Consider the following 119,449-nt stretch of genomic DNA (forward strand, 5'->3'; position numbering starts at 1 on the left):
CATGTAAGGTGCCACAAAGAGAAGTTATCAAGGGGCAGGGCAGAGAGGTACCTGGCTCTCAGATCCATCCTCTGCTCTGAACAGGAGGAGGAATCATGGAGAACATGCTGGGTACAGAGGGCATTTGGAGGTGCTCTCTGACATGGCAAGATGAAGCACTGCTGCCCAGCCCTGGGAGTGTCAGTAGTGCCCCAGAAGAGGTGCAGGATTGAACTCAGCTGCTCCTGTCCCTGGTTTTTGTTCAGTTTCCTGTGTGCTGGCTGTGAGCTGCCCATTATTAGCTGACTGCTCCAAGGCTTCCTGCTGTGCATGTGGGCTCAGAGCAAAACTGGCTTTTCCAGAGTAATGGCTTTCTTGAAGGAAAAGGCACTTGTAAAAAGTAGGGTATTACTCTGTATTTGATAATAAGTACTCGAGAACTGTGATCTTGTCTCCATTCCTATACTTGCAGAATGAAGATTCATTGAAGAGCCCATGCCAGGAGATGTCTCAGAATGAAGCAAGCAAAGGGAAAGGATGTTTGCCCAGCTGTGCCCCTCCAGCAGTGCTCTTGCCTCTTCAGCAAAGCTGTACTGCCAGCCTGGCCATTTCCAGGGGAGCTGGTTGTAAGGGTCTGGAGCTGGTCACCCTTAGTAAAGACCTTCCCAGGCCCTGTTACAGCAATGATTTACAGAACCTGCTGAATTCCCTTGTGTTTGAATGCCCTTGTCACTGGATCCCCTTCAGTGCAGGCACTGAGTGCTGTAAGCAGAGATCCCCACACAGCAGCATGGAGCTGCTGCAAAAAACCACTAAAAACCCTTTCCACAGCTTCAAGCACGTTGGGGCAACACTCAGCCCAGAGAAAGAGAAGTTTTTACCATTTTAAGCCTAGACTGTTGTTGATAAAATCAGATTTTTTTTCCCAGAGAGCTGGTATATGGTATTTTAAATAAGATAATCAGGCAGGTCAATTCTTATGATAGTTGAGTTTTTAAAAATTCTTAGGAGTTTAGTTCAACATTTCAATACAACATTATTCATTCTTCTGCTGCTGTTGTCTCCTAGAACACTGCAATAGCAAAGGTAGCCTACAAATAACCAGAAATATTGTGAACAGCTCTAGGAATTTCACAGTAGACATACGTGCAATTGAAGTGTCCAAGTGATATGGTGCAGAATAATTATTTAAATAACATGCTAATCTTCACTGGAAATTAGCAATACCATTTCAAGCAATGCAAATCATAAGCAATTACATGGAATTATCTGGTTACTTACACTGCAAACAGAAAAGTTAATTATTTCTACCCAAGACAGCAGCCACAGCTTTAGCACATTCCCTTTCTTGCAGTTTTTGGAGCTGCTTTCATCTTCCCAAGTTCTAAACTTTGCTTTGCTTTTGTACTTACATTCTCTAAAACTGAAAATACAATCACATACATATATATATAAAATAAGGATATTTTTAAAAAATTATGTGAGAATTATTAACAAATGGGTCTACAGTTCCATTTCTCTCCATGTCTAAGTTGCAGGACTTGGTGAGCAGTTTGGAGCCCAAAGGACTGATGAATTAACACACAGTGTGCTGCAGTTTTACATTTTCTGACCATCTGTGACAATTGCTGTGTGTTCAGTGCATTGAAGGCTGCAGAAGGATCACAGGTTCCAATCTTTCTCTATCACTCAGCTAAACTAATGAAGATATTGGCATAGAAAACATTTTCTCCTAGTCAGAAAAGACCTACAAAATGTGCAGGCTTGAGACCCAGTACAGCTGTGCAGACTCCTGTTGAGCTTCTTTCTTTATTGACCTTTCCTGCATTTTTTTCTGTAAAAACATTCCTTAAAACAGGATTTTATTTGACCTTTGTTAGGTATTGAATAAAAAGCAAAAACTCAAGTGCTGTGGAAACCACAGTCTCTCATGTGTTGGTTTCCAAGGGCACTTTCTACAGATTTTTTTCATCTCTTCACCATATTTTAAAATCTTCAGTTCTTCCAGCTAATCTGAGAAAGCTCCATTTTCTTGCCTGCAAGGTTAGTGGGTGGTTGGGTCTGACATTCAGTACTGAAAGTCTCAGATCCAAAATAATGTGTTCAGTAGCTTGTCAACTAAATATAATGAAAAAGCAAAAGTCTTATAAAAAGAGTACTTGTAACTTGTAGTATTAAAGCATACACATTTTAATGGTTTCTTTCTCAGTAGAAAGAGTAAAAAATGCAAATTGCCAGAAAATGGTGAAGGAAGATGAAATTAAGAGTTGGGCTCTGAGTATGTTGAGAAAATGACTGAGGAAATGAAAACACGTGGGATGAAGCTGAGGAGAAAATTTGTTTAAACCTGTTGAAATACAATGCTGTGGTACTTGATGAGTTGGTGGGGCTCTGTCTTGACCTATGGCCAAAGGATGTCTGTGTGTAGGATTCCTGAGTGCCACCCCTCCCTCTGGCACAGCCCACATCTCACTGCCAAGGTCACTGGTCCCAGGCCACCGTGTGCTGGTGTTTGCAGCTCTGCCACATCCTCAGCATCCCTCCAGGCACCAGAGACACTGCCAAGGCCTCTCCCTGGAACCAGACACGTCCCACCAGGCAGGGGCTTCAATTTGTTCATGCTCCTGTCAATTCAGTGGTTTTTTGTTTGGAAAACCACAGTTCTGACAGTTGTGTTTGTAAATCATAAGCCACGGCCTCCTCAGAGGGATCTCAACAGAAATAACTGAGTGTGAGCTTCCACAGTGAAATGTGGCTGCTGTCTGTAGAGTGACAGTAAAACCTGTGCTCGTATTTTGCTCCTCCAGACCCATTCTCTCAGCCTAAGGGAAAACAAGGCTTGTGTGGCTGTCAGGATTGCAAACTCAGGCTGACATCTGAAAACTGAGCTGTGCTCTCCTACCACCATCATCCAGCCCTGGAATTTGTACTTCACTCTTAACTTTGTTGATGCTGAAGGCAAAATTATCCACCATCATGACAATGACACCCGTTGTTGTTAAGGAAATGCCTTCAGCACAAGGCACTATTCTCAGCTTTCTCAAAAGTTATCTTTTGTATTCTCATCTTTCATGCTTTTCCTCAGCCCAGGGGTGATTTTCTTCCCTTGTGAAAATGTAGCTAAATACTAACCAGCTATTAAGCTATTAGTGAGATATTTTGGCTTTGGATGAGGCAGTTTCTCTAGATAAAGCTCTAAAAGCTTTTTTTTTGCTACTAGACAGTTTATAAATGACTTCTTTTAAACACTCTGAGAATCCACACATCTAGTCTTTTGCTGTGCCATTGATTCAACTGGCATATTAAAATTAACAATAAGTAGAAATTGTTCCCTTATTTTTTCTCTCTATTAAGTTTAGAGTGGGTTTGATTAATAAAACCTGAATTCTCATCAGCTGCATGCTGACCTCCTCACTGAGACACATTCCCACTAACCTATGTGTGCACCTGCAGAGGAATTAGGGAGAAGCTGGCTGTGAATGCTGAGTTCTATTTTAATACCTGGGAAGTATTATAATGACATAACTATGTAGGCAGATCAGATAAATATTGACTTGTGGTTGACAAAGAGATGTTTTAAAATACCCACCAAGTGCTGGTTCCAGCCATGCACTTTCATTCCTGCTTTCCTGCTTTCCACTGTGTCCCTGGATGAGATCCTATCCCACTGGCATCAGTGGCAAGGCTCCCAGCTGCAATTTTACTGTAATACAGCCCTGTAAAGGGCTGTATTTTTACTCTTCAAATTAACATGTTACAAATTTTTGTGCGTTTTTCACATATCCAAGGAAAAGGAAAAAGAAGACAAATATTCCCCAGGTACTCATGAGTGCATCTAGTAAATTTTACACTATTAAAAAACAAACCCAGAAGCAAACAATAAATAATTCCCCCAAGTAGGAGTACAAACACAGCACAGGCTGCCTCCCTCCTCAGTCCCTGTGAGCTGGTTCTAACAGGGGAGCCCGGTCATCATGGCCAGGGCTGAGTGTGTGCACACACCAGCAGGGAGGAGAGCACCCAACACATGATGTGGGCAAACCTCTGCTGACAGAAGATTGTGTTTGGAGAAGATAAAAGAAAAATAATCACACAAACAATTAACTGAGATCCATGGAGTCTGCCCTGGACTGTGGATGGGATGATGAAGAGCTGTCCCTGGGATTCCTCACAGAGACCATGTGGCCCCAGCCCAGGCTGGGTGATGAGATGGCTCTGCCATCTCGAGAGCAGTGGTACTCATGGGGCCTTGGTGAGCATCTCCTGCAGACAGCCCAAACTGTGGCACAGGGACACACTGGCTTGCTAAAAAAGCAAAGGAACATGGCTTTGGTTTCCAAGTGCTCTGGAAAAAAATGCCTAGATGCAATCTTGCATAATTTGGGGTATTTGAGAATGAAAAAAAAGCAACAAACTTTAAATGAGTGTATGTTGAGCAAATAATGATTGTGCAATCCTTGTACAAAATATGTTTCTGGGAATAAAAATGGGGCTGTTCTAAAAAGAAAAAAAAAATGCATTGATGGAACTAAGGTGCTAAATGTTTCAAACATAGGAATCAGCAGGGATCACCTGTGGCAAGGTTTGCAGCCCTAGAACTTCAGGGGCATCTTCCAAGGGATAACTCCTCTTTTTCTGTAGGAAACTCCACAGCTGTATTTAAGGGATAAAATATTTAGAGATGTATCCTTAGAGGTGTATGTGTACATGTGATGTATACAACGTTGGTGTGCAAATATTTGGGAAAAGAAATAAAAGCTGGTTCCAAAACCGAACAAAATGAAACTGGGGACAGCTCAGGGTGCATTTTACACCATGAGATGAATTGACAGAATATGAGCCCATGTAGCATGGCATCCACACCTAACTGTTTTTCCCAAAGATCTTGGTGCGATTTAGAGCATTCTATCTTCAGGGAGACATCATGGCAGGAAAAACACCAAAGAAAAGGAACATGCTGAATGTCCTGTCCTTGCCGGGGGGTGACCGCTGGGTTGGGAGCCGGGGCGGGGAAGCGCAGGGCCGGCAAGGGGCGCTCCCGGGCGGGGCATCGCACCTGTGCGGGAGGGGCGGGGCGGGATAGGGCACCTGTGCGGGAGGGACAGGACATGGCACCTGTGCGGGAGGGACAGGACAGGGCACCTGTGCGGGAGGGACAGGACATGGCACCTGTGCGGGAGGGACAGGACAGGGCACCTGTGCGGGAGGGGCGGGACATGGCACCTGTGCGGGAGGGGCGGGGCGGGACATGGCACCTGTGCGGGAGGGGCGGGACATGGCACCTGTGCGGGAGGGACAGGACATGGCACCTGTGCGGGAGGGGCGGGACATGGCACCTGTGCGGGAGGGGCGGGACGGGGCGGGGCGGGCGCACCTGCCCGCGGCCCCGCGGCCGGCGGGGCGCGCTGGGGCCGCGCAGCGCGGAGCTGGCGGCAGCATGGCCCGCCTGCTGGGCACCCTGCGCAGCTCCCAGCCCGTGGCGCGCTTCCAGCGCTCCTGCGGGCTCTTCCCCGCCGGCGAGGAGGGCGGCGGCAGCGGCGAGCCCGCGGAGGGGCCCCGGGACGGCGGCGCCTGCAATGGAGCGGGCGCGCTGCGCCGCCCGGCCGGCGCTGCCCCCGGCGGGGTGCGGAGCGGCCGCGGCCCGCAGGTGAGTGCGGGGGGGAGGCCCGGCCGTGACTCAGCAGAGCCGCCCCCGGCACCGAGCGCGCAGGGATGCCCCGGGAGGGTCCCCCCGCATCCCGCCGCCCGCGGGATGGGAGGAGGGAAAAAGGGTTGGGGCTGCGAGCGGGGAGCGCTGTGCGCTGCCGCAGCCCGGCTGCATCCCGGCCCCGCCGGGGAGGCGTCCGTGGGCTCTCGGCTCTCCCCCATCGCTGAGTCCCCGGGATGGGGCACTCGGTGCGAGCGGAAGTTGCCTGCGGAAGGACCTGGGAGGCACCGCGGTGTCGCCCCGGGATGCGGCAGGGAAGGAGCAGCTCTGTTCTGTCTCCGAGCGGGGCGCACCTGCCGTGGTGCTGCGCTCTGCCCGGCCCCTGCCCGCTGCCCACGGTGTGCGGCTGTGCCGGGTCCCTGCCCCTGCCCGCTCCGAGCGGCTGTGCCGGGTCCCTGCCCACGGTGTGTGGCTGTGCCGGGTCCCTGCCCGCTGCCCGCTCCGAGCGGCTGTGCCCGGTCCCTGCCGCTGCCCACGGTGTGCGGCTGTGCCCGGTCCCTGCCGCTGCCCACGGTGTGCGGCTGTGCCCCCAGCCGGGCCCGGCCCCTGCCCCTGCCCGCTCCGAGCGGCTCAGCCCTGCTGGCGCAGCCGAGCTGCCCATGGAGACGCGCAGCGCTTCCCGCTGGCCAGGCAGGTCGCGGCGTTTGCCGGCACAGTCAGTAATTCCCCCGTGTATCAGAAGGAACAGGGAAAGGTATGATGCAAGCCGTGTGTACAGGTCGGACGACCTGCTTTTTGTCTTACTGTAATGACTCGAATTCATTAGCAGATCCTTTTGTGGTGCCTTTTGGAAAGCAGGCGTGATAATGGGCTTTCAAATGCTACCTGCAACATAAACATGGACCAGCCATGAATGTCGTAACTCTACCACTCCTTCCCTTCCATGCTATTTTACTCTTCCCTGTTCCTCATCCAGTGATCAGATTCCCATTTCAAGCATCTAAAATTCTTCCTTAGCTGCTGCTTGACACTTTCTCAATTAGATGTAGTTCAGTGTGTTCACTTCTGAACTACAGTAAGCTCTATTTTGGGTAAACTATGCAGGTAATTCACTAAAAGATTTACTGTCACTGCTTTCTTTTGAACAGTGACATAGTTCATGTAGCAGTGTTGATACTAAATCCTGTCCAAGTTAATGCTCCATGAATGCAGCTGTTCACCTTAAGCAATTGTTTTGGGTTTCATGAAGCAAGGCACAATTACCTTTATGTGAAGGGTGAATGTGTTCTGCTTGAGACTCCATGAAACTTGGAGATAGAAGCAGAAGGATTTGATTCCACATAATTATGACACTCTGAAACATGAAAGTTGCGTTCAAACACCCCCAAAATGGAGATAGGAGTAATAGATTGAACAGTGTTTCAGTGAAGTGCTAGAATTATAAAGACATGCTCTCTCTGTTCCTTTTTATCTTAACTGGAAATGGAAAGTCCATTTTTACAAGGAGCATCTTTTGCAACTTGATAAGAAATGTGAAAAGTGAATTTGGGTCTCCCTTAGGCTAAGGCTCAGACCCCCTGCTTTGTTGCTAAATGACCTGAGGTTACCCTGACGTATCTGCAAGTAAACAGGTTTAGGAATCTCATTTAAATAGCAAATTCCTTGGCCATGAATTCTCTATGGATAGTGTCATTTTCTTGCTACTAGCTGCAGGTGTTTGCAGAAAGGTGCTGAAGTGCTGCTCCTGCATCTCCCTCCTGGAGCCTTGTGTGGCTCTGTGCTCATCCATGTCTTCCCGAAACTTGGGAGTTTCAAAGTCCTTGTCATCAGGACAGTTGATTTCTATAGGGTTGTAACTTTCACACTGCTTTGTCTTTACTGTCACAACTGTCTTACACAGGAGAACCTGAGAATCTTTAAGTTCTTGGACAACCACTAGGTTATACCTGTAAAACCAGAGCATTTTGCATGCAGTGAAGAAGGTGTGAATGGCTTACTGGATGATGGGACTGCCACAGCTCTAAGTCTCCAGGACATCCCCCTGTTCTTCAGTGCCAGCTCTCAGGTCCCTGCATCTGACCTGGGCTAGATGTGTGCCAGGGTGGCCCAGCTGGAGATACTGGGGAGAGGCAGCTGAGGGCTGGTGGCACTTTGGGAGGGGATGGGCACACCTGGTAGGGAAGATGCCATACTGTAATGAGAGGAGAGAGGATGTCTCAAAGAGGTAAAAGGACAGAGCAGCTCTTCCTTTGGAAGGAGGAGGATTTAATTATTGCAAACATTTGTGCCAGGAGCGTTGCTTGCAATTCATGACCGTCTTTGTTTATGTTTATGTATAACCTGGGCATGAAGTGTGTGTTAAAAAAAAAAGAAGCCACAATGCCTGATTACAATGGCCAGCAGCAGCATGAGTGGCTGTGTTTCTGAATCTTTGTAAATCAGTCCTGCCTGCCTCACAGGAGTTGCCATGAGATTAGACAGGGAATGAAGTGCTTAGATGTGACAGCTGTGGCTGCATGCAGTTCTTAAATATTGAATCAGTCACCTAGCCTGCTTGCTTGATGTTCCTTGGTTACCAGATGACTTAGAATCACTTTTGAATACCTCAAATGCCAGCTCTGGTGTCTGGGTGATACAGAATGGTGCTAGTCCAACACACTAACTGGGTTTATGTCTTGGCTTGGACTAGATATTGAATCTATGGGCTTTTAGTGGAGAACCTGTCTGGGTTTATTACTACAGAAGACAAGAGAGCAATTCCTTGTAATTATCCTGTCTATGGTTAATACTAGTTTCTTTTTTGTACTGCTTTCTATTATTAGTTTTTCACCAGAAATGTAGTTCTGGAACAGCTGAAAGGTATCTTTTCCTGACACTTTGTAGGAAATCCTCAAGCTGTGCTCTTAAAAACACAAATATACTACCTGAAGCTGGTGTTCTGTGAGTGGTCAAATAAAGGCCATGTATATTTTTAAAGTGGAGCTTTGCTTATCTCTAATCTCCTGGTGGACTTTTGCTCCTGGAACTGATAGCCTTAATGAAAGGGTACGAAAGAAAACAACAGCCTTCTATTCGAAGTTCTTTGTAGAGATTTGTTTGTCTTTCTCCACTCTTCCTCTCCCAGATGCTTTATCATCTCAAGATCTGTCTTCCTGCCTTGGAGAGAGTACAGTTCATGTTTACACTGTAGTTATTCCTTAACTGTCAGAACTGCTCTGAGCTGGCACCATGCTTACAAACTGCCTGATGCTGATTAGTGATTGTATGGTTCCTGCTCATGCTGTAGGTGAGGAGGATAATAACCAGGATAACAGCCAGGTGGTGGTAACAGAAACAGAGAAGGTGGGTACAAACTGCACCTCCATGTCAGATGTATTACAGTCCCCAAAAATGTGGTAAATTACTTGCAAGATATAGATGAAAACACTGTTTTTGCTGTGATGGGATGGTTGGTAATTTGAAGCATGTTTGCTCTAGAGCCTGAGTCAAGGTCTCTCTTCTGTGGTGGTCCCTTGCAATAGATTTTTGTAGCAGCCTCAGAGTATTGCTTTTTCTTTTTAAATGGTTTTGCAGGCTTACTTTGTTTCATGTTGTTTCCCCTTCCATGAAGCAGTAAGTTGGTGGTAGCTGAGGCAGGTTCAGCAGGAGAGGCAAACCCTTGTGAAAAAAGCCCACGAGCACTGCTAGGAGAACAGGCTCTAGTGCTAACACTTTGTCCCCCTAGAGAATACAGCTGAACTTTTGGAAGCTCCTCAGTTTGGAGCTGCAGCTGGGGAAACATGAGCTGCAGTTTCTGGTTTCAATGGGCTGAGCACAAGGCTCACACTCCCCAGCATCGCTCTGGCACTCTGTGGTCAGATCTCCCCTTCCTGGAGAAGGTGGGAGCTCGACCATCCTGCAGGTGTCCAGGTCTTGGTTTGAGGCTCTAGCAGCCAGTGAGGGATGGTGTTCATTCATCATGAATGAGATGGCTTCATGGAGGGTTTTGGCCAGCCCTGAGTGAGGGTCCTTTGGAAGATGACAGCAGAATCACATCCAAGATTCAGGTAGTGTGGGCAGCCCTGGGAGAATCTGTTAGCACTGGGTTTGCCTCTCCTCAGGGAGCAGCCTTGCATCCCCTCTGCAGAATAGGCTGCAAAGACAGCTCTGTGCTGTTTGTTACCATCTCAGCTTCAGGATCCTGCTGCAGAGTCCCCTGGAGCTCACAGGAGTTTGTGAAGCTTTGCTGATTGCAGTGGATATCCTGTGTGGTGCTGAGAGAGTGGGTGCTGGCGCAGGGGCTGTGCTGGCAGCCCAGCTCCTTACACTGATGATGATGATGTGCTTCATGGCTCACAGCCTGAGTCATCTTTTTGGAGGCCACTGGACCTCATAATGAGGAGCTGTCAGGATCCCAGGATTAATTCCAGTGCTTGGAGGTGAGCCACTCACTGCTTTATAATTCTGCTGATTGTCTTGGGCCATTACTTCAGATATCAACCAGAATAATAAAAGTTAATCTGCTGTTGTTTTTCTCGTTTGGGTCTCTGGAGAACAGGAGTGCATTTAACAAACAAGAAGCCAGAAAAAATGTGTTCTGGAAAATCCCTTTGGACAGCCAGTTCTTGCAATTTATCTCATTGTTATGCTCTGCAGAGAATGTGTATAGGTCATCTGGGCAGTGGAAGATGACTAATGACTGCTATAGCAAGTAAATCTGTGGTCTAGAGGGTACAGGTAGTGTTGTCTAAACTATGATTTTTTTATTTAAAATGTCTCTTCACTTTCCTGCTTTAAAGGCTTTCATATCAGTCTGGTTTGGTGAGCACCTGTAACTTACTTTCCCAAGGTAAACTGCTATTGGTCTAGATGTAGAGGAGTGTGAATGCTTTAATATGGACCTAAATTGCTGATTTATTTATTTTATTACTAAATTTTGGAATATTTATTACTAGATATAAAAATAAAAAACATGTTTAATCCTTCCTTTTGAAGACAGCTGGCAGTTGCAAACCACTGTTAATAAGGTTCTCTGCGCCTGTGGGTTCTGGCACACAGGAAATGGTCACTATCAGCCCTGGTCAGGTCATTTTTATCCCCTTTGCAGCTTGCTCCACTGCATGGAATTGTGGCTGCTTACTTAAGTCAACCACTTTATGAGGTGTAGTGCCTTTAGTGTTCCCCATTATCATTTTCTTTGCCAAGTGAGACTGTTGGGGTGCTTTATTTTACAGGAGGAGTCAGTGTCAGACACCTCAGTTATGCCACAGGAGCAAAGCCTGGCTGTTTGCAGTGGAAAGGGCCCAGAGGCATTAGCAGTGAGGAACCTGTTCCCTGACAAATGTACAGCCCACCCACCAGGGTCTGTGCCAGGAAGCAAAGGGCAGAGCAAGCAAAAGACTGAAAGAAAGGTCTAGGGAGGAGAAGGGAGTCCCTATGGAAGGGCAATGACACACATGCCACCTGCAGGTGTGAGGTGCCAGGGTGAGTTTTGAACTGGGACTGACTGAAGTGTTAAAGCTTGCAAGCACCTGCCCAAAAGTGCCACCAGCTGGTGCCAAGCTGTGCTGGCTGGGGGAGTGCCAGGGGGCTGCCCTCCTTCACTGGGGTAGGAGATCCAGGCCCTGAAGCAGCACTTGGCAACATCAGCTTGGTCTCCTTGTGTGTTGCTCCATGAGAAAGAGAGCTGACATCAGCATGGCCTGCACTAAGTGCAGCTAACAGTGAGGCAGCAGTGAATGAAGAACACCTGGTCTGCAGCTCTCCTCCCAGGGGCAGGCTGGCTGCTGAGCTCTCCTCCCATGTGCCTCTCCACAGCTGCAATTGAACACATCCCTTCCTCCTTACAGGGCTCTGTGCCTTTTGGGAGCTCAGGGACAAGGTACCTGCATACATGGCATGGCATTTAACCCAAATACTCAGCACTACCTTAGGAAACTGCTCTTTGACTCCAATCTTGGAACCATCTGCTGGCAAAAATGTCACTTCACCCTGCGCTGGTGCCTGATTGTAAGAGATTGAAACAAATAGTTTAGCTGGCTGAAAATGGTATGGTGTTACTCTGTTTATGTTCCAGAAGCCTTGCTGCTCTGTGCCTCTCAGAGCAGACCTCTGCCATGGAACTAATCTTTGAGCAAAATTAGCTGACTGGAATCATGATGCTGCTGTGTAGAAAAAAGTGATTAATCTAAGGTGTCTTTTCCAGGCTGAAGTTAATTTCTAAAAAAATCTGAATGTGAGAACAGGCTTTTTGCTCTGCAAAGAAATCTAACAGTGAAGTCCTGGTTCTCCATGGTCATTGGCCACTCCTGCAAGTTCTCTTGGGTTGGATTAGGTTAGGTTAAGTGAAGCTTCTCTTGAGGATCTTCACACATGGTGTGCTGGGGCAAAAGTGAGTGACAGGCTTCCCATTCCTCCTCCTCCTCCTCAGTCTCTCTGCAGAGCACCTTGGGTATCCAGCAGCCATGCAGGCCCTGGTAACACTCTGACTCATTTGGTTTTGGCAGAAAGTCAAAACTAAGAGGTGGTGCTTGAGGGAGATGGGTGGGTGTGTGGGCAGGGTGACCTCTAAAGCTGTGCTGCTGGAAAACTGCTGTGTTGTGGCACATCCTTCTACCCAAAACCAGTTTTAGTAACACTGTACCTTTGGAAATATGAAGTACAGTAAGTTTCAGAGGAATCTGATATCTGTTTTGAAGCTGGAATCTCTACCTTTCTGAACTGCCTAAAATTTGCTTCCTCTGTTTCTTAACTTGCCTTTTCCTCCCTCTGTCCACAGACACTGATGCTACCTAATCCTTAAAACACCTTCCTCAGACATTTCCAGGTGTAAGCTCTGTGTTGCACCCCATAAAATTGCAGTCTAATTCTCATAAATTAAAATGCAATTAAATAAACCTGTTCTTCCACTGTAAAACAGGGAAGAAGGAAACCTTTTCCTTCTGTCCTTCCCCTGCCTGCCTCAGTTGCCCTGTTATTTCCACCTTGCACAAATTGGCCAGTTGGAATGTGGGAGGATGCTGAAGTGCACCTACCACATCTGTCAGGGCAGCTGAAAGAGCCCAGCCTCTGCCTGGCAAAACAGAGCTCAGGGGATGAAGGAGGTGAGCTGATCCAGGAGAAGTGCAGCCCTATTTGTGCTGCTGTTGTGCAGCTTTCTTGGCAGAAAAGTGCTGCAGACACACATCAGTGATTTGTAACAAAAGTGTCAGAGCTGGGCTCCTGGGAAGTTACTCCAGCAACTGGAATGACCACGAGAGGAACAGCTTTCCATAAAGAGTGGGCAAGGAAATAAATGCAGAGCTGTTACCCTCCATGCTGGAAAGGTGCCTTCAGGTGTGTGCTCAAAAGTCTGAAGATTATGGTGGAAGGCAGACCTATTGGAATTCCTCAAAATTATACTGCAAGAAAAGGGGTGAAACATAATTCTGATGCCAGGACACCACTGTGTGGAGGGAGGTCAGACAGCCTTGCTTTTTCAATAGCAACAAGCAAAAACTCCCAAGTATATGAGCTGCTAGGTTTGAGGTTTGGCTAGATGATCTTTAAAGGTCCCCTTCCAACCCAAACTATGATTCTCTGATTCATGGATGTCAACTCTCCAGGCCTCTGCTAAGAAAGGACATAAGAAGTTAAATGGCCTGTGAGTTGGAATGTCACAATGGACACCTTTTGGTGGAAAGTGATGAGAGTCTCTTCAGAACAGGTTTCAGAGCCATGTGGAAACCACCAGACGGAAATGTGGCTGTGAGAGGCATGATGCCTGTGAGGTGAACTTAGAAGAAGGTGCAGATAGGCTGGAGGGATGAGAACAGAAGTCAAATAGTCTTGTCAAGCTGAAGGTATGGTTGAAAATTGACTTCTATTCAACAGGTGCAGATACTTATTGAAGAAGCAGATGTAGACTCAGCTGTAGAATAGAACAATAGATGTGGTAGACATTTCATGGAGGAAAAAAAGTTGTTTGAAATCACAGGTTTGACATGGTTCAATGGTGATAAACCTCTGAAAATGGTGACTGCCTGCAAAATGAATGACGTTGTGCAGGACTGTTCCTTCAGCATTGCTGAAGTGTCACATCTGATCTTTGGGCTCTGTAATTCAAGACAGGCATGGTAGGTGCTGTGTCTGCAAAATGCTCAGTACCCCCTGTAAGAATTGCCAGGTGTTTAGGGAGTGAAGGAATTATGTCATTTTTGAATGCTTGTAACAATCTTCTCCTGTGCCAGCCTTCACAGGAAGGAAGCAATTTGTTCCTTGTCTTCAGTAGATAAGAAAATAGCCATAGGTTTCAATTTCAGCAAGAGTTTCAGGCTAGATGGCAGGAGAGCAAAGCTCTTGGACATGGCCTGGAGCAAGCAGTGGAGTTTCCAGCTCTGGTTCAGTAAGGACAGGTTAGACAAACTTCCACCAGAGTGGTGGGAGTGTAAGCCATCCATCCTTGGTGGACAAGCTGGACCAGCCTTGGTTTAGGCTGTCTGTCAGGAAATGTGAGGCTGTCCTTCCCAGTGACTGCAGGTATGGTCCTCCACAGGCAATCTCAGCCTCCTGAGCAGCTACTCCCCTTTCTATCTGAAAGAGACTTTGGTTTCTTTAGGACAGCTTTCTTTAAGGAAGACAACATAATCAATTTCTCTTCTTTGATCCTTCCTATTAATTGCCTGAACAAATGCTCTGTCAACACTAGTCTTATGTTATTCTACTTTATATTTAAATGACTTGGCAGGTTCTGTTACTTCTACATGTGTTCCCAAGGAAGGAGGCTAATCATGTTACTTCTAGAGCAAGATACAAAAATAAAACCTGTAATTCACTCATCTCCCAACTACTAATCAGAGTGGAAGGAAAACAATATGAAGATTAAAAAATTAAATCTTCACACATAAACTGAAGTGTTTTAACTGTGTTCTGGACCCATTCCAGCTTCAGTGTGCTGCTTGATGTGCAGATGTGTGCATCTGTCTCAGCTGGCCATCCTTTACAGGCTGAAGGAAGATTTTGGATGAACACACTGATGTGTGGTGATGGGATGGGCATTGTGCCCAGGGGGGCAGTGTTGGTGAGAGACTTTCATGTACCTTTCCCAGTGACTGTTTGGGTGGTCCCAGCCTTTGGTCTGGCAAACCACAGCCCCTTTCAGCCTGACTGCTTCCAGCCCTCCCTGGTGCTGCTGGCTGTGCAGCACTGCTCTGCTATTGTACCTTGCTGAGGATTTTATCTAATGCCTTTTGGAATGAGTTAAGAAATTGCTGAAATGCTCCCAGCATTCTGCCTGATTTTTAGGCTGCCCACTGGTTCTTTACCTGAGACCACTGAAAGTGCTGTGACTCTCTGGCTTGAAGGTTGAGCATTATGTCTCATGCAATGGTTGTCTTGCTTCTGCATCAGCTGATGGTTGCAGGCCACATCCCTGCTCATTAGGCCAGGAGTGCCTGCTGCTGCCTTTGCTTGCACAACAGCTGGGAGCTGGATGTGTCCTCTGTGTGCTGCTCAACAAGGACCTGCTGCAACAGCAGAGCTGGACAAGATTTTATGACATTTAAGGAGGATTTTCTTGTGATTTCTGTTTGTCTTCATCCCCACATTTCTGAGGTTTTGGTTGGCTCTAGGTGTCCCTCCAACAACAACACCCTGTAAACCTGGACAGCTCTTGAAAACTGGCTGCTTCATGACTAAAAAATTAATTCCTTGTTTTAAAGCATTTAAACAGAGTGGGAAGCTGCACATATGTATGAGTTTGGTTAGGTGTATTTTTGATGCCTTGGGGCTCCTTGTGTGTCCTTTGTGGGCTCTGTGTGCTGTTGTCCTGCCCCTGGTGTCTCCTGACATCCCTGCAGTTCCTCCCATGACTCTGCTGCTCCTTTGCTGGCTCCCTCACCCTACCAGGGGTGCTGTGCACCCAGCCAGGGGCTCGTGGTCACACCAGGATCTCCACTGGGGCACAGCCCCTGTCCCTGGCCACCCCTTCCTTCCTCCTGGAGCAATGGGTTGCAGGGTTGGTGCTGCCTCTGGCTGCTTGTTGGATCTTCAGAAAACTCAATGTGTTTGACTGCAGCTGTGCTGTTGGATGGAAGAGCTGAAGCTTTTGATAATCATGGGGTTTGCTTTTTCTTATTTTCCAAAATCTAATTGCCACTATCTAATTTTTTTTTGTTGTTGTGACTTGATAGGTTACTTTTTTAACTTGCACAGTTAATAAACATAAAGTGATGTAAAACTGTCTGCTTATGCAGAATATTCCAGTACAGAAGGCTTTTCCCACTGGTTTTACTCTAAACAGTACAGCCCTGTGGAGCTGATTTGTCTGATTTACATTGTCTTTGTGTACAGCAGCATCTAGACTGGAATTTTTGGGGTTTTTTTTCTTTTGTGCTTGAATTTTGGTGGCTTCTCTAAATTTAGAACCCTTTTTCTTAGTGCATTAAAAAACCTTAAAGTGAAAAGTATGTAATGTGTTAATTAGGGACTTTGGGAGGGAAACTCCTAATCTTTTGCAAGGCAATTCTTGGAAGGGGAGTAAGGGACTTCAAGAACTTCAATTAAACATGTACATCTTCCGAAAGATCCACAGTAATTGAGAGCTGAGAACAGAGTGTTGGTTAATGGGATCTCTGGGTCACACTCTGAGCCTTAGAAGTCTGATACTGCACAGCTTGTCTCTAGAGACAGGGCAGGAAAAGCTGGGGCCTGTTTTGCTCTCTGACAAGAAATCTCCCAGAGGAATTGCAAGGAATACTATCTTTGCACAGTTACTTTTTTTTTCCCAAAAAATACATTTTTGGGAATGTACAAAAATACATTTTTACATTTATTATGTTAGTGGCTCAGCTGCTGTTCCTTTGCTTCAGCTTTGAAGGCTAAACACTACATCTATACATGATTTCTAAAAGGATGGATTCCTCCTATGCTGTGTCATTGTGTGCTACTGTATCCTCAGAGCCACCAGGGTGTTGGTTTGCCCTGCTCTGCTGGCCCTGGGGGAATGTTTGGGGATGCTCCCCTGCTCCAGGGTGCTGTGGCAGCTCCTGCTGTGGGTGACCCACCCCTGTGCTGAGACTGCAAGTGTGGGATGACCTGCAAGAGCCATTTCTGTGCCAATAGCTGGGTAGTTTATTTATGAGACTCATACATCCATGAGAGTTTCTTGTAGCCTGAGCACTTGAGGTTTTCCAAAACAGACATTCTACAGTTGGTGAGAAGGGTCATTTTTGTGAAATTACCTGTTTCTGTGGCTGTGAATGTTGAGGCTTATTACATCTTGCTTTAGAAATGCTCTAAAAATTCTGATTTTATCTACAGATTTAATTGCTGCCCATTAAGACCTCTCTGATCCAGACTGAGTAGCAATGGAGATGGATGGAAGAATGATATGCTGAAAGGGCTTCAGGCACTGTGGAAGGCATCAGGTCACTGCAGTACATTACGAAAAACCAAGTCTAAAGATAGGAGTTACTTAAAATTAGAGATTGAATGAATTTCTGGGAATGTTAGGAGATGTTAACACAAATAATGGATTTTTCTGCACTGGGAAGGCGCTCCACAAAGCACTGCACTCTGCTTTCTGCAGAAACAGTGTGTGTAGATGGTAAATGTGAGCTAACTGCAGTCTGAAGGTGCATGGAGGAGGCTCGCTGTACCTACAGTGCTTTGGGATCACAACAAATGCAAGCATCACTTTATTACTATGCACTGCCAAGCACCACGTGGAGCAATTCTGTGGCACTCTGAGTGCCTGACATGTGGCTGTGGCAGGCTCTGTTTGTCCCCTGCCACACATTGGCTGTCACAAGCGCTGGTGTGGAGTTAAAAAAAAAAAGGTGCTAAAAATCCAACCAAATGTGTGTGTGATTTCTAATAGAAAAGGAATGGAAGGAAAAGAAAAGAAAGGTTTTAAGAATTGGAATGGAATCATGTGGAATGACTTGGACCTGGAAATATTTTTTTAGCTCCACATTTCTTTTAGAACCTGATAAATATACTTTCCCCCACAAAACAATTACTGGAATTAGAAGGCTTTATCCTTCATCCCATGAGGCTGCAAGTATAAAAGCATTACCTTAGGGATGTGTCTGATCCTCTCTGAGCTAAAGCACACATAATTCCCAATACCTTGGAGATTAATGCTTAAGTGAGGAGTTAGTGGTGCCAGCAGAGGGCTTTCTGTGGGGCCAGGTTAAGTGTCACCAAATTCAGTTCCAGGATCTCAGACAGAAGCATTAGAGCTGCTGATTGCACTGGGGGTGTTTTCTAAGTGGCAGATGAGACTTGAGACACTTAGACTGATTGCTCTGTCACACAGCCAGACACAGCATAGGGCTGTTACCCTGAAGTGATGCCAGTAACTCATCTGTGGCCTCTGTGACTGAGAGATGGGGGAACACTCCTCTGATCCTGGCACTTCCAAAAATGTTGAGTCATCTTTTCTGTTCATTGGTGCAAAAATCAATTTAAGTTGTGAGGTTTTTATGGTACTTGAATGGATGCAAGTTCTTTCCATCTTGCTTTTGTCATCTCCGTGCAGTTTGCCTCATCTCTGCATTAAAAGCAGATGAAGAGACTGGAGCTTCTAATGGCTTTTGCAGTGAGTCACAAGTGCATGTCCAGACTCCTTAGACAATTTTTATGTTTTCTCACTTGCATATAGGGTGAGAGTTTCTCTTTAGTAAACTAGTTACACAGCCAGCTCCAAGCATAAGTTTTCCTATTTGGTGAGTCAAAGCTCTCTTAACTTAGTGTGTCTGTGCTGAGACCCTCATGGTGCCTTCTCAGTTCCCATCTTTAGGAAGTTCTTTTGTCTTGTATTTACACAGCCAACGTGCATATTTTTAATTTTTTGGGGAGGATGGAGTGAGACTAGATTGGCTCCTTAGCTCCTCTCCTGAATCAAAAACTCCTATTTGTCTATCTATCTGTCTATCTCCTTATTTCCTGAAGTGACAGGTGTACCTACAAAATGTGATTCACTTGCCTGTTGCTCCTGCTAAGAGTGTGAGGCTTCTTTGTGGTGTCCTAGTCCCAAATGGCAGCAGCAGCAAACCTTTTCTAGACACATTCAACGAGTGGCCAAAGTCATGGCCTAAGCAATGTATGCTGTTGTGTGGCTTCCCAGCTCTGGAGGGCTGGGTGTCACCTTTTGGAAGAGAGAAACATGTTAGGTGGGGTACATCTAATGAAATAATCTAGCTACCAAATCCAGACACCAAATGAAATTTCATGCAGAGTAAAGTGAATAAATGAAGCACTAAAGTGTTGCTGTTTGCAATGTATCTACGGGTAATGCTGAAAAAGACAATCTTGTGGTTGTTACTTAAAATGTTGGAGTGAAAATCTGCTGGTGACAGGTGCAGCTCTTCTCTCTGCCCACTCAGAGCTGTTTGTTGCCCTGGCCCTGCTCTGCAGCTGTGCTTGCTGAGCCCAGTCCCAGGCAGGAGCTGAATCTTCCAGCTGTGGCACCTCAGTGTGGGGTGATCCTGTGAGATCCTGCACAGGGCTGGAGGCACCTGGGAAAAATCAGTGTTGAGGGCTGTTGTCAGCAGCACCTGGCAGCAAATTTCAGGGACTATAATGAGGCAATTTTTAAATGAAGTAGTTCGGTAATTGCATTTTAAGTTTTTCACCTCAAAATGCATTTCCAGTGAAAGCAGCGGTGACTTTGTCTACTGATGTAGAAATTTCAAACTTACATGTCAGTACCTTTTATGAAACACACCTGATTACCCTGGAGGAAAGGCTGATCCCTTCTCTTGAAAGTCTTTGTCCACGTGACTGCTGCCTTAGTCTGAATGGATTTCTGCTCTGCAGGAAATGTAGCTGTGCTATCTCTACAGTCTTCATTCTAGTACAAAAGCTGAACTTCATTTCTTGACACTTCTTATAACAAACTGTTTGGTTTAAGGACTGGAAACTGTAGCAGTTATAATATTTCAAATGTTTGTTATATTTTTCTACTTCACTAAAACAATAACATTCTCTCATTTCCAGGGTTGCACACAGAAGTATATTGTGAAGAACTACTTCTACTACTACTTGTTCAAGTTTTCAGCTGCTTTGGGTGAAGAGATTTTTTATATCACTTTCCTTCCATTTACCTACTGGAATATAGATCACTCTGTGTCTAGAAGAATGATAATTGTTTGGTCTGTAAGTATTTCTATGATTAATTTCAACTTTAATTCTGTATCCATAGCAATGTAATATTTAAGAACAAGAACAACCCTTCAAATGAACAAAATCCCTTCAAACCAAAGAAGCACCAACACTATTCATGTGCAGCTCATGTTTAGGAGGAAAAACCATTGCAATACTGACAGAGGAGGCGAGAGGCATCATCTGACTCAGGGTTTCTTCATCTCTGCCACATCTTGGGCTGACTTTTTTTTCAGCACAATCACTGACTGAGCTGCTTTTGATATAGATTGCACAGAATAGTTGGGAAAACACTTCCCAGTGCATCATAGTATTTCAAGGATTGCTTTTCATCACTTTAGGAAATCTTTCTCTTATTCTCATTTTTTCTGTGTAATTTCATATATTTCTGGCTTGGTTGAAGTTACTATAAACCTGATAGTAAAGAGATGTGCAGGCTGCAGTGGAATAAGCAGGGTGTTTCTGCAGTCACTTGAGGGGGGAAAGATCAGATGGTCTGTTGAAGGCTAAGACTTGAAAGCATTGATTTTTATTAATAGAGAGCATTCACAATTTAACTGACTTCAGCATTGCTTCAGCATGGGTTTGGGGTATCGAGAATAATGCATTTCCATTGTAGCACTGAAAAAACAGGAGATAACCAGGCACTTCAGGCCAGGACTAGCTGTTTTTTCACTGCCATTGCTCATCTAGGTATTGATCAGACATTGCTGCCCAAATAAAACCATTTTAGAACAGAGAAAGGAGGTAGGGAGCACCTCTGCTAGGTGCCAGAGCCTGGAGGTTTTACTATCAATCTACACTGATTTAAGAAACTGAATCTTGGTAAAAACTTAAATATGATATCCAAGTTTATCTATTTACAGTAAAGCTTCTCCGTGATCCAGTCAATTCTGGTTAATAATATTTTGTCTTTTGACCAAATAATATGATAAGAAATAATAAAAAGAACTTGAATTGAGTCATACACTTCAAATACACCTGGTCTTGGACAGAATACATCAGTTGCTTTGTGCCAATAACTTTAGTCAGTACATTTTATAAAGAGAACATGAAAAATATCTTGCAGATGAAATTTAGAAGTAGGTGGACACAGTATAACTAGAGCTGGGTTTTAGCCAGGAGTACACCTACAGCTTCTGGAAACGTGCCACAGAAGATGAAAATTGGTATTCACTGCCTTCTGGATTTGCATATTGCTCAAAAAAATGAGCCTTTGGAGCTCTTTACATGCATTTCTGTAGATTTGCTTTGTCTTTTCCTTGCAAGGAGTTCATCTGAGTATTAGCCAGACCTAGTCTGACTTAATTAGAATATTCAAGCATCTGATATTATGATAATTATTATTATTTTTCACTTACTGAGTTGTGGAGCTGAACTTTATACTGAAAAGGGGAAACTGTTTTAAATGCATGGGCTTGCAACAATCTGTATTTTTAAAACATGAATTGTATGTAACTGTGAAATGGCTAAAAATGTCCTTGCAGGCCATGTGTTAATGCTGTGGCATGTTCAGCTGGGAGGGTCTCTGCAGGTTGAGCAGGGAGTGGCACTCACAGTGCTGCTGCTGCTGCTGGTCTAACAGTCATAAAATCATACAATGGCTTGGCTTGGAAGGCACCTTAAAAATCACCTGTTTCCATCCCTCCTGCTGTGGGCAGGGACACCTTCACCAGACCAGGCTGCTCCAAGCCCTGTCCAGCCTGGCCTCAGATGCCTTGATCATGGATGTGACGTTTGTCTCAGCTGCAAGGGAAACACCAAGGTGTCAGTGGCACAGAGCTGTGCTTTTAACTGAATTGGAGGTTTTTGGTGATGGACTTTTGAAGAAATGCTTCTGAATGCATGATGATGATGTGTGGCTAAGAACTGTGTTAGATGACAGTAAAAATCCAGGCAGCCTGATAGTGTCAGACAACAGCTGTGAGTGGAGGGCTGGGAGGAGCATGAAGGGATAATTGCAGGACCCAGGCATGTCCTGCAGAAGGCTCTTGTCCATCTGGGGAAAGGGGCTGGTATCAAAGGAGAGCCCCAAGGGAAAGGCAGGAGTAGTTCCCCTTTAAAGGGGTGCTCAGGATGAGGAGAGGTTGTTAGCGAAGCTCTCAGGGAGAGAGAGTGGACCAGCAATGACTTTTTCAAGAACCTGGGACAAAGCACATGGATATGCTGGGAACATGCTTGGCAGGGATGATGGTGACATGGAGGGTGACACCACTGGCCAGGAGAAGTGGCTCTGGAGAATGAGGGTGCTGAGGGTGGTACTTCTTGTGCTGTTTCCCACTTAAACCTGTTAAGTTTCTGCTGCAAGTGGGAAATGACAATGTTGGTCAGGATGAATCATGGGAGTTTCTTCCCTTAAAAATTAAAGCAGCATTAATGGTGTTTACAAAGAGTTCCTGCCATCTTATCTGTAATAGTTTATGCAGAGCCAGTCACCCCCTTTTGAGAAAGATAATTTCAAATTGGAGCAGGGCCAGGGATGATTAAAGAACACACTATTTTCTGAGCAGAGACTGAAAGCTTAGATAAATCCCTAGCAAAATGAAGTTGGAGAGAGAATGGGGCTGGCTGCAAAAACCATGGGAAGGAAGGAGCTTCTTAAAATAAAACTACAGTCACAAGAAGAAACATGCATAAGGCAGTCATGAATAATTTCAGTTGAAGCCAAAGGTTGTGAAATAGCTCTAGAAGGGTGAAGGGCAGAAAGAAAAATTATAAAGTTTATTTCAGCAGCAGCAGAGGAGTGGACTTGGAACCCTGGAATGTCTTCTCCAGCCCTGGGTCCCCAGAGCCAGCTGCTTGTGCTTTCCTGTTCAGGTGGATGGCTGTGGGAAATGCTGACTGGTTTTGCATCCAGATGCTTTGGCAGCCTAAAGCAGCATGTTGTGCTTCCATGGGGCCTTGCCTCTGAGGATTCAGGGTATATATGCAGGCTTCAGCTTTACCTTTGTGAACAGATGGAGGAAATAACTGCATGAAACCTCTGAGAAAGGTGCTGAGTCAGTAATGAAGGTCCCCTGGTGTCTTCGCTTCTCTTCTCCAGCAATTTGAAGTAAACACTCTTGAAACTGCACAGGCAAGGCTTTCATGCCTGTGACTCTTGCAATTTCAGCCAGGAAGTGCAGAGATGAGAAACAGCTTCACACAGTCCCCAAATGTACTTTAAATTTACTGCACATCTCAGCTCAAGAGGTGAAAGCTCACTTTATTTCTGTTTGTTTGTTTTTTACTTTTTGTACTGCTTCAAGTTTGAAATCTTTATTTTGGTGTGGAATTTCAAGGGCAGAGACCTGGAAAAAATACTTACTGTTTCAGTTTGCTATTCAGCATGCCTGGAAATCTCCTTTTCTGTGTTTTTTCCTCAGGCCACACCTCTTCATAGCCTATAAAACTTTAATTTATGCAATGTAAATATGAGTTGGCCAGCAAGGACTTTGTTGGGGCAGGTGTGGGAGCCTTTGGCATGTGACAGTGATAAGTGCTGACTCAGGGGTAGGTGGCACCTCTGAAGGGAGGCAGAGTTTGGGTGTCTGGTGATGCCAAGCTGTGTGTGCCCCTTGGGGCTCCCTGAGCAGCACTGGGTGGGGACATCTGCAGCAATCTGAGAAGGCCCTGGACCTGAGTCCATAGGAGTTTAGCTTTCCATCTTGCTTTTCAGAGGAACAGTTTTCTAAAGCTGAAAGTGTCAGCATTTAGTTACTCAGCAATGATCAGCCCCGAACTCCCTCTCAGGGTAAGCAGGAGTTTCCTAACCAGCAGGAGCTCACCTGCAATTGTGATGCCACTGATATTGCTGTGCAGTGATTGAAAACACCCTTGGAAGCAAACTTTGGGTTTAACAATTCTTATGTTTGTTAGTTTTAGTGCCTTTGCAACACTTGACTGAAACAAGCCTGGAGCTGCTGACAAACACAGTCACTTGAAAGCCAAGCTCCAAATATTGCACTGCACAAGAACATGTAAAATTGTATTCAGGCACATGAGTAACTACATGTCAGCATACAAAAATAAATGGTGTGTGCAAGTTGATAAAGTGTTGATTGAAAGGGAATTTTGCAAGAGCTGGCAGCTGTACTCCACCCTTGAAGAAAAAGTGCCAATAAGGCTTTCATAACTGAGACAAGCTCTGAATCATTTAAGGTGAAGTTTCAACTGGAAACCTTTTGTATTTCAATAGAACTTCTAGGTGTAACAATTTACAGTTTTAGATGTTAGATGACAAACCAGATCAATGTGACAGTACTTTTCCCTGCTGCCAGCCTTCTCTAAGCCCATTATGAGATAGTCAACTACCTTATAGATTTTGTCTAAAGGTTTCTTTTAAAGACAGAGTGAATATGTTAAGTGTTGGCTGGTTGTGCTTCTGGAGGCTTGAGGTTCTACTGATCTGGTTCTGGTTTTGTGTTTCTGAAGCCTGAATTGAGACAAAGTCCTCTTTCCTTTTATATATATAGATATATACAACTTTTTTGGAAGCTGCCCATGCTGTGTCTTCCCTGTCCCCCTGCCTCCTGCTGCCCTGTGCTGTGAATGCTGTGCTCCTTGGGGGGCTGGAGACCTGCCTGTTGGATTTGCTATTCCCATGGTGGCTGGGACAGCCCAAGGGTTTGAGCATCCCACCAGCTGAATATGACCTTGAGTGTCCCATGGACCCTGGCCAAACCCTTGGAAACGTGCAAAGCTCCTGTGCAGCCAGCGCAAGGTTGATGTATTTTCTGGGAAGCAATACCCACACTGGAAATGGCAGGTGCTGGAGCTCTAGGAGAGCCAGCTGCCCTCTCCCAAGGTGTGTGGGGCTCTAGGAGAGCCAGCTGCCCTCTCCCAAGGTGTGTGGGGCTCTAGGAGAGCCAGCTGCCCTCTCTCAAGGTGTGTGGGGCTCTAGGAGAGCCAGCTGCCCTCTCCCAAGGTGTGTGGGGCTCTAGAACAGCCAGCTGCCCTCTTCCAAGGTGTGTGGAGCTCTAGGAGAGGCAGCTGCCCTCTCCCAAGGTGTGTGGAGCTCTAGGAGAGCCAGCTGCCCTCTCCCAAGGTGTGTGGGGCTCTAGGAGAGCCAGCTGCCCTCTCCCAAGGTGTGTGGGGCTCTAGGAGAGCCAGCTGCCCTCTCCCAAGGTGTGTGGGGCTCTAGGAGAGCCAGCTGCCCTCTCCCAAGGTGTGTGGGGCTCTAGGAGGGTCCCAGCCCTGCTGCTGGGGTTGGCCCATGGGGAGCAGCCAAGGAGGGGCTGGGGAGCAGGACACAATCTGAGGGGGGGCTTAGGGCCCCAGGCTGGTGCTGTCTGGGGCTCCTCTGCCCTGCAGGGCTTCTTGCACCTGGGCTGCTGCCAAGGCAAGGGGCCAGCAGTGCTGCTCAGTGACTTCCATGGTGTGCTTTCCTGGGGCCAAGCCTTAGCTCTTGGCATTGACTGGGGTAGGAGGAGTACCTCCACAAGGACAAGCTTTTCCTTGCCCTGCTCCTCTTCCTCTCTGAACCAAGTGATGCTTGAGGGACACAGTCACAGCTAGAATCTGCTACAGTGTTTATCTGGTCATGGGACAGTGCAGGCTGGGTGCTTGGCTTAATTTCTGTATGAGAAATCAAAGTCACGCCTGCCTCAGCAACCACATACAGTCTTTACTGCTGCTTGACTAATCTGCAAATGTTTATTAATAGTGCATCCTTCTTTTCTTTCTTCAATATGCTTGGTCACTCCTATCAGTGCACAGTGCTTGTGAAAGAACCCCTAAGTAACATCATTTTCAAGCTGTAAATTTCCTTTCTGGGAAGATGACATATACCACTGCAGATCAGGGTTTCTAGAGCCAGGTTATAGAGTTTCTATTTTGGAGCTAAACCAGCAGATTCAAAGTCAGGCTGCCATACTGTGAGTCTCAGAAACTGCCAATGCTATTTGACCATGTGTCTTCTCTAGAATTTTGTCTTGTCCTTTTAACAGATCAATAATGAAGATAAGGACAGCTGCAAAATCAGAAGCTGAAAACAAATATTATCTGCTTCCCTTCTGTTTAGCTTAAATATTACAGAATTTAAAAAAGAATTGCTCCTCCTGACCTTCATATGCCAGTGGGAGGCTCAGGTGTGTCCATCCTGTGCAGGGGTTGTAGCAGGGCAGGGATGAAGGAGGATGTCACACACAGCCCACCTGCAGCACTGAGCATGTTTCCTCAATCCTGCCAGGCTCAGGGTCTGGGCAGCTGCCATAGGAACTTTCCAGAGGGGAAATTGCACTCTGTGGCACTGCTGCCACACCTCTGCACAGGGCTTAGTTGTGTCTGTCTGCACTGTGGTGTAAATCTGCTTCCAGAGCTCTTGCTTCCTGTCATGGGAGTGATGCATGTGAGGAGTGAGGGGAAACCATTGCAAATGCCAGACAACACCTGCAGGTGAGAAAAAACCTCCTCTTAGATGGTTGACTTACACACCAGAGGCATGGGAATGTCAGGGAAACAGGTCATTTGATGGCACTCAGATGCTCAGAAGGAGGGGAGCAGCCCCTCACCCCAGAGGGATCTCCTGCAGATGTTGGAACAAATGAATACCTGTTCACACCTGTGTGGATGCTAATGCCTCGAATTTGGTTTTGTAGCCGTTCACTAAAGCAAAATCTGTTAAAATACAAAGAGAGGTTTGTCTTGTTTATCCTGATGCAAAGGCTCAGGTGAAGAAGTATTTTTGGAGATAGACCATATATATGACTCAGAGCAAATTAAGAGGAAGCTCTCAGAAAAAACTACAGAGGCTGTCTTGCTGCTATAGCAACTGCCAATTGCCTTTGTGTAGTAAAATGTAATGCTGTTCACCCAAAGTGGCAATAAAGCCTTGCCTTTCCTTCACCTGGCTTACTGTAAAGGACTGCTATTGCCCTTAGCACAGGCCAGCCCATCTGTAGTGGTAGGCAGCAGAGTTTGAGCAAGGTCTTGGGTTTAAGTTGCTTACAGTTTTGGGATTTTTTTTTTTTTTGGTTGTTTGCTTGTTTTTATTGCTGCTTAAATTTGTTGATTTGTTGCAAGGATTTAACCCGGTAGAGTTCAGAGTCATTTTCACTGCATTTGGAAAACATGGATGTGCATGAGAGAAGGGTGCCACTCCTGCATGGGGCTGTCCCCAGGGAGGGCACCCACTGCTCGGGGCAGGCAGCTCTGCCAGGAGCTCTGTTTGCTTTGCTGTGCTGTGAGCAAAGAGCCTGGGCAGAGCTGTGCTCCCCCAGCCCCTGCAGCCTGGGCAGTGCTGTGCTCCCCCAGCCCCTGCAGCCTGGGCAGAGCCTGGGCAGTGCTGTGCTCCCCCAGCCCCTGCAGCCTGGGCAGTGCTGTGCTCCCCCAGCCCCTGCAGCCATGGGGTGCAGGTGACACAGCCCCACCTGTGCAGGGTGGCCTTAAGCAATGTGCACCTGTTGTTCACTCTCTTGGGCAGCCTGCCAGTTCAGCTGCTGGGGGGTGTTTTATCCCACCTACAAGTGCCATAATTCACATTAATGTGTGTAAAGTCACGTGCACAGTACCCGAATAAGCTAAAGGCAAAGGTCTGGTGCTTCAGAGATCAGTGCTTAGTCTGGGCATATTCTGGAGTCCCCTGCATGTTTTATGAAAGTTGTCTCACCTCTCCTTACCGCCTGTACAATTTGTTTCTAAAAAGTAGAAGGGTCAGAATTTAATCTGGGATGCCAGGAAGGGGAGGGTGTTGTGAGGATGCCTGGTATTTTCACTTACCCATCCCACCTCCAGCATTCAGTCTGTTTTTCACCATCACAGGAGTCCTAGCATAGCCTTCATTTTTGAGATGACTCATTTCCTTTTCTGCAATGCTCTTATGTTCTAGTGCTAATAATACTTCCACAAGTGGAAGTCATTATTATAGAGGACTGCTGATAAACTGGCTCATCCTACCTTGCCTCTCAGATGGTATCACAAATGGCAGCCTCAATGTTTTATGTTCTGCCCGAGAGAGCAATTTTTCTTTCAACCTTGGAATTTAATTAACTTCCAAACATGTGCCTGCATCCATTTGGAAACTGAAGGCATTAACTAAATAAACCCACACAGAAGGTTTTTAAAAGATGTTTGTTCCTTGAGTCTTTGTTTACTGTGGACAGTGTGGGGCAGGGTATTCACTGCCTTCCCTGAGCTGTGTGTGCCCATAGGAGCAGCCAGGTGTGTCCACCTGCTGCTGATAATGAGGCAGTAATGTGATTCACACGATGAGGGATAAAGGATGCAAAGGCACCAGCAGTCACTTTTCCAGGCCCTGGTGCTGGCTCTAAGTCTAGCACTCTCTGGCATGTGCTGTGCTGTAGAGAGAAGGATGAAGGCATGACTGGCTTTTTCCTGGTTCTGACTTGTGAATCCCGAATCCTGCCATCTTTCTTTTCATGTGAAACCATTTTTTAAATGGCTGATTGGGAGAGAGAGGGATGGAGTGTGCCTGGTGACAAATGTGGCAGTGGGTGATTGTGTTGCTGTTCCAGCATATGGCCAACACCAGTAGCAAGGGAAGGATGTTATTTTAAGCCCCCTCCTTTGCTGGTGGAAGCATGAGAAGCAGAAGAGTGAGCTGTCTCACACAGCAACTGAGCTTTCATGGCAGACATCAGTTAGCCTGATTTTTGTACTAAGAAAAAAAAAAAAGAAAAAAGGTTTGCTTGGCTTTGTTTTAAAAAGCCTCCTCTGCCTATGTGTGGCTACATTTTGTAAAGGGAGGAGGGCTACAACAGAAAGCAAATACATCCTACAGGGACAGCCTGGTTAACTTTTCTCAGATGTCCTCACTGTGGATGCTGAGAGCCTACTGCCTTTGGGAAGAGGGTGCTAAGGAGCCAGGATGCCCATGGCTGGATGGGCAGCAGCTCTCAGGGATACTGGACAGCACTGCCCCTTACCTCTGCTTTCCTTGTTGATGTGAGAATGTGACATTTCCTCTAAAAGTACTGTGTTGCTGTGCTCCAGAGTGAATTAATGCAGCCCTTGCTTAAACCTCTGGTGTCCCAAGCAGGGAATAGAAGCCTTTTACTGGGGAGATAGGCAGGAGAACTGGTAGCTCATGTTGCCTGTCCAGTTTTCCCTCTGCTGCCTCTGCGAGGATGCTGAGGCTGTCATTTAATAACCACAGGGGTGCTGTGCAGAGCTCCTGCAGCTCTGGGTGAGTGGGAGCTGCAGGGAATGGGGGAGCTGCTGCTGGACACAGCTGTGATTTGAAGATGAGGTGGAAAAATTTCTCTTGTGGCTGCTTTCTTTGCAGGAGAGGGGTTGTAAGGGATAGGGAGGAAACATAAACTTCTCTGGCATGGGGTGGGAGCCAGCTGTCTGTCTCACACTGTCCTGTACTGCTGAATCTCATCAGCCAACCCTCCTTCTGGTCCCACTTCTGCTCAGGTTACCACAGAGTGCAGCAAAACCACCACTTCCTTCGCTGGCTGAGCTAATGGAAACCCCTTTAATAATTCAGGGGATAAATTCTCCGCTTGGAGGGCTGGATTCTGCAGGAAAAAGCGCAGAAATACAGGTGGTTCTTGGGTGGGCTGCATGGGGATTGCCTGTGCTGACTGACAGCCTGTGGCCTTTCCTGTCCCCAGATAGTGATGTACATAGGCCAGGTCTCCAAGGACATCCTGAAGTGGCCTCGGCCCCTGTCACCACCTGTTGTGAAGCTGGAGATGAGGACGAATGCAGAGTATGGGATGCCATCCACCCACGCCATGGCAGCTACAGCCATCTCCTTCTCCTTTTTCATTGCAACCATGAACCAGTACAAGGTAGGGGTACAAAAAGAAAACAGAAGGAGAAAAAGAAAATATATTAAAACAAGAAAAGCCTGTGTCTTCTTCCAGCAAGCCATATAAAGCCTGCAAATCCAAAGATGTTGCTACTTCCAGAGGAGTTCTTTATTTATTTTTACACGTGTGTATTCTTCCCTGTGCTTACCTGTAGCTGGTTAATAATAGACACAAAAAGAAATTTAGTGGAAATGTCCTTTTTTATGCATGGATTCCTCTCAGAGCTGCTGGCAGGCTGCACTGCCCTGCTGTAGTTTGTTGGGGTCACTGTGTTTTTGCATGTGGGGTGACCATGCAGGGAAGGTGCTGGGAGCCAGCACTTTGTGCTCACCCCATGCCCACCAAGTCAGTGCTGCACACTGGGACATGCTGGCTCCCAGGGAAACCAAAGGAGCTCTGTGTCACATGGTTTCTGTATGAAAGGAAAAGCATTCCTGGAAATCCCCTGGCTCCAGCCTGTGTTAGACTAACAGCGCACAACATGATTGGGAAGCCTGCTTGTCAGAGGAGTAACAGCAACTTCACTGCACTGTAGGAGCTGCAGACTGCTTCGGGAAGTCTCATCATTTTTCCTCATCATCTTCCTAAAATGTTTATTTCCTGGAAACTCATTTCTCCATGCTAATTATTTTCATTCCATTTAATGAATCCAAGCCTGTGTTTCCTGTACTATAGCAATAATAACTTCCTGGCTGCATTGTATTTAAGAATGTTTCTCAGCCTTCTCAAGGGATAAACCCATGTGTGGTAACTGGTCAGGGCAGCTTGACAGTGACATGGGGACAAGGAGCCATAAGAGGGAATATTTGTCATATAATAATACTGTCATATATTTGGAAGCCAGCTCCATCCCAAGTGTCAGGGCTGCCAAGATGACCTGGTCAGCATCACCTTCTCCTCAATCCACAAGTGACCAGAGGGACATGCAGCTCTTCACAGGCTGTCTTGTGCTTCTTGGAAACTGCCATAAAACTATAAAGCTGCTGTCAAATAATTAAATGGTTTAATTGCCTCTATTAAGATGGAAAAATCTCCCAGTACATTATGCTGCTATCTTCTCAAGATGCCCTAATCATCAATTACTGATCTGGACTAGCTCGAAGGCTGCCTGCTGAGGGAGGAGTCAAGTGGGTGCAAATGTTCCAAAGGCTTAGAGAAATGAGGAAAGTTTGTGTTTTATGAACTGGGAGTGACATCTTCAGCTGGGTCTGAGCTCTTCATTCAGCAGGCTGGAATATGCCAGGGGAAAGGGTCAGAAGAGAGCTGTTATGCTTAGAATTTCCACAGAGGCATTTTTGTGCTGACCTGTGGCCACCCTGGTCAGTCATGAGCCTCAGGCAGAAGATAGAGACCTTGTGTCAAATTCGATGAATTAATTGCCTTAATTTATATTTTGAGTTGATTTACTCTTTACAGAAAAATCTCCCTTATGGACTGAAAGGAGCCAGCAGCCCACTCAGTTTCATGGTTTGAATGATTGGATTAAGGGCTAATATGTTAAGCTTATTCTTTACCAAATGTGACTTTTAAAAATTTTTAATGTTGATTTATTTAAATGGTTCTTTCTATGTTTTTAGACTACTCAGAGAGGGTATTAGGCAAAACCAGCTTCATAAGAAGATGATTAAACCTTTAAGTGTCACGGGGAAGAGTGGTCCTGACTGCTTTAATAGCTGGATTGTGGTTTCAGCCCAGACATTGATTCTCCCCACTCAGCCCACTGCTCGAGGACTATTGATCACACTTCTGGTCACACTCTGCAGCTGTCACAGTCCCCTTGGCTGGGCTCAGACTGCAGTGCTACCTCAGCCATGCCTTGTACAACATGCCTTTTTCCTTAAGCTCTTTAACACTAACATGGGTTTTGCAGATAGATATTGTAGAGAACAATTCTGCAAATACCATTTATTACCCAGATGTCTCCACAGAGAGAGACCAGACCTTGCAGAGGATGAAATGACCTTCCAGCAGGGTTGAGTGTTGGTTGAGGGGACCTTGTCTCAGGTCACATTCATCTCCTGGGGAAAGCACAGCTCAGGAGCCCCTTCCCAGCACAAGATGCTTGTGTCAGCCCAGCTGCTTGGTTTAATGATGTATTTAATTATTTTTGTCCCCTTTTCACAGTATCCATTCGAGCTCGGCCTCGCAGCAGCGTTCATGTTCTCGACGTTGGTGTGTCTGAGCAGGCTCTACACAGGGATGCACACAGTCCTGGTAAGGATGTGCCTCCAGCTCTGCTCCCCTGCAGCTCCCCAGGCTGGTGGCCATGCCAGCACAGGGACAGACGAGTTGTGCCGCTGGGTTTGGGGCTGTGCACTGAGGGGAGCTGCGGGGAATCCCTCGGGCTATCGCAATTGGAGTCCTCACGAGCTGATTACAGCGCGCGGAGGCCGCAGCGCCCGGGCCTGGGCCGAGCCGGGTGAGCCCAGCCCGGCACCTCAATGGAGCTCTCCATTTCTAAAGTTTAATTGCGAGGAATGCGCTTGGGCAACCGAGCTGCTCCTTAGCAAAGGCCTTTGTGCAATAGTATCGCTGTTTTCAGCCAGCAGTGGCCGGGGCTGGCTCAGCCTGGGAGTGCCGCAGGGATTGCAGCCCGGTGAGTCACGGGCTCAAGCGTGGCCAGCGACCTGCCCTGAGGGCCGGCCCGCAGCAGGGCTCCTCCTCAAAAATGACAGGTTTCTTCTTTTCAGCTGGAAGGAAATGCTTCCCAAGGGATTGAGATGCACAAATAGTTTGGCTGAAAATAATTATAAAATAGCTGTGATTTTATATGACAGACTTGCTGGGCATAGTTGCTTAGAGACATCAGTGCTGCTTTAGGAGGAGCTGATTTCAGTGTGCCTGTGATAGCTGGTTCATTCCTGACAAGATGAAACTTTATTGATCTGTTCTATACAGTGGACAGAGGGGCAGTCCAGCTTCCCAAATATGGATAAAAACTTCGGACTATTTCCTCACAGGAGTTTGATATGTTGTGGGTTGCATATGCATAAATAATTGAATCTTTTTTACTAAGTAATAATTATGTGTTTGTAATGCGACTCGATGGCTGTAAGAAAGGGAGCCCTCATGAGATTAAGGTTAGCTATAAAATATAGCTTGACCTTCCCTTTCAGGCTCAGTGGATCAAAACAATATCTTACATGGAGGCTGCAGACACCCTTTCTGGGCTACTGACCTTAAGTCAATCAGTAAAAATTCTTTGCATACTTCTCTTGCTGGCCCATCATAATGAAAGACCCCTCTAAATTTAGATGGATTTTAGGGAAAAGAAGAAAAAGTCCTTTGTGTTTTTGACATGATGGAAAAGGGCTGTAAAATAAAATTTAAAAAAAAGCTTCTTAGCTGAAGTATGAGCAATGCTGCCTTCCAAAAGGGCAAATGTCCTTGGCTGGGGTCTTCATCCTGTGTGTGCCATGGTGGGGATGGAGGTGGGAAAGGCCCAGTGATCACATACAGCCCCTCTCTGCAGCAACTTGTCACCACAGGGACTGGCTCTGCTGTGCCACCTGCAGTGATGGCTCTTTGGGGAAAAAGCGTAGTTCAGAGCTGTTTGTGTCCCTTGGTGGGACAGCTCCTGCCCACCAGGAGGCTGAGGCACAGCAGTGCCAAGACATCAGCTGAAAGAGCCTCTGGGTTTTTAACTGAGGCCTTAACAGAAAGGATGGAATAATGTATTAAGTGGCCATAGCATTTTAGTAAAGCAAATATCCATGGACTTGGTGTAACTGAATTTTTCTTGTTGGAGGAACCAGAGGAGGAGTGACAAGGGCAGTTGCATTGTTTTTCTCCAGTGCATAATCTCATCTTCTGTAGTCTCAGCTCAACAAATCTGTTTGTATTCTAGCACTGCTGGCCTTACTTTTGAATGAGGAGTGTATCAGAAAGCACAGTGATGTCATTAGAAGAGACATTACCATTAAAGACCTCCTGTAGAGGCAGTCAGCTGGTATGGGAGCTATCTGCATCCTTCCAGCTGTGCCAGAATGAATACTATGCCCAGGGAAAAGGGAACAAACACCATGGCCTGGGCTGTTACCAGGACAGCATCACCCAGCCAGAGAATGGGGTGGCAGCAATACACTCATACTGCTGACAAGCAATTTAGTTACAACCATCCATCTCCACCACCTCAACATCAGAGTGTCCATGTGTGTGAAAAGCAGGGGAAATGCAGGGTTCTTTTTTTGTAGGTTTCAAATGATGGAGACTGAGGACCTGCTAAAGAGGGGATCTGGAGCTATCTGGAAAAGGCAAAGTTAAAAAAAATGTAAAAATTTGGACACACTTTGAAATAGTGAATCTGTAAAGTTTTAGAGGTTATTTTTGACAAACAAGAAGCAATTGGAGATGATATGAGCCATTCCCTCCAGAGCCGCAGCTGATGGGAGAACCTCGCTGGCACTGCAACTGCCCTGAGCTACAAGCAACAATGTCCTGTGCAAGGTCACTTTTTATGGTCACAAGGGGGTGGGGGTGTGTGTTCTGAAGCTCCCCCCTTGCCCCTTTGCTGGCCTGTATTTCAGGTTTTTTCATACTACCATTAATCCTGAATTTATCTTAAATATTTTAGAGCTGATAAACACCCAGCATAGTCCCAGTACTTCACCCACTGTGTAGCACAGTCCTTAGGAGTGGAGTTCAGGAGTGTGAGTGGTGTCTCACAGTAAATGAATGTAAGGGGATGCAGGCAGGCAGTGACTGTGCACCAGACAGAACGGGAAAATTGTTCTTTCTGCTCGGATTGGCAATACCAGGGAAGCAGGGCAGATGTTTGGTGCTGTGTGGGAGCAGGGCTGAGCTGCATGCCAGTGGAGGGGCTTCAGGGGAGGCAAATGGAGCCTGGGGATGACTCGTCTGTGCCGAGGCAGCTGGAGCATCCCAGCAGGATGGATGAACCTCCCAGCAACCGGAGGTTTTAAATTCTGCAGGTAGTTCTGCACCTTGAGCAAAATCCGTGCCTGCCCTTATTTAAAAATTCCTTTATAATTGCGGGCTTGGCGAGAGGCTAATCTGTTTACACAGGCAGACGGGCAGGAATGTGCTTCCTGGGCGTGCTAACAGCAGCTCCACCCCCGGGAAAAACTCAGCTCCTGCTCCGGGGGGCACAGCAGGGAGGGTCTGCCAAGTTCTCGCAGAAATCGGAGCCTTCCTTGTCCTTAATTGAACAGGCAAGGGGAGACATCATTAATTCGGCATTGCTAAATGTAGCTGTTGGTCTGGATCTTGCCCACCTCCTCTGGGTGTTCAAAAAATCAAATTTGCCCATGCACACCGGGACTGAAGGGACCACCACAGCTAGCCAGGCGTGTCCTGAGCTCTCCAGCAGCTTCTGGAGAGGAGTTTCCAAAATGAGAAGCTCAGATATTGGTGGATGGGGGGAAAACAGAATAAACCACTGGCCTCCTATATATATATATATGTATACATGTACTACCGTACTGATACATATATATATGTTTATATATATGTATCCATTTACTTACAAATTGTATACATGTACTACTGTACTGATACATATATATATGTTTATATAGATGTATCTATTTACTTACAAATTGTATACATGTACTACTGTACTGATATGTGCATTATAAAACACACAAAATTAACAAATATAATGATGAAATAAGCATTACTTCTTAAAAATGCATGTTTTATTTTACTTATGAGCAGTGCAAAAAGTATGTTCTCCCCCCAGCCCGTGGGTTGCTTTATGCACCCAGTTTGGAGACCATGGGTACAATGCCACTGGTCAGAGCTGATTGTCTGGGTCCTGCTTGAAACTTCCAAGAGCCATGTTACTGTACTGGGGCTGAATGGGAGGATAACAAAATTCACAAAACTTTAATCAGGTTTCTACATAGGGACTGTTTGCAACTGGGTTGGGAACTGCTGGAGCCAGCTGGGTAAATCTGAGCAAAGCTCTTGTGAGGAAATGTTAATGTTTGGTTACACTTCTTTAATTGGAACAGAAAAGCATGTGAACAGCTTTTGAATTTTGCTCCTTGATCACCCATAGAGTGGTAGTGAGGACTTTTTCTTTTAACATGAGCTGGACAAACATCTGTGTGGGAAATTGATGTACAGAGTGGGTGTGGGATTTCTGAACATCAGTGCTGGGACCAGCCCCCAGCTCTTTTGTATTGAGGCAGTTACTTAATGTTGGGCCAAAATAAGCTTTGTATGTAAAAGTATCATCTAAGAATTTACATCAAAACATGAATTACTGTGAAGTAAAGGTATATAATATAATGGTATTTTACATACTAGATATCTGCGATCAAGTTTGTGTATTTCCATGGCTAGCCTCATGTTTTGGATGAGGGAATAAATGGAAATTTGTATTAGGGATATGCAAAATGGCTGTAGGAATTGTTTAAAACCAAATGTGCTGTGAATCTAATGGAAGTTGTAAACAGTTGAAGTTCAGCCCTACAGGAGTAATGCACTTACCAGAATGTCATTAAATATTTCTGTTGTGAAGAAGTTCCCTCATTCCTGCCTAACTCGAAGCGAAGCTCCCATAAATAATTTTTAGACTGTGACCAAGCATGGTAGTAGTCAGCTGTCATGACTCATGAGGAAGATACAATCTTAGAAGAGGACATTTCTGTCTGTGGCTAACTTCAGCTTTTGCACAGCTTTTTGTGGCTGTACTAACACTGCTGCCTGGAAGGGTGGCACAGGGAAACTTGTTTTATTGCTTTTTACCTGGCTGCTCCCATACAGAGAGCTTTTGTTAGGGGCTACCTCCTGTCTCAGCTTTGTGGCTGACAACAGTCAAGTTCTCAAAACACCTTATTTGCCTCTGTTAATAAATTAGGGTTTAATTATATGCTTGCTTCAGGCAGTGTACTGAAAGCCAGATTTCAGAGACTTGGGCAACAAATTTCTCCTTGCTGTATCCCTGCCTGGAGGTGCCTCCCTCCCACTGCTGGCAGAAACCATGGCACACGCACCACGTCCCACAGCTCTGCACTTTCCATCCCTGGAGCTTGTGTTTCTGGGATGGGAGCCTGCCTCTGACAAAGGACAGCATCTCCCCCTTCATGCAAAGCAAGCAAGGGATAATCACACTGATGTGATGAAACGGATTGCAGGGTTACAGGAGGGAGAGGGTTTCTGTGAAGGCAGCTCTCTGCAATGTTGTCCCCGAGACAGAGCTGTGCACGTGCCTTTTCCCAGGTCGTAGGTGGAGAATGCCCTCAAAACATGGGAGCAGGTGAGGAGGAGGATGTGTGTCCACAGACACATGCATATGCATAAGCTGAGGTTGGGTTTGTGGATTGTCATGTTTTGTTTAGCCTGTGCTTCAGGTTTTCCCTGCACGTGGATAATGCCATCGCTGGATTCTGGGTGTTCCTCCACTGCTGGGCCCCACCAATGCAGATACTGGTCTTTTATCATCACCCAAACACCTGGTTTGCCTTCCAGGTCTCACAAAGCCTTTTAAATGTGTTTTCTTTACAGGATGTGATTGGAGGAGCACTGATTTCAGCCATGCTGCTTGTGCTCTTGTATCCTGCGTGGGACACAATAGATCACTTGCTGTTGACCAGCCCCTTCTGCCCATTGTTCTCCATAGTTGTGCCTCTTGTCTTATGTTACAACTACCCCAAATTAGACTATTACAGCCCTACCAGGGGAGACACCACTACGATCTTAGGAGCAGCAGCTGGAGCAACTGTGGGATTTTGGTTAAACAACCAGTACTCTGCTTCAGCCCACACTGGCACAAGTGCTCAGCCTGGGCTTCCTCTGACCAGCAGTACAATGGTGTTTGTGCTGGCCAGGTTCTTCACAGGGATCTTGGTTGTGCTGCTGACCCGCTGGCTCACGAAGAGCGTGGTCCTTGGCGTGCTGGGCTATCGCTACCAGTTCCCCATGGGTGACCTGCAAGCCCGGAGACGCCTGGAGGTTGAGGTGCCCTACAAGTTTGTGACGTACTCCTGCGTTGGCCTCACAGCCACCGTGCTCGTGCCGTTGCTGCACCAGCTGCTGGGGCTGATGTGAGCTCAGCTGCTCCTCACAGAGCTGCCTGCAGCACCCCCGCTGTGGGGACAGGACACTCCAGGCTGCTGACTCGACCAAAAAGTGTTTTTGTGCCTTTCTGCACTGGTGTGGTGGGCTTGGCTCTGGCTGTGTGCCAGGGGCTCACCAAAGCTGCTCTGTCACTCGTCTCTCTCCAGGGAGAGAAAATATAATGAGAGGATCATGGCTCAAGACAAGGGCAGGGAGAGATCACTCAGCAGTTTTACTGTCACAGGCAAAACAGACTCGACTTGGAGAAGTAAGTTTAATTTATTACCAAACTAATCAGAGTAGGATAATAAGAAATAAAACCAAACATTTGCAACCACCTTTCACCTACCCCTCCCTTCTTCCTAGGCTCAGTTTCCTTTCTGTAGTCTCTAGCTCCTCCTACCCACCATCACAGGGGGATGGGAATGGAGGTTACAGTGAGTTCATCACGTGTTGCTGCTGCTGCTCCTTCCTCCTCAGGGGTAGAACCCCTCACACTCCTCCCCTGCTCCAGCATGGGCACCTTCCCACAGAATCCAGCTCTCCAAAAACGTCTCCAATGTGAATTTTTCCATGGGCTGCACTTCATCCAGCATGGGTCCCCTGAGGGATCACAAGTCCTGCCAGGAGCCTGTTTCGCTGGTGGTCTTTAAACCTGTCTTAGGGCATCACCCTGCTTCAGTGTGGGGTCCTCCACTGATTGCAGGTGGATCTCTGCTCCCCATGGACCTCCACGGGCTGCAGTGGCACAGCTGCACCATCATGGGCTTCACCACAGGCTGCAGGGGAGTCTCTGCTCTGGCACCCAGAGCACCTCTTCCTCTTCCTTCTATGATCTTGGTGTCTGCAGAGTTGTTTCTCTCCCATATCTTCACTCCTCTGTCTGCCTGCACTTGTGCAGGTTTTTCCTCCCTTCTTAACTCTGTCGTCCCAGAGGTGCTGCTACTGTTCCTGATGGGCTCAGCCTTGGCCAGCAGTGGATCTGTCTGGAAGCCAGCTGGCATTGGTTCTGCTGGACACAGGGGAAGCTTCTGGCACCTTCTGAGAGAAGTCACCCTTATAGCCACCTCCCCACCACGACCATGCCCTTGCCACACAAACACAAAGCAACTGGCCTAAAAAATCTGACTTATGGGAATTGCTGTGCACAGACAACTTTGGGTTAGAAATCACTGACCCCACTGTGTCCCATAATTAGACACCCTTTGCACAGGCAACTAAATGTGATAAGCACACAGCCAAAATCCCTGCCAGAGCAGTAGCAAAGGCTGTTTTGCTGTGGGGTTGGGGTTGCTGGAGAGCAGGGCTGTGCCTCTGCCTGCCTGGCTGTGGGGCTGCTCCTGAAGCAGTAGAGCAAGCCAAGGCAGGGCTCAGGTTTGGGGCATCAGAGAAAAAGTGGCTGGTGGGATGGGGAGAGATGTGACCAGCAAAATCAAAATGCCATCATTAGGCACAGCTCATAATGTCCTCTGATGGCACTGCCAGACCAGGCTAGTTTTGTGTGGATGGTTTTGCTCATTATTACAATCTAAAATAAAAGAAACCAAACCCAAAACATAAAAGAGAAGGAAAAGCTAGCACAAAATGTTTAATGTGATTTGCAACATATTTCCTTGGATATTAATAAGAAAGCCTCCACTAAAAGATCCTTTGCCTGCAAACAACTGAGCAGAGTTATTAGCACAGCACTGAGGCTTGAGTTCAAACTGTTTAACTCCAATTTAGTTCCCCTGGCTAGGGAAAAGGAAAAAGTCCTTCCTGTCATGCAGGGGTGACAAGTAGAGTCCATAAACTGCGTTGTGGAAGGAGCTGAGCAGTGACTCTGGTGACTACAGCGTGTGACAATTACAAGATGCCATCATTTTCTGCTGCTGCACAGCATCACAGTTGGTCTTCCATGCATCCTGCAACACTTTGTGTGCACTTGTAGAATAGCAGGGAGGTGTGTCCATAGGAAGGGCATCCCTAGAACTCAGGCTGCTTATTTAAAACAATATATTTCAGCTGTTGGACCAATGAGCTGTTGAGAAATACAGCAGTGAACATGGTCTGCTTGGCTAGGGAAATGTACAGTGCTATTGCTGCAGAGCTTCAAGCATGGCCCCTGTGCCTTGCCTGGCAGAATGTACAGTGAGAGCCAGCTTTCTAACCATGCCCACTTGTCTTCCTGGCTGCAAGAAAAATGAACCTGAAGAATGTAAAGGGGGTGCTTTGCCATCCACTGACTGCCTGGATAAACATAATCAATTCCAAAACTGGAATAGCTGGGAGTTGTCTGAGGAGTGTGAGGTGAAAGAGCTGCACCACTCTAAACCCAGGTTGCCATTCTCCAGAAGAAATGCAGGCAGAAATTGTAACCATTTTTAGATTTTCTCAGGTTGTGTGGACTTTACACATTGTGCATGCAATGTGGTTGTGTGCATGCAAACAGCTCCAGTGAGCCTTTCAGCAGGGCACATGGCCACTCACACCTTCCCCTGAGTGAGTGCTGGACATGGGCCACCACAGCCATGGGGTTCCATCCTCAGCCTCTCTCCCTCCCATACACCACAGAAATTCTGCCATAAGGTTTAAAATACCTTTAAGCACCTTGTGTTAAGACAGCTGCATGACACACAGGTGCAGTGCACAACTGGAGCCCTGCAGAGGAGCCACATCACAAAACTGGGAAGAAACTTGGCAGCAAGATGAGCATTTAAGCTGGGGATTGGAATTACTCTCAAGAAAGGCACAGTTTGACAGGGACATTCATGCAGCTTTATGTGTAAAATTTCTGTTCTGATTCACAGCTATTTTATGCTATGAAGATTTTATAAATTATATATAAATGCTGCACAGGTATTTTTATAGTATTCACCTGCATGTGATTAATGCAATAAATGCAAACTCTATTTGGTTCAAATTTTAAAATAAACCTATTTTGCAGAGTTTGTTGTCTGTTTGTTTTACACCCTCTATTGATACTTGTAAATGACTGATGTAAAGGCAATGAGTCCCAGCTAAAAGAGCTTCCCAAGTGCAAGCACCCACTTCTCTTCCCAAGCTGTCCTGCTTCTCTCCTGCTCAGTCTAGCTCCATGCTTTGGCAGCTCCAGAAGGATCCTGCTTTTTAAAAAGCATTTTAAAAAGAGATTACTGCTCTACCAATTACTGGTCTATTTGTTACAACATTTACAGATGTAAATGAGCGAGTTGCATGTAATTAGTGCTGGGGGACTTTTGGGCACTGGAATCTCCTTCACCTTCAATATCTGCTTCTAATAGACTGAACAGTTAACTGGAAGGCAATTTAATCTGTGCAATGACAGCATGACAGCCCATGAACTGCAGAATATTTTGCATTAGTTGAGGAGCCTAACAAGGTTTTGTGGTCAAAAAGTGTTTTTGAAACCAGATAGTGCCTCATCCTCCTCTCAGCATCACATCCTGCCTGGAAGTGGTGTCACTGCAAGTGCCCACAGCTGATCAGGATAAGCCCAGTTGCTGCAGCATGCCTGGGCCAGCTGGGGTAGGCAGGGCTTTCAGCTGGGCTCTGTGCTGGGGCTGTGCTCCTGGGATGCTCCTGGGATCATAGCCACTCCTGCAGGGCCAGGCTAGGAGAGGCAGGGTGAGACACATCACCCTTTCTGTATTTCATTAACCTGAAGCACCAGCTCCTCACTGCAAATTTGTGTCTTTGCTGTCTTTGGAAATGTTTTTCATCCCTGCAGTGCAGATGCCTCTGTGTTTCCAGGGTGGTGGGAGAGAATGAGGTTTTGTGGTGGGTTTGCTGGCCATGTTCTTTACTTTGTAAGACAAAGGCACCAGCTGAATCCTCTCCAGTAAAACACAAGTGTGCTTTGGAGTAAAACACTGCTTTTGATGTGAATGGAGTGGGAGGTGACTTCCAGAGTATCAGCCTGGGCTGCTGTATTCTCACTACTGTCTGTGCTGTCTGCTCTGCTCCAGTGCTGCAGCTCTCCCTCCTGTGCCTGCCTACAGCTGGAGAGGTGATGCAAGGCAATCTCATCTGCCTTTGTTATGTCTCAAGAGGGATGTAGCAGGCACCTCACCCATAGCTTAGCCCTCTCTGTCCTGCCTGGAGGCTGCCTTCTCCTCTTACTTACCAGCTTACTTTGCAAATGGCTTTCTGGGCATGTGGTGCTGACCCAGGCTTCCCCCTCTCTGGGGCATCTCTGTGTGCTGGTGCCCCAGTGCAGAACCAGCTACTCTGTCAGAAGTCTAATGGATATTGCACCTTTTGGCAGGGATTAAGAGCCAAAGCAGCAAGCACTGAGTTTCCCTGCTTTAATTTTCCAGCAGTAACTTTGTCATGACCCCAGTCTACTAATCCATCCAAGTTCCTATGAAAAATCACAAGCAAGCTCATGACTTGCCTTTCTGGATGTAGTTGATGTAATTCAGGGAACAGAAGAAAACAGTCTCAGTTTCACTTTTGACCCTTTTCAACTGTGCTACAAGGAGAAGTTAGAAAACACAGGTACCTCTCTGAACAGGGTGGAAGTGTGGCTGGGATCTTGCACATTTGCTGAGCCATGAGTAAAGCAAGGTCCTCACTTGCCTCCTGCTCCTGTCAGAGCTTCCCTGCTGTCTCACTGACTTCCCACCTGCCCAATGTTCCATGGCCGCCCCCCTGTCACCCCGCTGCCACCCCGCCCTGGCAGCAGCTCGGTTTCAAGGTCACCGGACGGTCAGAGGTGTCGCCTGTGCCAGGCCATGATCCCCTGGCAGCCTCCTGGCAGCACTTTTGCCCAGCCTATTTCATTCTCACCTGCCAAACCAAGGCTGATTTAAATTTCAAGTGAGCACAGTGCCAGCCTGGAGATGGAAACAGTCCCAGGCATCACCTTTACATAAACACCCTTGTGCAATAGCAAGGGTAACCTGCAGGCAGCAGGGCCTGGGAGCTCTGATCTCTCTGTCACCAGCTCCCCAGCCTTTTCTGCTTGTGTTCAGATCCCCAGCAATGACCCAGTACCCTCAGGGAGCAGGAGCAGGCCAAAAGTAATCCATTATTGAGGAGCAGTAGTTAAAAATCCCACTTCCAACTCTTGTTTAAAAAGAAAACCCAAGTTCAAAAGATGTTTAAGAACTGCTCAGAAGTCCCCATCAGCAGCAAATGTTTCCTTTGCTAGAGCCCATGGCTCCAGCAAAGGGCAAAAGCAAATTTCAGTGCTTAGTGGCTGGCTCCAGCACGAAGCTGTGTAATAACTACTCAAGTACTGCACCCAGCTATGAGCAGGCTGTAAATACCAGATAATTGCTTTGCAGCTATGAAAGACAAAGCCTTGCAATAAATACACCAGACTTATATGAAGTGTCCCACTCATCAGGAATCACAGTTAATCCTGAGCTCAGCACTACAGCAGAGCTTGAATTTCATTGCAAGGCTGCTGGCACCATAGTTAACTGGAGGGGTCAGGGACTCTGAAGAGGCTTTTTAGCCTTTCTCTCGATTCCCATCCTCTACTTTTAGCAAGTAATGGTGCTTACCTGGGACAAAGCTCGTGGTTTTGGAGCATTTAGCTGCCAATGCACGAGCAAATGGTATGAAAAAGAAGCGATCCCTGAAAGCCTCACAACACATGCCACTGCAGCTCAAGCCCTTAGTCCCAGCTTAATCTAGTCTTTATACTCAAAGGACAGCTAAATTCACAGGAGAATTGGGACACCCAAAGAGTCAGAAAATCTTGTGTAGAGAAATATATTTAGTGCACGCAAATATGCCTGTGCTCTGCTGCAATGCAAATCTGCCTCATTGTCGTCCTAATCCCCGTGCATGACACACCAATAAACAAGGGGGGGTTAATGCTTTCCATCTGCCTTACACATTGCTTCCCACACTGCGAGCCTGCCTGCTTACAGTTGTGTAGGCATCATGGAGAGAGACATCCTGCAAATGCCAAGCTGCCTGATCCCCTGGGAGGTTTAAAATGTGAGCTGCAGTTTTCTCACTCTCCGTGGGCACTGGAGTCAGTGGTGCAACGTATGGCAAGAGCTGTGTTCTCATTTCACGTCTGTCATGCAGAGATAATTAAAATCTACACTTCCATCTGAGGGGAACCGTAGGGTTTCCAGATGGGTCACTGTAGTGCATATTTCATACTGGATTATCACTTGCACCAAAAAGCCTTGCCTGTTGCCTTCCCACCTGTTGAGATTATTGATGGCGCTGCCGTTGAAAAGCCCTCGTGGGCCCAGTGATAGGGGTCTGTGCAGCTCATACAGGCTTACCTCACACTGCACATCCCTGCTCAGGGGGGCAGTCATTGTGACACCCTTCCCAGATGGCCACTCTTGGACAGCCCCTCCTGGCTCTCACAGCAGAAAGGAGCCACAGTGCATCGGCCTAACACAAAATCCTGGCTGTTGTTGGCCTGCAGCATTAGCAATGGTTATAGTATAGCAAAGGAGGGACAGCCAGCTCCACAAGGCTGCCAGTCAAGAGCTGCTTCAGTGTACTGAGCTGGCCACCCACTTGGTGACATTCCTGCAGAAAGGAAGGATTGGCCATCACTATGCTGGATAGAGCTTCTCAGTTTCAGAGAGCAGAGGCACAATGCATGAAGCTGTGACACAACTGCTGCCAGAAAGCCACCTAGAAGGAAAAGCCTGGCCCATGAGAGGTTCTCATGTACTGGCAGGGGTAGAACTGCCAGAAAAGTAACCCTGCCCAAAAGCTGCACGGTCCTGCTGCACAGCTGGGGTCCAGAAAGCCCTGGTGGGGCTGGGAGTGCAGCGGGCCCACGCTCACTTGTGCAGACAAACATGCCAGCCTCAGGCACACAAAGGCTTTGATAGTTTTCTGCTACTCATGCAAAACACCACTGGCATATGCTCTTAAATGCACTTCCCCATTTGGTTTGGAGCTTCAAAAACCGCTAGGCTGACATCAACAGTGAAAAAAATTTAATTCCACCCCCTCCCCTTGCTGAATTTAGAATGATAAAGGACCAGCAGTTATGTCTGGAGCAGGGAAGCAGATATTACACACATTTTGCTTACAAAATAGCTCTGGTTTTCATGAAACAAGTTTATTTTCCTCCCTCAGCCATTGATGAGCACATGACAACCGTATAGAATAAAAGCTCAACTCCTTAGTTCTGCTCACATTCACTCAACATTTGCTCTAATCAATTATCTTATTTCATGCACTAAGAAAAGAATGAGATTCCTGTTATGCAGCCATAATCAGTTACAGTATGAAGCTGTGTCTGTGGAACATTTCTGATTTTGAAAACTAATCATGTGCTCTGCCATTACATTTCTCTTGTAAAACCCTGGGCTTTGACCCAACTTGTTTCTTCCCCCCTGCCCTTTGAAAACATTGAGGGCACAGCCTAGTCTGAGATCCCACATTCCTTCCCTGCAGAAGCCAGCCAGATTGCACTGCACACAACACATTTACTCAGGGAGACAGGGTCTGTTTTTCTGGTTTATTGGAACATAAAAGCATAAGAGGATGTCCCCTGGGAGCAGACAGGAGAGGGTGCTGCACGTGACAGTGGGAGGCGGTCACAGATAAAAGTCACGTCTTCACACAAAGGGCTCAATATTGATCTCCAGGACAGAGCAAGGCATGGTGAGCTCAAACTTGGTGATAACATCAGGGTGTACCACTCCAAGTTTCCCAATGCTTTGACCTTTGGCAAAGACCTCAGCACAGCGACCAGGAAAGAAAGCAGTGCCTGGAAAGAAAGTGAGAGAAAAATCAATATTTCTTTGGGCTGGAGGAGTCAATAGGCATTTAACGTGCAGAACAAAGCTCTCAGTATTAAATGGTTCTCTGTGCTGAGATGCTCAGAAGGGGCTCTCACATTCTTGCATTAAGAGTTGTCATGATTGATAGAGAATGAGAAAACACTGAGTTAAAAATAAAATGTAAAGCCCAAAGCGTGGACATTTTTCACACTCAATTGTTTTGACTAAGTTCCTCTTGCAATAGAAATTAGCACAGTTGAGTCAGAGGGCTACTGAAATGAAGAACTTTTGCAGCCTTCAGGCTATTTAACATTTGAATGTCTCCCACCTTAGTCTGTTTAAAGAAATAAAGCTTGCTGTCATCTAAAGAGTAAGTAGGCATGTCACCCTTGTTTGCCTATTACATAATTAAAAACAACCTGAATTCCTCAGCTGGGGAAGAGCTTTTTAATCAGTCTCCTATACACCATAAAACTGTGAAACAATGAACATTCAAAGAAAGCCAAAGATCATCTTCCTCTTACCTCCAACCCAGATCCCAATTTTTAAATGTTACATGGAAGCTTTTTCCTAAAAAAGTAGTTAGATTTGCCATGAAGAACTTTGAAGCAGCTGTGCAGATCTTTTCATGGAAACACTTTCCTACCTGGGAACTTCCCTGTGTGTGGTGGCTCTACCAGCACTTTCTTCAAGCTTGTCTATTGCAACTGAACTTGCATTTTTTGGCCTCTGTCTTGAGGTGAGAGGCATTTTTATCTGATAGCCCTTCTAAAGACAAACCCAAGCCAGACCAGCCAGTTGCTGCTTCTGAAAGCACCTCTTTCCAAACCAGCGTGTGGAAGCAAGGCACAGTGTGTGGGACATCCTGTGAGCTGTGCAGCAGGCAATGCTGGGACATCAAAGGGGAGGGGAGAGGATGAAACAAGGCCACTGAATTCTACAGATTTTGAATCCTCAGAAAGCTCCTCCACCCTGCTTTTAATGCTGCTGCCTTCAGTGTCCTCTGCAAAAGGATCACAAGAATTTCCTGACAGCAAGTTACTCACTGGTTGCCCCAAATGCTGCTTAAGCATCAGGATCAGCCCATAACTTTTACTGTGTGTACAAGGAGCTACTTAAAAAGGCAATAATGTCCAAATGAACCTCAAATCTCAGGAACATTTTCATGATCCTCTGATCACTAGTGGTCAAGCCCAGAGATATTCTCTGTTAGCTCCCCAGTGGAAATAATTCATTTAAGAAGTGTCTCCTATGAGGTTTGTAGTTGTAACTTGCAGCTACAAGAACAGCAATTAGGTCTTTTTCTTGCCTGAGTTGCTGCAGGTGCAAATTAACTTCAATGTCCACTTCAATTTTGGCCACCTTGAGAAATCTGACCACAGTAGTAAGTGAACACAGTAACATTGCTTAAAGGCTGTTTTAAAAATATCTGGAAGTAGAATCTTTTAAATGATCCAGTTCCAGTCTTAGCTACAAGCACAAACCAGCTACTTACACTGGATGTACAACAGTGAAATTACCTCACCCTGGATGCTACTGGCACATGACTCCAGCCAAAGAGACACTTGCCACTGCCAGGCTGCACTATTCAAAACAAGATGAAACAAATTTAGAAAAGAGTCAAATGTCACACATACAGATCACTCTGCAGACTGTGGGTGAAAACATAACCTAAAAATAAAGTTGCCTTTTCCTTAGTGGTAAAGGCTTTCCTATTTGTAAATAAAGATGGTATTGTACCAAAGATGTGAGCAGCACACAGAGACTTTCTTTTAGACACTTGACTGTAAGCTTGAACTGGCACAAGAGCCAAGCAGAAGTTCATAATGTTGGTATGGTACCCCTCTATAAATCTATAGGGAAAAAAGAGCTTTGACAGTAGGGTCAGATAAAAAGCTGTGAGTCTGACTTGTCTGTTCTGAGTTTCCTTCTGTGTAGTCTTGGGAAAGTTGTTTTATCTTCTTGCACATCTAGAGCCAGCTATGTCATGAGACTTAAATTGTTTTTAAACTTCTTGTAGATATCTGATGGGGTCTAAAATAATACTGTACTCAATCAATCTAACAAGGGCAGTTTCCCAGATCTGTGCCACTTCCCATTGTGTGAAACAATGCTGTTTTCATACACAACAAATGCTCTGCTATCCATCACCAGTTGTTGGTCTCCTAGTCCCAGTGAGTTCCAAATATGCTGCTCCAGGCTATGGGTTACACACTGAGCAGAATTTTCCATCCCATGCAGCAACTGATGCTGGCCCATGATATTCCTTTTCTTTGCACTTCCTTGCAGCTAAGAGGGAAATATATAATACCAAGGGGGAACATTTAGGTCCCCAAAGTGCAGGAAATGGGACCTTCAAACAACGTCTCAATTTCTAGTTAAGCTGACCCTGAAATGTTGGGCAGTCACCAGTGTGCCCCATGCTCTGCAGACATGGCAACTGCAGGGCACAATTCTGGGGCTGGAAAAGATCAGACAATAAGCAAATAAAAATGAAAGAACCTGTTAAAAACTTTAGAGCCCCCATCTGTCCAGCCAACACATGGCTCTTGCACCAAAGAAACATGAGCTGAGAAACAGGTTTACAGAGAGTTTATGAACTCTGGCTCATAATGGAACCATTATTATGGTAATTGGCTGCACTACAGAATGCTTCAAAGTATATTCCTGCCTGCCAAAAGGGCCTCCAGACTGCATCCCTCAGGGGGATCTAAAGCCTTCCCCATCTTAGTGACTCTTCCTTTGACCACACAGGTGGTGAGGGAAGGAGCTTGGCTCATGCATTGGACTGGGTGCTGTTGCTCCATGTGCCTCTGCCATGGAACCAGAATTTGGAGCAAATCTAAACTCCAGGTTAAAAAATTCAGACATTGAAAGGGAAGCAAAGAAGGAAAAAAAAATCTCAGAAGAAACATGAAAAACCTGAGCAGGAAGGGGGCAAGAGAAACAACCATTTGCAGCTGGGGGAGAGTTTTGATTGAGGGACCCACCACAAGCATAAAAGGAGACCTGAGCTAGAGGAACCTGCTGTGCTGGGGTAAGACACAGGCTGCAGGAGGATCTGAGAAACCCATGGAGCAGGGCAGCAAACCAGGAGGGTCCTCAAAACAACCAGGAAACAAAGGTAAGGACTGTTTTCATCCTAATTTGTGTGTTTCTGGTATTATCAGATAAATGGCAATGGTGGTTAGGATTTCTAACAAAGCTTCTCTTATGGACTGGGCAGTGTTATGTGACTTCAGCTCTTGAAGTAAAGTAGAAGCTTCAGAGTGAGAGTCAAGGCTGTATGAAAGACATGTGCTGAAGCTGCTTGCACACATGGGACAGCAGCAGAAAGTGCACACACCTTTACTTTGTTTAAGCCACACTAGAAGCTGAAGGCCAGCACTCTAAAGCTTCAGCAAAGCCTTCATGCCAAAGGGAGTCTTTCCAGAATCACTGGCAGTGTGAGCTGCAGCTTGTGAGCAGGAGTTCACCATAGTTTGTCCTGTCTGTCCGTGCAGCATCATCCAAGAACAGCATGGCTGTGAAGAGCATGGTTCAAGAATCTGCCCCTGGTCAGGGGGGCACAAAAGCAGGCCTGGAGGCCCCACTCTGAGCAGGTGTGTTAGGAAGGGATTGTGTTTGCTGCTGGTGCAATTAGCCTGCCAGGCTGCTCTTGTAGGTGCAACTGGTTGGTTGTACCATCAACTACACTGAGAGTCAAAATTCATTTGAAAATTGTAGTTTACTCTAACTTCTGTTTTAAGGGTAACAGATTTATCCCTCTTGACATAGTAAATCCTTTCTGCTCTGCACACAAATAAACTTCATAAACTTCACCTTGAAATCTAGTTAGAGTTTGTATTGTCCTTGCTGATAGAGACCCAGACAATGCCAGAGGAAGCCTGAAGGTCTAGCAGTGGAAATCCACCTCTTAATATGTCAGGTGTGTAAGTGGTAGTTAGGAGAAGGGGTGGGGTGAAATCCAATCCACCTTCCTAAAGAAGGGATGCCAAAGCCAGCCCTGCCTTATGCTGACACACTACACACAAGGCAAAGACAAAAGCTGCTTCTCGTGGCTGCAAGTAAGAATTTAATTTCTAATGTTCAGTGATGTAGAAGTAATACCTTTAATTAAAGCTTCTGTAGCATGTCCTCAAAATCTGTAATTGCCTTTCTGTATTCAGGCAACAGGGCCACTTTGATTGCTTTGGGGTAATTCTTTGGCCAATAATCCAACAGAGCATGTAGTCTTTAGCACATTTTCTGGCTAATTGACCCTCAAAGAGCTCTGAGTTCGCTGCACTCTTTGTTGTCAAACACCTTGCACAGTTTCTTTTCTCTACCTTACTCTCCCTTCCTTTCAAAAAGAAATAGATTAAAGCTGTATTATAGGCCTGCAGTTGCACTAAGCCTTCAAACCCACTTGTTTGTTCCTGTAATTTGAAGGAGCACTGGAAGCTGAAGCTTAAGGAGGTAACAGAGCAGAGCTCATCTGGCCTCAGTGCCCTTTCATCTTCATCCTCCTCCCTTTGGTGACTCCAGCTGCCCTTTCACTACCTCACCCCAGCTCACCTGGGGAAGGATTTTGCCTGTGCTACACTGGATGGAATTTAGTTTTGTGAGGTTAGATGTTGGTTTTAGGATCAAGTTCTTCACAGTTTTGACTGATTTCCTTCTTTAGGCAGAAAATGCAAATCAAATGCAGAGTCAGGGGGCACTTTCAGCCCAGCCCCCTCTTTCTGCCCACATACACAGCACAGAAAGGCTCCCAGAACCTTATGCAAACCAACAAACTCAAAATCAGGTCTTGTCATGGAATGGTTTACCTCCAGCTAATTCTTAAAATCACAGACATCTCAAATCTTCCATGATTTTTGGAACAAACTGAGAGACCAATTGTTCTCATAAGTTGCACATTGTCAGCAGTTCTTCTCCCTTATATTCTCAAGCCCAGAAAAACCATACTTTGGGATCAGTGAGATATTTGTTATCTTTAGTCTCTTGATTTGTAAATCCTGACTAAAGTTGTGCCAGAATGACAGCCATTTCCCCAGATCACACCTAACTGTAGTGACACACCAGGGAATTCAAATTAATACAATTAGATTTAAGGCACGTGCTTTAATTACCCCTCTCAAGAAAATAATTAACACTTGACAAAAATCACAGAATCAGTATCTGTGTGATGGGAATGAATATGTCCTTGTCTAAAGGGCATCTTTCATTCTGATCTCTTCCTCTGTTTTTCCACAAGCCTCCTCACACAGGGTAGAGCAGAAGAGGGTAAAGTGACAATCAATTATTTACCTGGGCTGCTACACTGGATATCCAAAAATAGAATATTGGAGTCCTTGTGCAGACAACAAGGCTGGGAACATGGAGAATGATCCACAGATCTGCAGTGGTCAGTCAGTGAATCATCTTCTCCTATTACAACTAAGTCAATGGCTGAGCTCCTATTAATTTGTATTTCAGGGAGGGTGTGAGGAAAACTAACTCTTCTATCTCATCAGAACCCTCATATGCAACCCTATAAGCTGGATTTGTTTTTCATTCTTGCTGTGGAGTGTCCAGGAGCTTTAACAGAGGTTGTTTGGTGCTGCTGGATGTCAGAAAGTGATTGAAGAATGCAGTAGGTTTGAGGCATCTCTTTATTCACCTGTGTTAGCCTTAGACACAAAATTATCTGGGTAAAATCACTGTGCCCCTGCCTTTCCTAATGGAAGGTAATACTTGTTGTGGATGCTGAGGCTAAGGAATGCAGGTATTTGGGGTTCTCTTATTAAATACTGCTTGCAGAAACAAAAAGAGTAGGAAACTTAGAAAGAAATCTATCAAATTCAATGTATTTCTGTAGAAATCAGTACTTGTGTATAAAGCTCAAAAAATTTGCCTTTGTGGGGCAGCTGTGGGAAACGGCAACTCTCCATGCAACCAACTCTCTGGAGTTTAGTTGCTTTGCAGAGTTACCATTACACAGCTAATCTTTGCTCTTAGGCTGGTTTATCTGATTTATCCAGATTTATCTGAAACACTATACTTTGTCTAAAAGTCACAAACCTAAGCTGATATTATGTCACAGCTATTTTGTCTATAAAACTAAGCAATTCCTAATCCCAAAAAAAGATTTAAAGATTTAAAAAAAAAAAAGAAATCTTGCTATTTCACTTGAGCTAGAGAACACCAAGATTTGAATATTAAAAAAAAACTTTATTTGTGTCCCATGAGTGTTTTAATCCCTTTTGGATACCTAGAGGAATGATTTATCCTTGCAAACAGCAGAATCTGTGAGAAACTAGGAAACAATAAGCCATATGCTTTCTGGCAGGGGGTATAGCATACTCTGTGTGTGCACAGCAAGGCAGCAGGTTTAGCTTGTTAGGCTCTGCTTTCATACAGGCACTAGAGAATAACAAGAACCAGCACTAAGCCAGGCTGCAAGTCTGCTTTAGTGTGTCACACTTGGTTTGCTTGTTGTTTAATCACTCCTGTCCTAGACCAAGCTGCCCTCCTCTCCCAGTGCCTTGGCTGAGGTAACCAAGAGCCACCTCATGTTCTGCTTTCACAGCTCCCCCATTTCATGCCTTTCAGAAAACAACCTGGCAGGGAATAATACATCATTCAACAATGAATCTCAGCAGCCACTGCAACTGTGCATCACTTAGTTTCAGCAGCTAAGGCTCATGTTGCAAAGCAATGCCTGGTGGCTGAAGCACAGTGGCTCCAGCAGGAGCAGAAATGCAGAAATGGAATGCAGAAAGGCAGAAATGCCTCAGCTGAGGGTGAGCTCAGCATTTCTCTGTGCATCTGCTCTTCTCTAACACCACAAGCCAAGATCAAGTCAGTTCCTCCACCATGGGCAACAGGTATCCTTGAAGCCTGCATTCACACTGATCTAAACATTTGAGGCAATATCTTGCAAATTCATGTTTAAAATGTTACTGCAGAAATAAAAAGAAAACAAAAATTAAGATTAAATTTGAAGCACCACCCCTCTGCCTTCATATCAAAGTTGAAAAATCACACCAGACTGGAGAACTGCTAAACTATCAAGTATAAAATTGACATGCTCACATTTGGTGGCATTAATATCAGCATGGCAGAGAAAATGAAAGGTGATACAGCCACAGCAGGCTGAGCAGATGAGAATGGAGTTGAAAGGTGGAGCTGTAGGGGTGGGCAAATGCAGCATTTCTTCAGAGAAGCCAGAACTTCACCCTGAGAAAGGAGCTGTGCTATTGCTGCTCTTTCTGCTACTGCCTTGGATTAATAATTTCTTTTATAGAGAAGGCTTTGCAATATTGAAAATATAGTTGATTAATAAGAAATAATTTTCTATTTTAAAATGTAAAAAGTTGGGAATTGCCTAAATCTATAATTATACAATGCAGAGCTGAGCCAGACATCTAAAATTCTTGATGCAAGGAAGACTTTTATCTGTTAAGACTTGTTATGATGTGTGATTAAAAAAGATAGTTGCCTTTGGGGGCCAAAACCAAAGGAATTAAACTCTGAAGAGGCCCCTCCAGTAAAGGAACAGCAGAAGAGCCAAGAGTTGTCAGGGAGAAGACATTGACATCTTCAGCTCAAGGAACACAAATGCCAGTGATTCAGATGGTTCTGGTTGGCAAAAACTGATAGAAAATGAAAACTCTTAACTGTCAGGAGAAATGCTTACTCCTTGGAGCATGCCTAACCTGTCAGAATAAAATGCAATTTTATATTCTGAAGAAAAATATTGTAATCTTTAACAGTTAATGCTTACAAAAAGAGGCACTAGAAGACAGCTTGACAGTAGAAGATAGCTTCTGTCTCTTTCCAAACTCACTTGACATCTTTCCTCACAGTGTTTTTGCAGTTGCCATAGATTTTTTTTTCCCCCCCTCCCACTACAGGACACATAGTTCTAAATGAGTCAATTAAAAGGAGTTTCTCTTCTAAAATAATCTCCTGGATTTGAGAAACTAATACTTTCTTTGTTCTCTAATTGAATTTCTTTAATTTCATATGTGGGGGGAAAAAAGTGTGTCAAACATTATTTGGTGATGAAAGTTTAAAAGACAAAGAAGTCTAAGCCTGTCAAACCTTTTATTATCCCATGCTGTGCTAAAATAATGTACTTTAACTCACACAGCTTTTTGGGGACAAGGGTTGATACTTGAAGGGACATTCAAGAAGTTTAGAGAAGAGCTGAAGTGACCACAGGAATGGAAAAAGCCCTTTTTTCATACTAAAAATCAACAGTATAATGCAAAGCTAAAGAAATGAGACCTATTTCTAAAATCCAGCTCTGGGTTTTGCCACAAATTCGGTGCTGTTTGGCCTACCAGCATCACTTCCAACAGCAAAACACCTCTGAGGTGTCCAGTGTCAGAGCTGATAAACCAGATTTATCTGGAGATACTCCAAATACTGTAAACTCCCACTTTGGCTACATCAGTCATACAGGCAATCATCCTGTTTCACATCTTTCTTGGGTATCTCCTTGGGTATTAATGCAGTTAAAATCAAATTTGAGGCATTAAACCAGAGTGGGAAGATGCTTGATAGAACAGAAATAAACTTGGCACAAATTCATAGGGATTTAGTTCCTATAAATCTGAAGACCTGTATTACAGAAAGGAGAGACCAGAGATAAGAGACAGTTAAAGGGACATAAAGCAAGCAGCCGCACCCACTTTATTAGATAATTTAATGCAATTTTGAATTGTTGGAACTGTTATTCTTCATGTAACTAAGTTCTCTTGATGCTACAGAAAAATCTGTTCAAGAGAAAAGGATGAGAAATTAATTAGATCTCAAAAGTAGTGGCCAACATTGGAAAAGCAAGAAGAGCTAGTGACAAACATCCAAGTTAGTGAGATAATTTATAATTAAGCTGTTTTAATGATCACTGCTGGCACTTCTGAAACCTCTTGCAGAATTAGGGTAATACATTTTAAAGTACTGAAATCAGTCAGGTTTGAAAAAAAGCACCTGTTCTTACCTCTCACTATTAATTCATTAAGCTGTCTGGGAGGTAGGGAGGGAAATAAACAGAAACAGTGGAAGATCTTCAAGAACAATTTATTTGATAAATGAGTACTAGCAGTTTCATAATAAAAAAGAAGAATGTTTTTGTCCAAAACCCTATTCCTATTTAGTGCTGAAATGAATGTGGTCAAAAATCAGAAAGTTCCTCAGAGACAAAAATGAGAGAAATAATTTGCACTTCAGAAAATGTGATTATTAATGGTGGCTGAAATTCATCAAGGAACTGAAAAAATAAGGAAAGATTAATAACTGGCTGCAGTAAAGACAGCGTTTAAAAAAGACTTGGGGATATTGGAAACAAATTTTAGGCACTTTCATTTACTAACAAGACTGGCTAAAGATACAGAAATGTTTTAAGTTGTTAATAAATCTTTTCATCTGGGGTGGGGGGGAAGTACTATTGAGTAGAGTAAGGTGTTGTCCTTACTCCACTGAAAAAACGAAGAATAGATCTGGCTACATCTGCCAGGATGCTTCTAAAACACCAGGAGTCTCAGGCATCAGAATTGTGGTGCAATTCTCAGAGCAAATATCCTGCCTGCTCCTGTTAACCTGGAGTCCCAATACTGGAAATTCAGCAGTACTAGAAAAATGTTCATGTGGTGCCAGTATTCCAAGGTGGATGATCTAAGTTGATCCTCAGTGTTAAAAAAAAATTGTGGGGTAGTGGCAAAAGTGAAACTAACAGGAGTGGAGCACAGTGAATTGCTGGCTGATGTGTTTAATTAAGAATGGATGCTTTCAAACAAATGTGATTATCTACAAACTTGTAATTTGAAAGACTATGCAATGGCACCTATAAGAATGCCAGCTAAGTGGACTAAGAATTGTCTGATACCTCCCAGTATGTCAGAAATTAGATTTGGAGGCCTGGTAAAAAAAAAAATTGGCACATATCCTTTATTTATCTATGAGTAAATAGACAGTTATTGACATCTGTGACCAATGCAAAGGCTGCCAAGACAGGCAGCTGAAAGGCCAGGATTGCAATTAAGAGCAATCAAGCTACAATTTCTTAAAATAAGGCAGATATTAATAATGCCAGGCTCAATATAGGCACTAAATATCTGCATATAGCTCAGTCTCCCAATTTGAGCTGATCACCAGAGATAGATGCTGCAGTTCAATTCCATACCTCTAACTTGGAATCAGTCCCAGACTTCCCTCCTCTTGTCTTGTGAATTGAGGTCCATGGTCTAAGTCTTCTTTTCAAGTTGTTTATTGTGTAATTATTACTATAAAAGCCAATGTTTATTGATGTTCTTAGTTATGGAGCTAACTATTACACCTCTAATTTCACAGCTGAACCTTATTAAATGGGAAGCTATTACTATGATTTACTGTGGAACTAAAATTTTCTACACTTCACCACACCTTTCATTTAATTAAATGAGGGCAGTAAAAAGAAGGGAGTGCAACTTCTTCTGGTGTTTTTGGGGGTTTTTTTGGATTTTTTTTTTTTTCAAGACAACTGTCAGTTACTGAATGCAGCAGTATTTATTATGTACACCTTTCACATTGAATACAAATAGGCTGACTTCCCAGCTTTGCTAAGCTGATCATTACCTTAAAAGAATGAATAGCATGAACATTTAGTTTAAAAAATTAAATTAATAAATTCAAGAGGTAGCTGAAATCCCCGAGAATCAATCCTGTAGAAAAAGGAAGCTCCTGTCACAAGTTGATTCTCTTTAGGGGTTGCTTGTTTTCATGAGATTGCTATTTCAGTTTTGTCAGGGAGGCCAGTGGGGCAGACAGGGGAGAAGATTCTCTGTAACATTTTCTGTGAACCTGTCAAGTTGTTTCATTTTGATAAAACAGGGATATCATCTTTCCTTTTCAAACAGTTTGTGCTAAATTCCATGTGCCAAGTATGGAGACTCCTGAAAGGTACTGCCAAACCAGGGGTTTCTTTCTTAAATAAGGGACTCTTAAATGTTACATTAGGAGTGAAGATAATTACACCTTCCACTTCACACCACTCCTTTGAAGACTCTGATATATAATCCACTGTCAGGATTTCCTAAGCCCTTCTTTATTCTTTTCAGCCTAAGTAAGGCTTTACTCGGGACCCAAACCCCATGATTAACATCACCTCCTGTGATGTTAAATTGTCACCTCAGATGGTCATGCAAAAGCACAAGATCACTAAAATATTGCAGAAAACACTGAATAAAACTTGAAATTAAGAATATCTTTCAATATAATAATGCCTCAATTATTCTGTTCAAGGGAACTAAAACCAATGACAGTGAACTAAAAATTAAATAATTTTATGAAATTACCTGGGAACATATAACTAAATTTGTTATCTCTTTCTACCTGTATTTTTAAATTTAAAAAATTATTTACTTCTAATCATACACATCCATACTGATATTTACATTTTATTAATGGTATGGAATGGTTAAGTCTCAGAAGTTTGGTGGTTTTTTTATTATGGAGCACATACAAGTTTGAGGATTGATCATTGATCTTTTCCATCTATATTTGATTATGGATGCCTATGCCATAAAACAAAGATAAAAACTAGAATGCTTTTCTAGGCCAATAGGATTCACTGTCAAAAAGTTAATTCTGTGCATTTTAAAGCAATGGGGAGCATTTCAGACTTCTGTCTTTACAACTTTTAATTTTGTGTGTTCAGTGGCAATAAGAAGGTTCCATTAGTAACTTTTAAGAAAGTGGAAGGCATTGAGTGTCAAATGTATGTTGAAATCCCCAAATTCAGTCAGTCAAAAGCCTCTCTTCCTTAGGGCTGCTGTAAGCAGCTCTTCTCCATTTATTACCTAGCTCAGATTACACCAAAGCACAGTGCAAAGGCCAGGGGAACATCACAATTTCACCCATATTTTCTAGCATCTGTACTTTTTTTTCCCAGGTGTTGCTAGAGAGGCAAAACCACTCTGACCCTGAGGTCAAATCTCAGGGCACTGAGGTGTTGGCAGAACAGAAGGAGCTCAAATGACCATCACTGCACATATGGACCAAGCAGGACCCCAGCACAGGCATTTCAGTTTCCAGAGGGATTTGGAAAAGTGTCAAATATGTGCCCAGCACATCTCTATCTGTTCTCTGCTGCTCATTTCAAGCTAGATTTTATTCCCTGTATTGTTTTTCAATAATCAGTGGAACTATTTTCATCAGTTACACAAGGAGTAAAAATAACTGGCCTAAACTCTACCTTACACTGTGTTGCTTACTGGTTTCAAGCTTTGTTTAAGATTATGGACAGAGACAATGCCTCTAAATCTCTCTAAATCAGAGCCCTAGGATAAATCTCACTGTACAAATTTGTAATTTGGCACAGGCAATAAAACAGCTTGGTGCAGATGCTTCTAAAAATCTGTGCCATGTGTAAATGTCCTGATTTCAAACCTCTGAAGTAACTGGCACTGCTCTTATGAATTATTTCAGTATCCTGAGGTCTCTTTAAGATGTTGCAGGGTATCTTTGTTTCACTGAGCAAATACCTTACTCCATCATCTGCTGGCATCTCTCTCACACATGCTTAATTGACAGATTGTGAACCTTAAGAAAAACTAAAAATAACAAACAATTAAGCAAACCAACCACTAAAAAACCAAAACAAAATTCTCCAAGTTACTCTGACTTCCAACCACCTCTGCAGTGAAGGTCTCAAGCTAAGTTGGTGCAGTGACACTGCATTTGCTATGGCACTAGAGTATCAGCCATCTGCATTGATAGATAGCAAGGTTAAATTCCAATGTCAAGAAAACTGCAAGGAATCCATGTGCCATCCCAGGAGAGTCTCTGAATCACTGGTGAAACAGAAAGTAGGAGATGCTTGCTTTTTTTTTTTTTTTTTTTACCAAAAGCCACAAACTGCTTGTAATATATTGCACATGACAAGGCATAATCCACCCTGTGCACTAAATGTGTGGGGCAGTAATGTCATGGGAATGCAGGGATTTTGAGTGAGCATTGTAAATCTCACAGTATCAGGAATACTGAGCAGCACTAATATCTAGAAATAACTTCTTCCCTGGGTTAGGATTATTTTTGAGGCCTTTTTCCAGTTTCTTGACATCAGCTGTCATGTTACAACACAAAATATAGAACATTTGTGAATATTTTTCAGTACTAACGTAAACTCTTGGTATGTCTATTCAAAAACCAGCTACAGAAGAGTTTTGAACAGGAGTAGAACGTTTCAGTTTGACTTCGATGGCAGCTGAGTACCCAGCTCCCAGAGGCTCTTCCTAACTCCCCACTACCACACCCCCCTTCCAAACAAGAGGCTTTGCTATTACATGATAGAATTAGAACCACAAGTATAATTGTATTAAACATTCTTCTGGTCAACCTGGGCATCCTATTAACAATATTCTAACAAGCCCATTGAGAGTTTGCCTAAAAAATACTGAGCAAAGCAGTACTGTCTCAAAAAAAGCATCAATATGTCTGACACAAGTGTGCACTCAAGTGCCAGAAGACCACTTAGCTCAAATGTTCTGTTTGGCATCTTGGCAGCACACTGCAGAACAGGGAGACCCCTAACAAGCTTCCATTAAAGTTCTCTGAACAGCAGAGTTGGGTCAGGCTGCCAGGGCCCCTGTGTCAGTGCCACTGTTCCAGAAGTGCAGAATGGAGGCTGCACTCCTTCAAGCTGAGTCAGTTTGAGTCAGTGTCTCATCTCTCTGAGCAGCCCTGCATGACATGTACATAGAATCATAGCTGCCATCCCTGCAGCTGTGCTTTTCTATTCTGGATTTTCTACACTGTTATTTTAGGTAGCAGAATAGATGAGTTGCTGGTGCTGCTCTCTTCCATCAACCTGTATTTTTGCAATGAAGGAATCAGGTCAGCCTGCTTGCTTTCTCTCTTACATGTACAGGCACATACACAGAGGAGATTCTGCATTTAAGGATGTTATTTTTAATTCATGTGCAGCTCACCCTGTATGGAGAAGGAAGAGGGCTGTTATACAACTATCTAAGCAGCAGGGTCAGTCTCTAAGACAGCAGCTCTTTGAATCAAAGATATATAAGGCATATGTCTTCACATGAATGTATAAGTAAAAGGTACCTATAAAAAAAAAAAGCTATAGATAAAGCTAGAAACCAAAAGATGAAGTACAAGAAGTTGCCTTTTCCAGGCTGTGTTAGCCAAGGAGGATACAGTGGGTGTCTGGCATGTGCATCAGGTCAGTGAATTCCTATGTACCCTGTTGCCATCAGCAGATTAAATCATGATAAACAGCCCATGAAGCTCAGGGCATATGCTTTATTATAAATTCCCTTGAAAAGCTGTGAACTCACAAACTACATTAATCTACTCAGGGCAGCTCCCACAAAGACAACAATCCCATTTTACCATCAGTGAATGCAGACAATGCCTTTTCACTATCATTCCATCATGCTGCAGTATGACAGCACATATAATGATATTAATCCTTAGTCTCTATGCTGACAAGAACCAAAAATTCTCCTCAGGTTGTAGGGGAACATTTAAGTTCCACAACCACCTCTGCTGTACACTGTAGCTCTTTCTTCCTTACCTTCAGCTGCCTTGATGGTGTAGCCATTCTCTTCATTTGGTGGTACTTCCAGGACCTGCATGACTCTGTCCAGCAAACCATGGATGATCTCAAAGCCTGGGCTTTTGTTGTAATAAATAGCACATAAATGTCTGTAGTTTCTTGCCCCTACATCTGCAGAAGAAGGAAGCAATTATGTTACCTGGGAAACTTTATCACACTTCTAACTAACCTTGCCTTTTGTATCACTTTTCTTCTTCTGTCCTGTGAGGCACTTGTGGCTGAAAGGAGAAATAACTATGTAAAATGGTTTCTCTGACAGACTGCAATGTAGCCTGAGGAAATAATGGAATTTCTTTAACCCAGTCAGAATGTAAAGAAAGATTTCAAGTACCCTATGCCTTGAGCAGGAAAGAGGGTTGCTATATACCAGGATCTTGTATGCAATGACAGGTACCAAGTGTAAAGCTAAGTGTTAAAGAAATTTAAAATAGACAAGCCAAAATGTAAATACCCAGCAGGCATGGAGAAGCTTGTGATGCTGGTGGGAAAGCTAAATATTTATAGAACTCAGCTGTAGGACAACTACCAGCACAAAACAACCTGCCCCCAACCTGAAATGAGTGTAATAATGTTAGCATGGTGATCTGTGAAAAGATCTTAATTCACAGAGGTTCCCAAATCACAACTGATGCTTTCTGGGATCGTTTTGGACATCTCTGCAACCAAGTGATGATGAAAAATGTGCTGCACTGCACAAACCCAAGACAGTGACGTAAGTATCTCCCACTTGGGACAAATCCATGAGTCAAACCCCTGCCTTATGCCTTCTGACATTATTGATTTCAGCAAAATGTTTCCCTTTTTTTCTAAATTTTCAGAATAAGTAGGTAGTAGCATGTTGTTACACTTGTACCCTGAGGCTACCCCACTGCAATGCACACTGTCTGGGATTAGTGGGGCTTCTGAGGCTTTACTAATCATGGCTTTCAGCATTTGGATCAAGTCAACAAGAACCAAGCTCAAAGAAACAAGAAGAAGAATGGGTTTTTCAGGCAGCAGACAGTTAAGGAGTGAAATATCTTCAGCATGGGCTTTTGTGGAAGCCAGGAGTTTGCACAGCTCTGAGGAGGCAGATGGAGTCCATAGCTGATAAATCCACTGCTTCTTACTACAAAGAATCACATTTATGCTGGGAAATCCCTGAGCTACTCCTGGCCATAGAGCAGGGGAGCCCTCTGGCAGCATTACCCTCCTCTACCTCAGAAGCTCTCCTGCTTCTGCCCTGACAAGCTGGAGGTACAGTCAGGGCATTAACCTACCACATGAGAAATTAGAGATTAAATGAAATTTACATCTTGTTTATTTGCTCCAACTAAACATTTAGTGCCAAAAAAAATCTGTCAGGAACTAAACCGGAAAAGATTTATTGAGTGACCAGAAATAGGTTAAAACACAGGAGCAGAGCCTAAACACAAGATGAGAGCTCAGCCTTTTTGAGGCAGGAATCATTCAAAATTTCTAGGGCAGCTACTCAGTACCACAGCTGCAAGTTCTCTCATCAGCCACTGAAAGCTGAACTTACAGTGGCAGTAAGTCTCCAATTTGTTACTCCGTGTTTTTTTCCTGTCATTATAATAATGTGCAGTGTTAAATAATGCTGGAGAATCCAATCCTGAAGTTACAATGGCAACACAGGAAAGTAAAGGCTACAGGGGGTAAATATCAATAAATGCAGTGTCTGGTTTTGGGTCTGAGCACTCTGGCTGCTCTCTCTGTGTGTCACTTGTGTCTCTGTTTCCCAGCCCTAAGATACCAACAAGTAGTGCTGTCATAGATAGTCAACCATTTATCTTCCTGTTATACTGAGCAACAGAATAGAAAAATATGATTTTTCCTTCCCTAAGACAGCATGTTCTTTGGACTAGAGATTCAGTAGAATGGTTTCTTTATTTTATGAGTAATTATAGTAGCAGATGTTGTGACAACTATCTGAATTTTAATTTCATTATGATTAAGATAATCAGTGGTGCCTTCAGACCAGAGTTCTCAACTAAAGCATCAGAAATAAACATACACAACATTTTTTATACCTCATGTTTTCAATTTTAGGAGTATTTGGTAAAGGAAAGGTTGTTTTTTTCAAGTGTTATAAAATTTACTCCTTTACAGAGTTCTATCACAACAGAGGAAGTTCATTCACCACAAGTGATAGGAAGGAAAAAAGATACTGGGATTTGTAGGCAAAAGCTGGCAGATGTTAGAAATGCTTCAGTTCTTTATAAGTCACTTAAGAGCTCTCATGTCATGCCATGAAACATTTCTATTTTTCAAGTGAGCTTGCCAAGTATGTCAACCCAAATTATACATAAATATATATATGTGTGTATATATTTCTGAGACTTCAAAGCACTTCCTGGGGATGCTGCTGAAAAACAATCCAAAGGATGGGCAGCTGCTTAGGAATATGTGAGCCAGAAGAGTGCAGAGGAAGATAAAGCACTGTTGTACACTGCTCCCTTGAAAATTAGAGCTGCTTCAGAGAAATGACCTGGTGATCTGAAAAGGGACACCTGCTCATGCAAACTTGTCTTTTAGCCTCCCAAACTATTTTCTGCAGAAAACCAACACTTCCAGACAGTTGGAAATATGCTTCAAAAGGTGGCAGCAGCTGTGTTCACAGATGATGTAAATTGTACCAAATGTGTGCTACCATAAGCTTGCCAGATTCTCCAAGATCATTGGTCAGAGATGATTTTCTAATGGATTAATTTCTTTTGTTGTGGTGAGAAAAAGGGTATTCTCTCTTAGGCCTGGTGGTAAAGGTGCTGATTTATACCCTAACCTAGTGTAACCATCCTACAGAAGTGATTACCTAGTGCTACAAATTACCCACACAAATGCTGTGCAACATAGTCAAAATCAGCACATTTCCTTCTGCCCTGAGAAAAACCATTTTTGCTCAAATTTGGTTCCATTTAGTTATATTAAATCTGTCACATTTTGCTAATTTAATACATCAAAACTTTCTGTGAGGTAAGTCTGAAGAGAATTATGTTCAGTTCACCTTGGTAAGCACAAGTTCTGTGTACTTTATGAAAACCCAGAGTGTTTAAAAGAGCTGGTTCATTCACACCTGGATCACTGCAAGATGCCATTTCAAATACAGTTCATTTCAGTGCTCTTTTGACCCATACTTTTGAAATTATTAATTGGGAATTCTGCATGCCAAAATCATGAAATAATAAAATTAAATTAAGTCAGTCTGATGACATAAGCCTTGTGCAAGAAATCTCATTCCATATGTGAGAGGACAACCTCACATTTTCAATGTTTGCCTTTCTCCACCACCCCCTCCCCACCTCCAAACTTTTTATTAGGCAAGTTTAATTTTGGGAAACAATTTGGGGAAGACAGTAGTGATTCTAAATACAAGATTAAAACCCATTTCAGATACTGCTCACAGTCTGCAAGGGCTCAGTCCATGAGAGGGCTGCCCAAGAGCAGACAGCACAAAGCTGCTGTCTCAGAAGTCTTTGTCTGTTGCAATGATTCCCATCAAAATTAAGTACACCATAAAATCATTCTTTATAAAACTGTTAAGCAGCCATCTACATAAATGAAAGCTTTCAAGAGCTGCACTTGACAAACCTGAAATAAAATTAGGAATAATTTAACTCATAAACTTTATAATGCCAGACTAAATGTGCTCCTTAGTCCAAGATAAACAGCCCCACTCTTGGTTCTAAAGAAAGCTGATGCCATTCTGCCATCTGTCCCACGTTTTTGCATTCTAGCTAACTGCATGCCCAACAAGGAATGAGCTGCACCACCAAACTGTCTGTATTTAATAAAAAAGAGCCTACATGGTTTGCTAAAGCTGCTTGTTTTGCTTGGCAAGGCTCTTTTTTCCTTCAAAAAGGAAAAAAGGTAATCTACCAATTAAATTCATCACCAAAGCAATTTACTTGCCTTTTTGTTTAGGCCTTATATAAAACTTTGGTTTGCAGATTCCCGATACTTTAAACACCAGCAGTAAAATCTGAAAACAGATAATGAAACAACAGAACCATTGCTACCACTGAATTTAAAGTAATGTCAGCCTTTTTACTGAGGCAAAACTTCATTCAACTCCTCCCAAAAGTTGTAGCTTGGGCACTCCTTTTCTCTCAATATACCATAGATAAAGACATGAATCAGTAAAATTTAGGCAAATTTTTAACATTTAAAAATCTGTTTTTACGGTTCATTTTATTGGATATATTTTTCCAGATAAAGGTAATTTGAAATTTTGAGCATACACAGGGAAATCAGTGCAAAGAGGCCCCAAAACACAGGAAGGATTTCACTGAAGCTTTTGGAAAGTGAACCAGCTGCTTTGCCTGTTTCACTTACAACAATTAAGGCTATATAGCTTAGGGCAGCCATGCTTTCTTAGAATAGCTGGATGAAGTGGAAAGATAAGGATAATAATTTTATTAATGAGAGAGGAAATTTTATACTGTGGAGCTTTTTATTTATGGATACAGTTTTTTACACAGACTTTTCCATTCTCTATCCTGTATCTCTGCTACCAATCTTATTCTTCCTATCAGTTATCAGCTTCTCAGAAAATAATTTGGGAGAACAAATACAAGCAATCATGTTTAAAGATGATGGAAAAAGGATTCATGTTGAGACACACTGACCCCAAAATCTTCCTCTGAATAACTGCTCTCTATAGAACCTGCCTATAAATAAAACCTGCTCTTCCCAGGCTTGAGACAGTCTGCTTTCCAGCTGGCACAGCCCTGCACATGACTGAGACTGCAGTGGCCTAAGCAGGCTCTAGAACTGTAACAGCAAAATGCCTTTGGTATTTCTGCTTTCCAGGGTTTGTGCCACTTGCAAACACTGCCAGCAGGTTCTCTCATGAATACATCCCTGAAAAAAATATCAATTATGTTCCTGATAAGAATATGAAGGAGCACTAGATTAAAAGCAACAAAAATTTAGAGCAGATTATTTTTTAGTCTTGTTTATGCTTGCAGTTTTTCAGTATCTGTGACAGATTTTAATGAATATTTAGATGCCTAAAAGCAGTTTGCAGTGTATCTCCTTGTACTTTTGAGAGAGCATCTAAAATGAACAATGTTTCCAGCCACTCTAAAATCCAGCCTGTAAAACAAGCTCTTAAATCTTGTGCTGTGCACATTAACACAAAATCTCATTGTAGTTATTATTATGGAAATGCCTATTTTAAAGGAAATAGAGATTACCTTTACTATTACTATTTGGTATGCAAATGTATTTCCATTATCAAAGATTCTGAGGAACCTTCTCTTCTTACCTGCATTAGGATCTTTTACTACAATGTCAGAAATCTCAAAGAGTTTGAGAGGCAAGGGCATCTTTCTGTTGGCAGCAATAGTTTTCAGCAGCCCAGGAAGGAGGGTTGTACGTGCCACCTGCAGGACAAACAGAGATGCTGCAAGTCAAATACCTTCCAAAATACCTAGTTTTCTTTTTTGTTTTGTCCATTCATAACAAGAATTTATTTTAAAAGTAGTCAAGTGGAAATACTGCATTTATCTCTTCTGTTTAAGCAACTTTCATTTAGAAGTTTTAAACATGGAAATGTACATTCTCTCCATATTTTATATACTGCATTTTCTCAAAGAGTTTATATGTGAGCTTAAGAACTGGTACCATTTCACAGGTGGCTGAGTTGCAGTGCAGCATAGAAAAAAATACAGAAAGTGAAAAAAATTTCCATACATTTACTCTCACTTATACAAAAGGCAAATTCTAAGTTTGCTCTAGCTAAGATCAAATTACCTAGAAAGAAGCATTAAAATACTTCAAGAGCATCACAGAATTAAAAAAAAAAAACAAACCAAGAGTAATAATAATGATCAATATTTTAAAAAAACCCAAATGTTTCCTACCCAAAGTTCAGGATGTTTTGAGACTGCCAAGTCTAATAGTTCCTTCTATGCTGAATAGGGTTTCTAGATAAAGGAGCTGATCAGCCATCTGGGATTTTCTGAATAAGACTGCTCAGTTTTGCCACATTCTGCCACACAGGGCATGGTACTTTGCTTTCTTGAAAATCTGATAGTATTTCACACTGGAAGAGCGATTTCTCAGTGCAGTAACAGAAGATGACACATTCAGCACATAAATATACACAAGCCCTTTAATGCAGGATATGCAGCTTATAGTTTATAAATTTTGTTTCCTCTAAGTTCCTTTCTCTCCTTTTTAAATATAGAACCCATGACAGTATTGCTCTGAGTGTAAATGATGTCACCTGAAATTCTGCTGTTTTGGGGTTTGCGATGCGCACGGCGTTTGTGGCAGAGATATCTGTGAGAAGTTTATCTGCAATATCTTCTTGAGAACACTGAAAAGGAGACAAAAACATATCAAGGTCAAGTAGTTAAAATAGACAGTAAGGCAATGATGAAATTTGATCTCAAGAATGAACAATAGAATTGCAGCACTGCCCGATAATATAGCCTCTCACATGTAACACACAAATTAAGCCTCAGTCTTAAACCAGTTTGCCTACTTAGTCTTATTTATAAATGTTAATTACTAAACAAAATTAAGCTGGGTTAAAAAAAAAGCAAGTGTTTATTTAGGCTTCTGTCACAGATTGTTGTAATTTATTTTAAAAACAGGCTCAGATTCTGCAGCCTGACTTGCAGTGGGTGAAGTACTTTATTCTGAAAATAGCACTTGTAGAGTGACTGGTATCTGTTCTTTCACACAAAGTAAAACAATCCCTTGAGGGGATTTTACTTTACTTACATACAGTACAGTACTGTCTATGAAAAACACCTCAATTTTCAGAGCTGTGTATAAGATTCCTGTAGTTTGTTCAATTTTTTGGGTTGAAGTGTTTTTAAAGCCTGTATTCTAAAGGTGTGGTTTTAAGCTGGTAAGTAAAACAATATTCATTCGCTTTATCAGGCTCAGCCCATGTCTGTGCACATACTGCAATAGATGCTACTTCTAAGATCCACACTTCAGATTTCCAGAATTTATAGCTTTATTAGAGTAATAAAGAAACAGTAGCAGACTAGGCATGTAATTGAGGATTTGCTTGTGTACTGTAGTCTCCTAGAAGTGTTCCCTTTGCACTGGCAGCACTCACAAAGTGTGTTGATAGACCAACTGTGAGAAAAATGAGCATCTGAAAAAGTGGATTATTGAATAATCATTTTTTAAAAATCCCAAATAACACAAGGAATGCTGAATTTAGGAGGAGAGAACTGTGTTAAACAGTTTTCAGATGTGTACCTAAACTACAGCATGTTACTGTGATTTAACTCCATGGATTCTGGCTAAACTGGAGCTCCTCACAGAAGGCAACATTATTGTGTACAAGTGTAACTTGGGGCTCTACCCAAGAAATAGACTGAGTGCACAAATACATAAGCAGTGTTTGTCATATAAAATTGGGGTACAGAATGTTGTAGCATAAATTCTATCAAAGTCATAAGCCTCACTTAATCAAGTGTCACTCAGACTGTGAGTTTTATCCTGCCACAGCAGAAATACAAATAGGAAATGTGATACCATGACACACTGCATGACCTTCAAAAATTCTGCTGTTGCAATTCATAAAGGTTCTCAGTTGTAGCAACATAATGTATTAAATATTCCAGACATGTTACCTTTTTGGTGCTGAAAAAATGAACTATGTGTTCTAAGAATCAAGCAAGAGTGCAGCACTCAAAAATGAATAATGAATTAAGAAATACTAATTTTGGATAATAATATTAATGAATAAAGAAAAACTTTAAAAACTGACTATATGTACTGCTGCCTCAACATGGCAGTAACCACAGGCCTGAATACCTCTGTCAGATATTAGTACTGCAGCACAATACTACTTATTGTCCTGGTTACTTAAATGAGTTAATAACCAAATATTAAAACTGGAATATATTTTTCAGAATGAGATCAAATTTTGCTTTTCAAGCTCTGTGAAATCTGAAGGTGTTAAAATTTTATTCAGTCCATTCAAATTAGCAAATCTGGTAGCAATACCTGAATCTTTCAAATGCCAGAAGTCTTTTTAGGAGCCTGAAATGCTGCATCTTAAAATATTTGAGTAGATTAGTAAAAAATAATCTGTGAGTAGGCCACTCTCTCTTATCTTAAGAGGTTGTGTACTTTCAAGGATTTATACCTCTGACCATCTAGTAAGTTTTAGGTTCAGGAAGAAGTTGAGAAGTTCCACAGAGATTTTAACAGAATATGTGATGGAGCTCCCCATATGGTAAAATGTGCACAAACTGGACATTTAGGCAAAGGCTTTGATCTTGCAACAGAAAGGATTTTTAAAAATGTATATTATATTTTCAATAGCTGCCTATGCCAGTCTCCATATGGGGATAGTTACCACATACATTTGGAGGGCATAGGAGCATATTTAACATCTTTGTTTTTAATAGCAGATCAGGTGCTCTGATCCAGTTCACAGCTAAGGGGTATGAGCAAGTGGCCATGACAAAGATGTTGTTTCCTACTGTATATTCTGGTTTAGCACATTATCCTGCTGTATAATTTCCATAGTACAAATTATGGCATCAGTTAGTACCAGAGTGGCACTTGCTGCTGCAGAGTCCTAATTCTTGGTCAAAGACTACTGGCATGGCTGTAACAAAGAATACCTAAAACCAGTGATAACAATGCTATATTTTTTATCTATATTTGTTATCTATGTACCATATATCAATTTGTTATCTTTATTCAAAACCCTACCCGTGGTGAAATTTACAAAGGATGTCCCCCTAGTGTCTGTATATTGTAACTTTTTTATGAGTATTCTTAAAATAAGCTCTTTGCAGACTGAATGCAAAAGAATTGTGGGCAAGTGACAATACTAAAGAGAAATATAGAAACAGGTAAATCTCAATACACTATAGGAATACCCACCAGAAAGTACTAAATTTACATGTTGTTTTTCCAGATTATTGAATTAGGATGAATTTCACATCTGGTGACCAAAGTCTTGAGAGAGATTTGCTGTCTTACAATTTCATCCTATCAAGTTAAACTAAAACCAGTCCTTCAGCAGCTATTTCCCTCTCTATACTTAGAACCACATTAACAGTGAGTCATTTAATTTCTCTGACCTACAAACTCACCAAATATTATACTGTAATTCCAAAGCCCTAGTAAACAATCAGCTGCCAAAACAGCACTGGATGATACTGATACATTTATACAATAACATATCCTCAGACCTCCCTCTGCAGTTCTGATTGCATCACTGTTCAAACATGCAATTAAGAAAAATATGAAATCAATGTAATGTACCAGGGCAAAAGTGAGTGCTTCAGTGAATCCAGCAGCTGCCAAGTCCAGCCTCAGAAGTTCTGCAAGCTTATTGAGGGGGAGCTAAAATGAAACAAAACAGTTTTCAGCTTCCATCTAAAAGCATTTTGCTATTCTTTCCCGAGGTGATTCTGCCTGTTACGTGATGGTGAATTCACTAGGGAGGGACTATGTTTGTGTGCTTAAAATTTTTGAAAGCATTAGCCAGCTGCCTTTAGGCTTGCCTGAGGAAATGAATCTCCCAATTAGAGATTTAATACGGGTTCTCTACTTAAACCCTGTCTTTTTTCAAGTACCAGCAACCACTGGTCTTAGACTTATTCAAATCAGCAGGGCATCTGTTTTGTATCCCATCCATGGTAAATACTTCTCAAGGCAAAGCATGTCAAAATATTTAATTCCTAGGTTCTGTTTTCCCCAAAGCCCTTCTGGCATGCAGCAGTCATTTACTGACAACAGAGCATTTATTTGAAGGAGCAATCTTACTTGATTAGCTATGGTGTACGTTTTCGGGATCTGCATCTGAATGTTGTTATAACCATAAGCTATTGCTGCATCTTCTACGATATCACAGGCATGGATAATGTCTGCTCTGGTAGGAGGGATTTCAACCTCTAGATGGTTCCCATTCCCTGTGACGTGGGACTTCAAACACATCCTAGTCAGCAGCTTTGCCAGGCTCGATGGAGTTTCACTGAAACAAAACAAGAGAGTGGTAATTTATGGATGTTGCAATGTATTGACTGGTTTTGTAAAGGAATCCATGTTTTCTCTGCATTGCCTCATATCCTGAACGATCTGTAAGTGCTTTATGGACTGTACACAGACTTAGCATTCAAACAGAACCAGCTCAGATTCTCACTCATGAGATGGTCATTTTCCTTTACTTAATAACAGTCGTGGGAAGCCATAAAGAATCCTTCACTTTCTCTGAAAGCAGGGAACTCTGTTACAGAGTCGATCTAATTACCCAAGATAACCCCTGAAGTTTTGATAAATTAAAAAAAAATCACAAAGTCTAAACATTTTTAAAACAATGCAATAATTAATGTCTTCTAGTACCTTTGGCATGGTTAATAAAAACTATGTTTTAATTTGCAGTAACACACCTGATTCCTACTTTCTTGTTAATGTATTCAGGTTTCACCTTCTCTGTTCGATAAGCCAGCTCCTAAAAAGAAAGAAAAAGATTTTAATATATATATACAGTGCCTGCCATTTCTACCTAAGAGGATTCAATCTCAGTAATCTAGCTTCTAAATGCCATACTAAAATGACACCCACAGAAGACAAATATGGAATATTAGGCTATATTTAGCATTCTAAAGTGAACAGGATTGTTGAAAATACACTCCAGTATGTGATGCAAAAGCTGTTCTTGGTTAAGCTGGAAGGGTGAATGCAGCATGAAATCCCCGTTATTGAAACTTCCGATAATTTCTGATATATGCAAGTAACAGAGTCACTGAAAGTTTCTGGTGAGTTTCTGGTGAGTTCATCCTAAGTCAAAGCCCTAAAGCACAGAATGGTCATGCATGAGATCTCATGGTCTTGTACAGATCAAATGACTTTTAAGAGGAAAAGGAAGGAAAACTTTACATATTTTATATGTATTTATGTCTTTCATGTTTTTCTAAACTTCTTGATATACAAATATAGCATCTGAATTCTTGGTTTTTTTTTTTTTTTTTTCTCTATCTTATCTAGGGAAGCTGCTTTTGTTACTGCAGAGATTTCTGTTTTGTTGTATATCTTTTCAGGATTCTACATCTTTCCTCAGGTGATTTAAAACTGACATTGTGAAAAGAAAAAGCTAAAATGACACTAGAAAACCTCTCAGCAAAAATAAGTTTCTTTCCCTCTAAACAGTTTGTACTCCCTTGGTGTATCTGATTTTATGAACTCAACCAGAGTTCATAACTCAGAGTTCACAGTTCATAACCAGAGTTCAACTCTGTCTTCAGTTACTTTCAGGAAACAGGAGGAATTGCTTTCTTTATACTTATTAAGAGAATACAAATGTAAGACTCTATTACTGTGAACAGATCTGTCTGGGGCTCTGAACTGAACTTGAAGTCAACATTCTGCCTTTTAGACTTTTACATAGTTGGTGTTTGTAAAGTGAGAGCCTGAAAAATGCAGCGTTACAAGGTTATTTCAACTGAAGGGCATTAAAGCTTCCAGATCTGATAAGTACATCATGCTGAGGCTGATTTCAGTTGTCCATAGGCTCAAGGCTGAAGGACTTCTTCCTGCATTCATTTTTCCTGATTTGGAACATGTAGGTTTTAAAAGCTTTAGACATAGATGATGACCTTTGATTGCAATCTTTACTTGTTCCTGAAAAAGTTCCTATCACAGACATGCTACACCATAATAGTGGTTTTTTAACCTCATCACAATTCAATGGAACTTCAAAATGACTTTCCTTGACAAGGAGAAGCTGGAGCTGGAGTTATTTTTTGTGGGGTTAGAGGAGGTTCTGTCTCATTAATATAGAGAAAGTGCTAATCTGGATTTTTAACCTATACCTCAGAACCAGCAGATGCTGCCACTGCAGGAAAAGAAAACAACATCACTGTTCCCAGACTCTGTGTAAATCAAATCAAGCCCTCTCCCTAAGGACACAGATATCCTCATGCTGTGCTTACCGGATAGATGTGGGTCTTCCCATTGGGATAAACCACTTCTACTGCTTCAACACTGAGAGAGACAGAAAAATATAAGTAAAACTGTTTTTAACACATGGCCCAAATGTGGAGATTTACATGTATGTGGCCCTGGAGATTTATACTCACGTGAATGGCTTCTCACAATATTCACTGAACATCGTGACTATAATATCAAGAACGATTTTTGCCTAAAAAACAAACATAATAATCACATTGAAATCTGTCATCTACTTGTGTTGAAGTAGACAAAACATCAAGACAAGAAACAGGGAAAATATCTGATTATACACCCTCTTCATTCTATTTTAATTTCCTAGCAGTCTAGAATATTAGACTGAATTTTTAAAAAATTTTCCTTCTGATGCAGACATTTGTGCAAAAGCTTGAAAATCTAGTTTTCAAGGTTCTGAAGCCTTTGTGTATCTTTTCTAAACACTGCTCTTTAGAAACACAGGGTTTTTATTACCATTTGGAACTGGGTCTACCTAACCTAATTAGTAATTTTACTGAAGTTCAAGTAAGAATGGAGAGGCTGAAGGACTGCATTGTTTAGCAATACATTATCAAATAACCTCGTTTGCAAATTTTTTTTTGTTTTACAGTTAATATTTTAAGACATTAGTATAATGAAATGTAATAATGAGATTCAGATGAACTTCTCAATCCACAAAGGGTTTTTTTGATGCCTGACAGTGTAATTTCCTTCATGTAAAAGAACAACCTTGTATTTATTTTTACTATCAAGACAAGCAGTAGCAAGAAATGGTTATTTATTAGTTTGCTTAGAAGCCACTCCCTATCATGCAAATTTATTTGTGTTGTTAACATACCATTTTGTAGTAGAGTAAGTTAAAAGCAGTTTTGCTCTTAAGCATGAAGTTACACACTTTAGGAAACTATCAATGAATGCACAACCTATATTCAAGAACAGGCAATTATAGCTCCTTGGCTTTCATGCTTTAGCTTTGAGTTACAGAATTTGCATATGGAAAGACTTGAATTTAGCAATTATTTGCATGGCATCCCTGCTTGATAAAGATAACTAAGTAGAAAAATTCTTGTCTTTCTTCCCTCAGCCCAAATTTTCAGTAGGAGACAAAATGAATCTTTACAAATAGTATTCTGCCAAAACAGGAAGTCTTAGTAAATTTTACTCTTTTCTAAGTCTTTCAGATTTAGAAAAAGTGCTCAAAAAAGAACAGTCTCTAATTTACTTGAATTATTTTCTCATACAAGCTGAACACTTAGTGTCAACATAAAGATACAGTTAAATCAAAATTCAGTGAAAACACAATGCTATCTACAGAACAAGCCTGAAACTGTTTCCAGGGAATTCCACAGTCCTACAACTTTTGCACTGGAAGGTTGGCTCCATACAGTAAATGCCCTTGGTTGTAGGTCTTTGTATTGGAGCTCTATTATCCAACAGGAAAACAATTATATTAAAGCATATCAAAAGCAGGAAAGATTAATTTACCTTGGTAATATCTGTGCCTGTACATTCAATAAACACATTTCTGGTATTTAGCGTTATTTTTGTATGATCTCCTAAAACATGTGAAAACAAAAACATGTTAAGAAATATTAGTTTTATTGCAATAACACTGATTTTGTGTCAGAAAGATCACTGTCATTTTCCACAGCTTAAAAAAGCCACTATCTACTGCACCAACATTCACAGTTGTTGGCAGAATAGCAGCTCTTTTTATATTTGAGTTTATGAATCAAAGAAAAGGAAAAAGGCAGATCAGACACACTGACTGGGTTATGCTTTACACTGCAAGACACGGGGATCTTCAGGTATCCTGGCAGCCAGCTGGGAAAGCCAGCTAACAGAACAGTGGCCATCTGCTGTTAGCAAAGGGCTCTGCACTGCCACAGCATCCCATCTTCCCTGGGTTTAGTCCCTCATTCACATCACATGTGTGATACATGTCATTTCCTTGGGCAGGAACAAATGAAATGGGTTTTAAAAAGTGATTTAGACTAATGACTATCAATAGTCATTCTGTGGTCTCCTGACACTGTCTGCTGATACCCTAAAGGTTGCTCTACAGTAGTGATTTAGGTCCTAGTATGGGTCCCTTCTAGGAATGAATTTGCTTTGTCTGTACTGGGAGTTATGATGTGTGCACCAAAGCACATCCCTGTTGCACTCAAAAATTTTCTTGTCTAGAAAGTGTCTCTTTTGCAAACTGGATGTGAAGGCCCCCAGTAGATGGTTGCCTACAAAAGTGGGGTCTGTTAGTAAGGCACAAGCAGTCTGGAGCAGCTGTACAGAGATCTCATTCTGCCTGTTAGGTACAGATGGGCAGTGCACACCTGGAGAGAATCCATGGCTGGGAACCATGCAGGAATGGGCACACACACTCCTAGAACTGTGTGGGATCATGTCAAATGCAGCCTCTTTGTCCTTCTTGCCTTTCCTTGCATCATTCATTAGTGCAGCTGCACCAGAGCCAAAGAAAGCATTAGGCTATACGTGGGAATTCCTGCTTCCTTTGTTTAACCCTGACTTAGCTTCTCTGGTTTAGTTTTCTATCTGGGAAATGAGGTCACAGCCAGACTGGGAGTTAGGTGCAGCAGAGATCTCAGGACTGAGGGACCTTGTACTCCCTTACAGCTGTGCTGTATCTCTTTGCACATGGAATGTAGTCAGCATCTCTGGACTCGCTTCAAAGCAAACACAAGCCTTCACTTCAGTGCTTGTAGATAATCCAAACAACCAATACAGATGTTTACATTGCATTATCTGCTTAAAAGGACCTTTGACCTGAAAGCCTCTCTTAGATACTGTTCTCTAAAGCAGAGGCAGGTGTTAAATGTAGCTCAACCTTTTTAACTGGTAAAATATAAACAATATGCAGTGCTAATACGTGGAGCACCCCCAAGCTGGAATGAACCTAACAAAGAAGGATCAGGCACAGTGGTTGACAGCATCTTCAATTCACAACAGTTACTGTTACAGTCCCTGCCAGAGAGTTTGAGCTGCCTTTTAAGAAGATTTGGGTTAGCTGGATAAGGTCTATTAGGAAGCATATATCCAAAGAGATTATCACTGCAGATCTATTGGTCAGTGCAGGGAAATTTACTGATTCCTCACCTATATTTCAGTATATAGACATACTGAATTATCTTTCTTTGAGGAGTAATTCTTGACATGCCATTAAATGGCTTCAGTAAACCTGGTTCTCAAAAATCACCCATGGTTTCTTTTGCATTCAGAGGAAACCCATACTTAGAAACAATGCAAAAAAAAAAGTCTAGACCAATTTTTTCTTTTCAAGCAATTAAAGTGTTCTGAAATCATTTAGTTTGATAGCAACAGGAGCCATGAAAAGCTAGTTCCCATTGCTGGGAAGTTCCCTGCTGTGACCTCATAAAATGGAGTACAAAGTTGCAGTTACCAGTTTACGAAATAATTTCTTGCTGGCTTCTTTTAGCCAAACAAAATGTTTTCATAACAACAGTTCCTGTCACAAGGAACTTTATTGAGTTAGGAAGAGGATGAGAAGCTCAATGCAGATGTTTGCAGTATAATTTTTACACCCTTCTGATGAAGATGAGAAAAATGAGCACTAGAAGCTTAGGGAGAGAGCAAAAAACCTGACTATCTTTAAACTGAAAGAAGGAGAAAAGACTTATGAAATTGTAAGTCAAACAATTTTAAGAAAACAAAATAATCCCCATGACACATCAGCATTTCTGTCAGGCACCAATTCACACACAAAACAGCAGTAACAGTACAGAGCAGTCACAAATTAATCTTACCATTGATGATTGGTGGCATGGACAGAACAACCCCATTGCTGTCATAAATGACAGGGTAACGTGGCTTGTTTTCAATCAGGTGCAGGTAGTGCCGAAGGTGGCTGTCAGTCTGGAGAAACAAAGCACAAACTGAATTCCACTTCTGCTCACAGGTGAACTTCCACAGAGCCACAATCCTTTGGTGAGTGATTAAGGGGAGTTTTGAAGGTGGGAAAGGTTGGGTTAGAGTTAAGTACTTTACTAGCACAGTGTTGTCTCCCAGCAGCAGGAAAAGTCTGAAATTAAAGAACTGGATTTTTGGTTTTCTTCAGAAGTGCTGAAGATTATTTAAGGATGCTCTCAAACATGTGTAGGCCATTCTGTCCAAATGATACCTTTGTTCACCACAGCACACAAACACTGCCAAATATCCTTAGTCTATACGAACTCTTCTTAAAGTGATAAAAATTAGCACTGTAATACTTTTAGTTATAAATTGCTGGATACTGGCACATACCTAGATTTGATTCAAAATTTACATTTGTTCTAATGACATAAGTATGTGTTGTACCAAAAACCTAATTTCCTTTTAGCCTCTCTTGTTTCTGAGCACTCTTACTCTTTAGTCAGAGACACTTGAGGATTTGTCTCCAGGGCCAGTATGTGTTTTCCAACATGACAAGCAAAATAAGGAATGTTCAATGGCTGTTAAGCTACAGAAAACAACTGTGTTTTATTTGTAAGAACAACTTCTAATAACAAGAATATAAGAGATATTTAGCCTTCCTCATTTACTGCAACAAGTCTGAAAAATTCCACTTACCCTATACAGATCCATAATTTGTGAGGCTGTGTACTCCTGGGATTGATTCAAGGGCTTAAATTTAATTTCAGAAGGTGCTTTGGCTGTATAAGTAAATGGACCAGTGATGGTGTCCAAGTCATGGGTACCTATTGCTACTAATGCTCTTTTCCTAGAAATAAAGAAGATGAAATAATGTTTTTACTAGTAATACTTGGGAGTTTCTTAGAGTATGATGCTTTATGAAAAAAGAGCTTACTGAAAAAGCATAAGGATAATTTTGAGAAGCCTAGAAATTATTTGATGAACAACATTTTAATAAATATTATTATGAATAGCAACACAATTGTCAAGGCAAATCCAATGGGAATGTTACTAAACTGCTGAATGAACTGTAACAGCTATTTATGTTGAACAGTATTGGCAGCAGACAAGAACAGGCAAGGAAATGAGAAGGATCAAGAGAGCTCCTATAGAAGATTTTCCTTGGCATATCCATAACACCTCTCTGCAATAAGGATGTGCAGTTTTAACACATGATAAAATCATACACACAGACGCTATACACTACAGATTTAAGCACTAACCTGCAAATATTCTGGTGTAGTTTCTCTTGGAGGTCGATGAAGCTGTCGTAGCGGTTCTTGGTGAAAGTTATGTTCCGCAGGACGGCAGCCACAGCGTGAGGCCGGACCTGGGCAGTCTGCAATTTACAACAGCAGCTCCTCAACAGATTTGATTTCAGCTGCATCTGAAACTTTGATTTGATGTGCTACTAGGTTCACCCAAAATAATTTGTCTATTGCTCCTCCCACTCCTCATTCCTAAGAATAGATCACAACTAGTAGAGATATTTAAATGTCTTCTGCTTTTGTTCTGCAAATAAGATTTCCAGTCTCATTGCTCTTACAAAATCGTACTGATATGGATCTTGCTGCTTCAGCAACTCTCAATGCATTTACAAAGGTGCAGTAAACAACTTTACCTGTTCAGTGATAATCAGCCTCTGACCTTCACCCTCAGCTGGTATTATCTTTTCAAACCTAGGGAGATTTATCCTAAAATAAAAACAGAAGTAAGTCTGTAGCTGAAATGCAGCAAACTCTAGAAATGTAGCAGAAATTATATCTTAATATAATTAAATAATTATAATTAACATATATATATATTTATGTATAACATTATATATATATAACATATATGATTACATATTAATATAATTAAAGAAAATTTTCTTGGTAACGTTTCTTGGCTAATGTAATTAGCTAACTGTGCAGAACTTGTTTTTTATGGGATGGACAACAGATTACTGAACTAGAAAGGAAGAACTCAGCAATATAAAGTTGTTGCAGAAAAGGGAAATAAATTATTTGTTTTGGTATTTATTACAAAGGATCACAAAGAAGTTTCTCTGCAGGAGTTCTTTACAGGGGGTAAGTCTCAAATGGAGCAGCAATTGAAAACTTTTTAGAACAGATACAAAACCCAGAAACATTGTAGTCTTTTCTTTTTAAGTTATGCAATAGATCCTCTCCAGAGGAACACCTGATGAATCTCATCTACAACACATAATTATATTCCAAATGCAAGCAAGTAGGAAGTTCTGTTTACTGACCAGAAATGGACCCATATTTCAACAAACAGAGATCTCATAACTCTGCCTTACCTTTCCTTAAAGACCTGCAGTCCTCGGACCAACCCTTCCAGGCAAAGCAGATCATAGCGGTTGGCAGGAACATCAATTTTATAGAGAACGACATCAGACGCACCCTTGGCCTTTTCTTCACCCTTTTCTTTACTTATAATGTCCTTCTCAGATGTCTGAAATCAAGCAAAAATGTGGTTTTAATCTGATACATCTTAACATTGACAGCAGTAGGATAGTGATATGATAGGAGAAATTGTATTAATTAGAAGTTTAACAGTGTAATTTGCATTTATACAGCAAATGGACACACCAAATACAAGAGATGACATAAAACCTCAAATTCGGAAGCTGTAAAGCAGTGTACCAAAAGAAAAATTCAGTATTAAAATTTTAATTTCAAGAAAAAATATTATAGAAGCAAGAACCTCCAGGCTGTCAGATCCCAGTAGAGATCTGAGACCTTATTTTTGGCAAGAGATTGGCAAATGACTTGTCATAATCAAGTTTATTCTGAAATAAAGCATAACATATGACATTCAGATGTCTTTTGATAAACGTCATTAAAAAGCCAATAAATTAAAATTAAATGGCAAAACCAAAACAGGTCTACTTGAACAAGATTTGCATGGATAGACTTATCAGGGCTAGCAAATCTCCACAAGTACAGAATCTAAATCAAACCATTAAATATAAATTAGTTACAACTCAGGTAACAATGTCCAGGACAAATACATTTTTGTGGATATTGCACAGATGACTGCATATCAAAGCCAAACAGATCTTATAAAATATGATCAATACATGTTCTGTGGCCATATTTATGCTGCTAAATAAAATGGTGCCTGAGATCAAGCATCAGAGAGTGCTGATCTCTCTGTATTGCAATATGCCATCTTGGAGGCTCTTGCTTCCAAAGCAGTAACTTTTGTATGTCTGAGGGGATTTTTCCAGATTCCAAACATCTGTGTTAATACAGTCCACTACACCATTGCAACAGGGGATGTGCTGGAAACAATGCCATACAAACTCTTACCAAAAATCAATGCTATCAATATGCTACATCTACTCAAAAAGCAACAAATAAAAACATTACTTACAATTTCATCAAGCTCCAAACCAAACTCAAAGCAAAGCTCATCAAATTCTTCATCCGCTGTGAAGGAAGAGGGTGAATTTTGGTTAATAAGTAGAACTCAGACCTAATTTTTGTGTATGTGATTACAATGTTTTCAAACAAGAAAACAAATGCTATTTTGGAAAAAACAAAAAGGTAAAAGTAATTTGAACATGTTTCCTTATATTTGCATCTGAGTAGCAGCTTCTTTAGTATATATGTGATTTATTGATGTGGTATTCTGCCAGTCACAAGGGCGGGGCCTCAATGATCTTTGGAGATCAGCTCCTCAGCCGGGTCTGTCAGAGCAACTCCGGCTTAAATAAATAATGAAATCAGAAGGGCAGCTTCTGCCAAGTGCTCTTATTCTGATCAGACAGGTTGTGCTACAGAGGTTGCGTTGTAACACGTGAGTGACGCAGCCCTGTTCTGACAATGCCGATCTGCCAATGCCCCGCTCTGACAGTGCACCGGGCTGTCTGTAGAGCCACAGCTTCCGTCTGCTCGAAACCACTGCGTGTCCTGAATGTTCCTTCAGCCCAGCAGCTCTGAAATCTGCATCGTGAGCCAGGACGGAAGGACTGAATAAATCCACGCTATTCACCGCTCGCTTTGCCTGCTCCCCCCTCTTCCCCCTCCTTCTTCATTTAAGCAGATCCTAACACAGACAGTGAAACTCCAACCAGGAACCGCCATGCGGGGACGCGCGGTTGCACTTTCCGAGAGATTTGGGCTCTAGCAGTGCGTGTCAGAGCAGTGGGCTGAAGGGGCCGGCGATGGCACACGGCTGTGCCTGGCGTGCCGTGGGCTGGCGAGGAGCAAGCGGCAGGGGAGCCACCGGCGCTGAGGCCTGAGCTTCCCTGAGAGCCCCGGTGCAGTCCCGGGATACGGGACACGCGGCCGGCGGCACCGTGCGCGCACAGGGCGAGCAGCGGCGGAGGGGCCGCGGCGATGGCAGCGGGCGGGCGCGGCGCTGGCGGGCGCGTCCCGCGGCACGGCGGGGATGGCGAGCACTCACTGTAGCTCCTGCCCAGCGCCTGGAACAGCAGCTCCCGCTTCACGCTGACGGTCGGCATGGCGGCCCGGGCCCGCGCCGCGCCTGCGCCGCGCTCTCGCCAGGCCCCGCCGCGCTCCCGCCGCGCTGCCCGCTGGCCGCTCTCAGACCCCCGGCCGCGCCCGCCGCCCCCCGCGCTCTCCGGCGCTGTGACACCGCGCCCCGGCGGCCGTGGGGCTGCTCGGAGCCCGTGCTGCCCCTGGGGAGGGGGCGGGCGGCGCGCCGAGCCCCGGCAGCGCGGCGGGCAGCTACGGCGGTGACATCAGCCCGCGCCGGGGCCCCGCGCTGTCACCGGCGCTGGGCGGGAGGGGCGGCCCGTGTGGGACCGCGAGTCGCGGCGGTGCCGCTGTGCCCATCCCCGCGTGGGGACCGCGGCTCCCAGCGTTATCCCTGTCCCCGCGGGGAATGGTGAATCCTGGCGCTGTCGCCGTCCCCAGGGAGAAGGAGGGGGGGGGTGTCAGCTGGGGCAACGCTGTGCAAGTTTCGGGGGGTGGTTTCTTTTGCACGCCGAAGTTTTATTTACTGACGATCCCTGTCACGGACGCCCCGGGCAAAGCGCCGCGGGCGGGAGGAGGCTGTGCGTGTGCTGGTGTAATTAAAAACGAAACTCTTGACGCCAAACACTGCAGGAACTCTAAGTTCTGGGTCAGCTCCATAAGCTCTTTAATGGTAAGAGCCTTAAGCACGCCCCGGAGTGCCGGGTCTCCGGGCGCTCCCAGGGGAAAAGCCCGGCAGGGCAGCGCAGGTGCTGGATGTCAGGGCGCACCTGGGTCCGCAGGCGCGGGGCTCGCTCTGACACAGCCGCGGTGCCCCCGCCCGGTGCCGCTCATGCCGAGCGGTGGCAGGCGCGGCGCTCCGGGCCGGGGGACCCACTCCAGCCGCCTGTGGGCGGAGGGGGTGTAGCCGCCGCCAGCCCCCGCAGCCGTGCCCGGGCTCTGCCCGCTCCCGTTCCAGGATCAGGTTTCCCGCGGCCGGGGCGGGCGGCACCGCCTCCCCGTCCCCGCCTGCCGGACCCGCGGCCGTGGGCAGCGCCGGCGGCGGGAGGGGCGCGTCCTGCCCGGCCGGGGCCGCGGCAGAGCGGCGCGCAGCGGGCAGGTGCGGCGGCTGGAGCCGGAGCCGGCAGCTCCGTGCCTCCCGCGCTGCTCTCCGTCAGCATGAAGGTCGAGTTTGCCCCCATCAATATCCCCCTAAAGAGGAGGATCCAGACAGTCGCCGTTCTGCAGTGGATCTTCTCCTTCCTCCTGCTGGGTAACAGCCTTCCTCCTTCCTGCCCCTGCCCCTGAGAGAAAAGGGCGAGGAGCGACTTTTTCCGTGACCAGTGTTACCCGTGGGCATCGCTCGGTGCCAGCCGTGGCTCCACGTGGGTGCAGAAGCGGCCGGGGGCGAGCAGATCCCCGGCGATCCCCGGGCGGGCTGGAGCATCGCACTTCTTTCTTCCCTGAAAGCTTTGGATGTTTTTTTCTCTTTTATGGGGGTCTGTTTCTTTCTGTGGGTTCTGCTTCAAATATGAGCCCAAAAAGCTAGTGTCGCTAGCTCCTCATTGGGACGCCCAGTAGGTTTCTGACAGCAACTTTTTTATCGAAGATGAGCATAAAGTCTGCTACATGACTAATGCTGTTTTCATTCATAATTTCGTAAAATAACTTTATATGCTGTAGTTCAATAAAATTCTCATTTAACAAGGTAATGAAAAATAATGGGCATTGTCAGTGAATTGATTCATATGCAGACAGTTCTGTAAGTGTATGAAAAATATCCTCACTGGCTTTAAGAAAGTGTTGCTAATTCTACTTGGTAATCTTTTTCTACTGATTGTTACTCTATAATTAATTTTCCTAATATCTTAATAGACCCCTATCATTAAGCACCTATTCACAGCAGCAAATTGTATTCACATGGGTAGGTATCTTGAATCTGATGAAATGAATCATTTGATAAGGTAAGATAAACCTTAACTCTATGAGACTAAATCCATGGATTATATAAATTGGGAAGTAGTTATTGAATAGTATCACTGGAAATGCTGGAACACTTCAAGATCATCTATGCTGTAGGATTTACAAGGTAAAAAGTGTGCACTTATTTTCTTTGTATGTCTTACAAATATATTATCCTACAGGTGGTCTGATGTCTTTCAGATGGTTTTTTTAGATTGTTAACTCACACATGAAAAATTTGGGGGAAGTATGGAGGGGTATGAAGCATCTTTGCAGATTAATCAGCAGATGTTCTGTTGCATCAAAATTATACGTAGTTAAACGATAAACAGTTTCTGTTTGTGGCTACGTTTTAAGTAGTCTGTACTTTTAATTTTCTGTTATTTAGTTAGGTCTTGGCATGAGCCATTATTTAAGTCTCATAAAGCAGTGGAAGCTCAGGGGCAGTGGAAGAAAACTTTTTTTTTTTGCCTTAATGTAGCAATACTGCTGCAGAAAACCATATCTTCCTGTGCTTACTAGAAGTGATCAGGATGCAGAAAATCCCCTCTCTGTAGTTTAGCGGGCAAAGTAGGGAGCTGTCATCTGCAGCTGGCACTGCCTGGGAATGTCAAGGAAAATCAACTCAGAAATGGTCTTATGGCTGGTTATGTTGAGTATAGTGAGTTCATGTGATCGTGAAAAAATGGATTTGCAAGAATGCTTGATTAACAATTTGATTCCAATAATAAGTATCTGCTTGTGCACCATAGGGATGTTTATCTTTAGAGCTGACCAATGTGACCTTGTCATTTCGTAGGCGGATGCTTTCAAGTGAAAGGGCAGCCAGTGATCTGGCCAAAACGTTTCACTTAGCTGCAGGAAAATTCAGATGGATGAATCTTAAATGACTTAAAGCAGTAGGAAATGGGCTGATTTCTGATGTTCTGGACTGCCCCTATGTCTGGATTTTTTAGCCTTTTTTTTTTTGTGAACATTTGTTATTTCTTTGTAAGCTTTGGATTCAATAGTGACACTTTCAAATCAGGGAGGGGATGCCTTGGGACAAGTGAAATACTGTGTGAGTTCATCACAGATTAGGTTGGAGGTTTAGGTGTTCTTTGGGGGTTTGTGTGTGGCTGGAACTAGTTTATGCCAAGCACGATCTTGATTGTCTGCCTTGTGTTACATATCTGCATGTGAAAACTTGAACAGATAATGCCCTATTACAGCTAATGATTCATGATATAGATAGAGGGATTCTGTTTAGAGCAGTGAATAAATGGGGTACTGGCTTAGCTGCTGAAGTTGTCCATCTAGGTGTGTTGTAATGTGCCATAGCTTAGTAAAATGAACTGTAGGACTAACAGATGAAGTAAGATAACTGTAAATTAGTGCCCTGAATTGGTCAATGATATGCTTCAAATCTGGGGAGTGACATGTGAAAAAGTGATTTTGCACACTGAGTAAGCTGTAAGGGGAATGTGAGCTTATTACAACTTAGAATTCACAATGTGACTTGGATAAAAGACTCTTGGTTTTATCTTCCTGGCTGAAAAATATAAAAGCCCTTGCTCTCCAGGCTTGCTTTGTTGTAATGCTGCATGGTTTTCTGAGACTGTGGAATTGATGACTGAAAATGCCCTCTTACTTGTGCAACTCACAGGCTGGCATGAAATATAGACATGCAATAGTCGTTGAAGCCTAAATCTCATCCTCACTGTAAAAAGAGTGAATCAGTCTGCAAATACTGAAAAAACCAGCAGCAGCAGCCTGGAACAAGCAAAGTTCTGCTTCTTCATGCAGTGTACCAGCTTGGGCTGGATCTGCACTAGAGATCCATTGCTTCTGCTGTGCAGCATAGGCAGAGTAAACATGCCTCTGTCTCAAAAAAGCTGTACAGATGTGCACAGAATTTCATTAGGTACAAAAGGAACCTCTTTAAAATTCTGGCCGCAAGTTCCTGTACTTCCTTGTTCTGTGCTGCAAGCTGCCAAAGTTCACCCTCAAAGGGAAAAGACAAGTTTTCTTTGTAACAGTGATTTGCCTGTTCATTATCCAGGGGCATGACACCAGAAACAAAAATAAGTTCTGAAATACTGGGGGTGAATATAAGAGTTTCTGGATTAGATGAGAGAAATGCCCATTAACAGATTCCCACCGTGTGTTGACTGAAAATGCCATGTGGTTTTCTATCTTATGTTCTCCAAGTCATCAGACCAGAAAAGTTTGGATATAAGTTCCATGAAAGAGAGAGGTGTTTTAATTGGGCTTCTGTCTTTTGAAAGACAAATGTTACCGGTCTTGAGTCCAGAAAACTAAAGCTGTTAAAACTGAAAACTGGCAAATGTTTTTTCTCACTGTATTAAGCACAAATCCAAAACAGCTTCAGGCTGAAGCATAGTGTCAAGCCATTAGTGTTTTACTGCTGAAACAGCAGATACATGAAATTTTGCAATCTCATACTTTGGATAAAAGGCCAAACCAGACAGTTTTTACAGATGGTAGTTTTATGTCTGTAATTACAGTTATTTGGGATTTGTTTGCTTGGCCAGGGGCTGACAGTCCTGGGGCAGGTCTGGCCCTGTCCCAAGTTCATGCAACACCCACACCATGTCTGCCTGTGAGCCTGTGTGCTGGCTGCTCTTTGTCACTCTGTGCCACTGTCCAACCCAAACCCAGGCAGAAAGTCACCCGGAGAAATAACATCTCCAAGCCTGTAAGTGCTGCTGGACTGACAAAGCAAAGAGGTTACATAACCCCCATTTTTGGATCATAGGTTCATTGTGGACATGCACTAAAGGAATTGTCACTGGATGCAATGGATGTACCCAGTGTTTGCAGGAAATATTTGTTTTTAAGCTTGGAGATGTTTTTCTAAAGAACTTTGAATTAATTTTGCTGCATTTACCAGTATGCCTGATATCCTGATATTATTGGGAACAGGTGTAGGTTTTCTGTTTCTCACACAGCAGATGGGCATTTATCCTTGGTGTGTGCTGTGAGCTGTGTGTCTCATACTGCACATCTGTCAGTGAGGGTCACTTTGTATCAGGAGGTAGAGCAAAGGGCTCATTTAAAGGCAAAACCATTAAAACAAAGAAAAATAAGTCAGATTTGGTTGAAATGCTGCTTTCCCAGTGCTTTAGCCTTTTGTTTTCCTTTCTCTCTAATGTACATAAATCAAATGACAGAGTTTTGGAAGGAAGTAAAACTAGAAGGTGAGTTGGTGAGCTATGTGCTCCTGCTAACTTTTGTGCCCCTGATGTGAAAATGGACAGTGGAGTTTGAACACGTACAAAATCAAATACAAAACTGAGCACCTTGGGTGGAGTGGTGGTGTCTTGGGCCAGATAATGAGAGAGGGAAATGGGAGTTTAACTCTCCAGCAGGGATACCAGGGTTTTTCTCTGAGAATAGGTGATGGTAGAGGAGAATAGTGCATTTTCTAAGGCCCACTTTCATCTCTGGTCTCCTCACTGGGGATTTAGGAAGTGACTGTTGTGCAGGCACCCCTGTATTTATTTGCAAACCCCTTAATAATGCAAAATCAGTATATAATATAAGGTATACTTTAATATGCACAAAACCACAAAATAGTATGCTGAAGACATTGGTATATATTAAACTACATCCTGTTCTCTAGTGATTAAACTTCTGTGCATGTAGGATGAAGCAGCCTGTTAATTGAACTTGCTGGAGACAGTTTTGAGTTGTGGATCTGGCTTCCCCAAAATAATAGAAATGATGAAACGTTTGCCACAGAGTGAGAGATTGCTGCTGGAATAATAAGTGGTTTCTGTGTTGAGAAAGAAGGTGTCAGTGTAATGTGCTAAAGCAAATATTAACCTTTCCTGCAAACATGCCACGACGATTTGCTATCTGGTGCTGATTTAATTCATCAGCTATAGCTGGATAGCTAATATAGTTTTGTTCTATCTCAAAGCCTTTAAAAAAAAAAAAAAAACAAAACTCTTTTGATGCTTAAGAAACCTCAGCTAAGCTCCATAAGCCTTTTCTAGCAAGCTGGCTGGTATTGCTACTTGTTTTTGTCACTCTGTACTCATCTATCCATGAAATTTATTGGTGGCCTATGGGTAGGGACTGAAGTGTGATCACAGAGAATAACAGGGTACTTACTGACTAGTATTTCTAGGAATGCTGCCTCTGTTACCTACATCTTAGGGAGGGAATTTAACCAAGTATTTGTTTGTATTTGGGTGTATTTGTTTGTATCTCTCAAAAATACTAAGAAAAAACCAGCTCTGCTGTGTCAGGCCAGAGACCCTAGCCTGAGAACCCCTATGTGAACATAAGTGACAGTGAATGCCTAAGGAGAAAGAAAAGAAGTGGGAAACGTGTAGACTAAATTTGGCATGCTGTCTTGGGATTTGGCAATTGATAACTTGGGGATTTATGGTATCCAGGCCACTCTACCTGCAAGTCAGTTGTGTGTAATGCTCTGTATCTCTAGTTTATCTGTATTTGCCAGCTGAAGGTCTTGGGAACTTGGAACCAATTTCAGCATCAACAGGCCTCTAAAGCTTGGCATCTGAGTGTTTGTGTTTGCTGTCACAGCACTGCTGAGATACAGCTGCCTTGGCAGGAGTGCTCAGGTATCTTTGTGGCTCCCAAACCAATAACCTGACAAAGGCCCTCACAGGAGACTGATCCACATCCACCAGATGCTGGCTGCCCAACCAGTTTTGGAGTGAGTTCCTTTGCATGGTTTTTGGAGCACTGCAGAGAGCCTGTAGTGCTGCTTGGGGTGACAGCAGCACCCCTGGCACCAGGGACACACCTGCACTGCCCATGCTGTCCATGACTGCTCCGAGCATAATGGGAGCTTTCTCTTCCAGGGACAATCTTGCATTTGGTGGCTTTCACAACAGATGTTAATCAAACATTTTTGATGCCTTAGTAACTCCAAATGCATTTGAAGCTTCCAATTTCCAGATTTAACCTGTGCTTCCTATCTCTGGCATTTGACTATTTCATAAATCTGGTGTCCCCAGTTGCAAACTCAGAGCCTGATTAATGATTGAAGGATCAGGTGTGCAAACATCATTGGGCAGGATGGCTGCCAGTGCTGGTTGCTCACACTACATAGAGTGGTTTTCACCGTTTGTTGCAAAATATGAGTATCCATGTGTTGCAAATGTGAAATGGAGGAGAAGTGACACACCAACATTGGTTCACAAACCCAATGTACAGAGTTCTCTGGCAGTGATTTGTCTTTTAGTCTATATTTCCTCATCTCCCCTCACCTACCCCCAAAATCTAGTACATCGCAGAGATACTTTTCAAAGCTCTAATTCAAGTTCAACCAAAAAAATTACACTTAGATTGTACACTGGAACTACATCCAAGGACATGATGCAGTAGAGTGACAAATCCCAAGTTACTCACCTTTTTACTGGAATTCGTTTATGAATTTACTTAAAATGGTTGTTATTTATTTACTCACTGTCTTGTCTGAAGGAGAAAACATCAGGTTTGTGTTTACAGTCTCATTGGTTTTGAGTCATCAGTGTTTAGCTCATCTTGCAGGCTGCTAATTTGTTGAAATAATGAGGAGGTATGGCAAAAGGAATTTGCCTCACATGTCTCATTGGGAATGCCCTAATCAACTTTGTCCTACAAGATGCTGAGCTCCCCTGAGGAAGTGCTAGCAGCATACTTATCTCCCCACACCTTGCCTGCACTCAGGAAGGTGTCCTAGCTAAAGCAAAGCAGCCAGCTTGTTATCTGGTGGATGTTTGTCTGCCCAGGATTAAGTACTGCTATCTGGGCCTTCTCACTGCTGATGTAATTAGCTCTCACAGCAAGGATACTTGGCTACAAAGCACTTTTCAGCTGTTGGCTAGCAAACTGATAGTAAAAAGCCATGTGATTCTGTGTTAAAAAAAGCCATGTGATTGATTCGGTGTCAAGTCAAAAGTGCTTCTTTTGACTTAACACAAAAAGGAAAGGTAGGAAATTTAAATACTTATTAAATCTTGCATAACAAATCAATTGATTTATAGCTGCTAGAAAAAACTTCTCATACTTGTTCAAACCAAGAACCTTGGCATCCTGTCCAGATTAGCATTCCTAGAAATGTCTATAGTTTCAGGATCTCTTCTTCAAGGACCAGATAACGACTTTTCCTCAATAGACATCTGTGCTCTATTTTGGAGTGATGCTGTTGTGGGATTCCCTGTGGAATTGGAGTGTCATATTTCATCTGTGTTACTTGTCCTGCATTAATGATGTTCCTTAGAACTGGTTTCAGTTCTTGTGAGTTTTCCACATTGACTTTGGGGGTCTGTGGGCCTCAGTTAGCTGTGGTGTTTTCAAGAGCTCTTGCTCAAATGCTTTTCTGTGCAAGACCAGGGTTTCTTGCTTGAGGAAGAAGCAGTGAGCTTCTGTACTGAAGAATGGAGTATCCTTGAAAATGGTAGGTTTTGTCCTGCTCCTGCTTTTGTTGATGGTCATTTTCTTCTCCCTTCCTCAGAGCAAATGCAATTCCTTATTTTTCTGCTCATATTCCTGCTGGAAATGTGAATGCTCATCCCCTTCTAGACAAGATATCCAATTCTATTCTGAAGGCACAGTCAAACTAGGCTCAGGAACAAACTGGTTGAAGTTCAGAAAAAGTAAATATTCAGGTTGGAGAAAATGCTAGTGTGCCTGTAGACCAAGCTGAGATCTCAGCTCAAAACCTGCACAGTCTAGGGAATCTGCTGACTTTTCAACACCCAAGTAATGTCTCTCCTGAATGAAGGTGATCTGAACTAGGATGAGGGGGTTTTACTCTTGGTTCATCTACTTATTCTAAAGTTTTCAGTTCTGGTGATATTTATTTTACATTGTGTGAGCCAAATTATTGCCTGAAGTACTTCTAGTGTTTGTTTTTAAATCTGCTCTATTTAGTGACATATTTAGCTCAGTATGTTTCACTGGTGTAACTTCTTTTAGGACTTCACAGGATATTTCCCTCATGAAAGCCAGTCAATTGTGAGACATAAATTACTGCTTCTGCATTGTAAAATATCTCTGAAAAACACTGGGCTCTTCCAGCTCTGCCCATTGAGTCTTCAGTGAGAGCTAGGTCCTGTTTTGCTTGCCACTGTATAAATTTGTGATGTTAAAGCCCTGGCTCCCTTGCAACCTGGACTTCAGCATCTGATCCGTGAGCCTGATGGGGTTTGTTCAGGAGGTGGCAGAGCAAGCAGGCTGCTGCAGGGCTACCACAGGGCAGAGAGCAGCAGCTCTCTCCTACTCCTCAGACATCTCAGACCGCGGCTCTTCAACACAGTCCAAAACTAAAATTCTGCAAGTTCTACAAAGATAAAGTTTCCATAGGATTTCCCTGAGTAATTATTTCAAGGCTGAGCCCCAAGTAACACAAAATATTTAACCAAACAACTTTTTTCTGCTCTTTGAATTGTGTATAATACAATTCTTATGTATCACTACTGTAGCAGGATGTTACAATTCTTTCTTAATTGGCTTTGAAAGTATCAGGACTTACCTGCTATTGTATTCCCACAGCAGCACTGAACTTCCCCTTTGGCTGAGGTGTTTAGTGGCTGAAGTGGAACCTCTCCATGTTCTGGTTTTGTCTAGTGTATCTCCTTGGCCAGTGACAGCACTTTTGGCTGGGAGTAGAACTATCACTCCATATTCTAGGTAGAGAAGCTGAGAAGGAGAATAGAAAATGATTGCCCAATATCCCTGTAATTAGAAAAGAGAGGTTGCTATGGCTCCCTTTCCCTTCTTTCCTTCCCCAGCTTTCCTTTCTTCTCACTCCCTGAAGCATTACATCTTTGTTAGCTCTTGCTGTCTCCTTTTATTTTGCCTTAGGTAAACCAGATGCTCTCTACCAAGCATCCAGTTGTGCAGTAGAGGGAGAAATAATAGACTGAGATGATACACTCTTGTAATGTTTCACCTTCACTGTAACAGCACCATGTGGAATAAGCTGAGTTCAATTTGCATGCATTTTGAGTAAATCTCTAAAAACATATCAGGGTTGGGCATTCTTAAAAGGACACAGATGTGATTAATGCTTGCTGTGCTTTCACTTTTTGTCTCTTGTAGCAGAGTTTTGCTTTGGATTCTTTGTGATCCTGATCCTGGGCAATTTCTGGTTCCTTGCTGTTCTGTACCTGCTGTGGCTGTACGTGGACTGGGGAACGCCATGCACCGGGGGCAGACGCTCCCACTGGGTCAGAAGCTGGACTGTCTGGAAGTACTTCAGGGAATACTTTCCCATTCATGTGAGTAAAGGGTTTCTCACAAACAGCTTGAATAGCCATAACCATGGACAGACATCTGAGACTCATCTTTGCTAAAATTCTAATACTCTCTCTGGAGTGAACTTAACTTCTTTTTAAAACATGGGAAATCTGAGATTTAGTGACAGAAGGGGACGGGGCCTGGTTTTCTAGTTGGACTGTTGGGTGACAAGGTAGTGCTTCAGCACAGTAAATCTAGACATGGTATCCTGACACATCCATTTAAGCTTTGTTTATCTGTAAAGCAGGACAGTAATTTTAAGTGTTTAAAAGGAAACTCATTGTCATTGCTTCTATGTCCTGTCAATGTGCAATCTCCATAGGTGTTGTTTTTGGGGTAAATATCATAATGCCCATCACTGACTCTTATTTTTCAGCTTATAAAAACTTCAGAACTGAACCCAAATCACAACTACTTACTTGGCTTTCACCCTCATGGGGTCCTGGTAGCTGGAGCCTTCGGAAACTTTTGCACTGATCCTCCTTTCAAAAATTTATTTCCTGGCCTTACTCCATATCTCCATATCATGCCCATCTGGTTTGGCTGTCCCTTCTTCAGAGAATACATAATGAGTGCTGGTAGGTAAAAGCAGAATGTCTCAGCTGTTGCTCCATATTTTAGCTTCTGTTACAAATGTAGAGTCTATTCCTCTACTTATATATGGTAAGTAATTTCAGAAGGATTACTGTTGGTGCTAAATTTAACCTCTATTTTATGATGAACTGTTGTGGCAAAATTGGAAGGTTTTATTAATAGTTTTGTAAACTATGTCACTGAGTTGTTTTTTCTTTCTGAAAAGAAATTGCTGCTTTTCCTTTGAACTATCAGATAGCAGTCCTGAGTACCCAGTATATACAAGAAGAGAGGGGCATAATAATTTGTAATTTTATTTAGTCATTAGCAGGCACTTGTAAAACAAATTCAGACTAATCTCTTACCTGAAGGGCTTAGTGTTATACATTACAAATATCTTTATACTCAGAAATTAGTTACTTGCTTCTGATTGAAGTCCTATGTTGCAAATTTGTGTAATTTTGATTGAGATGTAAACTCTAAAGAGAGAGACCTTTTTTCTCTGTTGTGAGAAGCATTTGTCATCAAGGGGTGATATTCATGACTGGGACTACAGCAATAAAAGATAAAAATAACAAGCAGTTGAGTTGGGGGAACTGAAAAAAGAGAAGAATGAAATAAGAACTAGTGCTCCCCCCCAGTGGTTTAATACATGAGTTATTTTACTTAAATTCACTCAACAGCATTTAAGCATGTTCTGATGCACAAGACTAAGTTCAGGAGACAGAGATCTAACTTTATTCATGACTGCAACACAGACACTGCAATCTCAGAGAAGCTGTTCCACTGTTCCATGCACAGAAACATGCCTAGGATGTTTCCCAGATTAATATCAGAATTACTTATCTATGTAAACTTCAGCATATCAGAGAATGCCTTTCCATGCAAATGTAATTTCTGAGGGCGTTCTTTGAGGCTTGCAAAGTGAGGGATTGGCAGTGGTAGAACATTGCAATTTTAAACACTGTTGTTTAATCATTGTCTGGAAGTCAGATGTTTTTGGCATCTTGACCCATGGGAACAAATATTTACCTGCAGAATGAGAAAGAGCTGCAGTAAAAAGCACACTGAAGAAGAGCCAGCATTGGAGCTCGGTTTTCACAGGTATGCAGCCGATAAATGAGAGGGGACCTTTGCTGTAATACAGATCACCACTCCAATAATAAGACTCTTGCAAAATCTTCCATGTCCTGAAAGCCACACTGCTGGCACAATGTTTCATGTCCCTTTCTTTCTCTTCTCTGTCTAACATGTGCAGTTGTTGCCTCTGGCAGCACAGCTGCAATGTGAGCATGGAGCAGTGCCCTGCATGCAGGGCAGCTCTGCTTCAGCAGGAGACACATTTGTCCTGGGGAAAGGCAGTGATTTCTGCTTTTCTTTCCAGGGAAAATGCATGGTGACTTGAATGAGCACCACTTGAATTATTTGCGAGTCCCAGGTCAGCTGAATTTTCAGATTAGCAGTGACTGTGAAGGCAGATGTGGCAAATGGATGTTGCTTTTTGCTGAGGTCTGGACTTGCTCCAGTTGCAAGCTATTCCTCTTGGTGGCCAGCTCCCAAAAGTAGATCACAGTCATCTTCCCTCTCTTCCCAAGTTTTTGTAATCCAAATTGTAATGTCTGTACTGGTAAAAAGACCAAGCAGGGAGCAGAACATCCAAAAGTGCATTTTGATACCAGCTCTGTAAAACCAACAATGTAAACTAGACTTGATCTCTAAATTGTCACTTAGATTATATGAATTCAACACAGTGTAATTAAACATGGCTTAGATTATATGAATTAAACACAGTGTAATGAAACAGAGGGCAAGAAGGAAGAGGAACCTTTGAAAGATTAGATGCATATCTGGTGGAACATGGATTTTTCAAAGCACCAAGTCCAGAGCAAGACCTAAGGAGATGATAAAGTCCTGTACAGCAGTGTACCTCCAATTAGAAGTATCTATATCAGCAGGAGTACCAGAAAAGCTTCATATAATCTGCTATTTTAGCCTAAATATTGATGAGTGCCTGGGCCTGGTTACTAGAGAATGAGCTGATGCAGTTATTAGGAATGGTAGAAGTGTGTTTTTCTGCTTCTTCTAATGCTGTCAGGGCATTGCCTTAGATGGAGCTGCTGCTTTATAGCTGTGAAAAGAGTGGAGGGATCTGCTTGGCACTGTAGCTCCATATTTGAGTTAACAAGTCCTCTACACATTCTGTTAACCCCTCTGTGCCCGTGTTTGTATGCACCTGCTGTACAGCTCTAGCTGCTGCCTCTCAGCAGTATCTGCTGCCATTCACCTCCTGTTCTTGGGCACAGAGGCTCTCTGAGGGGGAGTTAAGTTGCCAGAAGAGCACACCCTGAAGAACTCAAAACTCTTGCAATAGGCAACAGCATTTAACTCATCAGTGTGAAACCAAAGCATGTGCCCAAAACCAAATCTGTTCCAGAGTAAGGAGCTTGACCCAAACCTTTGAAATCTGCTCTGTGCTGTTATAATTTTGAAACATCAATTATATATTTTAAAATATTCTTAAATTCCACTGTACTTGTACATGAGGATCCAGTGGTCACTCTTAAAATGTTTCCTCCTGAAGGAATGGTTTCTGCATCCAAGGAAAGTGTCTCCCATGTGCTGAGCAATAAAGGAGGGGGCCATGCATCTGTCATTGTCATTGGAGGAGCAGAGGAGTCTCTGAATGCACATCCTGGAAGTCTCACCTTGAACATCCTCAAGAGGAAGGGCTTTATTAAAATGGCCCTGAAACATGGGTAGGTCTTCCATGAAGCATGCTTTGAATGTAGGTTGATTCTTAAATATAGTTCATATTATATAAAATTAGAGAATTTGGAAGGGTTTGAGTGTCTAAGAACATGCAGATATCTGGCACAGGAGCCAATCTGTCCACCTAGTTCCACTCTGGGAGTGTTGAAAATTCCCTTTCTCTTTCATAATTTGTAACAGTAGTTGTTGTTAGCATATCTTGTTTTATTTCAGTTGTTTCTTGTACTAGCAAAGAGTAAGAATTATGAAACAATATTAGTAAATCTTGACTGGTTTTCTGAGTAGGGCCAACATTCTCCTTTCTGTTCTGTAAATTAAAGATACATTAAGGTAGAATTTTCTTATCATTTTAAGCAAACAAACAAACAAATTGGATAGCCAGGCTCTGTTTCATTAAATCACTGAGAATTATGATCTAGGAAGATTTGTTTTCTGAAGACTTTTGAAGATTGCCATTTGCAAAAGTAAATTCCTGGGAATTTTTGGTGAAAATCTCAAGAAAAACTAGATAATTTTTTACTATGAAGCAGCCATCAGTGTATTACTAAACAGAGATGGTATCAATGTCTTTTGAGTGATTTACACAGTCTAAGTTACTGTGTTTGTTCTGGACTGGTCTAGATGGTTTGTATATTAGAAATATTGAAACCAATGCTCTGTTCCAGCTACACTTTCTGAACAGCTCCCAGGATTAAACATTGACATGTGAAGCAATGAGAAAAAATACTAGTCTTGAGAAATCTGTAAGAGCTTTTTAAGCTATTAACTGGAGAAAAGGTGGTCTCTGAGAAGAGGGGCTCTCTGCTTTTACACAGAGTGCAAAAAACTAGAAACTGTTCTATGCCAAAATTCCAAGGGTGTTTCTTACACATATCACTAGGATTCTCATAAAGAATTTTTTGTGCCAACAGAATGTAACATTCTAGTCTAATTTGTACCCAGAAAAAATACTTGTTTATTTGAATTAGGAGTTTACTGACTAAATGAGTCCTTAGTCCAACTGTTGATTAATTCAGTGGGATCCTCAACACTCACTAGCTTTTATTTGTTTTAACCATAAAGATTAGAAGAATATTTAGATACTTTTTTTTTTATTAGTATGTTGGTAGATGTCTGGTCTGTCATATCACAAAGGTTGGTGGTGGTTATCTCTCATCTAAATTCATTTGGATTGAGAAATCAGATACACCTGTGCCTCTCAAGACATTGATTTCAAAAGTATCTCCAACACAAAACAGCAAGAGTGGGACACTTACAAAACACAGGAATGGCCCCTTAACCCCTTCACTTACTTAGATTCCAGTGATGGTCCTCATCTTTCTGAAAGGGTCATGGCTGCCTGGAGCCCTCCTCTGGGTGGCAGTGCCTGTCTCTGCCCCAGTGGCTAAGGGCTACAACTCACATGGCCATGTAAGCAGCAGGCTCCAAGTCATTCCTACAAACACCAGCACAAACACCTGCTTCTGTGGGAAGCACAGGAATTCTGACTTCTCATCTGTCCAGCAGGGCTGGGGGACCGTGCAAGTCCAACAGAGGTCTTGCCCAAAGACTTGGCATCCAGTAATTGCTTCTGCTTTTGAAGTCTTGTTTTTAACAATTAACAAAATGGCAAGAAAATTTCCAACTCAACTGGAAATGAAAGGGCCAAGTAGATGACAAGCCCCATCTGCCACCAGTGCCTGCACACATTCCTGATGCTCATGATCTGCAGCAGCAAATACCAGCTCAGGAAGGAAGGGGCAGTGCAGAGGCTTGTGCTCCCTGGTCCTGACTCCTGTGTTCCTCAGCTAGGAGCTTGTCAAATGTGGCCTGAATATGTCAGCAAATGTCCTCTGCACTTTTGCAAAAGATATTTTGGTCCAAGGTAGTACAAATATCTGATACAAAGTGAAGAAATCCTAAAGACACAAAACAAATGATGAATCAGATAACTTATCTTTAATTTCACAATCATAAGTTACTTATTTCTCTGTCTCAGCCTCCTACATAGCATCTTGCAAAAGTCTTCACTAGATTAAAGCAAATCCCACAGTGTCAGGGCACCACAACTATTGCACCACAAGATGTTCCTGTTTGTCTTAGTGTTGTAGTAAAAAGTTGTGTGTTTACACAGCCACAGTAAGTACCAGGCTTTCTGATATTTCTTTTACAGGTGGCAGGGTGATAAATCCACTGGAGGAAGAAACTTTGAGCAGACACTGGTCAGAACAGTTTGTGGGAATGATAGTCTGTGTGAGTCCTCAGGCTAAAGAAGCTGTTGAAGCAGTTGTTTTTTACTGTACAGGTGGATATTGACAGAACTCAGTGCTTCCAGCCAGGTCTGTCCTCAGTGTGTCCTCCTCAGGCATTCACAGCTCTGCAGATACTCATTCTGACAATGTTCTAGCAATACTGCTATTTTACAGTAAGGTTTTTCTCAAAGGTAGTGGGGACAGAATAGTGCTAAGATACAGAAACTAAGATTTAAGTAAAGAAAAAGTCCCTGAATCCTTCAGAGACTGCTTAGGATTACCCTGCTTTTTTTTTTTTTCTCTAAACTCTGTAGAATAGTTAATGAAATGAAGCATTAATAAAAAACCATACTGCAGCCAAGGTTTTAAATACAATGCTGGGTTTACCTGCACTGATTTATCCACTCAGGCTGTTTGTCCAGGAGCTAGTCAGTGCCTTTCCTCCCAGGCCAATTCATGAACTGAATGAGAATTCATTAGGCTGTGCAAGAGCCAAAGTGGGTTCACGTAATTTCTGTGGGCAAGATGTGACCTCTGGTAATAATGGATTACAGCTTCTGTTTTCTAAGAAGTCCGAGGAAGCAGGGTTTGGCTGGAAATTGGACACAGAGAAGGAATTTGGCATTGCACTCGTGTCTGTGAGGGTGTCTGGTTTTTATCAAGGTTTTTGTGCTGAAATCAAGGGCACGCATTACTCCGGTCAAAAGACAAGGGAAAGCCAAGATCTGGTTTTGATGCCACCCAGCTGGGAGCATTATAAAGTTAGCACTGAGTCTCCTTTGCTTGCCAAGGGAAAAAATGTAGTGGAACAAGGGTGGACGTGCTGAAATTAGTGGTGGATAAAGACATACTTATGATATATGCAATAACTCATTTTCATAATTCCAAACAGTCACAAATTGCAATAGGTACCAACCAACTAAATACTGCCAAAAGCAAGTTGCTAGTTGTGTGCCAATCACTTTTTTTTTTAAACACCAACCAGCCAAGGCATCCAAAAAGCTGCTGCACATGAGAAGAGTTGAATGCCTGTTGCTGATGAAATCCAAAGCTGCTGAAACTCTCTGTGCTGGTTATTGTGAAACTGTTTCCATGCTGCTGATGTGAACTGCAGTGCAAGCGCAGGCTGATGTAGAATTCTCAGTGTCCTCTTTGTTTTACAGGGCTCATCTGGTCCCAGTGTTTTCCTTTGGTGAAAATGAACTATTCAAGCAAGTTGCAAACCCCAAAGGTTCATGGCTTAGGAATGTACAGGAGAAGTTGCAAAAGATAATGGGCTTTGCTTTGCCATTATTTCATGCTAGAGGAGTATTCCAATACAGTTTTGGCTTAATACCTTACAGGCAACCTATTCACACTGTTGGTAAGTTCCCTGCACCTTTTCTAATGTGTTTGCAAATGTTTAAAAATTCATCAATGTGCTGCTAATATCTGTAAATTTATAAATCTGTTCTAACAGAATTAATTTGTGTGCATCTAAAACAAGTATGTGAGCTTTACTGTCCTTCCCAGTTAAAGGGGGCAGTTCTTATCTTCCTTTCCCTTTTCTGGCCAAATCTTACTCTTCATTCTCAGTTATCCATAGGCTCCTATCCTTGGCAATCCATAAAGAAATCCAAGAGTTGTCCAGTTTTTATGAGAGGGCTGCCACAGCTCTGCAGCTGTTGCTGTGGGTTCTGATGTTTTATGTGAAGCCCAGAAGTTCATTTCTTAAGCTCTGCAGAGAAGTACCAGTTGGATGTTGCAGCTGAGGTACAGCAGAGCTCTGGATCAGGGCTGCTGGAAGGAGCTTGTGTGGTGCTGAGCTGGTGCTCATCAGGCCAGAGGGGGAGATGCAGGAGCAAGGGAGTGGTGCCACAGCCCTTGGGCAGGCTGCCACTTAGGTGGCTTTGCAGGTCTTTAGGGTGTTTCCTTCCCTCTTGGCTTTTTCCCTTGGAAAGGGAAAAATGTTTAATTGGGAGTGTGCATGCCACATCAACAGGCAGTTTGGGAGAGTGTTTTTCCCCAAAAGCTTTCATTACTGCTCATCTGCTCTCACTGAACATATTTTTCATGGTTTTACTAGTGCTATTGACAACCACACCTTTACAAAATAGGTGCTGCTGGGTCTCATGCAAAGGCAATAGTTGTCTCTCTGTAAATTTTTTGATAAATAATTTTTAGCCAGATTCTGACCTGAGTGAACTAAAGAAAATTGAGCTTTTCTACAAAGGACTTTGAAGGTGGCCCTCCCTTTTTATGGGGTTGATTTGATTATAGTATTAAACAAATAAAAATGTTTAAGACAAAAACATAGCTCTTTTTATGTTAAATTTCAAGCAGATCTGTGTTTTATCACTTCATGCAGCTGAATATTTTGAAAATATTTAATTTTTAATGCCTGCATGGTTCACAGGCAGGCTAAAAATGCCACTTATTTTAAAGCCAAAAAGTTATCAAAGCTTTGGAATGAGATGTATTGGATGAGATCTATAATCTGCTTTTTTATTTTTTTGGGCTGATGAAACCAGGGCTGTTCTGAAGCTTAAAATGTCTTATTTTATGAGGCATTTCTTCATCATGACAAAAGCACAGGAGTGCTACAAATCAGCAAGACCAGAGTCTTGATACAGAACTTGTAAGATCTCACAAGGTCCTTTGCCTTTTGTGTGTCTTTCCCCGTGTTTGAGAATCATCACAATGTCCCTGTGTCCTTGGAAGTGTGTGGGGTGTTCTTGGCTTCAACATGGCTTTGAAAGCATTGCCTCAGCTCCTGAGAGCTGCAGTGAGCTCACCTGGGGTGATGAGCTGTGCTGCCAACGTGGCCAGGTATGGGTGATTCCAGTCCTGGGTCAGAAGCCATGGATCCAAGAGCCATTCAGCCAAGCCAAGATCTGTGAATTTGAGTGTTTTGGGCTTGATGAGTGCTTTTGGTTTTCCTTTATTTTTTTAAATTTTATTACTGCTCTACAGAAATAGAAACAACTCTAAAATATCAAATTAAGCAAGTTCCTTAAAGCACATAATATTAGAGAGATGAGTGTAGTTTTCCATCCCACAAGAAATCTTCATTCTTGGGAGAAGAGACTGTTGCAGAAGGGTTTGGGGGCTGTTTGCTGTTTCCTGTCCTGCCTCTGGAAATCCTGTATTGTATGTATATTGATTTCACACCCCTCTAAGGTATTGCTCAATCCAGGCATGGGTTCCCACCCCAGCTGTGTAAAGTCTGAGTTTCAGCACCACACAGGCCTGAGAGCTGGTGCAGCTGGAGCTGCAGCAGGAAAATGCAGGCTCAGCTCTTTGTGGTTCTGGTTAGGCTTCCCTTTAGTCATCACCATCCAATCTGAAGTGGCAACATCTATTAACAGGAATTTTCAGGTGCCTTTGGAAAAGTCCAGAGGGTGCTTTTAGCTCTCTGTTTCTCTAGGCTTCCTCTGTAATCCCAGTTGGGTCTGTTAATGTGTTGGTGCTTCCAATGCAAGAATAGCTGTCAAAATCTAATGACTGAATAACACAGCAGAGACTGAGATCATGGGAAGGTTCTCTTAGCAATCCACTTTTTAGCCATAGCCTTTTGTGGAAGACAAGGCTGCTCTCTGGATTTCCATGGAGTCACCTCCCATGGAGCAGGTAGCAGGCTTTGCACGGTGCCTGGAGAACATTTTGGTTCCAGTGACATTTGTGGGCAATGGATGGTTCAGAGACACCTCACAGGTTTAGGGAATTTACATGCTACCCATCCCTAGGCTGAGGTCACATTTCTGGTGCAGTGATATCCATTTTGAATAAATTGGAAGATAAATATTTCCTTCAGTCCTGTCCATGTGACAGTGTGGTTGAGGGCACCACTGTCCTTTAAGCACACCTCACACTGAGTGGTTTTACTATTCACATCAGAAGACAGTGAGACAGTACATTTTTTAAATACTGTGTTGAACTTGTAGACAGCACATAACCCAGAGGATTGTACCTTGAAGTGTAAACTGCTCCTTCAAGTTAGAGTTTATCACTCTTCTTATTCGCTCATCTGCTGCCAAACTGAAATATTGGGGGGTGGGGGTGTTAATTAATTTTATCTGAACTTCAGCAAAAGTCAGTGAAAAACCAGACCCAGGGCTCAGGCTTGTGAAAGGCAGGATCAGGCCCCAGGGTAAGAAAATTGTGCTGTGATTCTGCAATCTGGATGGGATTACAGAATCTTAATCCCTTACTTCTTACTTCTGTTTAAAAAGAGATGCCAGTGAAGCTAATGCTGTTGTGTTTGATTTACAGTGGGAAGCCCCATCCCTGTAAAACAGAACTTGAACCCCACCACTGAAGAAATTGATCAGCTACATGCATTGTATCTGCAGAAACTGAAGAAATTATTTGAAGAACACAAAAGCAATTATGGCATCCCTGCACATAAATCTCTCATCTTCGAGTAGCAAATTGCAATTTGTAATTCCAAATCTCATGCAAAGAAACAGTGTCTGCTCAAAGATGTCTTTCTTGCAATCCATATTTTGCAATCTGTAATTATCCTTATGTAAGGAATACTTTTAAGAAGAGATTGTTAGAGGATTTAATGATTTTTATCTTATTCTTGGGTGGTGTGGGGAGGGATCATTGGGATGTAAGCCTTGAAGCCAGTGTTGTTTTGAGTTGTCCTTTTAGGTTCATGTGTGCCAGAAATGTGAGTGAGGGATTCCACACAGATGTTCTTACCACAGCTTGAGGACAGGAAATTGCCCCAGCATGAGATCAGTAGCAGAAGCATAAATCAAAGAAGCCTTTGATTAGAGGTTGAGAGATTTACCAGCGTTTATCAAACATGACATCAGGTTCTTCTCTGAATGTCAGAAACCCCTGCTGCTCTTCCACAGGAATGAAGGTGTATGTTTTCAGCAGATGGCTGCTGTAAACCACTTACATGAGAATTTAAGAATAAATAAGAGTCTCCAGCCCTGAATTGAATATTGGCAAAAATGGTTTGTCCAAGTCATGGAGCAGAGCAAACCTTCTGTCTGGAGAACAGTGTTGAGATTTTTGTGTCCATGTGTGTGCTGGGTGGTGGGAAGCACTGAATGATGTGACTTTTCTGGACAATCTGTGCTTTGGAACATAAGTTTGGAAGATGAAGCAGCTTTGGTAGTTTCAGCCTCAGAAGAGGTGGCAGGCACGGGACAGGAGAAGGAGGGAATCATGTGAACTTTTCAACCTGTGCAAATTAAAAATAATCCTATGTCAAGGACTTGCACAGAAGGAAGTGCAGCCCAGTTTGTTCAGTCAGTTCTGAAATTTCACCAGGGAAAATGTACTTGATAATTCCTTTTTTTCCCCACTGACAGAAGTGGGGATGTGTTGAACTGGTGCTGCAGGGTGACACAGCTGCAGTGCCAAGGCAGTGTGAGCATAGCTCTAGGGTGCAGCAGGTTAAGAGGGTGCGTTGTATATAAACCAGGTGCCTGAATTTGAGAAAAGATTTATCCTAAATGTGGAGATCCACCTCAGAAAAGAAACGAAAAAAAATCTTAGCCAAACTCTTTTTCAGTGAAAATGCCTGGGTCTTGGAGATTATTGTGTATGGAAAAAATTTTAATATATTACTGAATTTTTATGAGATAAATTGTTGTATTTGCACGTACTTTCTGACTGCCTGCAGACTTTGCAGTCTGATGTTACTGAAGAGTTTGCTCTGCTTTTAGTAGTTTTGGTGCCTGAATATTCCATCAGTGAGGTGCTCTGACAGGTCAGGCATGGGCTTGTCAGGCAGCCTGGGCATCTGCAGTTGGCTCAGCTGGGCATGGAGGTGGCTCCAGGAACAGCAGTATTGGACACATTGTGTATTGCATGGGCTGGAGGCTCTTGGGAGAAACACCCCTGGGGCTTTGAGAACAGGGTAGAACTCTGGAAATTAAGTTACAGAGAAATTCTGGAAATCCTTAGAAAGAGGAAGGTGTTTATAGAAAAGAGTGGAAATTACTTCTGTGGATTGAACTGTGACTGAACCAACGCCCAAAGCCAGACAAGTATTTGCCAGATAGAGACCTGCTTGTGCTCCAAAAAACCCTCCAGCAATAAGTTGGTTTCCTTAAGAGGCTCTTCCTTCTTGTCATCCTATTGTCATCCGGATGTAAACAACACTGAGTCCTGCTCTCATTTTCTCTACAATGACACAAACAGTCTGGCAACCAGGGCTGGAATTTGCAGTGCCTTAAGAAACCCCTCTTCCCTGACAGACTGCTGTCAATGTGCCCACAATTCACCTCTTCCTGAGCTTTCTTGGTGCCATGTGTGCTTGCCCTCCCTTCCCATGCCTTTGCTGATCACTGATGATCACTGTGCAGGCACCTTGCTTCCTCACTTTCTGCCCACCTTACCCTGGGTTGAGATCTCTGGTCTCTATGCATGGGAAATACTGAGTGGTGGCTTATCATTCAGCAAAAATGGGGTTTAGGAGCAGGGTTTGAGAAGAGGAAGCACTGTGCCTGTGCATGTTTGACACCAGCTTAAGATCAGGACTGTTTCAGCTCTGGAAGGGCATGTTTCTAGGGAGGTCAAACATGGCAGGTTTGTTACCTGGGAAGAGGTCTCAGGGTCCTGAGGATTGTACCAACTGATGATCCCTGAGCAGTTGCTCTGTCTTAGCCAGCTATGTGAAATTTCCTTTGGATTTGACTCTTTATTGCTTGCCCTGATGAGTAGTGAGGATTATTCAAGAGAGAAGGATTTGGAGTCTGTCAGACTGTGCTCTCCTAGATTACCTGCTCTAATGAGATATTTCCTCTCATTCTCAGTCTGTTCTTTTTCCATTACCTTAATGATACAGAAGATCAGGCTGTAAATTTAAGAATATTAGCATTGGGTTGAGGATGGAAAGTAACAATGTTTTTTTGTAGATTAAATTAATCAAAACTTCTAGGGAATATGTGGATACTGATTTTGGGACAATATCTGGTCCAAAGGGTACCCTATAAACAGGTTTTCCTCTGAATCCCATGAGGAAATTATCTGTGGGCTCTCTGTACCATCCATAACTGGCTCAGGTAGAACAAGTAGGGATTGTGTTGCTATGGCTACTGATACTGTCATTGCTTTGTAATAATGGAGATGGTAAAAAACCCAAAACCAAAAACCCAACAAAAAAAATAACAAACCAACAAAATCTCCAAACAACTCAAATATTTATTGTTGCTCAGTTACCCACTGCATATTGCTTATGATGGTCCTTCCAAACTACCTTTTATTAACCAATTGTCTAGTGTACTCAGGGCTATTTTAAAATAGAACTTCTGTCTCTAAATGTGATAGACATGGTGTCATCTGAAATATTTACCTCTGTGTTAATGTGGATGTATAAAGCAGCCCTGCAACCCTGAGCCTAAAGGCCAGAGCCCTGGCAGCCACAGACCCATTTTGGCTACCACAGGCACCAATGCCAGCCCTGCTGCAGGCAGAGGAAGCTGCCCACGTTTACTGCAGCAAGAGGCTCCAGTTGCAGCTCATGCTGGACACAGCAAGAGCAAGGAGCTGGTAGGAATGGTGACACCCTGCCCCAGCTGCACCTGGGAGAGCTAGGCAGCACTCACATTCCTGGTGGGATGCCACTCTGCCTGGGGCCTGCTTCCTGGGGTGTTTCTCTTTGTGCCCTTCAATGCCACAGGTAAAGCCAGCCATCCATCAATAGGAGAAGCTCTGCCTCTAAACCTGCAAACACTGCCTGCCTGCCATGCTCAGAATGAAGTTTCTGCCTGTTCCCCATGTGTGAACACCTCTGTGCCAAATTCTGTTGACAGAAAGTCAACCCTCAAGTATTTTTACTCCGTGAACTACACAGTGTAATTTATGCTTTGTAACTTTTTATGGTACCTGTAAAATATGAATGTCAGTTGTTTCAATGAAAGCTGTGGCAAGGAGGTGTGAGATAATAAAGGTTTGTACCAAAGGAGGCTTGTGCTGACTGGAATTCAGGTACTGGAATTCACTGCTCTTGGATCCTGGCTGAACTTGAGGGTTCACATTAGCCTGGCTGTCAGGCTGTGCTCATACCACAATGAGAAATCTGGATGGGTGGCTTGCTGCAGGCTCCTGAGGAGAACCTGAAGCCAGGTTCCTGGTGGGGTTCCAAAGGGTCTGAGGGAGAAGTGACCCACAGCAAGGGTGGGCTGGGCTTGAAGAAAGGTTTGAATTTTAAGTGAAAGTTGCATGGAGTCCAAATCTTAGTAACAGTACCCTGGAACAGAGGCTCTGCTTCACTCTAGCAGCTGGGGAGATAAACAGCTGCTTGGAGTAAAAAATGGATTACATTTGTCTGCTGGGAAGAGGAAAACCACCCACCTGACAACAGTGATGTATTTAATAGGATTTGGTTGTTTGGTTTTTTTTAGAGTACGGCAGCTAAATGCAGCACTAACAGCTGTAGTGACAGCTATCAATTCCAAAGACTGGCAAAGGCTAATTGTATTTTGTTACTAGCTAAATACTTTTTAATATGGAATGATGCCACCTTGCATCTCAGAAAAGTATAAAGAGAAAAAATGGGTTAAATGTGGCCTTGGATTGTTTTGAAGTAGCCCCATTATGCGTAAATGTGCACATGTGTAATTTACATGTGTAAATTGGAGGTGTGTCATGGTTCATCAATGGATCAACATCATATCCTGGTTTTGCTGAAATACAAAAAAAGAAACAAGTTATACCTGTAAAGCAAGAAATGGAGAAAAACAAGGAAAGGAGAGGAACTAGACATTCATGCTTCCCAAGGTGCTGCAGCAACACCCATCACATTGCTTGTGATAGGTGAGTGATGTTACCTCCTCAGCCAGGTAGTGGATTCTGAAGGCAGCTGAGTGGCCTGAGGGATGGAGATGGTGTTTCAGCTGAGGTTTCTTTAGGTTGGTATCAATTCATGTCAGCTGAACTGATCGAGCAGTGCTCTGCCTACAGTGCAGATCCCAGAATTCCCTTGTATTTTCCCAGTTTAATAGACAGAATAAAGCTGCAGAAAATGATTAGGAGAGGAAAAAAAGAGGAAATAGATTTGCTTAATGTAGTCATATGCTGAGAAATATATCCACTTAAAAAAGTAAGGTAAGAACCATAGATGAGGAACCATATCCTTTATGGTTGCTTTTCATATCTAACATTAAATTTCACAAATAGCACAAGCTTGAGAAAAGCCTTTTCCAGTGCAAAAGAGAAAGAGACCCCCTTAAACCATTCTGGGATCTAGAAATACTTGTTGCTTAATTTGGTGGGCATCTAGCCTGGATCCTTCTCCATCTTGGACAGTAGTTACAACTAAAACTGTTGGCCAGCTGATGCTTGTTTGTCCAATATATTTTCAGTTAAATTTCCCTCTGGCATAAATGGAGGCCCATTGCTTTTTAGAATGGCTATGATGAATTTTAATGAGCAGTCCAAGAGCTTGTGAGCTTTCCTTGGCTAACATGAATCAGCAGTGGGCTCACCTTTCCCTCCTGCAGTCAGCAGGCAGCATTTAATGCTATGGAATAGGTGTGTTACCTGGAAATCTGCCATTCTCCTGTTTACAGAACATGGACAGTCTTCTACAGAGGTGAGTGATAGTGTTTTCCAAGGAAAATTGTTTAGGACTAAGTCTTACATGTAATAATACGGATATATAAGTGCTTGAAAACACACTGAAGTCCACGTTAGAATGGAAACCAGGTGATGGATTTATTGCTAAAATTTATGCTGTTTCTCATTTCAGTGGTGCTTCTGGTAAGTGACACAGCACTGGCTTCTAAAGTTTTAAAAACCTTGGGCTGCGCGGGGTGCGCGGGCGGCGCTGCGCCGTTCGGGCGCGGCCCAGGCGCAGGGAGTTCGGTGGCCGCGAGGTGGCGCCGTCGCGCCGCGGCCCGTGAGGGGAGCCGGGCCCCGTGAGGGGAGCCGGGCCCCGTGAGGGGAGCCGGGCCCCGTGAGGGGAGCCGGGCCCCGTGAGGGGAGCCGGGCCCCGTGAGGGGAGCCGGGCCCCGTGAGGGGAGCCGGGCCCGGGGTGCTGAGAGCGGCCGGTGCTCGGCTCCGGGGGACGGGGACGGATGGTGCCATGCTCCGTCCCTGGGTACAGGATTTAGGCACGCGCTAACGCGGAGGGACGAAGTCGTGCCCGACAGTGCGCGGCTTCAGAGTGCTTCTCTGCTTCCCTCCGTCCCGAGCAGGAAGGGGAGGCGGGGGCATGAGAGGGGACAGCAGAGGAAATGAGCTCTTCCTCCTCCTCCTCCTCATCTTCCTTCTCCTCCTCCTGCTCCTCCTGCCGGAGCTGCGGCGCTGGGGCTCGCTCGGGCTCAGCGGAGCCAAAGCAGGCTCTGCCGCCCGTGTTCCGTGCTTGGAAGGTGCTGCTGCTCGGATGCCTTTATTCGCTGCCTGTTTCCCTTCTGATTGTGTCTCACCTGAAAAATATTCTGTCTGCGTATGACTTTATAGCCTGATTTTAACTCCTGAGGCTGGGAGGAGGAAGGAAGGCACAGGAAAAGTAACACAACCATTGCTGCTGTGGAAGCTTTTGAAAGATGCGACTGCTTTTTGATCTTCAACAAAAAGAAAAAAAATTCTGTGAAGGAAATGTTTAATCTTTTAATCTCTCATCTTTTTTGCTTGCAAAATCTAATTTTTCAAAATACAAATGACTTAGATTTCTAATGTAAACAAAGGATTGATGTGATTTAGACTTGATTGTACTCCTTTAAAAAGAAGGATTAAATTTTACTGCATTTGTAAGTCATGTGGAATAAAAAGGGCTTTTGAATGAAGTTTAGTGTCCCGTGCCCTGACTCTCAGCCAGCGGCAGCCCACCTTATCCCATATTCTGTCATCATTACTTCCATCAGTCAAAGTTTTATTAGCCATGAACCAGAAAGAGAAAAATCTCTAATTTGACCGTAAAACCTACTGAGCTGGAAAATAATTGCTTAACTGTCATATAACGTGTGGGTTGGGAAAATGGATGTTGTTAGTGTAGCTGGGTTACCAAAGGTGTCAGGTGAAATGCTGTTCTCCTGGCTACCTCTTACAAATCAAGACTACCCATATTATTTCACTCTTTAGAACAGGAAAAGCTGAAGTCCTGAAATACAACATGCCATTAATTGTTGGGATGAGCCATTAGAACACAGAGTATTTGCACTCTTTCAGGGAATAAGCAGGGCCTGTGTAAACACACCTTGCTGCCAAAGGGCATTTCACCTGAGTAATGGCTGTAAATCAGTCCTGTTAGATTGGACTCAAGTGGAGAGAAGTGCAAGTTCCCAGGAAGGTCTCCCTCCACCTTTCCATCTTCTCCCGCCTGGAGGGACAATAGGCCTTTCAAACTGGATGGTTTTCTGTGACCTCTTGGTGTTCATTTTGAAGGAAACATGTATTAGGATTTTTTGTTTAATATGTAAGTAGGGTCTGGTGGCTTGAGTTCACCATGGTTCATGTCTTGATGTAAGGATGTCTTTTGTGCATCTGTCTGCTGGAACTGAAAATGTTTCATCACAAGGTGCAGAAGTGGGGCATGGGGTCAAAGCTGACAATTTCCTCTTGAAATGAGGGGGTGATACCATTTCTAAACTTGCCTGGTTTTCATGTCCAGCTTTTGTGCCCAACTCCTCCATTCTGGGTGTTGCAGCTGGGGAGCAGCACATTCTGTTTCTGTTCCCAGCACTGGTCAGCACCTCCTCAGCATCTCCTCTGGTTTCCCTGTGGAAGGGCCAGCCCTGTTACATCAACTGCTCTCCCTGCAGTAGCTGACAGCACTAATCTGCATTAGGTGGGATTAAACAGGCACAGTAATTAACTTGCATAAGCTCTTTAGCAACTTTCGGCCTTTGAATTGCAGCCTGTCCTGTATATGTGGTGTAGGGCTCTATAGGCTGGGCACAGCACAAGGGGAAGCTGGGGATAAGCAAAGAAAGATGAAATTTCACCTGCAAACAGTGAGCAGGAGAGAGGAAGCACACAGGGTCACAATGAAATAGCTGTTGTCATTTTTTCAGTAGTCAAGGTGTGCTGAAGATCATACAGCTGTTGAAAAGGCAGGATGGGCCCTGGAATCCACAGCTCTCACTGAACCCACACAACTATGGGAGCAATGTCTCTTTTTCTAGCCCTATGTTGTCTTATTCCTATGAGAGAAGTGAAGCTGTACCTTGGAATTTATTCCTTCAGTTTTATAGTTTTTACTCATCAGGAATCATACCTTTAGCTAATTACTGCTACACTTGGGAGATGCAGTTCAAATGTGCAACTCTAAGCTGAACTAAAATGTAGATATCTCCATAATCTCCACTGTCCTTGAGTGCTGGATTCTGGTCATTGGCCAAATGTCTGTTGACTTTAAGGCATCCATCCCAAGAAGCACTATAGAAATATGTCAAAAGCAATGTGCCTTTTCTCTTAAATATATCTGATGCAGCCAATTCAGATCTGCTTTGAATCAGAGGAACAGCAGGGAAGGCTGAAATGCACTGGCCTGTCTTTCTTTGAAAACATATGGTGCCAGGGGAAAGGTCTCAAAGTCAGCAGGAAAACTTGCGATTTCACTTTCCCACTATACAATGTCTTATCCTGGGTCTTGTGTGGAGCTTGTTTTACTTTTACATGAGACAAAAGTGAGGAGTCACCAGCAGGTCAACTGAAATTTCTGCACCTTGAGGAAAAAGGGTTGATCCAGTCTGACTCGAAGATAGATGTGGGTTTCTTGTTTGTTTGACTTGCAGACATAGGGTCCTCCTGAAAACCTCACAGGAATGTGTTCCCAAGACCTTTTTGCCTTTCTGGGTGTGTTGTCTTCAGACATTTCAGAGCAAAGCACTGCAAATTTTCTCATCACCCAAATAGTGCCATAGCAGTGCAGATGCCTTAGGAACCATTGAGAAATGTGCACTGCTGATGTAAACAGAACCCTTAGGTATGATGGACCTCAGAGCAGTGTCACAAACCCTGTGGGCATGAGGCACACCAGAGAGGCATTCAGACTTGAAAACCTGTAGTGACCTTGGCAGAAGTTACTGCTGAGGAATAATCAGCTCAAGAGGATTCCACTTACAGGTGCTGATGGTGCAACAATTTGCCTGAAGCATGTGAAAGCAAATACAAAAGAGAAAATTGTCCTCAGACCTTTTAACCAGCTAACAGTAGGTCTGGCTCAGTAGTCTAGACATGGTTTAGAAGTCAGGAGAGTGGGTTGGCAAACAGGTAACAGGTTGACAAAGGACTAACCATTTTGTAATAAACAAATCAGAGTTCATTAACTGATTGCCTTGGGGTTGGGAATGGGAACTCATCCTCTGTGCCTGGGTTAAATTCTATGGCACAGCATCATATCTCCTTCCCGGGTACCTACTGCTGCAAAGGGCTGGAAGGATCCCAAATCCTGCTGGCACTCACTGGCAGGAAGGGCTGTGCCACGGCTGCATCCCCCATGGCACCTGGAGCCCCACTTCTGACAACAGTCTGTACAAACACTGGTGTAAAAACTAGAAGAGAATAAGGTATTTCTGAATTTGCTTTTCTCTCAAAATCCAGCGCTGAAACCCTGACCCTCGCTGCAGGGTGAGCAGCCCTACCTGGAGTATCTTGAGAAACTCATTCCCCTCTGAAGAAAACCACTCATGGGTGTGAAGTGCTCTGATTCTTATCTCAGTCTGAGCATGCTGTCAGTGGAGGTAAAACTAGTAAGTGATACTATCATCAACTTGGATCTCCTTTTCTGAGTGCTGAAATTTACTTTCATAGTAGGAAGAGCTCCTAGATTCCTCTTTTAGTCATTAATTTCTATTTTAAAATCTGGTATAAACTCCATATATGCTCTATTCTACAAGAGATGGAAAATTAAGTAGATACATTATTTACATTAGTAAAATAAAATAGTACAAGAAAATGATCCCCACTTAAAAGAACAAAACCAAAAGTATGAAAGTAATAACATGAAATGACTTTGAAGTTCAACTAATTGTTTTATAACTGGATTACTAAACCCCATGTCTTGTTTCTACAAGAATCTCTTCACCTGATTTTGTTTGGTGATAGCCTGGCACTCTGAACCTTTGGGAAAAAAAACCTAACTGGTTTGGATACCTGCATGGAAATTACCAGTTCTAAAACTGTTTACTACACTATCTGTCTTAAGTCCTTCATGGTGGTAGCTGAATAATAACAATGACCTGCTTGATATTTGTATAGCGTTATTAAAGATTTTGTTTACATATGGGATGTATCCTTTTCACTATTGGAAGGATATTTTAATATTGCTCAGCTGTATTGCTGTTTGCTGTCTAGGATTTCACAGTGCAGGATTGTAAGAGCTAGAAAATGTAGAGAAGAGCATGAAATTGATCCTTTCCCTGTGAAATTGCTAATCACATGCCATTACAGTTTTTACACAGTTCATCAAAAACATCTGATATTGCTTCCAATGAAGATTCCTATTGCAGGACCCCTGTGACCCTTTCTGATATAAATTCAACTTCTTTGCTTAAGGCAGAGTGGTATTTGTGGAAGGGTGTCCTTTTAGCTGTGTGCTGAGATTTAAGGTGCTCCTCAAAGGCCATCTTGGGTATGATGTTTTCTGCTCCATCCACATTTCCTGTTCAGCCTGCTGCCACTCCTGACGGGAGGGCTGCTCTGCCCTGTGGTGGTTCAGTCAGGCACAGCCTCCCCAGCCTGGCCTGTCTTACAAAGGGCTCTGGATTGCCCTTGCCTTGTGCTGTCCTACTGGAGTCACCTGTGCTCCCAGTCAGAGGGTGGAGTGGGACTGGGGCTGAGCCAGGCCTGACATCAATGGGAAGTGGTCTCAGTGAGCTCTGGAGACTGACTGGCTTTACTTAATCTGGGAGAAGGCAGAACCAGCTGTCATTGGGCAGTGCAGAGGGACAGCTGTGCTTTAATCACTTGCATTAAAAAATATATGAAAATTAATTGGAGTATTAGTGTACAAGTGGCCCCAGCTGTGGCTCCTGGGCTCCACTGTGGCCACCTGCTGGCTTGTCCCCTCTCCAGCCCTGGCTGCAAAGGAGGATTTGATTCCTTCCCTGTTTTAAGCTATACCCTTGATTGCACATGAAAACTGCACCCTTGGCCACTGTCCAGAGTTGTAACCTTGTTGCCAGAATTTATTAAAAAGCCCCAGCCGGTCCTTTGTATCATTTAATCTTTTCTCTGATCATGAACAGTACTTTGTAATGGACCAGCACTGTTTGATGTAATGCCAGTGCTGCTATGGGCTTTCATTATTACTTGGGATAACTTTCAATTAAATTTTCAACAGAAAAAAATAGCTTTCTATTATGTGTTCACTGGCAATATATTTGAATTTATCAGGTATTGAAATAAACAGTATTGTTTAAAAAACAGGCTGAGCTTAGGTAAAACATGATTTCTCTACAGCAGTCAGCTACATCTCCTATTTCAATAATTTATGAACATTTGAAACACAAAGAATTAGAACATAATTTCCAGGTCCAGTTAATGTTTGAAAAGGGATGTGTAGCCACCCTAATTTTAGATTAGGGGATTGCAGCAAATGAGCTACAATGGATGGGAGATACAAAAACTTAATTAATGAGTAAATAAGTAGCTCTACATGCATGTGTGTGCATATATGTAATAAAATGGCAGAACCTTCTGTAGTTGATTACCACTCCTAATAGCTCTTAAAAATTTTGAATGATGCTTTTCATATCTTGGGTTCTCTTAATTCTCTCATAAAGCACTTAAGTCTAATTTACTGGAGTATAAAGCAATCTGAGGGCTGTGATTGCTCTACAATAGCTCAGATCAAATTAATAGTGAAGGCAAGGTTTTTCTTTTAAAATGTGCATTAGTTCCATCAGCACTCTCATCATCAGTCCCAGGCTTGTTCCATTTTTTTACATGAAGTGCATATCTGGATTCTCAAAACTATTGCACTTAGTACAGCAAAATTGATAACATTAAATGGAGTATTTAAAAATGTATATATACACAAAATTCACCTGGATTTCTGTTCTGCTCAGATACCTCAAACATTTCCTGATTTATCAGTAATTTCAAATAAATTTTTGCAACAGAAGAAATAGGCATGAAGAACTGGAAAAGGAGTCTGACAGAGGTTTTCTGATTTTAAGTTTGAAGAATGCATACCTGAAATCTGACTTGACACCTAAAACTCATGTGTAGTTAGGTGACCTGATGCCATGATTTCAGCTGCTTTCAAATGATTCCCCTCCACTAAAAGCAAGTGAATGAGGACTGAACAAATGAATTCAGTGTGACTGATTTTGGCTTTAATTACCTGTGGTGTAAGGTAATGACACTCTTGGGCTGTGACAGCAGGGTGCTGGTATTCTCACTGCTCACCTGCTGCTCATGCCTCTCCCCCAGGGACGAAACTCCATTTTGTTTATTCCCTGAGCTGAATCATTCCAGAAGTCTGGCTGGGGAGGCAGCCATAGCCAGAGGAGCTGAGGGGGCTGAGCAGAGCTGAGGGCATAGCAGCTGAGTGGGGTCTCTCAGGAGCCCCCCACGCTGGAGGAGAAGCTTGGTGGAGCTGAGCCTCAGATGTGGGCCAGGAATGCTGCAAGGAAGCTGAGGAGCAGCATCATGGATTTCAGCAGGACAGGAGAGCCACCCTTGGATCTGCAGCCACCTCAACTCCAGAGGTATTTACTTACAGAGTGAAGTCTTTACCAAGAGATGTTAGCAGAGGTGCTCTGACTTGTGGGGGCAGGGGGTTTGCTCATGCTGGGTTTAATGCACCAGTGGGAAAAGGAGTGCCTGGCTTCACTCTGGAGCTGGCCATCACTGCCCAGGTGTGTCTCTAATGTCTGTCAGCACCTGGCTGGTGCTTAGCCCTACAGCCCAGAAAGAGGTTTATTGAGCTAGCTCTGGAAACCTAGGAAGGTGTTGGGATTTGGTTGTTAGTAAATACAGTGTGTCTTTCTGTTTTGGTATGTAATCTTTTTATTTAATGGGCAATAATATTGCATAGAGACCTAGCAATCAATTAAAAAAACCCAACCTCATAAAACAGTTTCACAGGAAAAAACCCCATAGATGTGTTAAGAGCATTTTTGGCTTGTTTTCCTTATGGCAAGCCCCTTCATGTTTCTAAGACCTTGTCTGCAATGGGCTTTTAGTCTCTGCTTGCATTATGGCAGTGATGCAGACTGCTGGTGCAGATGTGCTGCACCAAGCACACAATGGCTGGAGCAGCAAATACCCACTGCAAATGCAGATCATGGAGAGAAGAAGGGAGAGGAGCATGCATGGGGCAGGCTGTGCAGTGTAGAGTCTGGTGGTAGCTTCTGGTGGTGTGTTGGTTTAATTTTGCTCAGGAGATGGGTAAGAGAGAAGGCAAACAACCACCACTGTGGCATGGTGGTGCCAGGGAGGTGGTACAAGAAATGGTGCAGAGTCACTTGCCCTCCCACAGGCAGGGATGTCAGGCACTGGCATGCAGGGAAGTGTTTGAAATGATGCTGCTGTGCCTCTGCTGAAGCAAACAGGCACACAGGGCATGTCAGCCTCCCAGGTATTTACCCACATACCTCTGGCCAGGCTGTGAATTCTTTAGTTCAGCAGCAGCCAATACCCACTGAAGGCAAGAGCAGTCTGGCTCAAGTGAGAGGTATGTGATTTTTGCCTTTCAGTTACCAAGTATTGCATCTAATTGAACCTGCAGGGGAGAAAGGCTGATCTTAAGCTGATAATTCCTTGTTTAGATGTGACTTAAAATAACTGGCTTTGGGGAGCAGCAGTGCCTCCACTGATCCCAGTGAGAACTGTCATCCTGCCAACACTGACTGCAGGTCCCAGAATTACCACTGCCAACGACTTCAAAGGCCCAGTGTCCTGTGTTCCTCATCACCCACCAAAGGACTGACTGAAAATCAAGAGCAAGAGCTGCTCAGGGCCACCAAGCCCTGGAGAAGCTGGCTTAGTTTTAACTCCTCTCCTTGTCTCATTTGAGCAGAAGCTGCCAGCCACCTCCTGGCCAGGCTAAGGGGCCTGGAATGCAGCTGATGAGAGGTGATCGCCATCCTGTCATGTAGAGAGGCTGTTACCACAAGTAGTGCTGACAAAACAGGATACACATGCATGAACTTCCCATTTTTTATATATTTATCTGGCTTTCTGTGAATAACTTGTCAGTTCAGGACATCCATAACTAGCTTGTACTGCCACATTTTGAAATTTTAGCTCATGATAGCTAAATAAAAGCACATAGGGGGAGGTGTCACTAAAAGCAAGTGATGAATCCTGGCACTGTCAGCATTTTGGATGATGTGGACACATTTCCATGCACTCAAGAGCCAGTGATCTGTATCCTTGTTACTCATCATCACGTATCTAACCATAACTATGTTTTCTGTTACATGGCAGCAGAAGTATGCACATGGTTTTTCAAGTATGAAAAGGCCTTTTCCTCGTGACTGGAGTCCCACATGGTAATTTGCCAGCTGCTAGACTTTGATCCTAGTCTAGCACAACTGCTGTGACATCAAGGGCTGTGTTCCATTTAGCACAACAAGCACTGGGGACATGGAGAGATGGGTTATGACAGCTGAGTTGTGTGATGTAGTGAGTTACAGCCTGCTCCAGAAAAAGTTGTACTTGATGCCTACAGCTCTTGCAGAAAGGGGAGAATCAGAACTTTCAGGGGACCCAAACATTTAATTCAACAGGAGGATTACCTGTGTTTTGGCCTGCCCTTCCCTGTGCCAGTTTTGTTGAGCTCTTGCTGAAATACAATATCTTCTTGAAATACCAGTGGCAGTTCTCCTGCCTGCATTTCCAGCTGCCCACAGCTGGCACCCTGCAGATGGCACCTCAAACATTACTTTTTTGGGACTTAGGTTAGCCAATCCCCTATATATAGCCATAGCATATATATATATATATGTCCAAAACCAAGAACTGGGTTCTGTAGGCAATGTGTGTCTCTTGAAAGCCCAGTGCAAGCCTCAATCTAAAAAAAAAAAATAAATCTTTACTTGCACTACAGAAAAAAATTGAAAAATGTTAATAGCAAATCTAAGAATCATCCTTCTAGATTCAAGACTGTCATAATTTCAGACTTTGTTTATAGGAACATCACTGTCTTATTTGCTGGGATTTTTTTAGGTGAAGATTAGTTTTTCTTTTGTACTTGTCTCTGGCAGATGAAACATAGGAAAACTGTGTTCTTCCCCAAGACAGACTGTGAGGGCTGTGGTGTTTGGGAGTGGTGTCTTCAGGAGGTTGGGAGATAATTTGATTCCTTAAAATTGAAAGTGGCTGTTTAGTATTCCTCTAGGCAAAAGCCATTACTAAATATCATATCAAACTATTAAATAAGGGTGATGGGGTGTAGATCTTTTCCACACTGCATGATCGTGTTTGCAGCATTTTACCAATTAATTTCTAAGATCAAACTGTAAACTGGATTTTTTTCTCACTTAAAAACAACTGCTCCTTTCATGATGTAATGACTGTGATGTTGATTGTTACCTTCAGTGCTTGGTACTGAGGAGTGATAAAAAAGTATAAAAGGCTTCATGAATTAGCATTGCAAGCTGTTAAGTATAGAAATAAAGATGGAACAGCTCATCGTGTTTTTTCCAGGAGTTTTGTCCTGTCAGTCAGAGGAAAGTTAACATTGCTATAAAATCTGATATCCCTTGCACAAGTCAAATAAGGAAGTAGTAAGGAGAGTTGAAAGCATTTTAAAGTAAGTTTCTTAATAAGTACTAGTTCTTGATGGTTTGTACCATGTTTTTTTTTTTTTTGCCTCAGATAGAACAAAGCAAATAACACCTACTGGCAGTTCTTCTGGCTGATCCTATCCTGAAGGTATCCAGATTTCACACACTGATTTGTAATTCCACAATATACTTTCAGCAGCAACACTCATTATTCACCACTACCTTTATATCACAGTAATTGCAGTGTCAGCTGAGTAGTCTACTTGTCTATTGCAGACTTAGTATCTTGAAAAAAATCTGCTCTAATATATTCTAAGAATACTGGACAATAAACTAGGCCTATAGTTTGCAGGCATTTCTAACACATCCACATAATAAAACCCTATTGCTTTATTCTTTCAATATAAGAGACGAAACAGAACTTTAAGTGTATAATGACTCAATATTTATCAGACCTGAGATTTTACATCCATACATCTTTGCAAATACTTAACAAGACTTTTATTTAGGTCTCCAGAAAATATCATTCATTTCTGCTTGTTTACATAAGAAGCAATTATTGCCAAACCCTCCCCTGGTGAACAGCAATACCTTACTTCAAGCAAAAGCAATGCTGCTGCTGTGTTAACATCCTATTCTGGAAGGAAAGGGAGCCTACTCAGTGCATGCAGTCGAGCCCTCAGAGTTGTCTTCCAGGAGCAAAACAGGTTATGTGAGATTATGACCTTGGTGAGCTGTGCTAATGACTGTGATTTAGAATTCCAGGCCTTTGTCTCAAGTAGAGAATTAGATGAGACAAAATGCTTTTAAAGCAACTCAAATTGCACTAAGCGAAGTGCAGATACAATTTAAAAAATTTGCAGTAAGTAACTGGGTGATCTCCAGCTAAAGGATGGTCAGTTTTCCCCGAGCTGGTGTGTGTGGGAACTTAGTGTACTGAAGCACAGAATGTGTGTTTGCAGGAGGTCCCTTGAGTACCTGTGCTGTGGGGATGCTGGCTGACAGCACAGGAGCACAATGCTCACAGCCCACACCCACTACTGAGCACACTGGCCCAGTAACTACACTGGCTGGCAAACACCAGCCCCAAGTGTATTTTGTGAGGGATTTGTAGTTGTGAGGAGAAATTCATGTTCATTGTCTTCCTGCCAAAGGTAACAGCTATTTGGATTGGTGTTAGAACTTCTTGGTGTGGGTGTCTCCAGAAAGGTTCAGCATCAGCATTCAGGAGCAAATGCTGCTTGTGCTCAAGCTGGACCACATTCAGAATAAAAGACTTCTTTGAATTGTGGTGTTCTCCTGTGAATGTAGCAGGGCTTTGATCTCATATGTGAAACATTTAGGAGATAGCCCTTAAAAAACATTCACAGCACATACAAAGCATTTGTTGTTTCCAATTTTTACACATTTGTATATAGTTTAGGTTCATTTCTTGGGAAAGTTTATGTCTTTGAAATGTCAGAGGAGTGAAGAGATACATTATGCAGTGTCTTGAGGGACTCACATATGTTCCATTACCTGAGAAGTGAGCATTTTGCAACAATGCAGATCATGGTCTGTATGTTGTTTAGCAAGCATGGTTGTAGTCTTCCTCACACATAAACTGTCTGCCTTAATCTTAATCCTTCAATCCTTAGACCTTTCCTGTGTCAGGTGAGGATGAATGCTCCATGTGCTCCCAGCTACCACTGGCCTAGTTTCCCTAAACCCAGACCACCCTACATCTGAACTCAGGGTTGGATCACTTTAATCAGCAAAGAGATCACACTGCCTTCACTTACTTATGCCTTCATAGATTTACTTCAGAATAATGCCAAGGTGTAGGAGGATTATAATATCATACTTTCATTATTGCACCTTCAGCTCTGAAATCTTGAATGAGACCTCGCTCTTAAATGCTCCTGCCTTTATCCTATGCATATTCTTTTTTTATTTTCTGTGTATTTTCTGATTGTACTTGTTACTGTGAATTATCAGTTCTATATGTTTCTAATAGGTTTTAATATGTTTTCATGGTATGGAATGGAATGTTAGTGTATGAAAGTATATTTGTATTCAATTTTAGATTTTTTTTTAAATCAGTGATCCCTTTCTCTAGTATTTCAGTGGGATAGCCTTAAAATGTATTGAATTTTACAAGTACTATTACTGAATTACTGAATTAGGCTATTACTTTATTTAACATACAATTATTTTCTTATGCATATAAAACTTATCTGCTAGGGAAGCTCTGTTTCATAGTCTGTTGTTTCTGATACCAGATTTTGAATCACTAAGGAATTGTAATGAAGCAAAGGAGTATGTCCATCAGTCAAAACTTAAATGAGCCTCATTTTATCATTACTGAGGAGTGATTTGGAGAGTGAAGGTTCCCTTAAGCACTAGGTTGTGTGCACTGTCTGGTACAATCAGTAAGGAACACTGAAAATATAAAATTGAGCAGATCTGACATTCAGCTCAGCATTTCCCAGAAGAACCCATGGGCTTGTAAGCCCCTGAATAATCCCTGATTTAACACATGTACAAATGTCCTAAGTGAGGCTTTAAGGAAATAGTTCACTTTTTTCTCCACTCTGCTTGGCACATGTCTGGTACTCCACTCCTGCATAGCTGCAGTATCTCCGAAGTGCTCTGCAGAAGGGTGATGGACAAATGGCACTAAACAGAACAAGCCCTAAAGCATTGCCTTGCAGGGGCCAAGCAGGAGACAGCCTGGCCCTGATCAGCTCAGCCTGCCAAATCAGACACCCCTGCTACAGTCCTGATTGTTTGAATTCCCTAGTTAAGCTTACTGAAACTGGGATGGCTTTGGCTTCCTTTCCATATCTCTGCCAGAAGAAAGACGTCTCCTCCTTTATAAAACACACAGAAAGCCATTCTTTTGACAATTTTATGGAATCATTGCTGTACTACAAAGGAAATCCAAGTGTGTTCAGTGAACTTAAGTTTTGTTGACTAAATTTCAGGTGACTGTTTTGTTATCCCAAAGTGAGATCAGATGCAACTATTAGGATGTAAGCAATCCCAAATTCAAAATCAGCTTTATGTATGAATCATAATGCAGTTTGATTAGTCATTCCTGCTAACAGCACCTTAGAGCTGTGAGTCACAAAACATTAACAGCTGGTTTTTGCACAACAGATCTGGAACTTACTGCAATATCTTTCTTTTTATAGTTTTGGCTTTTACACGCCCAGCTGTGAGGGGCAGCTCCACCATGAATGTGGTTTGCACAGAAGACAGGATAATTGGAGGATGTTCTCCCAGAACGTGGCCTGGGTACATTTGGGCACCCACCTAAGCCATGGCATTTCTCAAGCTGCCAAAGATATGGTAGTTTACCTCAATTTTCTCAAATAACCCCAAACATCTTTTCTTTACAAGAACCCAAATTTCAGCTTCTGTTTTGGAAACCCTTGGCCACATTTGTTTTCTGGTTGAAGCCTTAGACAGCAAAGTGGTTTTATTTTATGAAAACATTGTACAGTAGTTGACTAAACAAAGCCCATTGAATAAAAGCAAACTATTGGAAGCCTTCTCAGCCTTCACCTGGTAGACCAGGAAAGCACTCTTGGATTGTTTTGGCCACTTACTGTCACGTTACAGAGTTTATAATGTGCCATCTGTATCTGTAACAGTGCTTGTTTACCATGTTTATTGATTCAACATTTCAGAGGAAAGCAGATCTGTCCTGAGAAGGGGCTTTTCTCCACCCTTCTCAAAGACCAGATACACACAGGGTAATCCAGACAAACCTACTAAGTCTTACTATGGTGGTCTAAAAAGCAAAAGGGCTCTGTGCCAGTGCTGCTTGAATGAAGAAACACTCAAACCTGTGCTGCACCAAGGTGGGAGGGTGGTGGGCTGGGCTGCAGCATGTCCAGTGCATCCATGGGGAAGCCCAGTCTGGGCAGCTGCTGGAGTA

General features: G+C 43.2%; 3 protein-coding genes across 3 annotated transcripts; 2 read left to right on the forward strand and 1 right to left on the reverse strand.

The window, feature by feature from the left end:
• Positions 1-5,416: 5,416 nt before the first annotated feature.
• SGPP2 (sphingosine-1-phosphate phosphatase 2) lies at positions 5,417-40,460 on the forward strand. The gene is made up of 5 exons (XM_066556612.1): positions 5,417-5,626; positions 19,586-19,744; positions 29,308-29,487; positions 31,633-31,722; positions 36,982-40,460. The coding sequence occupies exons 1-5, from the start codon at positions 5,417-5,419 to the stop codon at positions 37,522-37,524; spliced, it is 1,182 nt and encodes a 393-aa protein (XP_066412709.1). The 3' UTR covers positions 37,525-40,460.
• Positions 40,461-44,954: 4,494 nt separating this feature from the next.
• Positions 44,955-80,193, reverse strand: FARSB (phenylalanyl-tRNA synthetase subunit beta). Its single transcript, XM_066556848.1, has 17 exons — positions 80,089-80,193; positions 79,054-79,109; positions 77,975-78,129; positions 77,294-77,366; positions 76,896-77,011; positions 76,330-76,480; positions 75,528-75,636; positions 73,234-73,304; positions 71,883-71,944; positions 71,736-71,787; positions 70,194-70,255; positions 69,571-69,778; positions 69,067-69,147; positions 66,044-66,136; positions 65,081-65,198; positions 59,773-59,925; positions 44,955-45,220 (listed from the first exon to the last, which is right to left on the reverse strand). Exons 1-17 carry the CDS (start codon positions 80,144-80,146, stop codon positions 45,069-45,071), a joined length of 1,770 nt encoding a protein of 589 aa, XP_066412945.1. The 5' UTR covers positions 80,147-80,193; the 3' UTR covers positions 44,955-45,068.
• A 1,003-nt stretch (positions 80,194-81,196) lies between these two features.
• On the forward strand, positions 81,197-103,802 carry MOGAT1 (monoacylglycerol O-acyltransferase 1). Its single transcript, XM_066556517.1, has 6 exons — positions 81,197-81,372; positions 90,126-90,304; positions 90,700-90,901; positions 93,478-93,652; positions 97,060-97,259; positions 100,148-103,802. The coding sequence occupies exons 1-6, from the start codon at positions 81,279-81,281 to the stop codon at positions 100,300-100,302; spliced, it is 1,005 nt and encodes a 334-aa protein (XP_066412614.1). The 5' UTR covers positions 81,197-81,278; the 3' UTR covers positions 100,303-103,802.
• Positions 103,803-119,449: the final 15,647 nt, after the last annotated feature.

Source organism: Molothrus aeneus, chromosome 10 (genome assembly GCF_037042795.1).
Source record: "Molothrus aeneus isolate 106 chromosome 10, BPBGC_Maene_1.0, whole genome shotgun sequence".
Lineage (NCBI taxonomy): Eukaryota > Metazoa > Chordata > Aves > Passeriformes > Icteridae > Molothrus > Molothrus aeneus.

Excerpts from the sequence above, each read along its gene's own strand:
- FARSB (XM_066556848.1), bottom strand. The coding sequence starts at position 80,146 with ATGCCGACCGTCAGCGTGAAGCGGGAGCTGCTGTTCCAGGCGCTGGGC. Across the intron at positions 66,137-69,066 it reads AAGCACTCACTTTTGCCCTG|TGTTCTCAAGAAGATATTGC; the intron begins GTACATTACATT and ends TCTCCTTTTCAG. Across the intron at positions 65,199-66,043 it reads CCAAAACAGCAGAATTTCAG|GTGGCACGTACAACCCTCCT; the intron begins GTGACATCATTT and ends TTTGTCCTGCAG.
- SGPP2 (XM_066556612.1), top strand. The coding sequence starts at position 5,417 with ATGGCCCGCCTGCTGGGCACCCTGCGCAGCTCCCAGCCCGTGGCGCGC. Across the intron at positions 19,745-29,307 it reads GAATGATAATTGTTTGGTCT|ATAGTGATGTACATAGGCCA; the intron begins GTAAGTATTTCT and ends TCCTGTCCCCAG. Across the intron at positions 31,723-36,981 it reads CAGGGATGCACACAGTCCTG|GATGTGATTGGAGGAGCACT; the intron begins GTAAGGATGTGC and ends TTTTCTTTACAG.
- MOGAT1 (XM_066556517.1), top strand. The coding sequence starts at position 81,279 with ATGAAGGTCGAGTTTGCCCCCATCAATATCCCCCTAAAGAGGAGGATC. Across the intron at positions 90,305-90,699 it reads GGGAATACTTTCCCATTCAT|CTTATAAAAACTTCAGAACT; the intron begins GTGAGTAAAGGG and ends CTTATTTTTCAG. Across the intron at positions 97,260-100,147 it reads GCAACCTATTCACACTGTTG|TGGGAAGCCCCATCCCTGTA; the intron begins GTAAGTTCCCTG and ends TTTGATTTACAG.